The sequence below is a fragment of the Macaca fascicularis genome, chromosome 4, assembly GCF_037993035.2.
Source record: "Macaca fascicularis isolate 582-1 chromosome 4, T2T-MFA8v1.1".
Taxonomy (NCBI): Eukaryota; Metazoa; Chordata; class Mammalia; order Primates; family Cercopithecidae; genus Macaca; species Macaca fascicularis.
The window spans coordinates 165,376,287-165,520,465 of NC_088378.1; the positions used below are offsets into that span (position 1 = coordinate 165,376,287).

Below are 144,179 nucleotides of genomic sequence, written 5' to 3' on the forward strand. Positions count from 1 at the left end.
AAGCGGCCCTGCCAGGCAGTGAGGATGGCAAGAGCCACGATCAAGTACTCTTCTCGTCTAATTCAAAGAGATCATGGGCACTACTGTGGCTTTCAAGACTTAGTGACTCTTTAAGGCAGCAAAATTCCACTTTTTCCAGGATATTTCTACCCAAGAAGTCCCACACTCAGAATAAGCCTGGATCCTCAAGATCCCGCTCACAAGCATGCACCCCAGGCAGAGAGGTGCCCCACCCAGCACTACCCAGACCTTTTTCATGCCCGTGACAATGTGGGCATCCCATGGAGCCCAGGTCACTGGGCTCGCTGCCTGAGGAAGGCCTTAGAGCTTCCTTCCATCAGTAGACCCGCCTCAGCAGGCACTATCTCCAAATGTAGAGGTCTGGATAATGCTCAACCTCAAAAAGGAAAAGATTGGGGTTTTCATTTCTTTCTTCAAAGGAAGTTCCTTATCTCCCTACACTTGAGGGAGGGACCAAATAAAGGGACAGCCTCTTGAAGTCACCAAAAAGGCCCTGGCCCACCCCTCTAGGATAAAGCTTGCTGCACGTCCACAGAAACAAATGTATTCGCCCGATTCTTCCCAGGACAGAGAAAATCTGCCTTGCTGTCTCCTTCCAGAGAGAGAAACAATGAGCAATGGCAGCTCCTCTCCACATAAATAAGTAATCAATTATAAGTATACAGGTTAGAGAGAGCATGTGCCTTTTTTTCAAAATTGAATCGCCTTGGACACTGGTCCTCACTCATTCATCTGACAAATATCTGTGGCGTGTCCACTATGTGCCAGGCACTGGGGATGCAGCAGGGAGCAGAAAAACCAAGTCCCTGTGCTTGTGAAACTTACAATCTCATAAGCTATGTTAGGTTACAAAGCGCTACAGGAGAAAATAATGGAAGGGGAGAGGGTAGGAAAAGTACAATTTTAAATAGGAGGGTCTGGAAAGGCTGCTCTGAAAAGATGACTCTGGAATAGAGGAACAGAGGACCTGAAGAACGAGATTTTCAACAGGAGGAATAGCGAGAACATGAGATGGGGCCAAGCCTCATGCGGCTGGGGAGCAAGGAGTGGAACGCAGGATGGGTGAGGGAGGCCATGGTGGGAAGTGAGGTTAGAGCGAAGGGCGGGCACAAACCATGCGGGCCTTTTAGGTCTTGATGAGAAATTTGAACTTTCCTCTGTGCGAGATGCGGACCCACTGGAGGGTTCTGAGCTGAGAAGTGACATGGTCTTACCTTCATTATTACAGGACCATGCAGGCTCCTGGCTCCTACACAGAGAAATAGACAAGAAGGGAGACAAGCTGGAAGCAGAGAGACCCAGAAGAAAGTTTTCCGATGGTCTGGGATGATACTGGCTTTGATTAGGCTGATGGTAAGTGTGGTGGTAAGAAATGGGAAAACACTGAAATCAGTAGAATTTGCCAATGGATTAGAGGCGGATATGAGAAAAAGAGTGAAAGATGAGCCACTGGAAGAGTAAACTTGCAATTTACTGAGATGAGACAAACCAGAGAAAGGCTGGTTAGGATGGGAAGTGGAGAAGAAATCCAAAAATGGCTGTTAAATGTATTTGCTTCCAGATGCCAATTAGATTGGGTATACAAGTGGTGGTGCCCAGTCTGGAATTCAGGGGAAAAGCTGGTGGCGTTTGGATTAGTCAGTATAAAAAGGACTTAGGTGGGGCATGGTGGCTCATGCCTGTAATCCCAGCACTTTGGGAGGCCAAGGTGGGAGGATCACCTGAGGTCGGGAGTTCGAGATCAGCCTGGCCAACGTGGTGAAACCCCGTTGCTACTAAAATTACAAAAATTAGCTGGGCGTGATGGCGAGCGCCTGTAGTCCCAGCTACTCAGGAGGCTGAGGCAGGAGAATCGCTTAAACCCGGGAGGCAGAGGATGCAGTGAGCCAAGATCACTGCCCACTGCACCCCAGCCTGGGCAACAGAGTGACTCTGTCTCAAGAAAAAAAAAAAAAGCGGAGGTGGGGGGCTTAGGGAGACAATGCAGACAGAGAAGAGGTGGAAAGAGTGAACCGTGGGGATTACCATGCTTAAAACTCAGAGATAAGAGGAGGAACAAGCCATAGATGCTGAGAAGGAACGGCCTGTGAAGTGGAGGGAGAACTGGGAGAGAGCAACGCCACCTATGGTCAGGTCAAGGCGAAGACTGAGACTCCCCCATTGGATCTGGCAATGTGGAAACCATTTCTGGCCTTAGCCAGTTTGAGTGGAGTGTTGGGGCAAATCTGATTGGGAAGAGACTCAAGAGATCAGAAAACAGAAAGTGAGGACGACAAGTATAGAAACCTCTTTTGAAGAGGCTTGCCATCCAGGAGAGCAGAAAAGTGGAGTGGTAACTAGAGAAAGGTAGGGCTAAGGGAAGGTCTTTGTTGTTGCTTTAAGATATTCTATTAGCAGGTTTGAGTGCCTGTGAGAATGAGTCAATAGAGAGACGACGGTCGGTGACGCAAAATAGAGGGAAATATTATGAACAACATCTTTGAGCAGGTGAGAGGGAACGGTCTCCAGCACACAAGAAGAGGTGATATTCTTAGCTCAAATGTAGAATAATTCATCCATTGTACCAGGTGAGATGAATTGGAAAATTGTTAGGTTTTTGTAAATTCGCAGAATTTTATGCACGTGTTTCTTTTCAACTTTTTGCCATAAGGTGGCAGTAGCCAGCTGTGTATGAACCAAACAACCCTTAGTGAACACCTTTGGGAAAATGGCAGAGGCTAAAGTCGATTTTGAGTATATGTTTTTAAAGACATGGCAGGTATTCTGAAGAATGTGCTCCTCATCCTTCCGGTCTCATTTTTTTTTTTTTTTTCTTTTGCGATGGAGTCTCGCTCTGTTCCCCAGGCTGGAATGCAGTGGTGCAATCTCGGCTCACTGCAACCTCTGCCTCCTTAGTTCAAGTGATTCTCCTGCCTCAGCCTCCCAAGTCCTTGGGATTTCAGGCCCGGCCTTGTCTTAAATAGCATCTTTCCAGTCAGCCCTTCCCTGTCCAGCCTCTCTCCAGGTAGGTCCATAAGGCTTTCTGGAGGTGATAACCGTTCAGACTCCGAAAGCATCCGTGGTTGTCATGGAGGCAGAGGGAAGAGCTCGGGGAGGAATTCAGCCAGTTACTTAGGCAACTGTAAGTGGGGCTGGTCTGAGGGCAAAAAGAGGCAGGAAAAGCAATGAGGAGACAGTTGTAGTAGTGTAGGCAAGAGATGTTTGCCACTCGAACTAGGCAGGGTAGCAAGATACTGTGATTTATAATAAACATATATTTGGCCTTTGTCCCATTTTCCGAGCCATAGCTCCTAAACTCGGAATCTCCAGTGATAGGCGTCTTTTTGTATCTAATGAGCTGACAGGTGGCTGGGGGCACCTCGATGGCCTCAGGATGGAGGCTAGTTACCAGGGGAACTGGCAGCATGATGACACGGTTGGAACCTTCAGCCCTCCCTGTGCCCCATTTCTGAAGAGGGGAGGGGGGCTGAAAGTAGGGAGCCAGTGATATCATCAATCATGCTTACTTTTATTTATTTATTTATTTATTTATTTATTTTTTGAGACAGAGTCTCACTCTGTTGCCAAGGCTGGAGGGCAGCGGCAATCTTGGTTCACTGAAACCTCCACCTCCCGGATTCAAGTGATTCTCGTGCCTCAGCCTCCTGAGTAGCTGGGACTACTGACACCCACCACCACACCTGACTAATTTTTGTATTTTAGTAGAGACGGGGTTTCACCATGTTGGCCAGGCTGGTCTCAAACTCCTGACCTCAGGTGATCCACCCGCCTCAGCCTCCCAAAATGCTGGGATTACACGTGTGAGCCACCACACCCGGCCCATGCTCACTTTTTGAAGCTTCCATAAAAACTTAAAAAGACTGGGTTCAGAGTTTCCTTTCGGGTTGCTGAACACAGCTACATTCAGAAGGGGCGGTGCACTCCAACTCCATGGGGACAGAGGGTCCTGTGAGTGGGACCCTTCTGAACCTTGCCTTGTGTCTCTCCTCATCTGGCTGTTCATTTGTAGCCTTTAAAATATTCCTTGTAATAAATCTGTGATAGCAAGTAAAGTGTTTGTTCTCCCATGTTCTATGAGCTGCGTTAGCAAACGATCAAACTGAAAAGGGGATTGTGGGAATCCCCAATTTATAGCCAGTCTGTCAGAAGTACCAGGGGCCTAGACTTGCATCTGACTGTATCTGAAGTGGGGATTGGTCTTGTGGGACTGAGCCCTTAACTTGTGGGACCTGATGATAACTCCAGGTGGACAATGTCAGAAATGAGTTAAATTGTAGGATGCCCAACTGGTGCCCCTAGAGAAGTGACTTGTGGGGAAAATCCATGCACATCTGGTCACAAAAGTGTTCTGTGGTGAGAGTCTAGTAAGAGAGAACAGTCTGCTGGCTTTTTCTTACTAAAACAGTGGTAAGTATGGAAAGATGGGGTGGGTTCAGTACAGGTTGAATTTCCTGTATCCGAAATGCTTGAGACCAGAAGCCTTTCCAATTTTTGATATTTTTCAAATTTGGGGATATTTGCATAAGCAGATTGAGATATCTTGCGAATGAGACCCAAATCTAACATGAAATTCATTTATGTTTCATATGTTTCATATATACTTTATATGCATAGCCTGAAGGCAATTTCATACAATATTTCAAATAATACCATGAACGAAACAAAGTTTTGACTGAGACCTATCACATGAGGTTGGGTGTGGAATTTTCCTCTTGAGGCTCAAGAGCATGTCAGTGCTCGACACGTTTTGGATTTTGGAGTATTTCAGATTTCAGATTTTCAAATTAAGGGTACTCAACCTGTACAAGATACTTAGGAGGTAATCTACAGTGGTAATGGAAAGTGGGGAATCGAGAATGGCTCTCAGGTCCCTCTTTTTTTTTTTTTTTTTTTTTTATTTGAGACAGGGTCTTACTCTGTCACACAGGCTAGAGTGCAGTGGTGCAATCTCGGCTCACTGCAGCCTCAACCTCCTGGGCTCAAGTGATCCTCCTGCCTCAGCCTCCCCAGCTGCTGGGACTACAGGCATGTACCACCACACCTGGCTAATTTTTCATAGAGATGGTGTCTTGCTATGTTGCCCAAGTTGGTCTTGAACTCCTGGGCTCAAGTGATCCTCCAGCCTTGGCCTCTGAAAGTGCTGAGATTACAGCCATGAGCCACTTCACCTGGCCAGTTCTCAGGTCTTTAGCGTGATCGAAAAGGAAGATGGGGACGTGAACCAAATGCAGAAAGACAGAGTGAGGAGGCAGAGGTTTGACGGAAGGGTGGTAACTGTAGTTTTGCAGTGTAGAGTCAGAAATACGTGGAGAGCACTAGGAGAAGCTGTGCTATTTTATGCATAGACACGGCGCTTGGAGGAGAGGTCTGGGCTGAAGTCATGGAATTGGTTGTCAGCATAGTTAAAACATAAGAGTGGGTGACAGCTGCTGGGCAGAGCATGCAGAATGAGAGAGAACACCAACCTAAGAATCCTCAATATTTAAAGATGGGCAAAGGACAGGAAGTCCATCCAGAAAGAACAGTCGAAAAAGTGTGAAGAGAACCGAGAGGAAGTGTAGCTGTGGGAACCCAGGCAACAGTGGCTTTCAGAAAGGAGGCCATATTAGCTCTCTGGGGCTGCCATGGGAAGTAGCACAGACTGGGTGCCTTCAGCAGTGGAAATCTATCTTCTCACAGTGCTGAAGTCTGGAAGTCCAAGATCCAGCTGTGGGCAGGATTGGTTCCTTCCAAGGTCTGTCTCCTTGGCTTGTAGATGGCGTCTTCTCCCTGTGTCCTCACAGGGCCATCCCTCTTTGCATGCATGTGTCCCCATCTCCTCTTCTTATAAGGATACCAGTCAGATTGGATTAGGGCCTACCCTCATGACCCATTTTAACACAATTCCCTCTTTATTTTTATTTTTATTTATTTATTTATTTATTTTAAGATAGAGTTTCCCTCTCTCACCTAGGCTGGAGTTCGGTGGCGCAATCTCGGATCACTGCAACCTCCACCTTCTGGGTTCAACTGATTCTCGTGCCTCAGCCCCCTGAGTAGCTGGGATTACAGGCGTGCACCACCATACCCAGCTAATTTTTGTATTTCCAGTAGAGACGGGGTTTCACCACGTTGTCCAAGCTGATCTCGAACTCCTGACCTCACGAGATCCACCCACCTTGGCCTCCCAAAGTGTTGCGATTTCAGGCGTGAGCCACCACACTGGCCAACAATTACCTCCTTAAAGACCACGTCTTCAAATATAGTCACAACCTGAGGTACAGGGGGCTAAGATTCTAACATAAAATTTAAGCGGGTGGGGGGTACAAAACTCAGCACGTAAGGGAGGGTAGAGAGAGGGTAGCTAGAGTCCAACAGTGCAGGAGGCCCAGTAAGTTAGAGGCGAAAAGGATCCTTTTAGTTTGGCAATGCAGAAACTATTGGTGATCTCAGGCATGCTTCCTGAAGCCAGACAGTAGATGATTATACAGGAAGTCCTTGAATGGAAAAGAATACTCTTTGGAGAAATGTAAATAAATTCATTTGCATAGGGAGTTTAGAAGTGTAATTGTTAATACCTCTGATGACTTTTCTCACTTGTAAAGCAAGATATAAGGATATTTATTACCAAAGAGTTGAAATGTTACAAATATTATGAGATGATCTCTAGAGCAGAATGATTTCATTTACTGAGCAATTTTTTAAACTTTTAGGTCCAGGGATACATGTGCCAGTGTGTTATATAGGTGTACGTGTTACAGGGGGTTGTTATACAAATTATTTCATCACCCAGGTACTAAGCCTAGTATCCATATTGAGCACTTTTTATGTGCCATTTGATTCATTGAATCCTCACAACAAATCGGTGAAGTATTCTTTATTATTTTTATTACCGAGTTGAGGAGTTGAGGCTCTGGGGAAGTAACGAATTTCCCACAGTGACACTGCTGCCAGTGGCGGGGCTGGGAGTCAAACTCGCAACTGTCTGAAAGCTCCTAAGCCTCCGCCCTGAACCACTTCGCTGTATTGTCCGCATTTAGACAGTCATCAAATGAGAGACAGATTGTTTGCAAAAAGTTTGTTTGTAAGTAATTTGCTTGGATCTTGGAATACTTTTTCCCATGAAAATTTGATCTGTGGTAACTGGGTCTCCAGCAGCCCACAGACACAGTTTAAAGCAAAATGTACAAGAAATGCCATTTACATACTACCAAAAAGAGAAAAATCCAAGGCTTCTGCCAAGCTCGTGATTTTAAAAAAAGTAGGCTGGGCACGGTGGCACATGCTTGTCATCCCAGCACTTTGAGAGGCCGAGGTAGTTGGATCACTTGAGCCTACGAATTTGAGACAAGCCTGGGAAACGTGGTGAAACCCTATCTCTACATAAAATACAAAAATTAGCCCTGTGTGGTGGTGCATGCCTGTAGTCCCAGCTACTTGGGAGGCTGAGATGGGCAGATTGCTTCAGCTCAGGAGTTTGTGGCTGTGGTGAGCTATGATCATGGCACTGTACTCCAGCCAGGGTAACAGAGTGAAACCCCAACTCAACAAAAATAAAAATTAAAAAATGTTACATTCAAAGAGCCTAGAAGAGTACTCAGCGCATATAAGTCAATTACTATATGCCAGTCACTAGTTTAAGTATTTTATGCGTATTAACTAATTTTCAATAACATTTTCTGTTTATCTCAAAATTACATTTATGAGTCAAAGCATTCCCCAGTTGTGGCCAATGCATGACTTGATTCAAGCAGGAGTCAGAGGAAAGGAATGGGGATCCATAAGGTTATGGGGGATAAAGAAACAGGAGTTTCAGGACCAAATATTCACACACATGCCCCAAGGCTTTCCCTACTTACTTTCATATCGACATTTAATCAAGTTCTAGCATTTAAGAAAATTTTTTAAAACTTCTTGCACAAGAATATTCTTTCTTTGCTGTTTTTGTTTCACAACATTCCAACTCTTTGATAACAAATATCCTTATATCTTTCTCTCTTCTTTTTCCAAAGATAGATAGATAGATTAGATAGATAGATGATTGATTGATAGAGAGATGATAGATAGATAGATATGGAAAAAGATAGTAGGCAGATGGATAGATGGATAGATCATTTGGCCTGTTTCTCTGGAGAACCCTGCCCAGTACAGTGTGACAAAGATCGCCCGTGATCAGCAGTAACGCTGTGAGAGTGAAGGACAGAGGCGAAAGGAACACTTACCTACCACAGAGGACAGGGTGGGGAAGGGTCAGTGCCTGCTCATGCTATACTTGGAGCCAGGAACCATTTAGACATGCTAAACTAAGGGGTGCTGGAGAAGATGAGGAGGGTCCCTTCTGACTGGAGCATTGGGGTTTGGGTGGGTGGAGGGAGGGGACGTGCAATATTAAAGAAGCCGGGCACGGTGGCTCATGCCTGTAATTCCAGCACTTTGGGAAGCCGAGGCAGGCGGATCACAAGGTCAGGAGTTCAAGACCAGCCTGGCCAACATGGTGAAACCCCGTCTCTACTAAAAAAATACAAAAATTAGCTGGGCATGGTGGCATGCACCTGTAATCCCAGCTACTCGGGCAGCTGAGACAGAAGAATTGCTTGAACCCAGGAGGCAGAGGTTGTAGTGAGCTGAGATTGCGCCACTGCACTCCAGCCTGGCGACAGGGCAAGACTCTGTCTAGAAAGAAAGAAAGGAGAGAGAGAGAGAGAGAGAGAGAGAGAGAGAGAGAGAGAGAGAGAGAGAGAGAAAGATTAGTATTCACAATCTAGGGAGTCCCTTCCACAGGTCTCTCAAACCTTCAGGCACTACTCAGTCAACACCTTTACGACCGACCGCCATCTTTATTCCTCCCTTAATGAATTTTGTCAGCTGTTTTGAGGTGTAACTTACAGACAATAACATCCACCAATCTTAAGTAAACAATTTGATGAGTTCTGGCAGATGCATGCAGTCCTGCTGCCACCACTGCCATCATAATATGGAATATTCCAGCAGCCAAAAAAGTTCCCTCAGGCCCCTCTGCAGCCAATCCCCTCCCCCGAGTCCCTGGCAACCACTCTGCTTTCTATCACTGTAGCTTTCCTTTTTAAAGAATTTCATGTAAGTGGAATCATACAGTTGGCACTCTTGCATCTAGCTTCTTTCACTTAGCATTGTATTTTGGAGATTGTTCTGTATGGTTACTTGTGTCGATAATTCCTTCCTTCAGTTTGCTGCATAGCGCTCCCTTGTATGGATAAACCAGATTTGGGTTCCATTTACCAATTGGACTTTTGGGGGTTTTTTTTCCAGTTTTTGTCTATCATGAATAAAGTTGCTGTGAACATTCAAGTACTGGCCTCTGTGTGGACATATGTTTTCATTTCTTTTGGGTAAATAACCAGGAATGAGACTGCTGGATCACATGGTAAGTGTATATTTAACATTATAAGAACCTGCCAAACTGTTTTCCAAAGCAGCTATGTATGATTTTTAACTTACAACAGGAGAAAGTAGGGAAAGGAGCCAAAAATTTGCAGTTGTTTAAAATCTACAGGAAAAGTGCTTAAAGGGGGAAAAGCAGTTTGGGATTAGAAATGGCTTCCACGTCTATGTGCTGTTCTTTTCTATGGGCCACCAATTTTTATTTTAATTTAAGAGTTGATCGTACTTTAACTTCTTCAAATTAACATAATGTGGGACAGGTATGACTATTCTCTGACCTCCTATTCAAGCACACCAGAAAATCATGCATTTTAAAAACATTGTTTAGGTCAAATTAATTTTGGCTAGGTGCCCACCTTCCCCGGGCTGGAGGGAAACTCAATCTCAGCCATTTTTAGGGTTTCTTCTTATCTCCAGAGAAGTGGAATGGAGCCAGGGACCAAAACAAAAGAAAGGGGTCCTGCAGTCGACAGTCACTGGCACATCTGGGCTATCAGTCATCCAGTCCTTAGGTCACTCATCTGTGCTAAGGTGGTTCTGCCTATCTTAAGGGACTGATGACAATGGACTCCTGTTGTTCTCTATAGTTGCAAATGTCCAGCACCCCTGATATTCCTATGACATTCCTGGGGTACAGGAATGCTAGGCAAGGCTGGGGACCTGCAACCAGTTCCCCTCTGAGGCTTTGTGTGCCACCCTGAGCGCGGGATACAGTTCCCAAAGAGGTGTGTAAATAAAAACCAGGGAGGCCGGGCGCAGTGGCTCATGCCTGTAATCCCAGCACTTTGGGAAGCAGAGGCGGGTGGATCACCTGAGGTCAGGAGTTCCAGACCAACTTGGCCAACATGGCAAGACCCCATCTAATACAAAAATTAGCTAGGCATTGTGGCTCATGCCTGTAATCCCAGCTACTCGGGAGGCTGAGGCATGAGAATCGCTTGAACCAGGGAGGCAGAAGCTACACTGAGCCGAGATCGTGCCGCTGCACTGCACTCCAGCCAGTGTGACAGCTAGACTCTGTGTCAAACAAAACAAAACGGGAAAGGAGGCCTTGGAGATAACTCCCCTTTTCCAGCCAAGTAACCTGGAAATATAAAAGAACACTACACAAAATATCCTGCCAATATGTGTGTGACATGGCTAAAAATATTAATGTTTTTGAAAGTTGACAAAATGAACACATACAACTACTAGAAATATTGATACCAAATGGAAAATAATTAACTGTCAATTCATATTCTGCCTGCCAATATGACCATACCTTTCAGAAGACCCGTTAGTCCCCTGAGTGGCCTTCAAATTACTGCCCCAGAATAACAAAGCTCACAGCCTGGGCCTGGTTGAAGCTGACAGGAGAATGTGAAGACCAAATGAAGCCACTCCTAGAAAGGAGACTCATCTCTGGCAGAAACAGCGACCCGGGGTGGGCTTTGGGCTTTTCTCCTCTATAGACATGCACTTTCGAGCTTAGATTTTCAGATTTTTCATGCAACAGAGAGACTAGAAGGTAGACTTGGGTAGAGACGTTGAGAAAGCTTTGAAAGAAGAAACTGCAGTGGTACATATGATGTGGGTGCATGACGTATTACAGGTGGCTAATCGTCCGCACATCCAGGGCGATGACCATCAACTGTGCTTGCCACAATGACTCAATGGACAGTCACGAGTTACCTCCACCGAGCATTTGTGGATTGATGGCAATGGAACCTCACTGGTCAAGGTGGCCTTCAAGAGGCCTGTGGGCCATGAGCTGTCCTATCTGACTCCATTCAAATGCTCATGGCCCAGAGCTCCTCACCTCCATTTTGCCAGATCCAGTGACAGTATTGATCCCCATGGCATGGAATCAGTCGGCAATTCTAGTCACAGCTGATGGATTCTTCTTCGTGGCGCACCCTCTTCTCTTGGCTCTGGGACATCACCTGGCTTTTCTCATTTGTCCCTGGCCCCTCCTCTTTGCTGGCCCTAATTCCACACTTAACCTCTAAACGGTAGCATCCCGTGCAGCTCAGCCCTCTCCTCCACGGTCGTGTGTGGCAGCCTCCACGGATGCCTGTTTTAGGTATACCTCCTTCCTCAGCAGCCCCTCCCTCTTCTGCCGTCTGCAGTTTGGAAGTCTCTTGTGCAATTTGCTGGGATTTCATTGACTTATTTCTCCAAGGTAGTGTTTCCGTGGAGGGTGAAGTTAGGAGTCGCTGGAGACTAGATGCTGCTGAGCCATCTGTTGGATTTTCCTTTCTTGCCTGTAATTGTAAACCATCCCTTTCCTTCACCTTATTGCTGCTGATGGGTATTTGCTAACTCTTCCTCTTTGTTCACACTGTTAGGTTTTGCAGGGAGGAAGGTTATGAGATTGGACTTCCCTTTGTCAATTTTAATCAAAAGTCAGGGACCCAATGAATATGTTTTCTTTATATTAAAAAATCTTTATTAAAACAAGTACACGGCCAGGCGAGGTGGCTCACTCCCGTAATCCCAGCACTTCAGGAGGCCAGCGTGGGAGGGTGGCTTAAGGGCAGGAATTCAAGACCAGCCTGAGGAACACTGTAATACCCTCAGCACTACAAAAAATTAAAAAGTTAGCCTGGCATAGGGTTAGGGCAGCTGGTTAGGGTGCGCTTGTGGTCCCATCTACTCAGGAGGCTGGGATGGGAGGATCACTTCAGCCTGAAAGTTTGAGGCTGCAGTGAGCTAGGATGGCTCCACTGCACTCCAGCCTGGGTGACAGAGTGAGACTCTGTCTCACTGAAGGAAGGAAGGAAGAAAAAAAAGAAAAAGGAAGAGAGAGAGAGAGAGACAGAAAGAAAGAAAGAAAGAAAGAAAGAAAGAAAGAAAGAAAGAAAGAAAGAAAGAAAGAAAGAAAGAAAGAAAGAAAGAAAGAAAGAAAGAAAGAAAGAAAGAGAAAGAAGAAAAGAAAGAAGAAACGAAAGAAGAAAGAAGAAAGAAAGCAAGAAAGAAAAAGAAAAGAAAGAAAGGAAAGAAGAAAGAAAGAAGAAGGAAAGAAAGAAAGAGGAAGGAAGGAAGGAAGGAAGGAAGGAAGGAGAGACAAAGAAAGAGAGAGAAAAAGAAAGGAAGAAAAAAATAAAATAAAATTTTAGAAGGGATTTCTACAGTAACTCATAAAAACATAAATTTCCTTCCTGGATCTTATCATCACTTGTGATTATATATTTATTTGGGGAATAACATTTTAATTTTCTCCCATTTGTTGAAAATTCCATGAAGGCAAAGACCATATCTGCATTGTGGCCTCAGTCATTTGCAAAATGCCTGACACATGATAGATATATATAAAGTATTTCTTGGGGTGAATAATGAATGAGTTTATCAGTCAGCCAGTCAATCAAGTAGTTAATCTACTTCTAGGACCAGGTTATTCCCTCTCATTCATAGTATCATAGTCATGCCCCCACTACATTGGGCTCTGTGTGTGTGTGTGTGTGTGTGTGTGTGTGTGTGTGTGTGTGGTTAGCATTAACAGCCAATGCTATTTGAGTAAAATGTACTTGTGATATGCCAGACACTCTGCTACAAATCAAGGTGATTGGATTCAAAGTATGAATCCTTTATATGCCTTTGTCCCCAGATAGCTTGAAGGCCTGAAGAAACAGTAGCTGGTGAGTGCCATATCAAAAGTATAGGCCAAAATGTGGTCTATCCATAGGATGGAATATGATTCAGCCTTAAAAAGGCAAGAAATTCTGACCCACACTACTACATGGATTCACCTTAAGGACATTATGCTCAGTCAAATAAGTCAGGCACAAAAGGACAAATACTGTATGATTCCACCAATACGAAGTACCCAGAGTAGTCAAATTCAGACAAAGGGAAATAGATTGCAGGTTGCCAGGGGTGGGGGAGCAAGCAGGAGGAGTAAACAGGGAGTTAATATTGAATGGGTATTGGGTTTCAGTTTGGGAAGATGAAAAAGGTCCTGGTGGATGGATGGTAGTGATAGTTGCACAACAGTATGATGTATTTAATGCCACTGAACTGTATGCCTAAAATGGTTTATGTTATGTATATTTTACCAAATTTTTTAAACTTAAAAATAAAGTATAGGCCAAATGCTATGGGAGCTCAGAGGAAACTTCTGAGAGGATTCTGATGCCGGCTACTGAGATAACATACATTTTTAATCTAGTATAGTGTATTAACTGAGATCATATGGGAGGGAGGGGTCGTTTTCATGAATTTAATAACACAATTGGTAAAACTAACAAGAGAAGAAAAATGCATTTCTCAAAGTGTTTCTCCTGTATAAAGGCGTTTGGAAGCTCTTCTTCAGCAGGCTTGGGCACTGATATGATTTGGTTGTGTCCCCACCCAAATCTCATCTTGAATTCCCACTTGTTGTGGAAGGGACCCAGTAGGAGGTGACTGAATTATGGAGGCAAGTCTTTCCTGTGCTGTTCTCGTGATAGCGAATAAGTCTCATGAGATCTGATGGTTTTATACAGAGGAGTTTCCCTGCACAAGCTCTCTCTTTGCCTGCTGCTGTGCATGTAAGACATGACTTGCTCCTCCTTGCCTTTCACCATGTTGGTGAGACCTCCTCAGCCATGTGGAACTGTAAGTCCATTAAACCTGTTTCTTATGTGAATTGCCCAGTCTCGGGTATGTCTTTATCAGCAGTGTGAAAATGGACTTATACAGGCACCGTCTCTGAACAGCAGTCTCAAATTCTGACCTTGATTTTGAATCCCCCTGACTGCATGGACCACAGTTTCCATGTCAACCTGAGCACGACACCTACTATATATCCTGTGACTGTTCACTTCTAAAGAGATTTGCCAGGCAGAACAGAGCCACTCAAATTACATTTGCTGCTTCTGAATCACAGCATTTTCCCATTTTAAAAAAGCCAATTCCACATTATATTGTCAATTCCAATATGTGCTTAACCATGTGATGAGCTCAAGCATCCCAAGTGTTCCAGGAGGATGGAAAACATTCACCCTGCACATATGGATGTGGCTATGAGCCAAAAGGAAAACACTGAGCCAGGAGTGCTCAAAGGAAGGTGGAGGTTCCCTTCCATGAGAACCATGCTTTGGTAGCGGGGGCAGTTGTTGTTATTTAAAATGATGTCCTTGGAGCTGGATAAATAATAAATGATTCTTTTGTAGTTCATAAGCATGATGATTGGGTTTTCACATGCATTTGTGAGATGTGCCTCCCTCCAATCTTGTTACCACATTGGCATATGACCCATCTGATGTGAAAATATATATTATTATTACAAATGTTGCTCTTACCCATTGCCTCTTTTTGCCTGCCACATTCTGGTCTCCTCTTTCACCCTGGCACATGAACTGGTTATTCCCCCCAAATGAGCACAGTACAATGGACCATGGGACTGAAAGTGTCCTGAATAAAGGAGTTCCCTGAACAGTGTGTGCCATCAGCATAGCACAGCCCATCCTAGAATGAGTCTCGCAATGAGGGAGCAAAACACCGTGAGAACTGACTTGTTCCATCTGGTTACATCGTGTTCCAATGGTGGAGTTCCATTTTAGCTCCTTTTATGTTAAATGTTCATAAAATACAATAAAAACTTCTCCTCTGAGACAGTCTTTTTGAAAAACACAAAAGAAACCGTGGATTTACAACCTGATAATTCAATTTCTCTAGTCATGAAATCAATGTTATCACCTTTGCTGAACTGGAAGCTCATTTATTTTCTACCTTGATTTTAATATCTCTAGGATGAAATCCGAGCATTTACTGTGTCTCCAAGACCACCTTTTACATTGGAAAAATCTTTTATCAAACTAAAAATGTCTGAAGGTTTGTCTCCCCACAGGTGAAATTCAGCTGTCTTTCTGTTGCGTTTTGTTTGGGTCACATGCACGTTTTCGGGGCAGCAACAATGAAAGCACTGAGCTGAGGGAGATGGGAAGGCAGCATGCTCCAAAGGGTCCAAGCTCCTGAGGCTTTGCACTCACTTGCCTGCTCTTAAATGATGCCCAAAGACTAGCTGATCTCTCAGTATTCCAAAAATTGCCAACGATCATATTTTTTTAAAGAGATGAGGTCTCATTGTGTTGCCCTAAGCTGGTCTTGAATTCCTGGCCTCAAGCCATCCTCCTGCCTCAGTGTCCTGAGTAGCTGGGATTACAGGCACAAGCCACCATGCCTAGATTACATTCATGTTTGATTTAATGACTGCTTTATCAGCCACATTTGTTACACCTTTCTTGGTGGGACAGCAGACTCTCCTGGAGATTTCTTGAAAATGTGTTTTTAAAGTAGGTGATCCTGCTTCAAAGGACAGATAAATGGATAAACAAAGTGTGGTATATCCATATAATATAATATTATTCAGCCTTAAAAAAGAAGACAGACATGGATGAATCTTAAAGGCATTATGCTAAGAGAAATAACTCAGACAAAAAGGGACGAACATAAGTCCCTAGAATAGTCAAATTCATAGCAACAGCATGTAGAATGGGGATTGTCCGGGCTGGGGGCATGAGGGAATGGGGAGTTATTGTTCACCGGGTACAGAGTTTCAGTTTAAGATACTGAAAAAGTTTGGAAGATAGATGGTGGTGATGGTTGCACAATAATGTCAACGTATACTCAATGCCACTGAATTGTACACTTTTAAATTGTTAAAATGGTAAATGTTATGTATATTTTCCATGATTAAAAAAATGTATTTTTTTAAAAGAGCCTACTGGGACTGTGTTGCAATTGCATTGTATCTATGGTTCACCTACAGATAACTCATAACTTAACAATATCAAGGTCTAATTCGTGAACATGGTATATCTTTTATTTATTTAGGTCTTCCTTAATTTCTCTCAGCAAAATTTGTAGTTTTCAGTGTACAGGTATTACACATATTTTGTTAAATTTATCTCTAGGTGATTTATGCTTTTGTATGCTATTTCTTTTTCTTTTCTTTTCTTTTCTTTTTTTTGAAATGGAGTCTCACTCTGTCACCCATGCTGGAGTGCAGTGGCGTGATCTCGGCTCACTGTAAGCTCTACCTCCCAGGTTCACACCATTCTCCTGCCTCAGCCTCCCAAGTAGCTGGGACTACAGGTGCCCGCTACCATGCCTGGCTAATTTTTGTGTTTTTAGTAGAGACGGGGTTTCACCGTGTTAGCCAGGATGGTCTCAATCTCCTGAACTTGTTATCCGCCCACCTCGGCCTCCCAAAATGCTGGGATTACAGGTGTGAGCCACCGCACCCAGCCTTGTATGCTATTTCTAATATTCATTCATAGCATATAAAAACATGATAGATTTTAAAATAATGACCACATATCTTATGGCCTCAATAAATTCATTTGTTAGTTCTACTCATTTTTATTTCTTATAAATTCCTTAGGATTTTCTACGTAGATCTGCCATCTGTGAATAAAGACATTATTTCATCCTTTCCAATCTGCATGTATTTTATTTCTTTTTATTGCATTATTTCCCCGACTAGGACCTCCAGCACAACATTGAATGCAAGTGGTACAAGCAGACATACTTCCTTTGCTCCCATTATAGGAGGAAATTATTGTCTTTCATCATTAAGGACAATGTTAGCTCTACATTTTTTGTGGCTGCCCTTTATTGGGATGAGGAGGTTTCCTTCCATTTCTAGTTTGTTGTAGGTCTGTTTTTCGTTTTCTATTTTTTAAACAAAAATTTAAAATTTAAACAAAATTAAAAATTTTCGATTTCTGTTGAATTCATATTCAACACATGAATGTGTGCTGAATTTTATCATATGCTTTTTCTGCATCTATGGATGATCATATGATTTTTCTTCTTTAATTGGCTAATATGAGGAATTACATTGATTAAGTTTCAACGTTATACCAAACTTGCATTCCTGGAGTAAAACTCACGTGATTATAATGTATTTTTCTAAAAACTATATTGCTGTATTCATTTGTTCACAAAATATTTGCCAAATTTTTATTACGGTATCTATGTTCACGAAAGATATTGGTTTTGTAGTTATTTAAAATGTCTTTGTCTGGTTTTAGATTCAGGATAACGCTGGCTGGGAAACTTTCCCTCTACTTCCATTATCTAGAAAGGATTGAGAATTGATACCATTCTTCTTAAATGTCTAGTAGTATTGACCAGTGAAGCCATCTGGGCTGGAGTTTTCTTTGTGGGGAAGTTTATAACTATGAATTCAATGTATTTAATACATATAGAACTATTTCAAGTTATCTGTTTCATCTTGAGTAAGTTTAGGTAATTTGTGTCTTTCAAGGAATTTATTTTATCTAAGTTGTTGAATATATTAGTATAATGTCATTCATAATATTTTTAATCATTTTAAAGTCCATAGAATATATAACAATGTTCCCATGTTCATCCTTGATATCAGTAATTTCTGTCTCCTTTTTTTTTTTTTTTTTCTTTTTTCTGGCTATGGTCTGGCTAGATCCATTTACTTAGAGGCTTATCCATTTTATTGGTCTTTTCAAAGAACCAATTTTTGGTTTCACTTATTTTCTCTGTTTCTCAGTTTTCGATTTCACTTATTTCTGTTTCTTTTGTTATTGTTCCTGTCATTTTATTATTGTTTCTTTTGTTATTTGTTATTGTTTCTTTCTGTGATGGTTAATTTTATGTGTCAACTTGACTGGGCATTGGGGTGTCCAGATATTTGGTCAATCACTATTCTGGCTGAGTCTGTATTTTTGGATAAAATTAACATTTGAATCCACAGACTGAGTAAAGCAGATTGCCCTCTCTAATGTGGGTGGGCCCCTCCAATCAGTTGAAGGTCTGAATAGAACAAAAACGCTGACCACTCTCCCAAGTAAGAGAATGATTTCTCCCTGATGGCCTTCGAACTAGGGTGTCAGCTTTTTCTTGCCTTTGGACACCAACTGAAACATCGGCTCTTCCTGGGTCTTGAGGCTGCCAGCCTTTGGACTGCAGCTACCCCATGAGCTCTCCAGGGGCTCAGGCCGTCTGACTCAGACTGGAACTATGCTATTAGCCCTTCTGGGTCTCCAGCTTGGCAATTCGTCCTGCAGATCTTGGGAGTTGCCAGCTTCCATAATTGCATGACCCTATCCTATTGGTTCTGTTTCTCTGGAGACTTCTAATAAGACTTCCCTCTACTTGATTTGGTCTTAATTCAGTCTTCTTTTTCTAATGTCTTAGAGTGGAAATGTAAATTATTAATTTGAGAACTTTCTAACAAAAAGCATTTCATGCCATAAATTTCTCTCTAAGCACTGCTTTAGCTGTATCCCACCAATTTTTGATGTTTTCCATAAAAATATTTCCTGCTTGACCATATGATTTATTTTTGACCCATGCGTTTTTTAGATGCATACTGTTTAATTTCCAAACATTTGAAGACTTTCAGTTTACTTTTGTTATGGTCAGAGTATATACTTTGTATGATTTCAGTCTTCTCAATATATGTGTGGATAATTCTCCCACCTTTTGTGCTTCCAGTTCTCAAAAGTACCTGTGGAATGTGCCAGAAATGCAACATCCTAAGATAAGATGGGGATGGCCAGAACAGCCCAGGCTCTGTTCCATTGCCCTCCCTAGAAACAGGACGTCCTTCAACACTTTAGCCCAGCATGCTATGTGATGCCTGGGGTATAAAGTCCTGAGTTGGCTGCTTTCCAGGGTCCCTCAGCTGAAGTGCAAAGGGGGTATGCACAGACAAGTGCATTTAGAAAAAATGTATTCTGCTAGTTATTGGGTGAAGTATTCATAAATGCCAGTGAGGTCAACTTGGTTGATAGTGTTGTTCAAGGCCTCTATTTATTTACTGGTTTCCCTGTCTACTTATACTATGAATGACTGAGGGAAGAGTGTTGAAATCTTCACCTATAACTGTACATTTGCTTATTTTTCCCTTCAGTCTTACCAATATTTGTTTCATATATTTTGAATCTCTCTTCTTAGGTGCATAAAAATTTAGAATTTTGTCTTCTTGATGAATTATTTGTCATTTCAAAATGTTCCTCTTTATCCCTGATAATATTCATTGTTCTGAAGTCTACTTTGTCTGATAGTAATATAGCTTTCTTTCAATTAGTATTAGCATAGTATACCTTTTCCTATCCTTTTACTTTTAACCTAATTGTGTCCTTATACTTAAAGTGGGTTCCTTGTAGACATCATATAACTGGGTCTGCCTTTACATTGGAGTGTTTAGAATATCTGTATTTAACATTCAATGTTGTTAAGATGGGTGGGTTTAAATCTATCTTGCCATTTGTTTTCTATTTGTCTTATCTGTTCTTTTGTTCCCCTTTTCCTTCTTTCCTGTTTTCTTTTGGATTGTTTCTAATAATCTCATTTCCTCTCCATTGTAACTTATTAGCCATACCTCTCTGCTTTATTTCAATATACACTCAATTTACAATATACACTCAACTTATCATAATCTATCTACAAATAATGTTACACACCATTTCATGTACAGCATGAGAACCTTACAACATGATTCCACTTCCCCCTTCCAAAATCTGTGCTACATTGTCGACAGACAGCCTTGGCTGATTCAAGTGTGTGTAACTATGTCCATGCTTAGTATCCACACAATACAGCACCTTGCACACACGGCCCACCGTATATAGGGCAAAGTGAGAAAGAGTATGTCCCATGTCATTCATATGCATCATTATTTAGGAGAGATGCTGACTGCACTGTCATCAATCAGAACAGCCACCAATTAGCCTTATTCCTGGAACAGGGTGCTCCAAGGCCCCCAGCTGCTCCAGGCACTGGCTTTTCTTTTTTTTATTTTATTTTTTTGTTGTTGGATCATGGTGGTGTCTAGGAGATGGTCAAGAATTTCCAGGACAAAGCACGAAAGGGAAGGTGGGGCTTTGAACAAGTTATTTACCAGCAAGTTTAGAAGTATTTCAGTATTTTAATACTGGTTGATTCATGTGTGTACCAGCTATATATATATATGCCCTAGAGGTAGGTAACATGAAGCATCTCCTATACAGACTTCTTTTTGAAGTCTTCACTGATTTGCTAATACTATTGTGTGAGAGAATTCTCTTGAGGGCACAGTAAGATATCCAGGTTGGTCCATAAGCAAAACCAGACACAGGAGCCAGAGTAGAAAGAGCTCACACCTGTGTTACAAAGCACAGCAACAGTGGGCATTCAGTACCTGCCATATGTCAGACACCGCATGGGCCAGATCACATTAAGCCTGACAATCCTCTGAGGGTGTACAGTATGGAGAAGGCATGGAGAGACTACGAGTCGGCCCAGGGTTACACAGCCTGTATTGTACCTGACTCATCATACTGCCCTCTTTGATCAGATATTCTGTCAGTATGAGAAGAATTTATTACATTATTTTAATTGTGTTGGCATTACCAAACAAAGCCCAGGCTCCTGCTTCATCTCTGTATTCCTGATGCTCCCTTAATGACCTTCCTCATTCTAGACTAGGAGTCACGGCTTGCAGCTGGAGGTACACGGGTTACTAAAGCTCCACTCTCACGGGAAATTAGCCTCATAAAGAGTACTCAAGTCACTCAAACCCAGATCCCTTCATTGGTGCCACAAGATGTGAAACTCCTAAGGCAGGACTCCCTGGAGCCTGCAGCCTTTCTTCATTTACCATTCTCCCAATGGAGTATGTAGCAACATTGTAAACTGGAAATGCCCCCTGCTTTATAATACTCAAACAAAGGACTAAAAACTAGTTTAGGAATTTATATTCTATTTTAAGGCAGCCTGTTTTTTCTTAGGTGGACTTACTTGTTTTTAGAATGGGGAAGTGACTTGGCTTATTCAATAAAGATGAATCTAGCTCAGCGTTCCTTACATCTAGCAAATCTTATTTTTTCTTTCCTGAAGGGAGCTCTAGAAATTACTGGTCCCAGTCCAAATATACAAAAGCTATGAGCACTTTCTGTAACACCAAAACCTCCCAAATTTGTGACCACAGCAGGAAGCACAATCACTAATATAATAAGTGTGGTTTAAAAGAGCATTAGTTTATAATTAACACACCTGCAGGATCAATTACAGCAAATGAAAAAGCAAGCTACATAAGTGTCTTGTGAACAAACTCAAGCAATATAAGTGGGTTTTATTTTTTTATACTTAGAATGCAACAAAGCTTTGCACAAGAACCCTTAGACATTCATGAGCTCACTGAAAAGAAACAGAAAATGTCCTCAGAAGACCGGGAGGAAGACCTATGAACAGGTTTATAGAATTAATATCTGTACTATAGCATACACAGGTAATTAGAAAATATTTCTCAATGCATTTAAAATATTTTATCTCAAATTTACCACTTGACAATGAATTTTCACTGAAGGGTTTGATTTGAGATTATCCAGTTAGCTGTACTCAAAAGTGGCAAATACTTTAAGATCATTGATATAATTTAAAATTCTAAGTGCTGAGTTCAGTTTCTTATTGAATATAACCAGTGCCCTGGGCTCTGCATGGCAGTTGACTTGTCAGTATTGCAATTAAAGTGACCAGGCACAGTGGCTCACACTTGTAATCCCAGCACTTTAGGAGGCTGACTGAGGCCAGGAGCTTGAGACCGGCTGGGGAACATAGTGAGATCCTGTCTCTACAAAAAAATTTAAAAACATATACTTTTTAGACAGGTGTGGTAGCTTGCGCCTGATGCCTGGTGGCTCCCAGCATTTTGGGAAGCTGAGGACAGGAGGATCATCTGAGCCCAGGAGTTCAAGACCAGCCTAGGCAACATAGCAAGACTCCATCTCTAAAAAAACCAAAAAATTAGCCAGGTGTAGTGGTGCACACCTATAGTTCCAGCTACACGGTGGGCCAGGGCAAGAGGATCGCCTGAGCCTATGAGTTTGAGGCTGCAGTGAACTATGGACTGCACCAATGTACTCCAGCCAGTAGATTAGAAATGTTTGTGAGAAGGTACCTTAATGGATGGGCAAGATGGCCAGCAGCTATAGTAATTATTCATAGCAGCACTCTGGAAATAAAAACTAGATTTTATGTGACAGGGCAGTGAAAATGCTTTTGTCAAAATTTGAAATTACATATTAACAACTATGAGGTTGCAGGCACAGGGGTCACACTGATGAAGGTACAAACCCTGCCCTCAAGTGGCTCATATCTAGCGAAAGGTTCAAAACACAAACAGGGAAGTATGTAAGATTAATTCGTTCAAGGATCAAACAAATGCCTCTTTTCATTCAATGCCACATTTTATTAGTTTGCAGCAGTGATACCATAAAATGTGAGCTTTAAAGAACTTCGGTTACGTTTTCAATCTCTTTCTTTCTCCGTACTGTTCTATTTTCCCCCAATTTCTCCAATCCACTCCTAATTTTCACGTCTTTCTTCTACAAAAAACCTAAATATGCCAATTTTACTCTTCTGTTTCTTCCAGTTAGTAAAATGAAATCATAATTTAAAACAAAATTATAAATTTTCACACAATATGAAACAATTCCTGATGATTCAAGTAGTTTTGATCTATAAAAGCAGCAATTTCATGATTCATCAGTCACTCCCGAGTCCTTGCTTTTACAATTTTTAAAAGTGGATTTTATATATTTAGAAATTAAGTAGAATGGCAGCAATATGACTATATATTGGCAAGTAACCTGGTGATTTCCAATTTATAAATCTGAGAGCTGTTTCCCATACCTGAAGCCTAACAGCCAATCTGATCCAAATCCAGTCAATCTTTCTGTCACTGTCAGCTACTTATTGAAACAATAAGATTTCATTTCTACTTGGAAACAAAATCTTTAACCTGAGTTTCCAATATTCAAAATATTGCTATTTAGATGTCAGATGCTTAACATTTCACGCCAAAGTCTCACCTGAATGATCTGACATACAATAGAACATACTACTCAGTAACAAAAAAAAAAAAATAGGACAACTGACGCACAGGGATCAATCTCAAAACTCTGTAGTGTGGAAGAAGGCAGAGTACATACTGCAGTATTCCATTTACACGAATTCTACAAAGGACAAATCTAATCAATGGTAACCAAAAGCAGATCTGTGGCTGCCTAGGGCTAGGGGTAGAGGAATTGACTGGGAAAAGGGGTATGAGAATTTTGGGGGTAATGAAAATATTTGTATCTTGATTGTGATGGTGGTTGCACAGAGCTATGAATCTGTCAAAACCCAATAAAATACACACTTAAAAAGGGTGCAATTAAATGTATGTAAATAGTACCTCAATTGAGTTGATTTATAAAACACAACATGACAGTATATTTTAAATTAAATGAAACATGAATACCTTTTTTTTTTTTTTTTTAAATGTGTTATGGATAAAGCTAAAGTTCCCTTTGACCACCCTCCCAATCCTGATTTGCACCTCTAATCTCTCATCTATACCCCCTACTCGCTGTTAGAACTCTGGTATGGATTCTTATGAACCTTTAAAAATAGACTTACATACATTATATAGCCATAGAAAATGCATAGTATTGTTTTGTACATATATATAATTTGTATATAACTTTCCACAACTTGCTATTTTCACTGAGCATTATGTTTTTGAGACCAATCCAGGTTAATATGGATCTAGATTCTTTAACTCCAATACAATAATCTATCCTCCATGACTACATCATATTTTAATTAGTCAGGCCATTTCTCTTCAATATTTACATTGTTTGTCCCTACTACAATTCACCAGCGTAGTGGTAAACAGCAGTCGCTGCTGGGGTGAGGACAGGACTGCAGATAGTGTTCTAAGGGTTAGCCTTATTTATAAGATGTAGTTTTTTTGCAATGAGAATGTATTCACATTTAATTTACATATGATAAATATTGACTTTTTTAATTAAAGAATTTTGAGATACAAATATTAGCAAAAAGAACAAAACAAGATCAGTTATAGGAAGCAAATCATCTAATAAAATATAAGGAAAACAAAGTTGTAGGGCCTAATAGTGTACTCATGGTTTGAAGCATATTTATTGGAAAATAATAAGCACTAAACAGATCCTAAAAACATTCTCCTATGCAAAGCAATTCCAATTAATATATCAGCATATTGGTTACCATGGCATAAGCATAATTAATACATGTACAAGTACTTCATTTATATTTTTTGCTTTCTTCTTTTATGACTATGGTGTCTTTCTCCATCCCTGCAATAAAAGAGGTATTAAAAAAATGGTTATAAATGATGGACATTTTAATATCAGAGCTTTAAAATAATTCAACAGTAATATACTACTTTAATATTCTATTGAAATGAATTTTCTGAGTATCTATCATTTACATATACTCAAAGTTAATTTTAAAGCAGAACTTCAAAGTGTAATTAAAAAAAATCATTTTGATTATTCCTATTTCAGTTTTGTCTCTTCGTTTTTTTGTTTGTTTTTGTTTTCTTGAGATGGAGTTTCACTCTTGTTGCCCAGGCTGGAGCGCAATGGCACAGTCTCGGCTCACTGCAACCTCCGTCTCCCAGATTCAAGTGATTCTCCTGTCTCAGCCTCCCTAGTAGCTGGGATTTCAGGTGTGCACCAACACGCCCGGCTATTTTTTGTATTTTTAGTAGAGACAGGGTTTCGCCATGTTGATCAGGCTGGTCCTTAACTCCTGACCTTAGGTGATCTGCCCGCCTCAGCCTCCCAAAGTGCTGGGATTACAGGCATGAGCCACCGCGCCCGGCCTGTCTCTTAGTTTTAATAATGCATTTTTCATACATACTCTTAAAAAAAAAAAAAAAAACACTTTACTTCTAAATGAATGTTTTACTTGTTCTGGTTTATGTCAGATAAACCAAGTCCCTATAATTCAGTCCACCCCAGGGGTGGATATCAAAGATTAGCCTGTTGAGAAGTATTTCTTGCTTATATCCAGTTTATCTTCTTTAAATAAAAATTATTTAATGTTTGGATTTTGAGGACTTCTAATGTATTTAAGTCAACAGGGATTGATTAGAGATGTCAAAAATTACTTAAGTAGAAGCAGCACTATAGTTATTACAAAACAGCATATGAATCAAAAAGGATTACTAAGCAAATATTTCATTTGTACAAGAAAAGGACTAAGTAAAAAAAAAGGACTAAGTCATAGTTGGCTTTAAACCTAATTAACTGAATGATAGTAAGATGAACAAAATTACCAAACCAATACAATAAGCTTTAATTCCTGATTACCAGTGGCCCTGGAGAGACAGGATATTATTTGAGAGCCTAATATTTGAAAGCACTTTGTATATAAAACTAAATAAGATACAGACCTTGCCTTTATGGAGCTCACAGTCTAGCAGCGATAATAATAACTATTAAGCTCAAGAACAAATATGAGCTAGGTAAGGTGGCGACAAAATGGAAAAGATGATCTGCTCTGCTTGAACCAGTGAGAAAAAGGCTTCAGGAAATGGCTGAGATGGGTCTTAAAGAATAAGGAGGAGTAAGGAGGCTTTGAAAACCAGGTAGGCAGCAGAACACAAAGTGGAAAGGCACAGATGTGGCACGGTGTGGATGAGGAACTCTAATTAACTCAGGCTGGCTAGAGCACAAGTTATGCATTTCATGGGGTAGTAGCAAAATACAAGAAGTAGGTAGGAGCCAGGATCCCAGAAGTCTTGAGAGCCATTCAAAAGAATGTGAATTTTGCCACTGAAAAGTTCCCACTTTTTTTGAGACAGGGTCTCACTTTGTTGCCCAGGCTGGAGTGCAGGAGTGAGAATATGGCTCACTGCAGCCTCAACCTCCCAGGCTCAAGCACTCTTCCTGCCTCAGCCCCACAAGAGACTGGGACCGGCTAATCTTTGTATTCTTTGTAGAGACGAGGTTTTGCCAGGTTGCCCGGGATGGCCTTGAACTCCTGAGCTCAAGTGATCCACCTGCCTCAGCCTCCCAAAGTTTAGGGGTTACAGGCATGAGCCACCATGCCAGGCCACCACTGAAGAGTTCTATGAGGTGACTATTCACTCTAAGCAGTACACAAGGGATGCAATTATATGCAGTAAGTTTAGAGAAAACTAGAAAAATCAGGAAAATGACCATCATTTCATTAGGAACTGACCAGATGGTAAGGAGTGGAAGTAAGTATCTAAAATGACTCCTTGATTTCTGACTTAAGTTAATAGATGAGAGTCATCTCTTTAACCAAGATAGTAATGCTGGGGAAAAAGGAGCAGACTGAGAAAAAGGTAAGTTTAGTTCTAGACCTGATGAACTTGAGATCCAGGTACACTGTAAGCAGCTGGAATACAGAAATAGACCGCAAATGATTTACATTTATTAATTCGGTGTTAATTCATATCTCTCGAGCTATAAAAATTTTACTAACAAGGGCAAAATTGACTGTCAATTTTGACAATGTCAATATACCCTTATTTGAGGAATTAGCAGGAAAAAGAAAGAAAGAATAAGAGAAAGAGGAAGGAAGGAAGGAGCAAAAGAAAGGGATCTAGGAAAGCACGTGTTTAATACAGTTAACATCCTGCCTAGACAGTACTTTCATATGTCCTGTTTAGGAAGCAAGCAAGCAAGAGATAAAAAAGGGAAAAAAATATCCAATCACACATGTAGAGAACTATGTCACTAGAGTGGTGGCTATTTGAACTGAACTATAATGAATGTTAAGAATCATAATCAATTGTTTACTCTCCTTACTTTAGCTTATTCTTAAAATCTATTTTCTCAGCATGGTTTACAACAGAAGAACCTGTTCTACTTTTAAAAAGTAGAGAATTCAATGTTGGATGATGCAGGGTTAGACCCACCTCTCTTTCCTTCTTCTCGACTCACAGTTTTTATCCTTATCTTTATTTCTTTTTCTTTTATGTGGGCTTCTACTCCGGTCCCTTCTATGTCGTGAACACTCAGCGTCCAAATAGCTTCCACCAGACTGCCGTGAATCTACTGAAGCTGATCGCCTTTCTTCATTCCTAAAACATAGAAAAGAATGTTAATCAGTTTGTTTTACCACTGGTCTCCAGTATACATACACAGACACACCAGTCTAAAGTGTAATATTCTATATCAAACCAATGGTAGATATGGTCTCAATACGCACAATCCTATAACCCATATAAGACAACAAATAAACAGAGCTCGTAACCCTTTTATGCCTGAGGTTGCAATTTTTAAAATTTTTGCAATGAGACCTTGGTGGGCAGTAGGATATAAATAATTCCCACAGGTTTGGCGTTCCAATAATGGAACACTAGGCATAAATATTAGTATGTTTTGCTATTTAAATATTTCACTAATATGGTTGTCCCCTGAAAACTGTCAAAGGGTAATGTCAGAACAACTCTGGTATAATAACTCTGGGCACCGATAACAAAAAACAAAAAGCATTTTCATGAGGATATTATGTGCTATCAAGGGTTTTGGAGATGCTAAAATTTAACAATTATAAGTTAATTGTTATCTGTTATCAAAGAGAGTATTTTCACCAATAAAGATAACGACGTACTTTTCAGCATCATCCTCTGCCTTCTCTTGTTCTTCTTGCCAGTGATTGCTGAGTTCTTCCATGTGCACATTTATCACATCTCGAATCACCTTGGGAGAGGTAAGCACCGAACTTCAGGTAAGGAAACTGCTCAAAAAATTAAGACTATAGCGCTAGAAAAATCAGTGCTAACAATCAAATATTTACTAAGCGCTATGACATAATAGACTGTGGGACTTGTGTAGTTTAGAGAACACAGAAAAGGCAATGGTCAAACTGGAATATGAATAGCAGATAAAAGTTTTATAGCAATATTAAATTTGAAGTTGCTAAAACTGTACTACCTTTATGTGAGAAAATATCTCTGTTCTTACGAAATACACACCGGGGATAAAGGGTTATGATGTATGTAATTTAACCCTTAAAGAATTCAGGGGAAAACAATATGTACAGATCGAGACAGAGAAAGAGAGAGTGCCAATGATAAGCTACGTGGCAAAATGCTAACAATGGGTAACCTGGATAAAGGCAATATGGGAGTTCTTGGTACTATTTTTAGTTTTGCAATTTATCTCTCTGTTAGAGATTATTTACAAATGATTTTCTAAAAACCTTATAATTAAGTCATCTGGACTTAATCATATGACTTAAGACAAAATATGAAACATATAGCCACTTCACAGATACTTTCTGAATGACTCTACAAGGAAACTTTCCTATTTACCCATGCCACCAAGCACAGGGTTAGTCACTGCAGATGCAAAGACAAAACTAAAATAGGAGCTTACACTTCCCTCATGATTAAACAGAAAATGTTTCCAGAAAAAAGGTATAGGGGACAAGAGGCAATCTCAGAAACACTATCATTCAGGCCTGACTGCATTTCTCCTTACCTTAAAGAAACTTTCAATGGCTCTCAAAGTAAAATGGAACAATATCCAAACTCCTTAATGAAGCCTTCAAAGCCCTCCAGGATTTTACTACATCAGATACAACCTAGCCTCATCTCTCAATGAAGCCCTAAGCTCTAGCCACCCTGGGTTACTAATGAGTTTCTGAAAAACTCCTAAACTTTTATCTGCTTTTCAGAATGCTAGTTTTTCTACCCAGAAAATCCTTATCCACCACTTCTCCTCCTCCACTATATTCTCCCATGGAAAACCTAAGATACACCAAGGTCAAACCTAGCGGAGTGACATGAGTCACACACACCTATCTCCAGTTCCAGCTCTTGCACTTCCCTAGCAGGCCTACAAGCCTCCCTGTCAGCAGCTCTACATAAGTGCCTTGAAGTCTGCTATTTGCACAGAACCCACCCAGCTCAGGTCCACCACATACGAAAGAGTCAATAAGCAGACATTCCTTTACTCCTCCTTGCTTCTCCCTTTTGCTCAAATGCTACATTCTCTATGAAGCCCTTGCCAATCTTATATTTCAATTTTTGAAGCTGGGTGATGGGTACATAAGGGTTCCTTAGACGACGCTATCCACTTTAGTATGTTTGAATATTTCCACAATAAAATATAAACTATAAAATCATGAAGAATGCTAGCAGCAACAATTTAAGCTTGATTACAAGGGTTATGAGGCCAGAGAATAAACAACTGATGAGCCAAGTATCTTAGGGACTGTAAGAATCACCAAGGTAGTACGACAGGGACCCAGGCCTCTACTTGGGAAGGTAAGTCTAAAACACAGACTTTAATTGTAAAAAAGAACAGCATAAAATTTAGAGTTAAGCTGTGTGGTACAAAGTATAAGTACAATAAACTAGTGATAGATTAGTCAACTAGCACCTCATGGAAATGGTGGCCTTTAAACTCAACAACATTTAAAATGGCAAAAACAGAGCATTTCAGGTAAGAAAATATCAGGTAATAGGGCATGGAGGTAAGAGTAATTATATGCAATCAGATACAGTTTAAGAGACATGCTTGACTAAAGCAAAAGAAAATGCTTGGGAAAAGGAGGCCAAATTATGGAAGGTCTTTTACATCAGAGAGAAGTAAGAAAAAATATGGGAACAATTAGGGAATTGATGAGGAAATTATTTGTAGAGTCTGGGCAAGGTAATTCATACACCAAAAAAATTCATCAACGCTAATGAGCCATTAAATGGCATCTGAAAATAAGTCTAGATATACACTAAGAGACTAATGTATAAATAATGTATATCAACACATTTCTTAAGCCCAAATATTTACTAGAGTACATAAAAACATGCTTTCTGCCAAAAAAGATAATAGCTAATATCCATGAAGAAATTTGTGTTTGCATGCATTGTCAGTCAATTCTCATAACAACCCTGCAAAGATTATATTCTTATTACGAAAAGAAAACATTCAATCTAAAAATCTCAACAACTTGCTCAAGTCAAAGAGCCAATGAGAAATAGCAGAATCAAAACTCAAGGTGAGGTCTACCTAAAGCCCAAACTCATGCTCTTACCATGATACACTACTATTTTCTCACAAGGAGATACCTTTTAAGATTGTACAATTGTTTTATATAAGGTTCTTGTACTATGAAAGCCTTTGCTTGCTAAAGGGTGGGTCTAGAACTGATGGAACAGATACAAATCAGGTGTGGCCACCCTGAAGACACTTTCAGAAAATTTCCAAAAAATTGTGGAAATTCATAGAACAGATTTAGAAAATTACCAAAAGAAAATTTTTGTTATCAACAAAGATTATGTAAAACTTACCTCAGTATATGATTTCTTGGTTATGTGAACATTCTTAGCTCTATAGGACTGGCGTCTTCTTTTATAATCTCTTACTTCTGCTAGGATTTCAAGGTAGGATTTTGGACTTTTTCGACTATTATCTAATGAAAGGATAAAATAAAATTATTATATCCTTCAAACCTTTTAAATTCTATGAATTATCAAATAAACACATCACAATCCTATATTTTTAACTCGTTTCAAAGTAGCACATAAAAACATTCTAAAAATTGTATATTATTTATATACACGGGCTAAGTTTTATATCATTCCTTTTCTCCAGCCATTAGTTGAACATAAGAGTGCTTAGGTACATGGATTAAAGTAACAGCACAGTTGTAATATTCTTACAGAAAGAAGGTACATTTAATGTAAAAGTCAGAGTAAAACCTCAGGTACTGAGTAAATATCCCTCAGTATCCGTGGAGGATTTGTTCAGGAACCCCCAAGGATACCAAAATCCATGGATGCTCAAGTCTCTGATATAAAATGGTGCAGTATTTATATATAACCTACACACACCCGCCTGTACACTTGAAGTCATCTCTAAACTACTTTCAATACCTAATACAGGACAGGTACAGTGGCTCAAGCCTGTAATCCCAGCACTTTGGGAGGCCAAGACAGGAGGATCACTTGAAGCCAGGGGTTTGAGACTAGCCTGACCAACGTAGCAAAACCTCATCTCTACTAAAAATACAAAAATTAGCCAGGCATGGTGGCACACGTCTGTAATCTCAGCTACTCAGGAGGCTGAGGCACAAGAATCGCTTGAGCTTGGGAGGCGGAGATTGCAACAAACAGAGATAGCGCTATGGCACTCCAGCCTGGGCGACAGAGTAAGACTCTGTCTCAAACAAACAAACAAACAAAAAAACAAAAACAAAAAAAACACCAAAAACCTGATACGAAGTAAATGCTGTATGAATAGTTGTTAATATATTGTTTATGGAATTATGACAATAAAAAGTCTCTACATGTATAGTACAGGGGCAACCACTCATTTTTATTTTTTCCAAATATTTTCAATCCACAGTTGGTCAAATTGATGGATGTGGAACCCACAGTTACAGAGGGCCAACTTCACTTCAATATTAAATGATATAAAACCATTTTACTCTAACTCAAAGTGGCCCGACAATTAAATCATCTTAATAACACTCACAGAATAAAATGATAATGAAAAAAAGTAAAGCTATGATGTGCATCTCAAACCTTGATTGATTTTGGCAGCCAAGTCTACAAAGAGATCGCTGTCATTTTCAATAATCTGAGAATCAGAGCGCTTTTTCTTTGTCTCCTCAACTACGAAATCATAGAGGGCAAGACGATCAGCTTGAGTTAGATCACAAACAAACCGTTTGTGATTCAGAGGAACTTCAACAGGCAAAGAAGAATAAATCCCTAAAGTGAAAATAAAATCACAAGAATAAACAATACATGAAGCACTGTGAACTTAAAATCTACTAATTATCTTCAAACATGTGCTTTAATAATGCAATATTAACACAAACTCTTTTTCATAATCTCTAAATATACAAAATATCAATCTAAGCAATAAATGACAAACAACAATTCTATCCTGAATGTTATATCCACAAAAAAAATACAACGTATTATGGATGTTTGCTATTCTCTCCAACAATATAAAGACAGATCCCAAGAAGGCAGGCAGGAATAATCATAAAAGACAATTTGCTCTAAGAAAACCTTTTGGGTAACAATTTTTATAGCCATCTACAAAAGTAGGTATCTGTTGATAGGCTTTTCCCCATCAAAGTTGGGAAGAAAATGCTTTTAATAAGTAATATGCATTATAGTCCCTTTGAAAATAAACTATGGAAATATTAAAAACTGTGTAAAAAATATCTTTTGTATGAGACATCAAGCTAGATGGTCAATATTTAAAATATATCCCACTTGTGCAAGGACTTAGAGCTAGGGGTCAAAAAATAATTAAGTAGCAGAAATCCCACACCTCGTCAGGCCAGAAAAGAACAGATTAAATTGAAACTAAACTCATTTTAATTTCCTGAGGAGGAAGCATAGTGGCTTAACCAAATTACCTGAAAAAAGTTAATAGCAGTGCCCCCCAGTAATTACAGAATTTTCTAAAATCTGCTCATTAGTGAAAAAAAGTAAATACAATACCTTGATGTGATGTATTAAACATTGAAGAAAATTTTTGTTTTGAGATTCAAATTTTCTCAAATAAAAAAATGATTGGAACTGTAAAAAAAGCAATTTAAAACAATTCTTTCTAGACTTCATTATTCACTAATGCAAACAAAGAACATGAGCTACTAAAGGAATCCTTTTATTGTTTGCTAACTTATTCTAAAGTAGTAACTGGTTCATAGAACATAAAATCAGTAGCTCTTTCCAGATACTTATATTTGATAAAGTCTAACCTCATTAAGTTCCTAGGTAGAGGCAAAAAGAATTCAAATGAGAGCATACTATGAACTAAGCATTACAACAAAAAGAGGTACTACTTGTCTATATATTAAGAGGAGAGCTGCAGTCAATCTGAGGCCATGGTTTAACACGGCTTTACATAACAATACATGGCCATTTTTACTAGTCAAAGGGTTTTGAATTAATGGAAAAAAAAGGGTTCCCTTTCAAGTCAATCAATTTTATTCTAATTATAGTAAGCATTTTATAATACAAAATTATAAAAACAGCTTTGATAAGCCTAATTCCTTTGAATATAGGCTATAAAAATTTGGGAGAAAAACAAAGATTAGAAAGTAATGATGTATTACAAACAAGCTCCATATAAACCTTTGCCTGTTATTTTTAAACAAAGAAATATAATTTCCTTCTTAAATTATTTTAGCATTTTCTTCAATTTATTCATCTTAAGTTTATGATGAAGACTGACACTTAAATTCCTTGTAATTCAACCAAAATTCCAATTCAAGACTATAATATGTGACAGGTATTAAGATAAAGTTTAGAAATTTGAGTGATACTTTTAAAAGGATATCATTTGCAAAAAGGATACTGCATATCTTTAAATAAGGAGTACATTCAGGTTCCTAATTCCTCTTTATACTCACCCCAATTACTGAAAAAGAAAAAGTACAGGAAAGGTTAAGCAACAAACTGCATTCAATTCATTTGGAACATAGATATTTCTGACAACAAAAAGGATAAACATACTTAAATAAACTTACATTTACATAAAATGTAAATTTTCAAAATGCATGTTTCTAAATGATTTAAAGGTACATATGAATGCGCTGTAATTATAATAACTCTAAGACCCTTTGGCTGCCTGTTTTTGCAGGTTTTTTGTGGCAAAATATATAACATAAAATTTAACATTCTAACTATATTTTCAGCGTACTGTTCAGAGACATGAAGTGCATTCACATTGTTGTGCAACCTCTATCCATCTCTAGAATTTTTTCATCACCCCAAACTGAAACTCTAATCTATTGTTTTAATAATGCCAATTCTAATTCTTGTTAGTTACTTTTGTTATCAAAGGGGATCTTAAACATATAACATACAACATTAAATAGTAGTAGCAGGTGTTGTCACAAAGATACAAATTCAGAATTTTAGGGAGAATTCATTCAGAGTCAATTCCCTAACATTACAGATAAAGAAATTAAGGGTCATAGAAGTAACATGACTTGCCCAAAGTCTCACAAGTGATAGGAACAGACTGGATCTAAAGCCATTCTATCCTGTCTTTTAAAGTATCTTTGATAGCACACTGATCATGGCCATGACTCAAACACACTTCACGATACTGAAATATACAACTTGAATATTTAATATTGAAGGAAAAAGATAAACCACTAAACATAAACTGATTGTTTATGATTGAAATATCTTGGTTAAAAAATTAGCCGAAGTAACTATATCTGAAAATAAGTATGTACATCTAATAGCTGTTCGAGCTTTCATAAAGTTTAAGATTGAGAATTCTGTACACTGAGTTTAGGCCTGACATGACAGATGAAATGAAAACATGCATATAAAACCTTGTCAAAAAACTTACATTTCAGTGTGTAACAAACAAAATATGAATTAGATGGAGAAATGTAAAATTTTTCATGTGAGTCATTCTCCCTTTGAAGTAAATACATCAATAAGATATTTAAAGAAAGTCTTGTCCTGAGGGAAAAGATGTTAAAATGTCTAAGACATAAATGAGCCACAAAAATAATCTGTTCAGAAATTGCATAACTCTCTACAGAGGACATAAAACAAAATTTTTTTTTTTTTTGAGACAGAGTCTCACTCTGTCGCCCAGACTAGACTGCAGTGGCGCCATCTTGGCTCACTGCAACCTCCGCCTCCCAGGTTCAAGCGATTCTCCTGCCTCAGCCTCCTGAGTAGCTGGATTACAGGCATGCACCATAGCGTCTGGCTAATTTTTGTATTTTTAGTAGAGACAGGGTTTCACCATGTTGGCCAGGCTGGTCTCAAACTCCTGACCTCAGGTGATCTGCCTACCTCGGCCTCCCAAAGTGCTGGGATTACAGGCATGCGCCACCATGCACAGCCAAAAAAAAATTTTTAAACAAGGTTAAAGATCATATAAAAAGTTACTGTTGGCCAGGCACAGTAGCTCACGCCTGTAATCCCAACACTTTGGGAGGCCGAGGTGGGTGGATCACGAGGTCAGGAAATCGAGACCATCCTGGCTAACATGGTGAAACTCCATCTCTACTAAAAAAATACAAAAAAATTAGCCCGGTATGGTGGCAGGTGCCTGCAGTCCCTGCTACTCGGTAGCCTGAGGCAGGAGAATGGCGTGAACCCAGGAGGCCGAGCTAGCAGTGAGCCGAGATTGTGCCACTAAACTCCAGCCTGGATGGCAGAGCAAGACAGCCTCAAAAAAAAAGAAAAAAAAGTTACTGGTAACAATTATATCTTAATTTAAGATAGTGTAAGAATTCAAAATCAAAGTTCCTCTTACCTAGCAAAAGAACTATTCATTCGAAGTAATTATTTGCTTTTGAAAAGAACTAAGCTCCATGTCCAAATCTCCCTTATTACCGTTATAAAAATTAAAAAGCAGAACATTTTCTAAATTACTTATATATATAAAACTCATCCATTTCATTATCTTAATATTACTTTCTGTACATTAATTTCCACTTAGACCATAGAAGCTACCAATTTTTGGAGCCAGGGCTTGTTTAGCATCCATTATCTCTGTTCCTCTCAACAACTCTATAAATAGAGTTTTATATTACAGATAAAGAAACAAAAACTCAGAGTTGTCATCATTAATACATGGCCAAGCAGCTACTTTTATTTCTCTAAAACAGGTTTACGCAAAGCAGAATTAACAATTAACAGCACCAATAGTCACAATTAGTATGTAGAGATACGAAGTTTGTGATATTCTTCCACTTAATCATGAAAGACATGATAAATAAATTTGAGCAATATCTAGAATCCTAGTCCACAAATTTTACTAAATGTAGGGTATCTAACAGAAAATCAACTCAGTTCAGAGTTTGTGTCAAAATTCAGAACTTAGTTCTGGATCCACTTTGCTATTATCTAGCAAAGGCGAGTTACTTCACTTTTTTGTGTCTGTTTCTTCACCTATCATGGAGGGGAAAATATCATTCAGTTTATCACAAGTTTGTTGTGAAAGAGAAATGTAATTCATAAAAGAGCTTTAAAAAAATAACCTTTTAAAAAATAAAAATATGGAGGACTTTTAGAACCAACACACTAGAACTTTATCATGTCTCCATCAGATAGTTTTTCTTATCTGTAAAATGCAGACACTGTATTAGATGATCTCCAAGTTCTCTTTCAACTCTAAAATAAATTCAGTAAATCTAACCACTTAAGAGTCAAACAAAGTCCTTTAAGTATTATTAACCTCTTCAAAAACCAAAAACCTCCAACTTTTTTATGGGTACACAACCAGGGGATATGAGTAGAACCAATAGCAGAGGCCAAAAAAGGCTTGACCAGTCTAGTCACAGCTCAGTAATCTGTCCGAATAAATAAAATGAGAGTCAACTGTCTCCCTCAAAGAAAAAAATCTGGAATTTCGCTGACAGGGACAAAAGTGGGAACCTCAAAACAAAAAATACAAGAAATGTGCTTCTGGCTGTTATAGAGAACCCATGTAATATAGACAGCTAAGGATGGTCTTCCTTCTGTAGCCACAGTGCAACTCTGAGAAATCAAGTCCAGATACTGACTTAAAACAATATTTGGTAAAGATCCTCAACTTCAATGAGGGAGAAAACCAACCATGACTACAGCCTGGTAAATATAATTCAGCTAGAAAAAAGAATGAGGAAAAAAAGGTAAGTTGTGCAGAGAAAGCTACCTACAGAAGGTTCAAAGAAGACAATGCAGAAATAGAAATCCTTATAAGAGAAGCCACTCAGGTTTTGGCTAGATGTCATATCATATCTACATTCATGAGAAATTTAAACTTTTATTAACTCATTTGTCTATGTGTTTGTTTGTTGGTTTGTTTTTGAGATGGAGTTTCGCTCTGTTGCCCACGCTGGAGTGCAATGGTGCGATCTGGGCTCACTGAAACCTCCGCCTCCTGGGTTCCAGCAATTCTTCCTGCCTCGGTCTCTCAGGTAGCTGGGATTACAGGCACTTGCCACCATGCCCAGCTAATTTTTGTATTTTTTAGTGTTTCGCCATGTTGGCCAGGGTGGTCTTCAACTCCTGACCTCAGGTGATCCACCCGCCTCAGCCTCCCAAAGTGCTGGGATGACAGGCGTGAGCCACCGTGTCTGGCCTATGTCTCTGTTTTTGATGGATTAAGTTTTCTTTCAGTTTCCTAAAAGCTTATGCTTAAAACTTCTAACCTATTCTCTGCTGAAGTTCCCAGGGAGAACTCTTTAACCCAGCTCTAAAGGTGGGCATGAAAGGATCTATTAATATGAATCCTCTGAAATTATATGTAAAACTTTTGTGTTTGTACTTTTTTTCTGAGAAGGGGATCCCAAGCATTCATCACTTCAAACCAACTCACTTACTGTGTAGCAATCTGAGGGTACCTGTGGAGACTAATCTCTTTCAGCCTAAGCCTTTTCTTTACATTGCATTTCAATACTCTAAAGAGAGGAAATCTCAGGGTAAAAGAGTCTCACTCAGTGGCATTTATAGATGTTCCTTGACTTACATGGGGTTACATCCCGATAAACCCATCATAAACTTTATACGGTTAAGTTGAAAATGCAGCCCAGAGTCTGATAAAAGAATCACTAGTACTTAAAGTCTAAAACCTTGTGATTGTGCATTGTTTTCATACCATCATAAAATTGAAAAAATCCTAAATCAAATCATCATTAAGTTGGGACCATCTGTATTTACTAAATAACAGTTTTTTGTATTAGCCACAAGACAATCTCACCTATAAATCACCAGGTTATTCCAAAGGATGAACCCCTAGCTAAGACAGTGTCCTAGTGAGACTCTAGTGTATCTCAACAGGAAACATCTAACAAATGATGGTGAAATGAAGCAAATTAGCCTAATGCTAAATGTAAAACTTAACCTTTCCCATGTAACAGTTTTCACAGGTTTTTCTTGAAATTAGTAACATGTTTATGAGAAAAATAATAATTTGATTCATTAATTCACTTAAACTGTAATGCCACTTACTTTGATTATAACAATCACTGTCTTTCCCAACTGCAGTTCTAGCTTGTTTAATTATCTGGAATTGTGAGTCCTTATCTGTCAAAAAAAAAAAATCCATAAATACAATATGAATCATCAGTGACCATAATTAAATGATTAACTGGTTTCTGATCCAAGCCCTTTGGGCACGTGGACAAACCTTCCAGAATCTTAAGAAATATCCACATCCCTGTCTATGAAATCTGAACACAGAATCCTTTCAGATTTATCTACAGCCCAGTAAGTAATCAGACTTCAAGCAGTTCATGCCTATAATTAGGCATGCAGCAGTAGCAGCGACAAATTTTACTGACCAATAACAGCTAACATTCTCGAAGCCTGTGCTGTAATGGTCACAACTCTGTGACCCTTTAGCTGACTCCAGCTAAGTGCCTGACATTATTCTAAGAATATTATATATATATCACTTAATCCTCGCAAAGTGCTATTATAACCATCTCCATTTTATAAAGAAATTTAGGCAACAAACAGGTTAATTACCTCGCTGAAAGTCACATCTGTTCATGATAAAAACAGGAGTTGAATCAGGACATTCTCTTTCAAGAGCCCAAGACTTTAACCTCTATATATGCTGTGAATCCCTGGAACACATGTCCATCTTCAGTCTCATCCTTCAATCTATGTCACAGGCTCAAATTTTTGTTGTAACTGAGAAGGAAGGTGTCTGATCTACTACACAAAGCTTTGTAAGGTTTTCACTGCCTATTAATACAAGCCTGGTCAGGCCGGGCGCGGTGGCTCAAGCCTGTAATCCCAGCACTTTGGGAGGCCGAGACGGGCGGATCACGAGGTCAGGAGATCGAGACCATCCTGGCTAACATGGTGAAACGCCGTCTCTACAAAAACATACAAAAAAAAACTAGCTGGGCGAGGTGGCAGGCGCCTGTAGTCCCAGCTACGCGGGAGGCTGAGCCAGGAGAATGGCGTGAACCTGGGAGGCGGAGCTTGCAGTGAGCTGAGATCCGGCCACTGCACTCTAGCCTGGGTGACAAAGCAAGACTCCGTCTCAAAAAAAAAAAAAAAAAAAATACAAGCCTGGTCTCTAAACTTCAGATTATGTGAATTAGTTGCCTTGTACATTAATTAATTCTACATGCTTTTAAGATACTAAATGTCCTTCTTAATCGTAAGCATGCTTATAAAATCCATTCTTTCGATAATGCAAAAATGAAAAATCAGTATCTACACTAAGATATTTTAAAATTATAATAACTTAATACTTACTCAAAGTAATTGAAGGTATCTTCACATTCTCATAGAAAAACTCAGGATTATACATTTCATCCTGAAAAAAAAAATCTTAGTGTTCTTAAGTATCAGATAATTGACTATTTTAAGACTTGACATAAACAATAGATTAGTATCACTTAATTATTTCTCACAATAATTTGTGAAATTAGGCAAGTACCATCCTACCCTTCAAGTAAGGGCTATTATTTCATGTTGGTGAGCCTCACAATATAACTTCCAAAAATTGTGAATTAAGGCATGAAATGCATGACATATACATATATATTTTACTATAAAATAATAAATATATGGTACCTCTTCTTCTTTGGTATAGCCCATTTTCCTCAATCTACAAGATGCCATGTGCTTTGCTAAAGACGATTTAGGCATGTGGTGATTGGAATCGTAAGGACATAACACAACTTCATCCTATAAAAATCAAACAGAAACAAAGAAAATCGGTACATAATATTAAAATAAATAATTATTACCATTAAATGTTTACCATTTAATTATGTACCAGTACTGTCTAGTGCATCCTCTTTTACAGGCCTCTCTCAACCCCCATGTGGGTGTGTATTAAAGAAAAACAAAACTCCTTCAACCCCTAACTCTCTAAATGCCCCTGTCCTCTGTCCACTCCTTCAAAGCCTAACTCTTTGAAATGTGTATTTACACTCACTGTCTAAACAACCTCATCTATAACCATTCCTCACTCACTGCCACCATCACCCCACTGAAACCAGTCAATAGGTCACTAACAACCTTGCTACTAAAGCCAAAGAACATGTCACTGTCTTGTCATATCTGAACTCTTGGAAGGTCGCACTCCAATTGTTCATTTGTCATTCAGACACACCCCTCATGTTCTTTCTACCTCTCTGGCTTCTTCTATTTGGTCTCCTCTAAATATCTGTCTACCTTGCTCTATTTGTCCCCCTTTAGATGTTGGTTTTCATAAATTAATATAACCACTGACCTTTTGCTATTTAGTATCTGCTTACTGAAAGAAAGATCTCAAGGCTGCAACTCTCACTATACAGTGAGGACTCCCAAAATTTATATCTTTAAACCTTGTTTCTGTCCAGTACCATATACTAAAGACACTAAAAGTTCAACACAAACAAAAATAAATTCATTCTACTCATCGTCTCCTAACCCTCAAACCTACTCCTCTTGTACTTTCCATTTCAGTGAAAGGTCCCACTTGCTCAAGCAAGAAACCACGTCTTCTCCCTCATCACCCATATCCAATCAATCACCTAGCCCTGCCAATTTAACTCCTGAATATTTCTGAAAATCCCTCAACATCCTCCATCCCCACTGCCACTTCCCCAATTCAGGGATCATCAACTCTCTGCTGGAATACAACAGCCATCTCCTGACTACGCTCGCTTTCTCTCTCTGTTTCCAGTCTTGCTGCCCTCCCCTTCATTTTCCATCCTGTAGCTGGTCTGAATTCCAGCTCTGCCACTTACTGGCTGCATGAATTTGGGTGAGGTACTTAATCTCTCTTTGTCTCATTTTCCTTATCTATTATATAAAATGAAAATAATAGCAGGACCTCTCTCAAAAAGTGATTGTGAAGATTTAAAAAAGTATACCAAAGTTTATACACATAAAGGAATTCAAATAGGGCCTGGTACATAGCAAGCATTCAATAAATGTATGTTATTATTTTACTAAAAGGTAAATATGATTATGATATGCCCCAGCTTAAAATACTTCCATGCCTCCCCATTGCCTTCATTTAAAAAAAAAAAAATCTAGACTTTCTAATATGGCTAACAAGGACATTTAAGATCTGACCTCTACCCCCCAGCATCGTTCTGCGGTAACTCTACACCCTATGTTCTAGCTATCCTTAACTACTTGCTTCCTGATATGGTTACTCCCTGTCTCTGAACTTCTACACATGCTGTTGATGCTTCTTCTCACTCCCCAATCCCCTAGTTAATTCAGATCACTTTTATTTACCAGCTTAGAATTCACTTTGTCCAGGAAGCCTTTGTTGACCACCACTTTGTCCACCACAGCCTATAATAAACTGTACTATAGCAATTCCAACCCCACCCATCATAGATCCATGATAATATAACAGTTGAGTTCTCCGTATTCCCCCTCACCACCACCAGACAATAAGCTCTGTGAGGACCAGGAACTGTAACTGTTGTTCACTAAATTTTAGTACTAAAACACCGGTGGAAATCCTAATTGCCATTTACTAGCAGTGTATCCTTGGACAAATTATTACCTCTGTGTCCCTTTCCTTGTCTATGAAATGTGGTCAACAATACCTACCTCACAGGGTTATTCTGAGTATTAAATGAAGCAATGTATTTTAAGTGGCACAAACAAAGTGCTATTTAAATGTTAATACAAGGAATCCAATGTTACTCCAATGCTGAGTAAACAATGTATGGAAAGGTCTGGTAAGTCCCACTCAATGGAATTCCCAGCTTCAAATACCCCTCTAAATGAACAATAAAGATCCTTTAATTTCTTCTGTGCTTTTAATACAATAAATAATGAATGGTATATGCAGAAATCAAATATATTTTAAATGTCTCAGGAATCAGTAACTTAAACCCAGGAGAAATTATTACAGCGTGGTAAACCCAGAAGTAATATTAAAGATAATGAATTACCCCACATTGGAGCACTTCCCTTCCTCTCACTCCACCAAAAAACACCCCACAAAAAACAAAAATCACCATTGTTCACTCTAAATACACTTGCCTACATTTTAAAAAAAGCAATGCTAATGTCCACGGGAGTTGCCAGTTACCATTTCTTGGTGACATCCTTTAATAATCCTAGAATCGGGGCTGTCCCAGTAAGAAGTGTCCAATTTTAAGGCATAGAAAGGCGAACTGGCAAACTCCCAGCTCTCCTGACACCGAATCTGGTGCAACTGCGGAATCCATATGACAGATGACAATGCAAACCGCCAATCCCTCTGCAGCACTCTGAGACCCATTCACTTACTTTCTAAATAAATACCAAATCTGCCATTCCCTCCTCACTCAACACATCTTCCGGAATTTTGTTTGTTTGTGTTTTGAGACAGGGTCTTGCTCTATCGCCCAGGCTGGAATGCAGCGGAGCGATCTCGGCTCACCGCAACCTCGACCTCCTGGGCTCAAGCGATCCTCCCACTCCAGCCTCCCAAACAGCTGGGGCCACAGGCTCACACCATCACACTCGGCTAATTTTTGTATTTTTGGTAGGAAGAGGTTTCCCCATATTGCCCAGGCTAGTCTCGAACTCCTGGGCTCAAGGGATCCTCCCGCCTTGGCCTCTCAAAGTGCTGGGATTACAGGTGTAAGCCACCGCGCCCGGCCCCCCGTTTTCTTTAAGCTCGAAGTTCCGCGGGAGGAGCGCCGCACCGGAGGTCGGCGTGGAGCCTTCGGGAGGCCCTCGCGCGCCCGAGCCCAGGACTCAGGGAGGTCAGGGTTGCTCCAGGGCCCGCGGCTCCCCTCGGGTCCCGGGCGCCCATCGCGGCTCTGCACACGGACGACGATTCCTCGCCCTTCCTCCGCGGCTGCCAGTGCGGATCTCCCTTCTTCCAGAGAAGACCGCGGGCCGATAGTCCCCGAAAGGGCCCCGCGGCCGCGCCCCTCACCTCCGCCGCCTCCTCTTCCCCGGGATCCAGACTATCCAGGTCCCAGCCCAGGGACGCCGTCACCTCCTCCAGCGTCCGGCAGCAGCTTTCCACGAACTCGCTCAGCTCCTCCTGCAGCCGCCGCCGCTCCTCCACAGGTGGAGGCTCGCCTTCCATGGCTGCAGCCCACCCGCCAAGAGGAAGCGGCCGAACTGCAGACGGCGCGCGCGGGCCTCTGGGAGCTGTGGGCGGGGCCACAGCCACCACGTGACTGGAACAGCCTGTAGGGAAGCGCCCCGGGAAGGGCGGGACTGTTATTTTGAGAGGCGTTTTCCAATCTCCTCTCAGCTTTTGGGTGCAGTTGCGCTGGCCTTTCTTGAAAGACGTTCACGCTCCTCGACTTTCTCAGAAAAAACGGTTTATAGCTACAGAAAAGTTTTAAAAATAGTACAGTGAGCTTTCGTTTAGCTGTCCTTCAGCTCGTTGTTAGCATTTTGCCACGTTTGATTTCTCTCCATCTGTTCTCTCCACATTCACAGCCCCACCCAATGATTTTTACTAAATTCTTTGAAAGTAAGTTGCAGATTCTTCACCCCCAAATATGTTAACATGCTTCTTCCAAGAATACGAACATTTTCCTGTGTAACCGCAATACATGATCAAACCTAAGAAAATTAGTAATTCCATAAAATCATTTATTACACAGTTCATATTCAAATTTCCCCATTGTCCCCAAAATTATTTCCATAGCAGTTTTATTTTTTCAACCCATAAGCTATTATTAGTTATTGTCTCTTTTAATCCAGATCAGCCTCCTTCACCCTCTTTTTAAAATTAAATCATTAAATGTTGTGATGAGCCTAGGCCAGTTGTCTTGTAGAATATCCCTCATTCTGGATTTGTCAGATTTTGTTTCCCTCATGATTAGATTCAGATCGAGCACTTTAGCAAGAATACTACCTAAGAGGTGTTGCCAACTCACAGGGACACATAACTCAATTATATTAGTAATGCTAACTTTGATCACTTGGTAAAGATGGTGGCTACATCTCTTCATTCTAATAGTACATTTTCCCCCATTTTCCCCTTAGGAACTGGTAAGCAATCTGTAGATTATACCTTGAGGCCATATGAATACCCTGTTCCCCAACTGCTTTATACAGTCCTTCACTGACTCTGTTGTTACAATAGGAGTTATAAATGATTCTGTAATAGTATCATGCCTTCTGTGTTTGTTAACTGGCTTTCTTTCCACACCTCCATTTTAGTGTTTTCATCACTATGGGAATCAAGGTGTTTTTAAAGTTATTGATTTAAAGGGTTTTTTTAAATTCAATATAATATACTCCTTTAACATCGTAATTCTTGTTGATGCTCAAATTGTCCCAAATGTGGCCAGTGGAAGCCACATTAAGCCATCTGTGTCTTTGACATATCCCTATTAGTCCTTGAATGCTTTCTTGCTTCGATAACACAAGCTTAACTTTGTATATTTCCTACCCAAGACCTGGAATTAGCCCTTGTAGTTTCCCCAAATGGTTTTAACTCCCAAAATCTAACCAATTTTATATTACTTTTTAAAATTTTTTCAAGTCCGAGTGTCAAACCTCGGTTTCCTTTTGCACTTTGTTTACACCTGTGAAGGAACTGTGGAGGAATTTTTTGGTGAACAATTATTTCTAAAGGTAAACAGCACAGTTCTCACTTTAAAAAAATGGTCATAACACTATAAATAGGCAGCACCATAAAATACAGAAGTGTCTAGAAGCTGGTAAGAGAGGGGAGTATGAAGTTAATGTAGTCATACTCTGCCTATGGTATCCTTACCTTTTTTTTTTTTTTTTTTTTTTTTTTTTTTTTGAGATGGAGTCTGGCTCTGTCACCCAGGATGGAATGCAGTGGCACACTCTCAGCTCACTGCAACCTCCACTTCCCAGGTTCAAGCAATTCTTCTGCCATAGCCTCATGAGTAGCTGGGACGACAGACACATGCCACCACGCCTGGCTAATTTTTGTATTTTTAGTAGAGACGGGGTTTCATCATATTGGCCAGGCTGGTCTTGAACTCCTGACCTTGTGATCCGCCCGCCTCGGCCTGCCAAAGTGCTGGGATTACAGACCTGAGCCACTGCGCCCAGCCCGGTATCCTTACTTTTTATTTGCATTTCCATAGTTAACCAGTTGGTCTGGAAAAATGTGAGACTATTTCTGATGTGACATGACTCCTGATAAAAAGTTCTAGTGTAGGCCGGGCGCGGTGGCTCAAGCCTGTAATCCCAGCACTTTGGGAGGCTGAGACGGGCGGATCACGAGGTCAGGAGATCCAGACCATCCTGGCTAACACAGTGAAACCCTGTCTCTACTAAAAACACAAAAAACTAGCCGGGCGAGGTGGCGGGCGCCTGTAGTCCCAGCTACTCGGGAGGCTGAGGCAGGAGAATGGCGTAAACCCGGGAGGCAGAGCTTGCAGTGAGCTGAGATCCGGCCACTGCACTCCAGCCCCAGCGGCAGAGCGAGACTCTGTCTCAACAACAACAACAACAACAACAACAACAAAAAAAAGTTCTAGTGTATATTTCCCTGTTTGTATACGTGAACCAAATTAAAACTTAGCCCACATCAAACATGTCCTGTCTTCAGGATACAGCCCCATGTCATCTCAGCGCTTCATGACAACTTTGGCAGAAGCCTGGAGGGAGTAGGAAAGATTTGTCAGTTGACTCTACTCTCTAGTTACTGTTTCAGCCCGAGGAACTGCTCTACACTGACGCTGCTGACCTGTTTTGATTATCACTTTCCTGGAGTGGTGTCCAGACTCCTGGCCTCTGTTATGGATTGGATTGGGTCCCTCAAAAATGCATATGTTTAAGTACTAACCCACAGTGTGACTATATAAGGAGATAGGGCCCTAAGAGGTAATTAAGATTAAATGAGGTCATAGAGGACGGGGTACTCTAACCAGATAAGACTGATAGCCACCCATGAGCCAAGTCTCACTAGAAACCAACCCTGCCTGCACCTTGATCATGTACTTTTAGCTTCCAGAACTGTGAGAAAATAAACTTCCGTTTAAGCCACTCAGTCTGTGGCATCTTGTTATGGTAGGGTGAGGTGACTAATACAGTCTCCCAGCTCTAGCATAAAGGATTTCCTTCATTTTTCTCAATACAACATTTACCACATTTTTCTTCTTCCTTTTGGGTTATGAGGGCTATTTTTGCACCATGTATTTCTAGCACAGACTCCATGGCTTCTGGCACAATGCATGGCACACGAACTCAGTATTTAATGCATAAAATTAGTTTCAACTCCTGCAAATGGGGAAAGGGAGTAAGAGGAAGAAGAGGTGAGATAAGGAAGAGTGCTGTGGAGGAAAAATGGCCCATGCAATGAGAATGGAGCTAACTTTCACTCTAAGTACCAAAAGCCCCCAATAATTTATCTAATCTTAATGATCTTTTTTGTTCCATACAATTAGCATGTTTTCCTATCTGTACTATAAAATTTGTATTAATATATACTGCTGACATTTGAAAGTTGTCCCACTGATTGCTTTATCTGTTTCTGTCCCTACCCACATTGCAAATGCTTTGTCAAGGGGCTTGTAAATTCTACTCAGGCCAGGCGCGGCGCTCATGCCTGTAATCCCAGCACTCTGGGAGGCTGAGGTGGGCGAATTACGAGGTCAGGAGATCGAGATCATCCTGGCTAACAGGGTGAGACCCTGTCTCTACTAAAAATATAAAAAATTAGCCAGGCATGGTAGCGGGTGCCTGTAGTCCCAGCTACTCGGGAGACTGAGGCAGAATGGCGTGAACCCGGGAGGCAGAGCTTGAGTGAGCTGAGATAGCGCCACTGCACTGCAGCCTGGGTGACAGAGCAAGACTCTGTCTCAAAAAAAAGTAAATTCTACTCAATCTTCATAGTAACTAAGCCAATACTAGACATGGTAGTGTTCGGTGAAGTCATGTTAATCTAATGACAAATGTGTGAATTTCAGTAGTTTCTCTTTGATCCAAAGGAACAGGCTTATATTTTCTTGTCTTTCAACAGAAAGCCAAGAACTCTTCAGAAATCATTTTCATGGGTTCCAGGACAAGTCTTTCCTCTTATGGGACAAACTGAAACACTATCTATTTTGAGGATACTCAAAAAGCATCTTAGCAACTTCATGTTTTTTCAATGCTATGATGGTGACTTTTGCCAATGCTACTTGGTACTCAATGTCCAGAATAAACTAGAACACGGTATTGACCTCCAGGCTGGCCTCTTTACATAGGCCTTCTTTCCAAGGACTCCATTGGGTACATGACAGGCATCTGAGAAGTACTGAAAGGACTAACTTCAAAAGACCATCTTCTAATAAAAATTCAGAACCAAATAGTTTTTTTAATGGTATTTCTTCACAGGTATTTAATAAATGTTTTTAGACCTATGATAAAAATATGCTCCTAAATGTTTACATATGCTTATAAACATATTAAATTAAAACACAAAAACTTCAAAAGTCTAAAAGTTTATTGCCAGAATAGCAAACTTCATAAAGACACCTTTTTAAAAGTACATCGAAAATGACAAGCAAAATAAACAGAAAACTTTGACCAAAGAAAAGCAAAGATTGCTGCTGTCATGCACATATAGTCAAATTAACACCAAACCAAATAAGTACGTCAAAGACTATATCGGTTATACAATCCACACTCTAAAACTAAGGAGACTTATTCCAAAATGCTTGGTTTTGGGTTGGGGGTTTGAGAGGGGAGCTGGTACTGGGAGGGTAATTTTCTCCTAATACAGAATATGGAAATATTTAGATGAGAAGCAGAATGACTAAAATATCAGTGATCCATTTAATTTTTTTCTCCAAGCATAGAAAACTGTATTATAGGCTTCCAAAATTAAAGAATTGATCAAAAATCCAAACACAGAAGAGAAGAAACAAATCCTAAGTTCAATTTGTGTTACAACTGATTGGCACTTCAGACGCACTGCATCCAAGTGTACTACTTATTTAAGATGAGCTAAGAAGATAAAAGCCAGAACAGCCTTTACTATTTGATTTCAATCATGGCTATATTTTCTGTAAGCATAGAACGTCCTATCACTCTACTGCAATAACTGGGATTTTCTTTTTTATTATTTAATAAATTGACAATTCATATAAATGAAGCCAAGGTATAGCAACCACTCCCAACTGACTACTAGTGCCCAATAGAACTACTGCTAAATGAGTAGGAGTAAGAGTAGGAAGAATTCCCTGTGGCGTCAAAGCTTCCTCTCCGGGACCCACTGCGGGACCCGGAGCGAGATCCGGAGCGGGATCCAGAGCGGGAGCCGGAGCGGGAGCCCGGAGCCGAAGACATGTTGTAAGGGCTGGGTAAGCCCTTGGACGACACGGAGGCGGCTTCCAGAAGGCGCAGCCCAGTGATATCTTCTACCATGGAGCGATTTATGGCATCCTTATAGGATATTTTTAATTTGGTTTTGGGGCATGTCAGGATTTTGGCATAGCTGCTGGTGTCTTGCAGCCTCTGTGCGGTGCGGCCATCAATGAAACCCTTCCGGATGGCTTCTTCTGTGCTTATCCTCCCATGCACTTCCGGGTCAACAAGACCTCCCGTGAGGTACTGGAACTCCAGGAAGCGCTGGCCAGCCTCGTACGGGAGCCATTTTTCTTTCACTGCCTCTGCCGCCGACATCTTCTTCTTTCCCTTTACACCCTCGAAGCCTATGAAGGCTTTCTGAGCAGGCTTCAGCCTGGTGGCCATGTCTTGGTCAATCACACCCTGGGAGACTGCATCCTGAAGTGACAGCTTCTGGCCCGTGGTTGGGTGGATGATGCCGCCTGTGCAGGCCTGAGCCTCCAGAAGCCTCTGACCGGTGATGCTGTCGACGATGCCCCGCTCTATACCTTCTGTAATGGAGATTTTCTCCAGGTTTTCTGTGTCAAAGATGGCTGCAATGGGGCTCGATTCTTCCAGGGTGTCGGAAAAAGAGCTGCTCCTTATGGTTAAATTCCTGACGCTGGATATGGTGGAAATCTTACTTACTGAATCATGGCGGGTGCTGCTAAAAACATCATCGCTGACACCACTGCCCATGCTGCTGCTGGTGCCAACACCATTTTTCAAGGAGATCATGTCAGCAAATTGAGTGAGGCTGAGGCTGCCGGATCGGTACTGATCAAAGAACTTCCTGTCAACAAGGCCCTTGTCAATAGCATCTTGAATATCATACTGACTGCCTGTCTTTCTGTCTACCAGGACCACCCTGGTGGAGCCATCTGATCCCGTGATGGTTATTTCTTCCCATTCACATTCCTGCTCACACAGTTCTTTGAAGGTTTCATAATCAATTAGGCCCTTCTTGTAGGCCTCCTGAACAGACATTTCTTTATTGGTTTCTGGGTCAACTATGACCACTCTACGCTTCCTGAGGGTATTCTTTTGTGATGTCTGCACCTGTTTCTTCTTTTCTTTCAGAGGCAGAAGACAGAGCCCTGTATCCTCATCCTTAATGCATCTTTCTTTTAGTTGCAGATAGGTAAGATTTTCTTCAGTGTTGGGGTCAAAAAATCCTTTGGTATCATCACTTGGATCTGAGAGAATCTCACTGAGTTCCTCATTGAAATAGCCCCTCTTATATGCTATGTCAACTGGTAAACGATGGCTCTCCTTTGGGTCAATGATACCCCCGGTTGCAATCTGTGCTTCTAATAAGCGAATACCATGGCCCTTTTCGATGAGTTCCTTATTCATGGCTTGGAACAAAGAGATGATGTTTCCTGTTTCAGGATCATTATACCCAGTGACAGCTCGTTCCGCAGACAGGAGCTTCTCTTTGAACTCAATGCCCACCAGACCTCTCTTGTAGGCTTCCTCCACTGGTAACCTCAAGTTGCTAACAGGATCCACTATAAAGCCAGTAGCTGCTTGGGCTTCCAGTAACTCCAGAGCAGTACCGGGTCGGACTAAGCCAATTTTCATGGCCTCATAAATGCCAAGCTTCTGTTTTGTGGTCTCATTGTATATGCCTGCTATGCAGCTTGAACCCTGGAGGAAGTCCTTAATTCTCTCACCAACCTCGTCATAAGAAATCTGACCAGACTCCAGTTCATTGACAGTGGACGGTCTCAATATACCAGAATCTACTAGCTCAGTGACGGTCACAGGTTGTCTGATTCCTTGGAAGGACATGCTTCTCTTCTGTACTGAAAGCAAGAGCAGACCAGTATGTGGTTCGATTCTACACCGTTCCTTCAGCTGCACATAACTGACCTTCTTTTTGGTGATTGGATCCACAAAGTTTTTCTGACTATCTCGGGGATCATTCAGAGATCGATACAAATCTCTATCAATCAGCCCCCGGGCCAAGGCGACATCTTTTGGCAAAAAGACACTGTTCACAGGGTCTACTACACCCCCTGAAGCAATCTGGGCTTCCAGCAGGCGCATTCCAGTTTCTCTATCAATCAAATTTTTCTTGATGGCTTCCGAAACAGATACTGTCTTGCCTGAAAATGGATCGTCAAAACCAGTGATAGCTTTCTCTGCTGTATATATCTGCTGGCGGTCATCGAAGTCAATGAGGTCCCGAGCTATGGCACTGTCGACAGTCAGCTTCTCATTCCGATGGGGATCAATTATACCACCTGTAGCTGCCTGGGCCTCCAGAAGCATGACTGTGGATTCTGGGCTGATTAATTTCTTTCTCTTGGCCTCTACCAAAGAGTACTTTTCCTTAGGAGAAGCAGATGCTCCAGCGATAGATCCTGCACCCCGAAGGAATGGCTGGATTTCAGAAGCAACTTCTTCCACTGACTTCTTCCCCTTCAGTAGTTTGTCCAAGGTTGTTTTGTCGATGAGCTGACACTCATAGAGCTGCATTGCTGTCACCTTCTTCCTCAGCCCATCAAACACCAGCTTGGAGGTGTCAACGGTCCACTCACACTCAGTCTGGGTCTCCCGATGGGACCCATATGGGCGCTGTCTGAGTTTATCGATCTCCCTCTGATATCGGGAGCGTTCTGTTTCTAACTGTGACTGTGTCTCCCTGGTAGAATCCTCCAGCTTACGCCTGCACCTCTCTTCAATTCTCTTGATCTCTGCTTGGAGTCTTTCGATCTCACTCCTAAGACTGTTCTTCTCTCTCTCACTCTTTTCTCTTTCTGATTCTATCTTCCTAATAGCCTCCTCCTTGCGGGAATATTGAGTCTTCCACTGATTCAGGTCATTCTGAATTTGCTGTTTCTCACACTCCAGACGCTGTTTCACCCTGGTTTCTGCCTCTAGAGTTGCTTTTGCACGATTCAGCTCATCCTCCAGCCTCTGCAGCCTTGCCTTGTCTTGCTCCAGCACTTTGATTTTCACCAGAAGGCTCTCTCTTTCCTGCACCACCTGAGTGCACTGATTCTTTGATTCCTGAATCCTATTAGATGCCTAGAATTGAAAAAGAAAGAAATGGGAAAAAAATAATGTTTTGAATCATATCATATTACTATCACAACTTCTATTCTTGTATCTATCTTAAAAAAAAAAAAAAAGCCTTGCTTATTTTTTCTTTCTACATTTTCCCTGGGTACACTGTAAGCTTGCTATTTTACAAATTTGTGGGAAAAATTCTGCAGATATATGTTGCCACTTTGATAAATGGCCTCATAGTTACTATTTTTTTCTATAGAAGGAACTATAAGTTGTAGACCTGTCTTACTCTTAACAATAATTATGCTTGAAAAATGTGGGGAGTTTTGTTCCAGGTTATCATACTGCTATACCTACATCTCACCTGTTACAGCTAGACGAACATACTTAATGAAGCAATACAAATATATGAAGGTATCTATTATAGATAAATATATAAATATATATTATATAATTTTATAATTTTATATATAATACATACATGTATACACACACGCATACACACACCAACCCAGCCATACACAATATTTGTCTGTAGAAGTTAAATGTATTAGAAGTTAAAGAAGTTATTTTTAAATTAAGGGTTAGGAGAAGAAAAGCCAAACAAAAGGAAACACACTAAGGCCATGATCAAAAGCGAACACCAAATAATCCATGCAAAAAAATCATCTAAGCAGGCAAAAGAAAAAGTGTTTTAAAAATTGCATAGGGAAACACTTTAGTATGACTTCTATTTAAGAAAATTTTCATTACAAATGTGTGCCATAGCTCACTAAATAAGAGCTAACTTCTAAGAAGCAGAATGGAACATTTGGAGGAAGTTATACATGTATTAGTGTTCTTAAAAGCAGGGCCAAACACAGGCTACCCAGAGATCAGCATTTGATGCAATGAAAGAACAGCAGGGCACACAGCATTGAAATTATTTTAAAGCAGTTATCTGGATTATGACAGGAAGTAGTAGAGAAATAAAAAGAAAAATTAGATTTTCTATAAGCATCTATTTAAGCAGCAAGAGCACAGTTCAGATTAGATAATAATGTAATGAATAATTGGAGAAACAGTGAAGCTGTGATCAAATATTTGTGAATACCTCTAAAGCCTGCTTTTGGAATTTCTCAATTTCCTGTCTCAAATTTTCCCTCTCTCTCTGTAAATCATTAATCAGCCCCTGCAGTTCCAGGGTCCGGTTGTTGCTGATCTGCAGCTGGTTCCTTAGTTCCGAGATGGTTGCATTTTTATCACTGTCCGCTTCGCTTCGTCCCCTCCTCAGGTCATCGTACTCCAGCCTCAGGTTCCGCAGTTCTTCTTCCAACATCAAATGCTCCTTGGTCAGGTTCTCTGTGAGAGACTGCAGCCTCTCAATTTCTATTTTGCTTTCATTTAAGCTTCTGCTTTTATCTTCTATCGCCTTCTGGAAATGCTCATTCCTCAAGTGAGCTTGTTTGACACTGTCCTGTTCCTGGAGTAACTGCCGCCTCAGGGCCTCGACCTCACAGGAGAGCCTTCTCAGCTCTTCCTGGGTCCTCTGCTTTTCCCTCAGGTGGCCATCCAGCACGTCCCTCTGCTGCCGGAGGTCATCCTCGCTCCTCTTCTTAACAATGGACGCCTGCTCCAGCTGCTGGGTCAGGTTGGTGATTTTGATGGCTTGCTCCTTCAGCGACCTCCTCATGCCTTCCAGCTCTTCCTCCAGCTTCTTCCTCTTGCAGGAGTCTTCTGACGCCGTCCTCTTCAGCCGATTCAGCTCCTCTTCCACCTTCTGCTTCTGCAACTGCAGGTCTTTCACAGAGCTCTGGAACCGCGTGATGTCCTGGTCCTTCACAGTCCTCTCCTGGGAAACCCTTTCATAGTCGATTCTCAGGCGTGTCAGTTCTTGCTCCTGAACCTTCAGTTTGTTTATTGACTCTGTTGCACTACTGTTTGCTTTCTGCAGGTCATACTGGACCCTTTGTAATCTCGCGTTTTCATCTTCCAGGCATTTCCGCTCATTTGTTTCTTTGTCGATCAGTTGTTTTAACCTTTCTATCTCCTTGTTTTTATCCTGGATGGTTTTGGCAGCATCATCAAGAGATTGCTTATATCTTACGCTCTCCTCTGTTCGCATCTGAGTGACTTGTCTCAGCTCAACCTCCAGCTGCTGTTTCCTCTGAGACACCTCAGAGCCAGTGGCCTTTTGCTGTTGGACATCTTCTTCCACCCTCCTGAGATTCTCTGTGGTCTGGGTTAGAGTGTTCTTCAGCCTCTTTATTTCTTCAGATAAGCTCCTGTTTTCGCGGGTGAGATTGTCTATCTGAGCCCGGTAGCCACTGGTGTCCTCTTCCTTCTGCATGGTGAGCTGGTGGATGGTGGTCTTGGTGATGTTGATCTCGGTCTCGAACTGATTTTTTAAGCTAATGATCTCCTCATCGTAATTGTTTCTTACCTTACTCAGTTCATTTTCATATTCCCAGCGGCGCTTGGCCTCCTCCTGAAACTCAGCTTTGAGTCTCTCGATCTCCTTATTTTTGTCCTGAATGGTCTTGGCAGCCTCCTCCAGGGACTGCTTGTGCCGGGCATTGTCCTCAGAGCGCTGCTGCATGACCTGCTTCAGCTCTATCTCCAGATGCTGCTTCTTCTGCATTATCTCAGAGCCACAGGCCTTTTGCTGAAGGGCATTTTCTTCAGCTCGCCTTCGCTGCTCAGTGGCCTGCAAGATGCTGTCATTGAGCCTGACAATTTCATCCTTCAGATCTCGATTTTCCCTTGAAAGTCTATCAAGCTGGTTTCTAAGATTTTTGGAATCATCCTCTTTTTGCATGGATATCTCCTTGATGGTGGTCTTCGTAATGTTAATCTCTGTTTCATACTTGTTCCTTAAATTACTCATCTCCTCATTATAGTGGTTTCTTACCTTTGCCAGCTCATTTTCATATTCTCTCTTCCGGGCGCCTTCGTCCTGCAGAAGAACCCTCAGCCTTTCGATCTCGTACTCCTTCTCCTTGATGGCTTTCTCAGACTCTAACTTCTGCCAACCAAGGTTCTCCTTTTCACATTGCCTTGCTTTCTGCAGTTGGTCATAGTCATTCTTCTGTTGGTCAAATCTGTCTTCCACAGATTTTCTTCTTCTCTTTTCATCTTCAATCTCATAAGTCAGTCGGGTGATCTTCTCATTGAGTTCTTTTATTTGGCCGTAGCACTTGTCTAGATTTTGCTTAGCCGACTTCCCGTCCAGCTCGGCCTGTCTCTTCAGCTCCTCCAGGCTCGCAAGCTTCGTTTTGAACTGGGAACACTCTGCCTGGTATTTCTGCAGGTTCTGGTCCAGGAATTTGTTCTTATTACAGTTTTCCGAGTTGGCATCTCGGGCCAGTCTGAGCTCTTCTTCCAAAACTTCGATCTTGGTATTTTTCAGCTGTGGAAGTGAAATCAGAAATTATGTCAAAAGAAAAACACCTCACATTCCAAGAAAGAAGCAGTACTTTTCCCCTCCCAGACCAATGTGCATTCTCATTTCTCTTTACACACGTGGACACACATGTAAAGAGTGACTAGGCAAAAATTCAAGAAATCTGGATTCTCATCATAATTCTTCCACCAGCTGCTCATATGATCTTAGCAAATGATATATTACCTTTGAGTCTGAGCTACCTCATCTGTAAAATGAGGTAATTTCTTTCAAGATCAAAAGCTTATGATTTCATAAATTATGTTCCCTTTATTTCCAGTTTACACTAAAGTAAGTTTACATATAAACTCAATTTAAGTATCATAAATGAGGAATAAAGAGTTCACTCAATATAAAAAATTCAAATATACCTAGTCCAAGATGTTATCCTTAATACAAAGAAATAAAGCAAATTCCTTGACCAAACATTAAATAAAATGACTTGTTTAGCAAAGTTGTTGCAATATTATGAATATTACTTAAGTTCATTTAAAGCAGTGTATTGGAGCATGGAAATAACCCCAGACTTACAAACAAGCAGTATTATATTAAACCTTTAGAGGAAATACAGTTTTACCAGGATGTGTCCAAATCCACGTTATAATGTGGAAGTAATAATAAGGTTCTATTCTATTTTCTTTGTTGATGCTCCAAGGAAAGATAGTAGTAAATTACCTTCAGATCTTCCAGACTCTTCAGCATCTCACTTAAGAACCTGTAATAGTCTCCAGATCTTGTAAGTAGTTCAATGTACCGAGCATGAACATCTGCAGCCTTGGAGAAAAGGAAGGAAAGAAAGAAAAAGATATTGCATTAAAAAAAAAAAAAGTCCTATGTAATTTGACCAATTTTGTTTTCTAAAATAGTGAGATTATGAAGAGTGAATTCTCTTTTTTAGTGTGTTCATTCCAAAATCAGCAAAAGAAAGTACAGCAAAACAAAGGGCCAAAAATGCATCCCATTCTCATCTCTCCAGGCTGTTTCCCCTAGACCATCTGACAGGCGATAGTCTCTGACATGTTTGAGAAGAGGCTGTCTTTTAGAAATTTCTATATTTTCCACTTTTTAGAAGTCTCTCTCATCAAACCCACAAATTTAAGCCCAGTTTCTACAAAGACTCTAAATAACTGATCATTTCTGAAAATGTGTCATACATCAATGACTCACACCGGAGGGCGCATAACCTGCTATTAAACCTCTTAAAGTGGATACCCTATAACGGGATGAAATCAGCGATGGTAAGGAAGACAGGCAGGAGACCGGGAAAAGGGAAGAAGAAGGAGGGGCAGGTTTTAAGAGATACGCGATGACATATATACCTCTTGCAGAATCACCCCAGAAGGGGACTGTATCATGGTCCTCTTGATAGGTATGTTCAGCAGAGTTTCCAGTCCGGAGGTATATGAGGCCAGCTGCAGCTCATAATCCTGCAGCATAATGAAGTTTAAGAAAAGTGTTCTTCATGGACTTAAAAAGCATCACTAACAGCTACAGTTCCACAGTTTCAAATCATTGGACTGCATGTCTAATTGCCAACCCCAAAGACAATGCACCACTAGTGGCCAAGCAGCTAATACTACATTACAAAACCAGCCGGGAGTGGTGGCTCACACCTGTAATCCCAGCACTTTGGGAGACCGAGGCAGGCAGATCCCCTGAGATCGGGAGTTCAAGACCAGCCTGACCAACACGGAGAAACCCTGTCTCTACTAAAAATACAAAATTAGCTGGGCATGGTGGTGCGTGCCTGTAATCCCAATTACTCAGGAAGCTGAGGCAGGAGAATCACTTGAACCCAGGAGGCAGAAGTTGCAGTCAGTTGAGATCACACCACTGCACTCCAGCCTGGGCAATAAGAGCGAAACTCCATCAAAACAAACAAACAAACAAAAAACCCTTACTAAACCAAGCAGTAGATCTTTGTATGCTAAATGAAGAATGCAGCACCTACCACCAGTCGAAGAATAGAAACCAGCCATTCAAATGGATACTACCAATGTAGAATGAATTGAAGCTAACAGATTTTTAATTTTTATGGTTTGTTCAGAAAAGAATATATACAGACCATAATTACTATCCTCAAGAAGTGTATACTCTTCACAACAAATCAGCAAGTTATGCAGTTAATAATAATCTTGGTGAAACACCAACATTCTTTATGAAACCAACATACCTTAATTGAATTTGCACAAAGTTCAGCAATTTTTTGTACTTCCTCTGATTTGTCTCGTTTGCCAGATATTTCATTGTGCAAGTTCTATACAAAAAGTAAAATATTTACCAGTGTTAATGCATACAAGTATTTTTAAATAAATGTGATTTCACTCTTTTACCACTGTTATGTGTACCTTTTTTTTCAGCTTATTACTACATATACTTGTCTCATATTCTTATAGTTAGAGCTTAGGAGATGAGCATTTTTTCCATTCCAAAAAGAGAAGCAAGCTCTTTAACTTACTATCTGTAAGAGTTTATTTTCTGTTCAGCCTGTTTTCTGGGCCTATCCCCTCAATTTATAAAGATAATTTATGATAACATGAAGAGAACAATATTATATTATTTCTATGTTCATAATTGCATTTCCTTATAGACATCTCAGTTGCTTTTCCTCTGGGCATTCTTTAAGCCTTCACAAAACGGATTAATAATATTAAATATTCATCATTTCAAACCTAGGCTCTGATGCAAAAGCCAGAGGAGAAGACGAATTACACCCAATTAATCTCAAAACAGCTATGGAACAAAAAGTTGGCTTATACCTTCTGCTCATTCAAAAACCGCATGACTGTGTTGGAATCTCCAAATTTCATGGATTCTAAGGAATCCTGACGGCGTTTAGCATCATAGAGCCACTTGCAGAAGGCCTGATAGTTATCACGATAATTCCTCAATTGCTTGATTTGTTTCTCCAAGTCCCATAATCTGGGGGGAAACAGATACAATAAAATGATTATCTTATTAGTTCCTAAAATATGTAACAGAGAGTCACCCAGAAATTCACTTGGTATAGACCCAAGAAAACTGGTCATATTCCCACACAAAAACTTATACATGAATGTTCATAGCAGCACTTTTTATCCCAGCCACAAACTGGAAAAAACTCAGGTATCAACTGATGAAAGGATCCACAAAATGTGGTACTGCCAAACAATGGAGTATTATTCAATCGTAAAAACACATGAAAAAAATAGAAAATGACGTACTGAAACATGCTACAACACAGATGAACTTTGAAAGCATGATACTAAGTGAAAGAAGCCAGTCACAATGGACTACATATTGTATGATTCCAGTTATATACAATTTCCAGAATAGGCAAATTCATACTCCAGAGATTTTTTTAAACTCTTATTTGCAGAAAGGCCTTTTTTTTTGGTCTAAGATTTCATTTTCATAAACTTTTGAAGAATGCTAACTCAAAGCAGCTACTCCTTCCAAGAGTCATAACAAGAGTTTATAGGGCACAAAAGAGCTGGCTAAAGGGCTTCTGCTGTTTCTCTAAGACCCTGGATGGCACCTGGCCTGTACAGGGTTGGCTATTGCGATGCATTCTCCTTCCATTTCTAACAAAGCTGCATACAGGCAGTCCATGAAAACAGCATCTGTTATGCCTAACTTACACAAAAAACAAAACCTGTTTTCTACAATGGCTCCCCTCAAGTGACATTATCTTGTGAACAACCAAAAGAGGAGAAGATGGGGAAGGACGGGAAGGAGGCTGGCACACCTGAAGTCGATCTGTTTATCTATCCTTTGCCAGCGGTCTGTCAGCTGTGTGACTTTTTCACTGAACTTGCCCAGGTCCAGGTCATAAAGCGGATACTGCTGTGAAGTCTGAGAGTGGATCTGCTGGGCTTTCTGTAGTTCTGTCTTCATGGTGGCCAACAACGACTTCTTCAAGTTCAAGTCATTTTTTATTTTCTGCAAGATGAAAAAAAAAAGATTGCAAATTAATCCCTTCTCCCATTGTATGCTACACCACCAGTCACCAAATCGGGGGGAAAAGTTTACAAAACACTTTAGAATATTCATAATTTAAAGTGTTAACAGTCAATCCAGGAAAATATATTTACTGAATTGCATTTCCCAGTATTTGTTCCAATAATCTAGTTCCTTGTGCTATCCTGTTACAATTATAATGTATATGAAGTTTCTAAGAAGTCCCACAGAAAAGAAACCAGTTTAACTCAGCATTCCCCAAAATAATCCCATCACGACTTACTTTCTCATATAGTTCCTGCTAACACAGTCTGGAAAACAGAGTTATACAGATGACAACTGATGTCAACCTGTGTGGCCACAGGAACCCAATAATCCTCAAAACTCATGAAAACCTAGTGAAGCTTTATAATTGGGAGCTCAGTTCTGAATTAGTTCCTGTAAATTGGGCCACGGTTATAAGCTTTCAAGTTACCTTCAGTCCACAGCGGTAAGCTTCCACTTTATCCAGGTCCAGACAGACAGTTTCCTCCTCAGTGAGCCTGGCTTCATAAACCTTTAACATGTCTTCTGTTTGGAGAATAGCCTGGAGCAGTGCCCTTACTGTGCATAAGCTGGAAAGGACAAAAGAAGCAGATAAAGTTGCCAGTGACAGAATTAGTCTGTGAAGATTTGGCTCTCACAGCTAGTAATGAAAGACAACAATGTCAAAGCAGATAAAAATTTATTTTGTCTTTTTTTTGTATCTATTGTGATTCAGACCAACGTTTTGTATTCACTGAAGAATTCTCAAGTTCTCCTTAGAGCATAACTTAGTTCTAAGATAACATTATAGTTCAGAATAGTGGAATTAACATGTGAGGCTAGCGGAATTAACATGCTCTCCAAACCACCGAAGGATGTAAGTAAATCTCTAGTAACAGAGAAACTGTAAGGCAAGCATCTAAAGCAAATGAAGTCTGACAAAAAGAAAGCTTGAGAAAAGGAAAATACGAGATTAGTAATAGCTGAGTTTACCTATTTAAGTAGCCATCTGTAACACCATTGATATTTTCCAGTTTCTGAAATAGTCCAAATACTTCATTCTGTAAATAGCAGTACTTTTCAGAACCTCTGAAGTTGGCAAGCATATCTTTAAGCTGGTTGAGAACCTCAGCAATTGCTTGTGAATCATTCTGCACACTCTGTCAAAAATGAAGGAAAGCTCTTTTGATTTAGCTGTCTGATTCTTTTTATTACTGTATATATTTAAGGTGTACAATATGCTGTTTTAATACACACAGACACAGTGAAATGATTACATCAGGTAAGTAAGTTAACATATCAGTCACTTTCCATGGTTATCTTTTTTTGTATGTGTGGTAAGAGCACCTAATATCTACTCTCTTAGAAAAATTTCAATATACAACACACTACAAGATTACTACCTGTAGTCTTCCTGCTGAATTTAGATCTCTAGATTTATTTATTCCACACAAATGCAAGTTTGTATCTTTTACATCTGCCCATTTCCTCCTCCCTCCCCACCCCTGGTAACCACCATCCTACTCTCTGTTTCTATGCATTCAACTTTTTTCTTAGAATTTACACATAAGTTAAATCATGCAGTATTGGTGTATTTCACTTAGCATAATGTCCTCCACGTTCATCCATGCTTTTGAAAATGGCAGGATCTCTATTTTGTTTGTTTTTTTTTTGTTTTTTTTTTGAGACAGGGTCTTGCTCTGTCTCCCAGGCTGGAATGCAATGGTGCGATCTTGGCTCACTGCAACCTCTGCCTCCTGGGTTCAAGCAATTCTCCTGCCTCAGCCTCCTGAGTAGCTGTGATTACAGGTGGACGCCACCACACCCGGCTAATTTTTGTACGTTTTAGTAGAGATGGGGTTTCACCATGTTAGTCATGCTGGTCTTGAACTTCTGACCTCGTGATCCACCCACCTGGGCCTCCCAAAGTGCTGGGATTACAGGTGTGAGCCACCACACCTGGCCCCAGGATCTCTTTCTTTTTTAAAGGTAAATAGTACTCCACTGTGTGTGTAGAGTCATGTGTCCAATAATGATGTTTTGGTCAATGATGAACTGCATACACAATGGTGGTCCCATAAGATACACACACACACATATATACATACACACATACATATAAACACATACACACACACACACACACACATTTTTTTTAAACAGAAGGGTCTTGCTCTGTTGCCCAGACTGGAGTATAGTGGTACAATCACAGCTCCCTACAGCCTCTAACTCCTGAGCTCAAGCAAGTAGCTGGGATTATAGGCATGTGCCACTGCATCCAGCCCCCATAAGATTACAATACTATATTTTTATTGTATCTTTTTGACATTTAGATATATTTAGATACACAAATACTTACCATTGTGTCACAATTGCCTACAGTATTTAGTACAGTAACATGCCCTACAGGTTTGTAGCATAGGTGTATAGTGGGCTATACCTTCTAGGTTTGTGTAAGTATGCTCTATGATGCCTGCATGACCAAATCGCCTAACCATGCATTGCTTAGAATGTACCCCTGTCACTAAGCAACACAACTGCATACCGCAGTGTCGGCATACTGATCCCACAGAGGTTAGTACTCTGCATTGGAGCTGTGTGATTCTGATGACCGTTTTTGCCCTTAAAAAGTCCACTAAAAGTAAAGGATTCAAGAAAGAGAGAGGAGTTGACCTTCTATTTCTTTCTTGAGTATGGCCTCATTAGCACTGTAAATGTGGTCCTCTTACTTAGAATATCTGTATTTTGGCCTTCCAGTGCCGTGTGCCCAGGCTTGGTTGAGGAGAAAACTCACTGAGTTAGGAGCTGACACACGTGGGCCGTAGTCACACTCTGTCTATGGCTTTGAGATTGTATCTCACCAACCAAATCTCTTCATGTCAGTGTCATGTCTACAAATAAAGATCATTCCCCCTGTCTAACCCATATTATAGGTTGTTCATGTCAGTGTCATGTCTACAGATAAAGATCATTCCCCCTGTCTAACCCATATCATAGGTTGTTCTCTGCAAGAAGCCAATTTAATGCTTGTGAAAACTTTTGAGATGGACTGTAGCCTGATTCAACAACCCAAAAACTGTGAAAACTTTTGAGATGGGCCGTGAAATGCTTGTGAAAACTTTTGAGATGAACTGTAGCCTGATCAGCAACACACAAACGAACAGTTTAACCCCCCGCCTGATAACCGTCTACAAATTTGGAAACATAAGACATAAGGAAATCCTGCCAGAAGCCTGTTTTCTTGAAAATTAATATTTTTGCCTAAAAACATTTAAACTAGGATTTTTTTTTATTCATTTGCAGGTAAATAAAAATATACAGGGAAATCAGGCAAATACTAGCAGACACCTACCTTAAGCTCATTAATTTTCACTGTGATGTGGTGTGAAGACCCCTGGTCTGCTAGAGGGAGGTTTTTGAGAGTCATCCTGCCCTCGCAGTGCTCTATCTGCCTGCGAATCTTCTGCAGCTCCATCAGCATCCATGTTTCTTGCTTGTCATTTTCTCTGTTGGTTTCAATTACTTTATTATGATTGACATCTTGGCAGGTTCCATGATGAGTGATTTCAGTTTTGGTCACTGTAAACAGAAGTTAGGGCCACAAAAATCAGAGAATACCTAACTATCAAGGTGCTAGGCCTCAAAAAACATCCACACTACCTAAAAGTATACCTTCTTCCTTTGAATTTCAGAATCAATTCTGAACATTTAGTGCATGAAGAACACTGGCTATATAGCATTCAGAGAAATGGTTCTGAAACTAGTTTTATGCAAACTCCTTTCTTTTTAAAATGGTATGGATGGTTGATACAAAGAGAAAGATGTCCCAAGCTGACCTGTCTGGTGCTGGGGGTGGCCAGGGAGCTGAATGACCAGGGTCTGGTAATGCTTCTGGGCATCGGTGAACTGAGACTGTATTTTCCGTTTGTCATCATCTCCAAACATCTCCGAGCCTTGGCTATTTCTGATGAACTCTTGGTAATGTAACTCAAGGTCAGCTATCGTCTTCGTGTAATCTTCCTGCCGCATTGTTTTCAGCTGAAAGGAAACAGGCAGAAGTGATCTGGGATTTATGACTGCCCCACAGTGCAATCAAGAAGAGTTGGCCAAAAAATGCCACCTGCTAGATAGGACTCAAAGCAACACTCATCACAGGCTCATGAAGATATAAAAGGTCTTTTAGGGCTTAGACATTGCTCCCAAGAACCACAGGAATGGGCTGCTAATTTTTTTTTTCTTTTTGCGAAATATTATGTAGAAGCCCTAAATGTAAAGCAGAGCCCAGCAAAGCTGCTCCAACTAAAATGAGAAAAAGGGCTCAGGGGACCCCAAAAGGTATTTTCTGTGCCCCTCTCCTCACTTCCATCCTTGTCACTCCTAAAGGATCTCCCTCCCCTGCTAGGACTCTTCAGACCACAATCTGAAAACAACTGATTTAGAGTAACTAACACTTAGGGTGCTCTTCCAAGAATTCCATCTCACCTTTTACTTCTGTGATACCCAGTTAATCCTTTATGACCTAACTTTCCATTACATCGAAGGAGCATAGGGTCCAGAATCTTACAGGAGTGCATGGCTTTTCCACAGGCACTTCGGGCTTGCTTGTCAGGTCACCTGAATTAGTATTACCTCTTTCTCTCATAATCAGCCATATGCTAATCCCTCCCGTTCTCTATTGGACAGACTAGAACCTCTAAGGAGGGCTGAGCTGACTTGCTTGATGAGACACAAAAGCACTACTACACAGCAAGAAGGTCGAACTGTTAGACACAGGCACTGCGGAGGGCAGCGCGGCCCTACCTCCAGGCAGCTTAAGTGGCCCTGAGGACATACCTTGGCGATCGTCATGGCCCTGATCTTCTCTATGTCAATCATGCAGTAGTGCCAGGACACCAGGCTCTTCATGTTGATGTAGAGTTGGTTCCACAGAGCCAAGATGGCTTCGTAGTACTGCTCAATCCTAACAGGCACAAAGGGAAAACATGCTAGAGCCAGGCTTTCACACTTCATCCCAAATGGGAAACTTGGACATGCTCACACCACTGCACAAAAACCTGTGACAGTCACTCATAAAGTAACAGGTGGAGGTATAACTTTGAAAACAGTTCATGGATTTGGATTCATCTACTCCCCAAAAGTACATTCTGAATTATCTACATTATTGGCTGACATATATACTACAACTTTTTGTTGTTGTCTTGTTTTTCGGCAACTTTGTGATTGACAGAGGTCTAAGGCAGGATGGTAGGTGCATTAGATGCCAATGACCCAAAGCTTGGTCATGAGCGCACAGCAGCTTACTACACTACTCTCCCTATTCTGTGTGTGGTTGAAGATTTCCATACTAAATGGTTTAAAGGAATCTGCCATGGACAATCTGTTAAATGAATGTTCTTCCTACAGTGAGTGAATGTTGATATTAAAGGCATATTATATTTGTGACTACATGTAAAACAATTGATTTTCTAAGAAGAAAAGGAGAACCTTAAAATGATGTCTTTGAAGTACATGACAAGTATTATTCACTCTGAACCCCTGCAGTCAGACATTCCTTTTTTGTTTTGTTTTTTGGAGACGGAGTTTTGCTCTTGTTGCCCGGGCTGGAGTGCAATGGCACGATCTTAGCTCACCACAACCTCCAACTCCCGGGTTCAAGTGATTCTCCTGCCTCAACCTCCCGAGTAGCTGGGATTACAGGCATGTGCCACCACACCCAGCTAATATTGTATTTTTAGTAGAGACAGGGTTTCTCCATGTTGGTCAGACTGGTCGCAAACTCCTGACCTCAGGTGATCCACCTGCCATGGTCTCCCAAAGTGCTGGGATTACAAGCATGAGCCACCACGCCCAGCCAGACATTCCCTTTTATCCTTCAATAACTATTGTCTCTTCAACAATTTGCAAGACAAAGTGAAGGTGACCTTCACAAGGTTCCTTTTTTTTTTAAAAGATGGTTATTATAACAAGGCACCGTGTGTCCAAGCTTCAGATGTAAGCACCTGCCCTCTTCCTCCACCCTCACGTTCATGCACGCATGCGTGGCTTTGGGAACCTGGATGACTTACTTGCCAGAGAGGTCCACGGCCAGTGGGTTCGGAGGAGGGATGATCAGCCCCACGGAGGGAACGAGCATGTCAACGCCTCCCGGGCCCGTCACGTACCACTTGCTGCGCTCATTGTTGTCCTTCAGGATACACTCATCCCCCTTATGTACGATTTTCTGTAAGGCAAGCAGCCCCGGGGTTTGTCTTTATTCATAAGTGTGTGTTTTTATTGTTTTTCTCAAAGATAGAAACAGAGATGAACACATGTAAATTATTAAAGCTTTTACCTTACTTGTTCCCCTCAAATGAAACTGATCATCATACAACTCAACAATACTGACGCTTTAAATGATATATGTGAGCCTAAAAGGTATACATGAAGTAAGCTACATTTTATTTACTTGGTCTCACTATGTCACCCATAGTGAGTGACATTTACTTTATATGCAACATAAAAGTATCATTTCTCATTTCTTTTATCAGAAATTTAAAGATGAGAGTGATCACAGACAAGTTTTACATACTAGAAGAAAAGTATTAAGCCTTATGAATTTTTAAAAGTTCTAAAATTAACTATTGTCCTTATTATTGACAACTACCATATGATTCACAACAGAGCTGCTGCTTTTGTTCCATAGCTGCTGCTTTCATAGATCAAAGACATTGACTATGGTGATTTTTGAACTCTAGATTAAGTGTTGCTTTCTTGATGGACAAAAATTTGCATGTAAAGACAGGGAAAACTTTTGTATCATTCTAAATGAGTACATACCTGGTCTTGTTTGTAGTCACAGAGAGCCCTGAGAATAATGGGTTTATTGCTTCTGTAGTCTGGGTTACGAGGCTTCAGCTGTACAATCTTCTTAGACTTGTTTACCAAGTTCTGCACCTGACGCTTGTATTCAAGGATTTTCTCTCGTTCTTTCTGCAATTGTGAAAAAGATCATACTTTAACATAGGAACCCTGTGAGTTTAAGAGGAGATTTTCAAACTGCATTAATGTAGCTACACGACACACTATCACTGCAGTTGCATTTACTGTAAAAAGTCACAAATTCGTCAGCAGGAAACAGGAGAACCTTTCACGACAACACTCTCCAGAAGCTACACAGGCAGGAATTAAGTGGGCAGGGAAGAACATCCTTGTGTGAAACGGCTATGTTGATAAAATTTGAAGTATGCTTTCCCAAAGGAATTGTCATGTGAAGTAATGTTCTCTCTGTTCTTATTTTCAACAAATTGCCCAGACTGAAGCAAAAGTAACTGTCAAGAGTAGTTGGGCATGTAAAGAAGTTCATTTTGAGAAAAGCCACCGGAAGCTGAAGAAGGCGCTGGCTTGGCTCTGGGCGTGAGTTGTACAATAATACTAATCAGAGCCAGCTGCATCCAAGGCATGTGTTTTATCTCCCTGACCAGGCGCAGCTGCAGAGGTTCTGGGTCTGAGACGATACCTCCAGCTCCTTGATCTGTTCCAGCAGGTGCTGCAGGGGCATGTTCTTGTCGCAGGGGTACTTCTTCCTGATGGAGTCCTGAAGCCCCTTCAGGTACGCTTCCGTCGACTGGGCCTCTTCAAAAAACTGTGAAGGATCAGAGTGATCAGTGAATGAACAGCAACTCAAAGAGCAATTTCATCTAGTAGTTCTGTTTCAAGGACTGTTATCCCTAAGCCTCTCTTTGACAGGTGGCTAAAGGAAAAAATTCGTGCAGAAAGTATTTAGGTATGTGACAGCGGGAAACTATCTGTGGGACTGATGGCAGGGTTACCAATCTATGCTCCTCTGCACTCAAAACCAATGAAGAGGATTTATGCACATTTTCAAGATTATTTTCAGTGCTTTATAAAACACACTCAAAAGATTAGGTATTAAGACCTAAATAGTAATGAAATTATTCCTAAATATAAAAACCTGAAAGTAGGCAGCATTTTCTTTCAGATGAACATCAATGCACTTGGTGATCTGAAGAATCCAGCTCCACTGCGTCTGCAGAGTGTCCATATAGGCCTGAAACAAGAAAATGTCAGCTGTCTTAGCCTAGCTCAGTTGTACAGATGCGTACGCACCAAGAGATAGGTGAGCTTGCATGAAAGCTAGTAAGCCGTTTTTATCCCATTCTAAGTCGAGCAGATATTTTTCTAAAAGTTGGAAAGAGAATTTCTCACCATATAACTCTTGGTAAGGTCAAAACTGGATTTTACAATCAGCTTTCACAAATAGACACCATGAGGAGTCTTAGTCAAAATATGTATCACCCGAATAGCAGAGATACTGACCAATCAGAACCATCACTGGGGCTAGCACCAGAGTGGCGTCCCTTTGCCACACCAAGCCCTGTTCCTGGAGGGTTGCTGAATCATGGGGAGGTTCAAGACATCCAAGCAAAGGGCTTAGGGGGCTCAAGACAGTGATTCTTACCAACTGATATGAAAGTTTCTCGTTTATTTATTTATTTATTTATTTATTTATTTTTGAGACGGAGTCTCGCTCTGTCACCCAGGCTGGAGTGCAGTGGCGCGATCTCGGCTCACTTCACTGCAAGCTCCACCTCCCGGGTTCACACCATTCTCCTGCCTCAGCCTCCAGAGTAGCTGGGACTACAGGCACCCGCCACCACGCCCAGCTAGTTTTTTGTATTTTTAGTAGAGACGGGGTTTCATCGTGTTAGCGAGGATGGTCTTGATCTCCTGACCTCGTGATCCGCCCGCCTCGGCCTCCCAAAGTGCTGGGATTACAGGCGTGAGCCACCATGCCCAGCCAGGAAGTTTCTGGTTTTTTTAACAAGCAGTAAGGCCATACCAGTGCTACCAGCTAATATCAGCCTTGAGCATGGCCCACAGATGGCAGTCTAGGGCAGTGGTCAGCAAACTATAGCTCAAGGGCCACATCTGGCCCACTTCCTGTGTTTTTAAATAAAGTTTTATTGGAATACAACCACATTCATTTACACAGTGTCTATGTCTCCTTCTGCAATTTAATAGCAGAGTTAAGTAATTGTAACAGAGATCAAATGGCCTGAAAGGCTAAAATACTGATTGTCTGGTCCTTTCCTGAAAGAGTTTGCCAACTCCTGGCGTAGGGAATTGATCCCAGAATAAAAAATAAAGTTGGCATGGCTTTAAGTCTTATAAGAATTACTCATTTGGATAGTCTTACCTTATGAAAAGTTTCCTTTTTGTTTCCTAACAAAAATATAAACCTCATGAAGCCTACCTCAATTTTGTCTGAAGCTGGATGCTGATTGAGGACAAGTTGGTCACTTTCTTGTTTCAGCTTATTGAGCTCTTTTTCTTTAACTTCCAGTTGACTCATGCGTATCTGTGAATGAAGAAATAAGAAATCCTTTGGAGCAAGTCATCATTAAACTTCCATCACTCCCATAGCCCTTTTTAAAAGTGAAATACAAAACTGCATTTTGGAAAGGAACAATGCCAAAGAATCATGCTGTTTTCCCCAAGAATCACAGCATTTTTAAGGCTGAAAAGGATGTTTGCTCCAGGTGAGGATGTGGCTGAGGCTTACTCAAAATGACACAGGAGGAAAGAAGAGCTACAACCATCCTGAGGTTTTCTAATCCCAGGCTTCCACCCACCCTCCTGCAGTGCCACACACACCCTGGGTTATCTGAATGTACCAGTTCTTACCCTCTCTAAACAAACTATGTTCTTCCGGCATATTAAACAATGTATTGCCCCTCTTTTTCTTTTTAACATTATTTTAAGTTCAGGGATACATGTGCAGGCTTGTTACACAGGTAAACTTGTATCATAGGGATTTGTTGTACAGCTTATTTCATCACCCACGGATTAAGCCTAGTACCCATTAGTGATCTCTCCTGATCCTCTCCCTCCTTCCACCTCCACCCTCTGCCCTCTGAAAGGCCCCAGTGTGTGTTGTTCCCCTCGATGTATCCATGTGTTCTCATCATTTAGTTCCCACTCTTAAGTGAGAACATGTGGAACTTGGTTTTCTGTTCCTGCATAAGTTTGCTAAGGATAATGGCCTCCACATGGAGAAGTTTTCAGGAAGGAAGCGTTTTTCATGACCATTTCAAAGAAAGTTGAATTACAAGGGGCTGATTAAACTATTCATAGGCCATTCATTCCCCGAGCTCCCAGCTCTTCAAGGCGACAGGCTCAAGGCAAGCGTCTACAGCCACGTGGGGCGAACTTACGGAGAAGGCCTCCTGTTTCTGAGCGATGTTGGTGTTCTTGTCGCTCCAGTCGTACAGCAGCTCCTCCTCCTCGCAGTCATTGATCCACATGATCTCCCGGGACGTGGCCTGGATGATGTTCTGCAGCTGTCGCAGGTGATCCATCCTCTCAAAGGACGCTTTCTACACAGGAAGTTCAAAGGCAGCATTAAAATAACAATATGTGGATGACTGGTGTTCTCTACAGGTTTATAGATTAACCCTGTAGTCCCTTTTACAAAAAAAAAAAAAAATCACACGGATAGGAAAAAATGTTAACCTTGTGCATTCACTGACCACCTGGTATGGGAAAAGACCTATCCAAACTTGCAGTGAATAAGAAGGCAGCAACTCTTTTTTTTTTTTTTTTGAGACAGAGTGTCACTCTGTCGCCCAGGCTGGAGTGCAGTGGCGCGATCTCGGCTCACTGCAACCTCCGCCTCCCAGGTTTAAGCGATTCTCCTGCCTCAGCTTCCTGAGTAGCTGGGATTACAGACATGCACCACCACGTCCCGCTAATTTTTGTATTTTTAGTAGAGACGGGGTCTCACCAGTTGGCCAGGCTGGTCTCGAGCTCCCAACCTCAGATGATCCTCCTGCCTCGGCCTCCCAAAGTGCTGGAATTATGGGCGTCAGCCACCAAGTCTGGCCTTAAATTTTTTTATTCTTCTACATAAGGTCTTTTTTTGGTATTTTTTACTGATATAGTTGTACATATTTTGGGGTACACATGATACCTGGACACATGCATACAATGTATAATGATCAAATCAGGATAACTGTGATATCCATCACCTCGAACATTTATCTTTTCTGTGTGTTGGGAACATTACAAATATTTTCTTCCAGCTATTTTGAAATATACAATAAATTATCATTAACTATAATATCCCTATTGTACTATCAACTATTAGAACTTATTCCTTCTATCTAACTGTATTTTTGTACCCACCAATAATTAGTTTTGGACTATAAGGGGGAAAATGGACTCAGAGAAATCAAGCTTTTCCTACCTTCTCCCCAAAAATTCAAAGTGCTATAACTCACACCCCAGCCCAATAGGAAAATCACTGTGTCACCACCAGTGATGTTATTTAAAATTATCATTGCCAACAAGGAAACATTACAAAGTAAAGATTCAGTGACACAAATAGGCAGAAGAATGGAAATCTCTCCTCTTATGAATCAAGTAACTGCTATGACAGAGTCTGTCATAAAATTGTGGTGATGATCTGGTAGACCTCTATCTTGAGAAAAATAACTTTTATTTTTGCTTAGACTTCATAAAAAAGACTGCAATTCACAAGTGGCAACGTTTTCTTGCTTCAACTGCAAGTATTTAACAAGTGCCATTTATGTGACACAACTTGAAAACAGAACAGCAGTAGGGACTGTCTCCTGAAAACAACTTTTAGGCCAGGTGCGGTGGCTCACGCCTGTAATCCCAGCACTTTGGGAGGCCGAGGCGGGCGGATCACTTGAGGTCAGGAGTTTGAGACCACCTAGGCTAACACGGTGAACCTGGTGAAACCTTGTCTCTACTTAAAAGAAAAAAAGAAAAAACAACTTTTAAAATTCACTTCTAAAGGAAACTCAGCAGCAGCAACAACATTAGTATCGATGAACAGGCGCCTCCCCGCCAGGATGTGCTTGGTAGTTCTCGAACTGAATTGAATTGGAAACAACAGAAAGTCTGTGCACTTGAGAAATAAATCAGCTTACCAGCAGGTTTTCATACTCCTCCTCCAACTGGTAGATGGCAGATTTCTCACGCTAGAACACAACAAAAAGCAGGCAGATATAAATCCCCTTGTGGACTGTATAGAAAAGATTGGTCCTTCTCAACCTCCTTTTCATCAGATACTGGCCTCAGATCCCTCCGTACAAAGAAAGAAGTACTTGCTCTATGAAATATTTCACCCATGGGGACTTTTTCCTAGGCGGTTGGAAAGCAAACCCTTGCTGGCCTGGCAGCACCGTCTCCACAAAGGAAAGCCCAGATCAGGGTCACTTACAGGCTCACTTGTTAGAAAATTGTCTCAAAGTTTAAAGACACGATTTAGGATTCCCTAGGTCTTACAGAAATGAAGGAGAAAGTTGGTCAGGTGCTCAGGTGGACAAAAGTAAGCCCCCCAAAAAGCGAGAAGAAGTGAGGATGAGAAGCTTTGGTCTAAGATTGAAAAAAAAAAAAAAAGTTTAGTGATTTACAAGTGTAGAGACCTGGGGGAAACGAAGCACTTAAGATCAGTTATGATTTTATGCTGTAATTCTCAACCCAGTTTCAAGTCTGACTTTTTCAGCACGGGAGCCGGTGTCAGGATGAGATAGGGCTTTGCTCAGTAGAAATAATGTTTTAATTACCACCTAGGAAAGGATTCACCAATGACACAAACTACTGCATATGACTGTTGCATTTCCCGTTCAAAAAGATGTTCTGCTTACTGCAGAAACAACCTGCCACCTCCAGAGATACTTATTCACACACTGCAAATGAGTGTTTGCACACCCTCAGCCTCTCGTTTAACTCCTCTTCGAGTGTTAACATAATCTCTAACCGGGCTACTAATTCCACTTCCCCATTTAAGAAATGGGATTTCTAAACCTTTCCAGTCTTTTGGGAAAGAAATAATAGCAGTGTTTCAGAAGAAACTCCCTGGGATTGAGTAATTACATGATCCTTCAGTAGATAATTTGAATTAAGACTCTAAAATGAAACACTGAAAAGTACCAGGTCGGCTTTAATTTTGTCCAGCTGCCAGCGATAGTCGCCGATGGCATTGTGGATGCTCCGGTGGCTGTTGATGTGCTGCTCCACTGAGGCCAGGTCCACGCCCCAGGCCACCAAGTCCATCTCCGCCTGGGAAGGAAAGACAAACAGAGGCACCCTTTGTTTTCGCACCTTTGCACCTGATTCATTTACGTACAGCATCACGGCTTTACTTCGGGTAGAACCAAAGATGTAAATATGGAGTATTTTTTTTTTTTTGATACGGAGTCTCGCTGTGTTGCCCAGGCTGGGGTGCAGTGGCGCGATCTAGGCTCACTGCAAGCTCCACCTCCCGGGTTCACGCCATTCTCCTGCCTCAGCCTCCTGAGTAGCTGGGACTACAGGCGCCCGTCACCACGCCCGGCTAATTTTTTTGTATTTTTAGTAGACACAGGGTTTCACTGTGTTAGCCAGGATGGTCTCGATCTCCTGATCCGCCCGCCTCGGCCTCCCAGAGTGCTGGGATCACAGGCGTGAGCCACCACGCCTGGCCTATAAATATGGAATATTTTTGAAGCCAGAATATTTTTTAAAGATTCAAGGTTCCCAAATGGCTAATGCAGGGTTGCCAAATACTTCCCTTAACTTGTTTGACCCCAGCTCAAGATGGGCAGAGGAGGAAATTTGGAAATGGGAACCTTAAAACCAAGATCATGTCTTCTGAAGAAAAACAAATCTACCTGTGCACAGGCAAGCAAGCATGTGCACAGAACATATGTGTGCATATGTATGTACGCTATGTTATAAAATACTCATTTAATCATTCTTAAATGTGCATCAAAAATCACTGAGTAAATGCAATCATACACTGTTCCCCAAACTAAATAGTTGACCTAAAAGTATCTTTCATTGTTTATTTCTTTATATTGTCTTGATGGATGTAATTATTGGCTTTTTAAAATCCAGCATACACCATTCCCTTTCAGGATGTAAAACTCCCTGTGGCCCATTTTAAAGGGAAGTTACTATATCTACTCAAAGATTCACTTTCCATAAGTGTTGGCAATATTAGGATTGTGGGCTTAAGTTACCTTTTTAAAAAAATTAAATCTGACTAAATTTATTATTTGAGCCTCAAATTTAAAAATATTTCACAATAAGAATCACACACATTGTTCCACCAGTTTCACACTAGGGCAGATCCATTATCTCACCCTTCTTTTGCATGAGTACATATAAATTTCCAAATCACCTGTGTCATCTCTTGGACATGCCAAGGGCAAACATTCCAATCGGGGATTGCAGTAAGAACATAAAACACATTGTTCTAAGCCACATCCATGTTCTAATACACTTGGCAAGGCTTCAGAAAAGGGAGCCATTTCAGAGTCAGACAACAGAAGGTTACCCAGGACTTTGACCCTTCTCTCCCACAGCTGTCTCGGCTTTAAACCAGAGACAGCCAGGTGCATGCAGTGGGACATTAGCAAAGAGACCAGGCTCCGGCTCACGCCTCTCATTACCAGCCAGGTGTATAGTATCTGACCTGTCCATCGGCAAACACAAATCGGGGAAACAAAACAAAGGCTCAGGAGTGCCTGCCTCCTGATTGGCTGCTGGGGCAACAGTTCCCTTATCAGCTGGGCTCTGCAGCTCAGTCTCCTGGGAACAAGGTAAAGAATGCAGGGGAACAAGGGATAAGGGAAAAGGAGGCAGAGCAAATCCCAGAGCAAACCTGCAGTAAGCAATCAAACAACTTTTAGTTTGTTTGCAACCATGAGGGCTGCCTGCCTAATCTGGAAAGCATCGCTTATCAATTGCTTCTGTTAGAAAATGACATAAAACTGGCCAGGCACGGTGGCTCACACCTGTAATCCCAATACTTTAGGAGGCCAAGGTGGGCCGATCACAAGGTCAGGAGTTCGAGATCAGCCTGACCAACATGGCGAAACCCCGTCTCTACTAAAAATACAAAAAATTAGCCAGGCATGGTGGCAGGCGCCTGTAGTCCCAGCTACTCGGGAGGCTGAGGCAGGAGAATCGCTTCAACCCGGGAGGCGGAGGTTGCAGTGAGCCAAGATCATGCCACTGCACTCCAGCCTAGGCAACAGAGTGAGACTCTGTCTCAAAAAAAAAAAAGAAAATGACATAAAACTGAATTCATGTGGTAATACTTTTCCAAAATTTAAAACCATTGAGTATTTACTATATTCTTAAAAAGCTACACTTAACATAAATACAAAAAAAAAATGACAAATTACAGGCTGTCATCTTCTTATAACTGTCATACTAAGACAACTTTAGGGGATACAATGTTTCATTAACTAATTTGATTGGAAGGCTGTTTTGCCCATCATTGCAGATCCTTAAGACGTAGTTAAGCCCCATCACCTCCGCCATGTCTTCCTTTGACTGCTCCACTCCACAGGAGCAGGCCACCCTCCCCTCTACTCCCAACTAAGCAAGAATGTATTATAACTGATCTAGACAGAAATTTGGCATTTGGTATGCATCTTGTTTTCTTCAATAATATTCATTTTCAGGACTAGGGACCATCATCTTTGAACCCTCGGGTGCCAAGACATATAAAATCCTCAAGAAACGTGCTCAAAGATTAGAAGGAAATTTGAAAAATATACAAATAGGTTTGTATTTAGGTTTCTGATATTTTAACTGACTTTTGTTCTCTGTAAGCCCTACCTTCTGTAATAGCTTATATTCTTTATAATAAATGGGAGAAAAAGTTAACTGAATGAATGAATGAATGAATGTTTAGTCACTGAAGTCCTCACTACTTAGGAAAGAATACACAAAAATTTTAAAGTTGAGACGTTTTAGAACCACTGCTGAATTAGTCTAACAACTAAACAAACCAGCTTTCTTACGACCACATCTACATTGCGTAACAGTCTCTCCACAACTTATCACTCTAACACATCCACATTCTCAAGGGAAGGGTTAGGAGTAGGTTTTCATTATAAAATTCCCATCTACATGATTGTGGCATATTTCTACCACCACCTGTTCATTATGGGACATAATGATTACATGAAACAACACAACAATCATTAGTCTTGACAAATACTTTGCAGAAACTCCAGTTCTAGGGAAAGGATCAGCAGATCCTTCCAACATTATTTTACTTCACTCCCACACCGGTGACGTGATGGTTGCACAATGAGACAACTGAGACTTCAAAAGTATAAGGTAAGCAACCAATGAGCCCAAACCAGAACGGCTAGTTTCACTGTTTCCAGCTCCTGCAATCTGTGAACATTTTAAATGAACCACCACAATGGGCTGGTTTTCAAGTACCTATGAGTAAAACAGATGAGGTCAGTTGCCACTCACATAGAACAATGAAGTTATTTAGCACATAAACTTCCACAACAGATTTTTCCGGGGGTCAATATAAGAACTGGATATTCAAAGTCTACTAACTAAATTACACATGTTAAATATGACCTGTGTGATAAAGGATGACTATAAAGCAATGAGGTTGAGTCCCCAAGCCACACTGAAATCTCATTCATTCCAAAATAGAAGACCACTTTTCAAATTGTGTAGGAGGAAAATCCTGCAAACAGCAAGCTGCTGCTGCCACCTGAGGTCTAGAAGACTCTTCGTCACACCAACACATGGGCTGACCCCATCGTGCTGGAGGGCCTGGCCTGCACAGGTTTGGGCTGTTCAGGAAGCTACTTACCCTTTGCTGCCTCATCCACCCCAAACATTCACTGGTGACGTGCTTGGTGAACTCATCCCAGCCAGAGCCGCTCTGACAAGTGTAGCCTCCACCACCCTTGGAGCTGGCCCTGCGGACTCGAGGGACACTGATGGCTTTATAAAGGGCTCGCATTTGCTCTTGGAGCTGAAGAAGTCTGAAAAGAAAAAAAAAAAACCTTTAAACCACTGCAGGAAAACAGCCTATGAAAACCCATTCTGGGCCAATTTCCCCTTTTCTGAGTCTTTCGTGTCAATAGAGAAGCTATAAACGTTTTATGGTATTTGAAGATTTTTTTTTTCTTTACCCCAGGACTTAGGTCTTAATCGCATACAAGTTAAATCTTAGGAAGAGGTTCAGAGCGTGAAATAGCATAGAAAGCATCACTGCCTTTGCCTAATCTGAGAGTAACTTTCTTTTTTTTTTGAGACGGAGTCTGGCTCTGTCACCCAGGCTGGAGTGCAGTGGCGCGATCTCGGCTCACTGCAAGCTCCGCCTCCCGGGTTCATGCCATTCTCCTGCCTCAGCCTCCCAAGTAGCAGGGACTACAGGTGCCTGCCACCACGCCTGGCTACTTTTTTGTATTTTTAGTAGAGATGGGGTTTCACCGTTGTTAGCCAGGATAGTCTTGATCTCCTGACCTCCTGATCCATCTGCCTCAGCCTCCCAAAGTGCTGGGATTACAGGCCTGAGCCACTGCGCCCAGCTGCAACTTTCATTTTCTCATGAGTTTTGTCCTGGGAGTTTTCCTAGTACCCTGAGCCCCAGGCAGTAGTAGAACAAATTTAGACTACATTTTTCTGCCTTATAGTCTCTGCTTCCAACTCTAAGGGTCTCATTTTTGTATTTATTCAACTAAGCTTGACTTGATATTTTAGACCCTTAAGTGACTCACACCTGTAATCCCAGCACTTTGGGAAGCCCAAGACGGAGGATTGCTTGAGCCTAGGAGTTCCAGATCAGCCTGAGCAACATGGCAAAATCCTGTCTCCACAAAAAAAATTTTTTAATTTGCCAGGTGTGGCACATGCCTATAGCCCAGCTACCTGAGAGGCTGAAGTGGGAGGATTGCTTGAGCCCAGGAGGTCGAGGCTGCGGTGAGCCACATTTGTGCCACTGCAGTCCCACTTGGGTGACAAAGAGACCCTGTCTCAAAAAAAAAAAAAAAGGCCTTTCTGTCCTCTGAAGGGAGGTACAGTTAACATCTATAATGAACCGATCACTTTATTGTATTAGAGATACATAATAAAGCTGCAAAATACCAACTAAGCAAGCCTTTCCTTGAGAACATTTGTGCTGCCTTCAAAGGACGACCTAGGTCATGGAATTGAGTGTAACTGGATATGTGGTGTTCTTTTTCATGGGGACTGCCCGATCCATGCTCTGTGGACAATACCTTTTCTGGTAAGCATCACAGGGCTGGCCCATCTGCCGCATCTCTCTGATCAAGCCGTCGAGGATTTCCATCTGGTCATTGGCCTGGGCAAAACACTCATCCAAGTCTCGACTCCGAGTCAGCTGCATTCCATCTCCATACTTCAATTCCTGAAAGAAAGCATTCACATCAAGGAAAAGCTTCCTGTGCATTAATGGAAGCAAGAGCTTCCACTGTAAGCCTGACAAAAACTGTAAGTTTCCTCACTGAAAATGATCTTATTGAGTTAAGAAGGTAAACAGAGGGAGATTCATGAACCAAAGTTTGTGGACTATCTTTTAAATTTGCTTGGCTTTTAAAGGCACATTTACCGAATGCTAACCTTCCCCTTGCTTCAACATGTTACATGCTGATCTTTCATATTTACACACAACTCTCATCTAATGGGAATTTCACTGTGATAGGGACACCGTACGGTTATGCCAGATGGGGCCTCTTACGCACAAACTGGGTTTTTCCTATACCTTATGGGAACATAACATTTTAGTTCTTTTTTTTTTTTTTTTTTTTTTTTGAGACAAAGCCTTGCTGTTGCCTAGGCTGGAATGCAGTGGCGCGATCTCGGCTCACTGCAACCTCTGCCTCCAGGGTTCAAGCGATTCTTCTGCCTCAGGCTCCTGAGTAGCTGGGACTACAGGCATGTGCCACCACGCCAGGCTAATTTTTGTATTTTTAGTAGAGACGGGTTTTCACCATGTTGGCCAGGCTGGTCTCGAACTCCTGACCTCAAGTGATCCACCTGCCTCGGCCTCCCAAAGTGCTGGGATTATAAGCATAAGCCACCATGCCCGACCAATGTTTTAGTTCTTAAAAAGAAGGCTTCTGCCTGGTTAACTGTATTGGGCCAATCAATGTCCTGGTTTTGATGATGACTATAATCATATAAGATGTCACCACTGGGAGAAGCTGGGTACTGAGTAGAGACCCCTCTGTACTATTTTTGCAACTTCTTATGAGTCTATAACTATTTCAAAATTTAGAAAGGGTTTTGTATTTAGAAAAATAAAAACAAAAACAGAAAGCTTCCTCCTCTGCTTCAGTGCCACCTGAAGCAAAATTCTCTGGAATTTTTTATCTGCTGCCTTTACTTGGCTTTAGCCAAATGAACCTCATTTCTCTAAACAGAAATGTTAGCAAATGTGACACTATTTCCCTAACCTGTTTTTATTGCACGTTGATGCATATAAGTAAAAATAAACTGAGAACATGAGGCCATGCAAATTTTCAGAGCTACATGTAAAACGTATCCATAGTCACTACACATGACTGGTGTGTGTGTGTTCATTATTAAGTCACTGGTTCTACTATTTTGTTTTGTGTAAAGGAATTGGGCCACTGTGAGGAACATTTCAAGGAGTATGTTTCAAATCAGACACTCGAAACAACTAGAACTAGAGCCAAGCTAGTTTGCTGAGCCCCAAATATCTCTAAACATGGACTAAAGTGACATTATTTTTTTAATTGGATAAAGAAACTCAGAACTAGAACCCACACAGTATCTAAATTAAGAAATTAGAACATTAAAATACAAAAAGTTCATTTGGTTAAAATCTGTTTCAAATGTAGGTTATTTAAAAGGGGTACTTTGTAATGAGGCAGATTCCAGATGTAACCTTGATACCGATGTCAGCATTAGGGAAACTTCTCTGAAAAGATTCAGTAACTCAGGAAAGGGATAGAAAAGATGGCTACGGCCCCACCATTCTCTATTCTGTTTTTAGCACACTCGGAGCAAAGGTGAATGCTAGTGTTTTAAAATGAAGACTTTACACAGCAAATACCACGAACTCCATGATTTCTAATCTGGATTAGATGAGATCCTAGGATGTCTCAGTTATCTCAAGAAACATCTCAAGGTTCTCGCAAATGTTACCATTTCTCCTCAATTTTCAACTGCCTATTTTTCCACATTTTTCTGTTTCCTGGATAGAACTGTTATCTCAATATAGTCATTTTCCCTGAAAAAAAAAATCATACTAAATTGATGGTGCACATGAAGATCCATCCCAGCCCAGGCACAGAAACATGCCAGGCTGCATTTCTCAGAATGGCAAATATCAAAATGTCACGTAAATCATAAATTGCTTTATTTCCAAAAAGGTGGCAATCTGTAAGGTAAACATTTGTTGGGGGACGACGGAGAAGTGTTTGAAAGCTGGTTCCCATTGTTAAACCAACATTACAAATAGGTTAAGAAGACACACATCTCTCTGTAGTCTGGTCTGAAAAACAGCATCTCTAAAAACTCCGTGACAGAGGTCAGTGAATAGGGTGGCCCTGGGCAGCAGAAGCTAACCGGAGCACAGTTGGGTGTGGCCAAGGCTTTGGGAGAAGCGATGGGAACAGAGAAAGCTTACAGGCTGCACGATGAGCTCTGCTCGCATCAAGCAGTCGGAGCAGTTCTGCAGCAGCTCCTGGATGGTGTTCTGGTTCTGGTGCCTGGACATCGTGCCGGTTTGACTAAGGAGGCAAACACAAATAAACCAGACATAAAATAACTTACTTCAATTCTGAAATAATTTCAAACTTGCAAAAGTTGCAAAAACGGGACAAAACCACTCCTGTGAGACCCTTTACCTGGAATCCCAATTGTTAACATTTTCTTATGTTTCCTTCATCCCCCTTCTCCACTCTCCATAGATGTGTGTGTATTTATCTATGTGTATATATTATTTTTTTCTGAACCATTTGAGAATAACCATGCCCTTCTACCGCCAAATATTTCAGCATGTATGTATCTCTGTATACATATTATTTTTTTCTGAATCATTTGAGAATAAACATGCCTTTTTAACCTCCAAATATCTCAGCATATCATTCCTAAGGATAAAAACATTCACTTATATATAACCACAAAACAATGATCAAAATCAGAAAATTTACGATTGACACGAACAATTTTCCAATTAATAGAACTTGTTCAGATTTCACCAATTAGCCCAATAATGTCCTTCATAGCAAGTTTTCCCCTCCCAGGTCCAGGATCCAATCCAGACATTATCTCTTTGAGTTATAAAAACACACTTCCGGCAATGACAATGACACAGAGCTATTTCAGCTTCACTCCTGCTTCATTCCACAGCGGTCCCTAATGACAGTCCCCAACACCACAAGTCCCTCTGCAGGAAGACCTCACGGTGTCAGACACAGAGCATGAAGATTTCACTGGCAAGTCTGGCTGAAGGAAAGGCAGGAGAGGAGAAAAAAGCTTACACTACAAAAGTATTGACCAGACACAGTGGTTCACGCCTGTAATCCCAGTGCTTTGGGAGGCCAAGGCAGGAGGACTGATTAAGTCCAGAAGTTGGAGACCAGCCTGAGCAACATAGCAAGACCATGTCTTACAAAAAAAAAAAAAAAAAAAGATTATTTTTAAATTAGCCAAACATGGTGATGCGTGCCTGTAGCTCTAGCTACTCAGGAAGCTGAGGTGGGAGGATCACTTGAGCCCACAAGTTGGAGGCTGCGATGAGTTATCATCACACCACTGTACTCTTGCCTAGGTGACAGAGTGAGACCCTGTCTGTAAAAAAAAAAAAATATATATATATATATATATACACACACACACACACACACATATATATATATTCTGTAATTCCTGTAAAAGACAATAATGGTTTTTTAAAAATCATGGTGTGAAGAAAGTGATGGAAAATTTAAATACATTATCTTTATTGCAAAACAAACCCATTCTCCTTTCAAGATGTTCCTAGAATACCTATTTTTCTCTACAATGAAGCTCATTCAATGTACATTCCAAATGAGGCACTTTTCTGGAAGACTCCTAGAAGAAACCTTAAAACAACAGTGGTGTTGACGAAAAATGTTGCAGACGGTCTGTATCTTAAAGAAAGAGATGACAGAGTTTCATTTGCTCTTCAAGCAAGGCATAACCGAAATCTGGCTTTTAAATCTACCAAGATGTACTATGCCACAGCACAGCCCACTGTAGTTTGGTTTCAGAGAAGTTTAAAGCAGACCAAGTGATTATTTAACATCTGTGAAAAGTCCTCACGGATGTGCTACAAGAAATTGGCTCTTCCTACCCAGTCCTTCAGTCAGGGCCAGCCTGAGCCTGCTTTTATCTGATGCCTGTCTAACCAACTGGATATTGTGTGTGTGTGTGTGTGTGTGTGTGTGTGTGTGTGTGTGTGTGTGTGTTTTAAAGAAAGAATTTCACCGTTTAAAAAAAAAAGTTTGACAAACAATGGCTGCATTATGCATAGATGGGATAAGCCCACAGTAATGTGGGAGTTCTTCGCAGCACCTGCCTGCACTGTCTCACCATAGGAAAGCACTTTCTTTTTTGGCCACCCATTTGGGGTTCCTCCCTGCAGGCAAGACTCCCCAACAAGCCAGGACTAGATGAATGTGGGTGAGGAGCCCAGACCTCCCTGGGAACTACTCCCCAGAGAAGACACAGGCTCCTCCAGGCAGGTAAAGGCGAGGTGGTGCCAGAGTCATCCACCTCTCAAAACCAGGACTGCCCCCACCCATCACCAACGCAACCAGTCTCTGTCTTCCACTCCAGATTATACAGGAAATGAGGTCCATTTCTCATACTGCTGAGATATAAGCAAGATCACATGTGTTGTCCTAACTTGTACAGAATTCCAACTGACTTAGATCACCTTCCAAAACATATCTGTTATAAAACAGAGGAAAGAAATTCGAGAGACAAAGGAAACCATTAAGAAACCCGGCAACCTCACTTAGAACCCTAGGATGAATTAAAAAATTAGGAAGGTCCTGTGTAATTATTTTTATTTTCTTTATTGAAGGGACATAGGAATACCTTTATTCTGAAACATTAAGAAATTCTGTTCAGCAATTTGGCTCCAAGGGTGATTCCCACAAAGAATGCCAGTTCCAAGCAGATAAATGAAAGAGCTGTCTCTTAGCACAATGGAAAGTCAGAGTTTCCTAAATGATTTAATGTGTGCTGCTGTAAAAAGGATCACAAACTGAGCTATAGGATGAGGGTGGGGCACGCCTGTAATCCCAGCACTTTGGGAGGCCAAGGTAAACGGATCGCTTGAGCTCAGCAGTTCAAGACTAGCCTGGGCAACACAGCATAAACCCCAGCTGTTAAGAAAACAAAATGATGGAGGCAGGGGAAACTGGGTGAGGGTACACACAAACTTTGTACTATTCTGTAACTTTTCTACAAATCTAAAACTATTGTAGAATTAAAATGTATTAAAAAACAGAGACAGGGAGGACAAACACAATTGTTCATTCACAATTTTGAATGAACGCACCAAATTGTGTGAATGTTTTTATTCACACAATTGTGAATGAATGCACCGAAGTGTACATACACCTTTTTAAAAGTGAATTTATGAGACCAAATTCATTTGACCACAAAATACAAAACTCACCAGCTTCTTTTTACCCAAGAACTTAGACTAGTTAGTTATACAACAGTTAGAAATGAATTACATCCAGGATAAAGGAGGTAAGGCAACCAAACATTGGCTTAAAACATTGGTGGGTTTTCTCTATGTTTTAATTCCCTCCCCCTAGTTTTAGAAGACATTCCTATTTCTCTAGAGATCAGTTGGCATCCTATAAAGAGAAGACACCTTACCTGCCTCCCCTTGCCTACCCATATTTGAACTTAAAAAAAAACAAACAAAAAAAACAGGTAACTTCATATGCTGCTAATAATACCAAATAAATTCTTTGTGCTTTTCTAAAGGATTTCCATATGTTCTTCTTTTCCCCTCCCCCTCGAGATGGAGTCTTGCTCTCTCACCCAGGCTGGAGTGCAGTGGTGCGATCTCGGCTCACTTCAACCTCCACTTCCCAGGTTCAAGTGATTATCCTGCCTCAGCCTCCCGAGTAGCTGGGACTACAAGCATGCACCACCACACCCAGCTATTTTTTTTGTATTTTTAGTAGAGATAGGGTTTCACCATGTTGGTCAGGCTGGTCTCAAACTCCTGACCTCAAATGATCTGCCCGCCTCGGCCTCCCAAAGTGTTAGGATTACAGGCGTGAGACACTGCACCCTGTCTCATATGTTCCTGATATCCACTAAAACATTTAAATGTTTTGCATGGCATGTTAGTAAATAAATTAACAACTGCATAGGAATGGGGAATGCACAAAAATCTAATCCTTTAAAGGGTTGAAAAAATAAAAAGCTAAAGTGTTGGAACAATGAAATAAAGAATCTTTGATATCACTATTTGTCCATTGGGAAGTGTGATCTGCTTAACCAAATTTCATCATATACACAACTTTTCAAGACTGCATCTGATCCTTAAAACAAGGTCTATTTCTGTCTTTCATCTGTAAGAATCCAACTTCAGTCTTAGGTGTGGCCAAGAATTCCCTTAGGAAACAGACTGAGGCGAGAAAGGGAACTAGGTATACACCTCGTGAATGACTCAGCCCATCAAAACAAGACAGAGGGAGACTCAGGCCAACTAAGGTATAGGGAATCCACCTTGACAGGTCAGTTTGCTTGTTTTAGCCCAGTGAAGAATCCACACAGAACTCGCTGTACTTAATCAGGGAAGAAGTCTGGGGAAAGGATTCCGACCCATCGAGTCAGGCTGATGTCAGACAGACACCAGCTGTATGTGTAGCAATGGATTCTTCAGCACAAGAGCCAGGAGAGCTTGCTTCAGGAAACATGCCTATTTTTTTTTTTTTTTTTTTTTTTTTTGAGGAGTCTCACTCTGTCGCCCAGGTTGGAGTGCAGTGGGACAATCTCGGTTCATTGCAACCTCCACCTCCTGGGTTCAAGTGATTCTTCTGCCTCAGTGTCCCACATATCTAGGATTACAGGCACACTGCCACCGCGCAAAGCTAATTTTTGTAGTTTTAGTAGAGACAAGGTTTCACCAAATTTTGGCCAGACTGGTCTCAAACTCCTGACCTCAAGTGATCTGCCCACCTTGGCCTCCCAAAGTGCTGGGATTACAGATGTGAGCCACCGCACCTGGCCAGGAAAAGCATGTTTTTAAAAGCTGTAATTCAAACCCTTCTAAGTCAGATTATATATATATATATATGTATTTTTTTATTGACCACATAATTTTAGATTTTTTTTTAATCTCAGAAATTTCTATCTCCATCTGTTGGGCTAAATGGTATGTAAGATTTCTTTACCTCATTCATTCTGTAACTCAATTTTAGGAAACCACCAAAGTCATTCTTCCTTACTGAAAATAATACAAATGTCTATGTTAAGTTCATGGTAAATAAATATATTCATGGTAATTGAATTAAATTTAATTCATATAGTTCAGTTTGGAAAAATGCAAAATTCTATTATGTATAAATAAATAATTTTAAAATGATGTACTTACTAACAAGTGTATAAAAAATTTTTTTAACCCCTAGCCTCAAAGAAATTTTCTTTTTTTTTTTTTTTGAGACGGAGTCTCGCTCTGTCGCCCAGGCTGGAGTGCAGTGGCCAGATCTCAGCTCACTGCAAGCTCCGCCTCCCGGGTTCACGCCATTCTCCTGCCTCAGCCTCCCGAGTAGTTGGGACTACAGGCGCCCGCCACTGCGCCCGGCTAGTTTTCTGTATTTTTTAGTAGAGACGGGGTTTCACCGTGTTAGCCAGGATGGTCTCGATCTCCTGACCTCGTGATCCGCCCGTCTCGGCCTCCCAAAGTGCTGGGATTACAGGCTTGAGCCACCGCGCCCGGCCCAAAGAAATTTTTAATACTGCTACATATGGGTGTTAGGGGTTAAGAGATTTTCAAATCATGTTACGAATTAAAGTAACAAGCCATGAAGTTCAATTTTTAAATCCCATTTTGGTGGCACAGAAGATGGCAGATGTCATGTGCTTTCCTTTAAAAAAAGAAAAAAAGAAAGAAAAAGAAAATAACTCATTTGGGTCAAATTTATCAAAAGAATATTGACTTCTAAACCAAAGTAATAGGTGCCCTTTAAAAAAATAACTCATCCTTAAAAGTTTTTAACTCTTCTGAGAGATAAATGAGTCATACTACAAAGAACCTACCTGCACATATTTTTTTTTAAAGTTCATGCTAAAACTTGTTTAAACAAGAAAGGGTTCCAAATATTTGCATAGAGAGCCCTTCACCGGTGGTTAAAAGAAAACAAGTTCTGCATTCTAATCCAAACGCCACATGAATGTGTGAACAGTATTACCAAGATTTCAAGGTTTTATTTTACTACCTTCGAAAAAAATTTTCTTTAAAAATAGGACTCCAAAACTAGCTGTCCTAAGGCATTAGCTTTACATGTGTTCCCAAAAATATTATTTTTAAAAATACAAGACAAGGTTGGGCGCCGTGGCTCATGCCTGTAATCCCAGCACTTTGGGAGGCCGAGGCCGCCTGATTGCTTGAACCCAGGAGTTTAAGATCAGCCTGGGCAACATGGCAAAACCCCATCTCTACAAAAAAAAAATATAAAACTTAGCTGGACGTGATGACGCACGCCTGTAAGTCCCAGCTACTTGGGAGGCTGAGATGGGAGGTTGAGATGAGATGGTTTTACCTGGGAGACAAAGGTTGCAGTGAGCCAAGACTGCACCACTACACTCCAGCCTGGGCAACAAGAGCGAAACTCCGTCTCAAGAAAAAAAAATTCATTAAACACCCTATATATACATCAGCTGAAATGCCGTGTTAGCCATCCTTCAAAAGTTCAAAACTTCAAAAGTTACAGCCTTCTGCATGGAGCTTTCCATATCACACCTATGCATCCTCTCCTCTCTTGCATTAGTTTATACACACCTGGCTACGTACTCCTGGAGAGCAAAGTCCCACGTCTTAGTCATCTTGGACTCCTACAAACACTTAACCTAACAACATAAGGTTCTGCACACAAAAGGTACTTAATGCATGTTTGTTTGGCTTAGTAAAGTGGAAAAAAAACAAGGCAAACAAAAGACCGATCTGAAGATATTTTGGCTCATCGCATTACCCTGATTTCAAAGCTCAACCAGAGAGCACAGCTGTCCCCTCCCCACTCCCACTCCAGCAGTGAACAAACATGGTGGATGTTTTTCTCTATAGATTTTAGAAAGGCAGCCTCCTTTGATCCTGCATTTTGTCTTCGCCCAGGAGCTACAGAAACAGTTCTCTAATAAAAGTTCTGCTTCTTTTCCAAGTGGTTTTCTTGATTTTCACACTGAGTGCTTGGCAGATTGTGTTTGCGGGGTAGTGGAAAACTGATCACATATCATTAACTTCAGAAGGGCTTTGAAGTAGGGCACAGTTGGAGTCCACGCCCAGCTCAGCCACTTCCAGTTATACAGCCTGTGACCTTGAGCAACTTAAAGTGACATCCACTGGCGGTGCCTGGAGCTTCTGCCTCTAGGACAGGTAGAACACCCCCATCCTGGGGCTGAGGTGAGGCTCAGAGGGGCACTGCAGAGGTGGAGATAGCTTTTACTTGCGGAGGCTGCTGCTGTTGTTATGGTTCTGAAATTTCTTTTTTTTTTTTTCATGGAGTCTCACTCTGTCACCCAGGCTGGAGTGCAGTGGCACGATCTCAGCTCACTGCAACCTCCGCCTCCCGGGTTCAAGCGATTCTCCTGCCTCAGCCTCCTGAGCAGTTGGGACTACAGGAGCACACCACCATGCCCGGCTAATTTTTGTATTTTTAGTAGAGACGGGGTTTCACCATATTGGCCAGGCTGGTCTGGAACTCCTGACCTTGTGATCCACCTGCCTCGGCCTCCCAAAGGGCTGGATTACAGGCATGAGCCACCACACCCAGCTGAAATTTCATTTTTGTGTTTTGTCTTTGCCCCAGTCCACAACTTTAAGGATGTCCCACAGCAAAATGGGGGTGGGGTGAAAAGAAAAAAAAGAGAAAGAGGAGAAGGAAGTAATGGATTGGGTATTAAGTGTGAGGTATTTTCAGGAGTTCCTAAGGTTCCTTACAAGACTCAAATATAACTGGGACAATTCATAGAGAGTGATACACTTTAACAGCACGAAAGAAACTTATTGAGGGTAAGAAAATTCAAAGGCCAGGTGCACTGGCTCTTGCCTGTAATTCCAGTACTTTAGGAGGCCAAGGTGGGAGGATTGCTTGAGCCCAGGAGTTTAAGACCAGCCTGGGCAAGATAGTGAGATCTTGTCTCTACAAAAAAAAAATTTTTTTAATTAGTTGGGTATGGTGGCGCATGCCTGTGGTCCTAGCTACTCGAGAGGCTGAGGTGGGAGAGTCACTTGAACCTGAGTGGTCAAGACTGCAGTGAGCTATGATCATGCCACTGCACTCCAGCCTGAGCCACAGAGCAAGACCCCATCTCAAAACAAACAAACAAAATGTAATTCCAAGCAGAACCTTAGATCTGGTTGCTGCAGCTTCTCACTAAACTGTCTTCATTTTCATGAAATGTAGATTTCACATTCATGAGCCCTTCCAGCCCAAGGTGTCGGTGGCGAGGCATACATTATTGGACTGCACTAGTATTTTACAAGATGTCACCTCAAATGAGCAGCTCATGTCTGAGTCTTGGGATCTGTGGGGCCATGGCTTCAAATTCAGAACCACACCTGAACGTTTTCAAGTGGCAGGGCCACTGGGACCAGCCCAGCAGGAGGAAGATGGAGAAAACCAAGGGGTGTGGCACTGCTCCCAGCTGCAGCAACAAGGCCTCCAGACTGAAACCACTCCTTCTAGAACCTCCTGGTCTGGAAAGACTGGTTAGCTGAGAGTGAAGACACACTCCCCAAGTCTCACACCCAAGCCCTCCTTTGCTCCACCCTGAGAAGTCAGCATGAGGCATCAGGGGCATCAGCAGTTTTCCCCTTTCCAAGACATTTCCATTACCTGAACAATGAAATTATGCCCATATTTAGAGAAAAAAATGACTGTTGAAAGCTGTATTGTTCCATTAAATAGATCTGACTAACAATTAGTTGGCTTAATGCAGAATCAACTTGAGTTTCTCTTTTCCTAAGCCGATAGAAACTCTACAGGAGTATTAATGAAAGAATACAATGATTATGAAATATTTCACAGGAATGCAGGCTGAGGAATTCAACAGATTCAAAATAAGCAATAACTCAGATCGAAAAGGGTTTACAAGTAGAAAAGGTGAATTCTCACACTGCAGGTTTAATCTTCTCTTGGGTCCTTGCGGTATACTGGATTCAAATCTAGCTTAACCACTTAACCAGCTGTGTGACCTTAGGCAAGTCATTTAAATATTTTAACCTCAGTTTCCCATCTGTAAACTGGGAAGTTTGTTATGAGGCTTGAGATAACAAACGTACTATACCAGGCACATCACCGTGTGTTTGCCGGGTAATGGTAACTATTATTAACCACAGACCTGATATTTTTATAAAATATACAAGTTAAATTTCATAATCATGTAAATGTTACCTGCCATATACTCAGCTAAACTAGATCTTGCTTTGCAATCGTTTCCCAGAAAAGTGTTTAGACTATCTACGCTCTGAGTCACTCGAGCTCTGCGCCTGTTTTCTCAGACTCTCCCTTGCCTGTCGCATCCAATTCTTAGCTGAAGCTGTCACTCCACCTTGGCAATACCTACTTTCCCATCCACCGCCCTCACCCTGGTTCAGACTTTCATTCCCTCCCTCCTTCACTGGTGCAATGGCTTCCTTAAGCCAATGCCTAAGCAGTCCAGAAGCTCAGTTATGATCGTCTAACTTCCCTGCTCCTCCCATGGAAGAGACTTTCAATGGCTTCAGTGAAAACCTGCACCAGCTTCCCTCTGCCTATCCAAATCCCTCTCCAGGGCATTCAAGGTCTGGAATGCCTTGGTCAAAGAGGATGCTTCCTCCTTTCACCTGACTGCCTCCCTGCTCAGAGCGAATGCTCAAAAAGGAGATCACTCCACAGGCTTTGCAGACTTTTCTCAAGCTCTTCTCTCCCCCGGAAGGCTCTCTGCCCACCCATCTTGACGCAGCTGAAATCCTCCAAAGTCCAGTTCGACATCACTTCCCTTATAAAGTCTTCCCAGTGCCCCCACGACAGATGTTCTCTCACCTCCTTGTGACGTCTCTGAAGTCATGTACACCGCTCCTGGGCATTCCGCTTTTGTGTGCTAGTCTTCGTGTACTTATCCTTGGAAGGGCCTACGCTCCTTTCAAGACTATAGATTTCCACCTCGATCTCCCCTGACACAACACAGAATGCAGCCGATGCTCAGTAAACACTTGCTGAAGGAAGGACTTAATGGAATGTGAGATACTTTCATGGTGTAATTACAGGCCTGTCCATTCTAAAAGTCAGGCTGTGAAGGCACAGGGAAAACCAAGGTGAGGATCCTTGGGTCCTCAGGCCAACCCAGCCATAAGTGGATTCTGGGATCTTGGGCACGTCCTCAGCTTCCTGTCTCTAAAGTGTGCATGTGGGGTTTCTGCCTAGGCTAAGTGATCCTTAGGGGCCCCCTGCTCTAAAATTCAGGCAAATGGACCTGTTTGTCTCATGGTAAGAAATAAGCTTCTCTTAAAACCTAATTTAAGACTAACTTTAAAATGTTTATGAAATAATGATCACATGTATCTCAGTTTTGAAATCATGAGATCTGAAGAAAAATAAGCATTAATATTATAACCACATATTTCTGAAGCTTAATGACTATTTTCTGCTTTTAATCCTCCCACAAATCCACCCTTTGATGGGTGAAAGATCTAACTGTGAGGCTTTGTTACTTTGATAACAAATTTCACTACAGATTTGTAATTTGTTTTAATGACAGGAATAAGACTAGAGTAATTCTGCTGTAATTGAAAACAGTATTAATATAACATCCTATCCAAGAAGAATCCAAAATTTACATTTCAAGACATGTACATGTCTATTATTTCATTATCAAGGTTGTAACATTTACCAAATGTTAACAAAATTAAGTAGCTGCAGATTCAATTCAATCTAAAATAAAGACACAAAGAACAGGCGGGTGGTAGGGGAAAAAAAGGGGATTATGATACAGTGAGATCTAATACTGTCCTAAAAATGGGTAAGTGCTGTTCGTGGAAAGGACAGAGAGAGGGAGAGAGCTGTTTTAAAGTCATTTTCAAAGGAAAACTAAGAGTTGGGCCCTCTACACATTCAAATTACTTTATTTAGGGAAGGGCTAAATACAAAACACTCAGCTCGAAAATCACCAATCTATTAATAATTCAGCCATAAATAGCAGTTTTTGAAATAAATGAGTTTAAAGTCAACCAATAGTTTTTATACTAGTTTTGGAGCTTAAAAAAAAAAGGAAGAAAGAAAAGAAGAAAACCACAAAAACCTTTATTTAGAAAATCTTCGGGTCAGAAAAATACTTATGAAATTCTTAATCATCATTCACTTAGCAGAGGGCAGTGGCTCCCTTGGGCATAGAGGGCACCCTGCTTCTACAAAGTGCATGGCACGGCCAAACATATCCCTCCACACAAAACCAGAATGCCACCAGAAAAACTGCGACATGCCCTGTCTTCAGCCAGTCGCTATTATTTGAAAACGCAGCAGTCAGCATTTGTGGGCGATTTTGTAGTCAGTAGCACCATTGCAGGCTGGGACAGGCTCGGGAGGAAACTCCATTGCCAGGATCCCCAGAAAGAATGACCGCCTCCCAACTCAAGCCCTGAGCCTGACGCCCTGCTGCCAGGCAGAGCAACATTAATGAGGAGAGAAAACATCCTTCCTCAAAGTCAGGTAATTTTTCACTTGGGTCTCTTTCCCCTTCCCAGAGATGGGAGACTTGGTACGTTTTATAAGTAGGCTTTAAGTTGGAAAAACAGAACACAAGAAATGATACTACGCGATGAAAAAACATGGAGCCTGCCCAAAATTAAATGTTTCAGTGAGGAATCCTAACAAAACATGTATCTTGATGCAGTTCATTAACCAATTAATTTATTAAAGTTTTACTTCTCTACAAAAGGTATAAGAAACCAAGGGAGTGAAATATTCGATTAATAATACTGATTATTGTCTATTTAAAAGATAAGAAATCCAGGCTAGCAAAAGCATAGTTACAAATAATAATCAAAATAAATACTTGGTTCATAAAAATGCCAAAAAGAGCTGCTAAAGAATCCTTCACATTCCATTCTGACTTGGATTTAAACTATGTGTAACCCGCACATTTAAAGGTAGAAGTGCGTCTCAAATCCTGGAGGACTGCGAGAGAAAATTTAAATTTCAGATTTAAATGGCTGGCAAAATTTAAAAACAAATGTAATGAAAACCCAACTTTTCATTCCTCCTATTGCTTGGCACATTTTCCCTGGAAATCCCCAGACACATTTTGTTCAGGAAACAAAGAACTCCCAAGATTGAGACAATTCTTTGCTAACTCAAAAAAAAAAAAAAAAAAAAAAAACAGGTGAAATAGATTTTCAGGATGCTCCAGAAATAAATGAATCCAAGCAGCAAACAGGTTGCAACTCGAGTAGTCCCTGCCTTCAAAACTGCTTGCAAAACAAAACTGCCCTGGAGCGCATTCAGGTTGCTCCTCCCAGGCCTAGGGCCACAACGCCTGGTAAATAACGTCCGACGCTCAGCCTCTTTCCCAAAAGCCCAATGTGGGAAGAACTAGCAGGGGGCGGGGAGCTGCAAAACGCGCACCGCTCACGTGGGCATCTAGAGTCCAGCTCCCGAGACCTGGGACAGGGTCTCTCCCCACCCACCCAAACGACGCCCTCGGTCTGTTTCCGCGAGGATCCGGAGAAGCTGACCCTCTCAGCGGGGGGTCTTCCCGGGGCACCTGGGCCAGGGCGGGCCCCCAGCGTCGTCCTCCCCCCCACACTCCCCTGCCCACACATTCTGGATGAAAGCAGACGCGCGGCTGGCGCTCTGCGATCCAAGGCACACTGGGGTCTTTCATCCGGTGTTTTTAAAAAGGAGGAAACAAAAGGCTCAGAGGCAGGGCCACAGGTGCGCTCGCCCGCGGGGCTGCGGCGCGGACGACCGAGGGGAACAGGCAAGTCCCCGCCGAACTTCGAGCGCCGGGCCCGGCAGCCACCCCGGCGGGCAAGTTTCGTTTGCGGGACAGGGGAAGCCGAAGCGGGGCCTCCTCGGGACAGGATCCCGCGCCGCCCGGACGTGCAGCCTTCATACAAACGTCCTCGGGTGGCCGAGGAGTCCAAGAACCGCCGCAGTTGTGGTCTCGGGGTTACCGGGGATTGGGGGTGAGCGGGTAAAGAACGCGGAGCCCCGAGCACCACTCGGCCACCAGATAGTGCCGGGGCCCCGCTCCTTTCCTCTTTTACATTGATTACGGTTGGAGAGGTTGGGTTTTGTGGTCGCAGGCCCACCTCCCCTGACCTCCCATTCGCGGGCTGGGACAAAGGCGACTGCAGCCGAGTTCGGCAGGCAGAGGACTGCCCCGCGCTGGCCCGACGCCCCCTCTGACCACCCGCCCGGGCTCGCGGGAGGGGAGAAAGGTAGGACCGAGTCCCCGCTCGCAGGACAGGGCCAACCTGTCCCTGCACGCGTCAGGACACCCGGGTCCTGCTCCCAGCGCGGCCGGGAAGCTCTTTCGGGACCCGGGGCAAAAAACCTTTCCACCTTCGGGACTCGAGTCCCCCCGTCGCCCAGAGGAGGAAGCTCCCTCCTCGTCCCGCGCGCCCCGCAGCCCGCGCTCTCCGGGCAGGTACCCACCAGTAGCCGTCCGAGTTCTGGTCGGTGATCACGCCGCGCCGCGAGTAGTAGATCCTGCTGGTGCCCCCGCCGCCGCTGGTCATCTCGTAGCGCAGGTCCGGGCCAGATTCGGCGCGGGTCATGCGGCCCAGAGTGTTGATCCGCGGGTGGGAGCCTCCGTTGCAGCTCATGTCGGCGGGCAATTGGGAGAGCGGCTCAGCGCCGAGGCATAAGCGAGGCGGGCCGGCGCGGAGAAGGCAGAGGGGGCAACGGACAGGCGGACGGCCGGGGAACCGGGCGGGAGTGCGGGGGGCTCGCGAGGTCGCTGCTCGCTACCTGGGCCCTCCCGAGGCCGCTGCGAGCGCGGAGACGGCGACGGGCCGGGGGCAGGAGCGGGAGGAAGAGCTGTGGCTCGAAGGGCTGCAAGGGCGCAGAGGAGCTGTGTCGGGGCTGGGTGTTGGTGTTGGTCGGCGGCGGCGCGAGTCTCCTCCCCGCTGGCACCGGGCGCCGAGGCCACACCTGGCCGGTTTCTTCCCAGGGCGGGGTGCGGCCGCCGCGCCTTCCCCGCCCCCCCGCGGGTGTCACCGACGCGCTCCGACCGCCCCTCCCCACCTGCGCCCGCCGCCCGCCGCCCGCGGCTCCGCCCTGCGCCACCGAGGCCTGAGTAACGCCGGGCGGGGCGGGGTCCCCGCGACCCGAGCGCCCTGGGCGCGGCCACCGCGAGGAGGACTTGCGCTTGCGGGGGCCGCTCGGGCGGGGAATGCTTGGCTCGGCTTTTGAGGATTTCCTTGGTCCCCGGGCGCAGATAGCTGGAATGGAGGGGCCTCTCGATTGGAGAGTTACTGGTCAAATATTTACTTTTGTTCATCACTGGAAACGCTACCTACCACGCATTGACTAGAACCACAGTGAGGAGGGAACGTTTTAGATGATAGAGTTTTGTTTGGGGGCTTGTTCTGTTTTGTTTTATTCCAGGAATTCAGGAAATTGCCTCAGAAGTCCGATTTCTGATGCGTAAAACCTTTTTTTACAGAAAACCACGACTTCCTGGAAAAGTCTTCCCCGTAAATATTAATCTCTTTGGCATAAAGAGGAAAACACTACAGCTATCTTTTCATGGGATAACATAAAAATATAGGTTCCAATTTATTTCATCTTTTCCCTTTTGATGCTCTTTTTAAACGAGGAGTAAAGATTTCAACTCCAGGTCCAGTTTCCAGATTTTGTACCAGAACCTTGCGGATGCTTGTCTCTCGCGCCCTTCTCCGCAGACCCAACCCTCTCCGGAACTCAGAGCTGTTCACCCAAGTCAGCGGCGGAGGCCTCCTGGGACTTGAGCCTGAGGGTGGCAAAGAACCCTAGACAGAGATCAGCTTGGTACCCATGAGTGACGCGGAGCTTGAACATTCCAGCGACTTGCTCCAGAGCCACTCCCAGTTAAGAGACTGAGTGTTATCTACACCGTAGGCTCCACGAACCGAACCGGGTTTGGATACAGACACAGCCACACCATCCATGAAAAGCTGTTTCTATAATATGGAAAACTGTTAAATGACGCTTTAGTAAAAGCCATTTAAAGATCTTTCTAATAAATTTTTCATCTTTCCAAACAATGCCGCTAATTACCTTCTGATAAAATGCGTTTCCAAAATGTTTATGAACTGGAAACAAAAATAAAAAACTACATTTTCATGTTGTAAAGAGAGTGGGGGGGACTTTCTAAAATGTGTCATATTATACCATTTCTCATGACACCTTGACCCTTTAAGGCATAATTTTTGACAAAATGTCTTGTTCTTTTTCTTTTTACAGCTGAACGTCTTAAATTCAAGGAGTAAACACATATAATGAGATGAAAGTTTATCACTGTTAGCACAACCAATAATTTGCATCGTAGTCTCAATTTCCTCGAATCTTTAATAAAAGCAAAGTGGGCAAGTGTTTAAATGATTATGCAGATTGAGTACCCCTTATCCAAAATGCTTGGGACCAGAAATATTTTGGATTCTGGATTTTCTCGGATTTTTGGTATATTTGCATAGACGTAATGAAAGATCTTTGGGGATGGAACTCAAGCCTAAAAAGGAAAGTTATTAATGTTTTCTATATACCTTATACACATAGCCTGAAAGGAATTTTATACAATATTTTAGATCATTTTGTACATGAAACAAAGTTTTGTCTGCATTTTGACTACAAGGCATCACATGAGGTCAGGTGTGGAATTCACCACTTGTGGTCATCATGTCAGTGCTCAGAAAGTTTGGATTTGGGAGCATTTTGGATTTCAGATTTTCAGATTAGGGATGCTCAACCTGTACAAACACTGATGTATAGACAAGACAGTGGTTTTTCTCAAACAGAATCAATGGCTGGAAGTCAGCCTCTGCACAAACAGCCCATGATATCCATTGGTGGAGGAGAGAAGTACATGCATGGAGGGAAGTGCATAAGGTACAAAATTTCATTTAGGATGCTTTCCCTCTGTGCATCTCATTTGTTCAGCAAATAATTATAACCTAGGATATGGAAATACTCTACAACATACAAAGATAAATAGGGTCCAGTCACTGCCCTTAAACATGTTATAGTAAAACTTTGATTTAAGAAATTCAGGGGGCCGGGCGCGGTGGCTCAAGCCTGTAATCCCAGCACTTTGGGAGGCCGAGGCGGGTGGATCACGAGGTCAGGAGATCGAGACCATCCTGGCTAACATGGTGAAACCCTGTCTCTACTAAAAATACAAAAAACTAGCCGGGCGCGGTGGCGGGCGCCTGTAGTCCCAGCTACTCGGAGGCTGAGGCGGGAGAATGGCGTGAACCCGGGAGGCGGAGCTTGCAGTGAGCCGAGATCGCGCCACTGCACTCCAGCCTGGGTGACAGAGTGAGACTCCGTCTCAAAAAAAAAAAAAAAAAAAAAAAAAAAAGAAATTCAGGGGCCCATGCGGTGGCTCACACCTGTAATCCCAGCACTTTGGGAGGCCAAGGCGGGCAGATCACCTGAGGTCAGGAGTTCGAGACCAGCCTGGCCAACATGATGAAACCCCATCTCTACTAAAAATACAAAAATTAGCTGGATGTGGCGGCAGGCGCCTGTAATCCTAGCTACTTGGGAGGCTGAGACACGAGTATCGCTTGAATCCGGGAGGTAGAGATTGTATTGAGCAGAGATCGTGTCATTGTACTCCAGCCCGGGTGACAGATCAAGACTCCATCTCAAAAAAAAAAAAAAAAAAAAAGTAGTTTAATATGTCATAAAGTATCAATTACATACTCAAGGCAAAAAATAATAAAAAAGGAAGGATAATTTCATAACTTCTACACTTTGTAAAATTATTTTATTTGTTTCATGACTGCTTGAAAACCTGAAAATTTAATACTTGTTTTTGTTTCTTCCAACAAAAATACATTTGCTTTATTCAATGCGTACACTTTTTTTTGGCACTACTTGGTACAGATCTTGATTATTAATGCCATACAACTTTATATCATTTGTTTATGGGAGACAAGCAATGTGCATAGTTTTGCTAAAAGTGTAAATTATCTTTGAAACAATAAAATATATGTAAGTAAAAAAAAAAAAATCCGGGATTATTCTTCTCTAATGTGTAATAAAAAGGCCACACAATTCCACGGTAGAATTATCCTTTAAAAAAAAATCTATAAACCACCCCCCCGTGGTAACAAAAGCTCTTCTTAGCCAAGGGGCCCCTTTGGGTCATAGGAACCAGGATCCACACAGACCCAAACACCACCCAGACTCATAAAACTGTTCAATTTGCAGGCAAAACAGAGGAGGAGGTGAAGAGCCCACAACACCAATCACACCTCTGGCTGCGTTGCTTCCTCGCCTATCTTACTGCTTCCTGGGCTTCTCCAGGCATCCCGAAGAACACGAATGGCTTCCAGCTACCAAACTTGCCTGCTCTCATTTATCTTTCTCTAAGGGTGATAAAGAAAGATAAGAGGATAAAATAAATAGATTGACATGCCCGACAGATGGAAACCCCCCACCTCAACACACACACATGCACATGCACGCACACACATCAGTTATATAGGCTGGCTCATCACACAATGAAGAGCTAGGGTAGCTTGCCCATAGTTATCATCTTAGTGCTACAATTTACTTGGACAAGAGCTCAATTTCTTCATGCGTTATAATGGAAATAACACTTGTTCTGCCAACCTTCCAAATCCACAGTGAGGTCAAATGAGATAAAATACTTGCACATTCTTGAACACTGTGAAACATATAAAGCTCCATAAGGTACTATCTGTTAAGCCAAAAGTTCTTTGCTGGATGTGAAATTTTAACTGTTAATGTTCCTGTCTTTATCCCATGTGTAAATCAGTAAACCTCCCTCTTGGAGACATTTAACATGCATTCATTGAAAAAGCAGCTATTGAACATCTACGACGTTACACAACAGATTCAATGCTAGACACGTGAAGATGAATAAGGCATGACTCTTTTTCTGCAGGATATCAAAGTCTGCAGTAGTAAAACAAATAACTACAACACAACATTAAGTATGCTGTAATGAAGGTACATTTATAGACTCTTGGAAGCACAGCAAAGAGGTTTAAAAGTAGCTTGTTTTCCTACAACTTGTTTAAAAAATCAGAATTCAAAGTCTGGCAGAGTCTTCCCTGGCTGACCTAAGGTCAGCTATTTTTTGCCTGCCACTCATAGATAGCTCCCCTTGTGCTGATAGAAACAGATCCCTGACAGGCAACTTTCTCTCCGGCTGACCTTAGAAATGACCTTGCAGTTAGGAAAGAGGAATCAGTCATATTCAGAGCAGATTTTTAAAAGAAAACAGGCACTTTGATTTCAGTGAGATTAAGAAGAATCGTTTACTTGCTCAAAATCCCATGGGAACTCTCTATACCTTTGTGTTAGTAAATGATATCTCTTTGGCACAAGAAGATTTATAGCCCATGAGTTACAATAACTGTTCTGCCTTACAGAGGAGTAGTTTTGGGGTTTTTATTTTGTTTTGTTTTGTTTGAGACAGTCTCACTCTGTCACCCAGGCTGGAGTGCAGTGACATGATCTTGGCTCGCTACAACCTCTGCTTCTGAGCTCAAGTGATCCTCCTGCCTCAGCCTCCCCAGTAGCTGAGACTATAGGTGCACACCACCACACTGGACTAATTTTTGTATTTTTTGTAGATACAGGGTTTCACCATGTTGCCCAAGCTGGTCTGGAACTCCTGGGCCGAGCAATCCACCAACCTTGGCCTCCCAAAGTGCTGGGATTACAGGCATGAGCCACAGTGTCCAGCCAAGGAGTAGTATTTTAATAAAAACTAGATAATTAATAAATCAAAATTACAGGTAGAAGCTAGGATTGGAACCATAATGTGAAGGAAAAGAAAATGCCTATTAAAATGGCAGACAAAATCTTAATAATAAAATGTATATGTATATTTTACTCCTTCTTTTCTCTTCCATTTGTCTGGATAAATTAGAATCCTCCAGAAATAATGAATCTAGGATCTGAATTATCACAAAAATAAGATTAATCTCTCCTAATTAAAATTGTTGAAATGATTTAAAGCTGTCATTGAAGAAAGCTGTTTGACAAAGCCCATTTCAAAAATAGGAAAATGTTTGTAAAATACGTACACCAACCCCAAACTATCTTTGGTTTACTTGGTTTAAGTGTCCTTCAGGAACGGGGGAGTTTCTCTGTTTGCAGTGATTTTTTGTTTTTGCTGGGGGAAGGTACTTAACTTTGTGGAAATTTAAATAGAGCAGGAGCTGAGGGAAATCATCTTTAGTTTCAACTGACTCTTATCTAGGGTCCAAAAAAGTTTGGGGATTTTTTGGTTTGTTTTGTTTTTGTTAGTTTTGTTTTGTTTTGTTTTGTTTTTTGTCAGAAGCTTGGTAAGATCACAGATCACAGGGAAGAAACCCTATTCAAACTCCTCACCTTATCCTACACCGGCCAAGAAAAGTCAGGCCATGAGAAAGAACCTGCATTACTTGCCAAGGCCCAAGTCTGTAAAGGGAAATCCCAGATTGGAGCTGAGAGCTCACTCAGCAAATCAATTAACAGGCTTGTTTAGAAGGATGTACCCAGAGTTAGGATTTTTTTTCCTCCTGCTTATAAAAGTGTATGTATTTGCTGTAAAATACTCAGAAAAGGCAGAAGGGAATGGAGAGAAGCAACGAAAATTACCAACCAGACAAGGTGATCGTGCTAGATATTTTTGGAAGATTCCTTCCAGTTTTTTCCCCTAATGAACTTTTTACCAAACCAACAAATGTCAGGTTATATACAAGTATACAAGTTTCTATTCAGCTTTTTTTTTTTTTTTTTTTTAGACAGAGTATCGCATTGTCACCATGGCTGGAGTGCAGTGGTGTGATCTCGGCTCACTGCAACCTCCGCCTCCCAGGTTCCAGCGATTCTTCTGCCTCAGCCTCCCTAGTGGCTGGGACTATAGGCTCCCGCCACCACTCCCGGCTAATTTTTGTATTTTTAGTAGAGACGGGGTTTCACTATGTTGGCCAGGCTGCTCTCAAACTCCTGACCTCAGGTGGTCCACCTTCCTCAGCTTCCCAAAGTGCTGGTATTACAGGTGTGAGCCACCACGCCCAGCCTCACCTTCTTAATTGAACATAATATCATGAGCATTTTCCAACCTTGTGTAAATGTCTTGTTAGCGTTGCTCTTAAAGGTGCATAATATTTTCTGGTGGCGTTTGATTTTTTAAAAAGGCTCTGAAAGTGACAAGGTACAGATCCTGGAGCTTTTTTTTTTTTTTTCCTTTTTTGAGACAGGGTTTTGCCATGTTGTCCTGACTGGTCTCAAACTCCTGAGCTCAGGCGATGCCACCTACGTGCTGGAACTACAGGCATGAGCCACCACACCCAGCCGGTCCTGGAGCTTTCCATGCGAGTGACCCACCCTTGTCCTAGAACTTTTCACATCAATGGCAAATAGCATTCACTATAGATGGGAAACAGGAAGGGGTGAGGCAGTGGCGATCACTCAGTGGCGGGAGTTACAACCACCACCAAATGGTGTTGAAGAAAACAATCCAGTCCTGTGGGATGCAGACAATTCCTTGTAGAATCTTCTCAGCAATCCTTTCTTAGCCCTCAATGAAGGGCGGGCTGCAAATGTCAGAAACAGGAGAGTTTCCCCCTGAAACTTTGAGAAATTCACAGCCATTCATACTTAGGAAGCTCTAAGAAAACTGGGATACTTCTACTTTCTTTAACCAGCTCCTCGCAATTTAATAAATTGACCTCCAAATGAGAAAGCTTCCCTTCAGCAAGAGCTGGATTCAGGAAAAAGTCACGCAAATCAGAACAGCCCCAGAGATTGTTTATTCTCCAATAATAAGTTAATATACGTGACAGCAGATTTAACCTGATTCAATTGGTGCATTTTTTACTAATTTGCAGAATTTTAATCTGAAACATTTAAACCACTCTGGCTTGAGACAGAAGCATTTCCAATATAGGAAAAAAGTTATAGCACAGTTCCACAGCAGTTTCAACAAACCCGTGAAGCAGTTCTGTCTTGCAAAGGTGGGTGTGGAGCTGCACACTTCACTCTCGTTAAACCTGTCCGACGGCTCCTTGAGTTTTAACTGCTTAGCAGTTTGGCTTCAGGTGGAAATGAACAAAGCAACTCCGAGTCCTTTTCCACCAAGGCACACAGAAGAAACGTCACCGTCATCTCTAAACAAGTTTTTATTTTGCTTTACTGAATAAGGAAAAAATAATCTCATGATCTAAAATTGGAATTTCTGTGTTCTTAAAACAAAAATCAATATTTCATATGTCTCTGAGACAATAGAAAATAACAAAAGAGGCTTTTGAAAACCTCTAACTACAGAGGGACTTGTCCTTAGAAGAGGAACTTACATTAATATAAAATATATCTTGATCCCAGAATTATTAAAAATGTTACAAAAATGAATGTGTTTATATAAACATAGATGTGGAAAGAAGGCGAAATATATTGTAAAGTTATTTAAAAAGCAATTTTTAAACCATATATGTAGTATGGTCAGACGTTTTTTACACTGAAAATTATATGTTAGAAGAGACAGATAAAGTGATATTGAGGCATAGGGGTTATCACTGGAAGATGGATATACAGGATTATTTGTTAGGGTATACCTTTCTAATCACAGATTTTAAAAATAAAGACATGTGATTTTGTTGGGAAAAGGTAATTTCTTTTTCCTTACCAAATTGAGGTATTGGGATCTCACTAATATCTCGGTCTTTAAAATCTGATATCACTATGAGAAAAATAATAGTAATTCAATTCATTTGAATAGCACTTTACAGGGTGTTTTGGGCTTTTCTTCACAGATATTTTATTGTAGTAAAATATAAATAACATACAATTTATCTTTTTAATCATTTGTAAGTGTACAGTTCAGTGATCTTAAGTACATTCACATTGTTGTGCAATCATCACCACTATCCACTTCTAGAACTTTTTTGTCATCTCAAATAGAAGCTGTCCCCATTAAACACTAACTCCCAGCTAGACGCAATGGCACACACCTGTAATCTCAGCACTTTGGGAGGCTGAGGCGGGTGGATCACTTGAGCTCAGGAGTTCGAGACCAGCCTGGATGACACGGCAAAACCCTGTCTCTACAGAAATACAGGTGTGCACCCGTAGTCCCAGCTACTTGGGAGGCTGAGGTGGGAGGACCACTTGAGCCCCGGAAGCGGCGGTTGCAGTGAGCCGTGACTACACTCCAGCCTGGGTAACAGAGTGAGACCGTGTCTCAAAAACAAAAAAACAGAAACAAAAATCACGAACTCCCCATTCTCCAACCGCCCCTGGTAACCACCATTCTACTTTCTGTTTCTATAATACATTTGACAACTCCAGGGACCTCATATGAATGTGGAATCACATAGTATTTGTGCTTTTGTGTCTGGCTTGTTTCACTTAGCATAACGTCCTCAAGGTTGATCCTTGTTATATCACGCGTCAGAATTTTTCTCCTCTTTTAAGGCTAACATTTCACTGTATGAATACACCACATTTTGTTTACCAGTCATCAGTTGATGGACATTTGGATTGCTTCCACTTTTTAGCTTTTATAAATAACACTGCCATGTTGTTTTTAAGTAGTAAAATTACTATAAACTTTTCCTTTTTTTTTTTTCTTTTTTTTGAGACAGAATCTCGCTCTTGTTGCCCAGGCTGGAGTGCAATGGCACAACCTCAGCTCACTGCAACCTCCACCTCCCAGGTTCAAGCGACTCTCCTGCCTCAGCCTCCCGAGTATCTGGGATTACAGGCACATGCCAACATGCCAAGCTAATTTTTTTTTTTTTTTGGTATTTTTAGTAGAGACGGGGTTTTACTGTGTGGGCCAGGCTGGTCTTGAACTCCTAACCTCAGGTGATCCACCCACCTTGGCCTCCCAAAGTGCTGGGATTACAGGCGTGAATGACTGTGCCCGGCCTTAATGTTCCTTTTCATTACAATTTCCCTATTACCCAGTGTTAAGAACTGTCTTTTTTTCCCCTTTTGCTTAGTAGTCTGTTACCATTATTAATTTATCCCTACACTCTCCCCTAGCTGAGTAAAGATTTTCTCAATATATTCATATCAGTTATTCTGTTCATTTCATTGCTTGAAGCAATCTTTCCTGGCACCTTCTGGCTGGCTCCAATCTGAACCAGTTGCTCTCCAGACCTGACCTGCTTCTCAGCTGCTGAGGTGGGGTCTCCTTCACCATCATCCCCTCTGCCTGCTGCGTGTTGGTTGGATCCTCTCTTTTCTGGGTCCAGTGTCTCTTGCTTTCTTGGTTTACTCCTTCACTGGGGTGGCACGCAACTTCCACTGACATGGGAGGTAAAGTTTTTGAGAACCTGTGTGTTTGAAAGTGTCTTTATTCCACTACAAACTTCACTGATCATCTGGCCAGATGTCAAATTTAAGTTTGGAAATAATGGCCCTTCAGACTATTGGAAGCATTTCTCCATTATCTGCTGTTTGCAGAGGTGCTGTTGAGAAGCCCAAAGCCACTCTGGTCCTTTGTACCTTTTATAAAACCTTCAGTCGTGAGGATGATCCATCACTTTTAGAACGTAAATTTGGAGGCGTTCAACCTAGATACCCATCTTGTTCAGTGCCCAATGCAGGAGAAATAGAGTATATTATTATTCTCAGAGAGTTGCTGTGGCCAAGACAAAGGCTCAAAAGATGATACTGCTTGTCCCCGTCATTTTCTCCACTGCCCCTTCCTCTTCTCATGTTGAAGGTATTTTTTTTCTCACTGGAGGAGGATAAATAAACTTTCTATTATGCTGGAAGAGCAGGATTAAGCTTATCTTCTGAGCTCTCAAATCCTCTGAGACAGCCTTCATTCTTCACATATTGGAAGTCACCCATCAGGTTGTCTTCCAATCAAACATAACATACCTCTTTCTACCTTCACAACCCTAGAATCCCTTCCGCTGTTTGGGTGTTTTTTGGAGTTCCCCATCTTTTAACTAAATGAACCTCACTGCCCCAAGCCAGGCACATCATCTTAATAATAAATCACAACTCTCATTGAAGGTTGACTGTGTGCCAGATGCTGTAAATGCTAATTGCACCACGTTTCATCTTGGTTAATCCTCAAACCCCACTAGTGCCATGACCCAGCTGGGGTTCAGGGAAGGCTATTGACTTGCCATGAGCTAGTTAGTGCAAAGCTGGGATTCAAATTCAGTTCTTCTCACTCCAAAGAACCAAGCTCTGAACTGTTTTGCTAGGTTGCCTTGGTCAGAAAATATACAATGGGTGGGTAGTACTGGTTCTTATCTAATCCCAGTCCGCAGGAGGCAAATGCACCAAAAGATTGACAGTGATGATCTCTGGGTATTGGAATAATATTTTCTTTTTTATCCTTTTCTTTATTTTCCAAATTTTCATCTCTGCCATAACTTTCTTGATAGAAAAAATAAAATAAAGACATTTGAGTTACAATAACTTTATCATTAGAAAAATAAAAACAATAGACTCCATGGCTGTAATGTTTAACTCAGACTCAATGTCTCCATTGTTGTTTTGTCTGGAATAAGCTGAAAATTCCTCCAGGCAGGAGTGCTGTCCTTCATGACACTGATTATCCTGCCAGGCCCTGGATGACAAACTCTAATAATATATCTACTCCATTCCTCTGCCTACTCAGCCTGCAATTCTATCTGAAAAGTCATCAGATCTGTCTGTGTCCCACAAGACCTGCGATGGTTTCCCACAACCCCTACTCCACTCAGATGTGCAGAACTGGATTAATCATACGTCACGGCTCATGACACACTCCTCATTGTCCCTGCATTCCCCGTCACCCTATTTGTAAAACAAGATAAAGAACATCCACCAGCTCACCACCCAAAATGAGTGTAATTTACATCCATCTGCTCAGCTGAGTGAACTCTCCGGGATATTGAGTTTTCGGCTTACTATTCACTTCCTGTTAAGTATATGTGTGTTTTCTAGTTTTATCATAAATATACCTATTCTGGAAAACTTTGTGGTTTCATTTTAGTTGTTTTTAACATTGTGAACGGAGTTTAATGTGTGTAATTCTTGGACTTAACTTGCTTTTTTGTTTGTTTGTTTGTTTGTTTTTGAAATAGGGTCTTGCTCTGTCACCCAGGCTGGAGTGCAGTGGTGCGATCTCAGCTCACTGCAACCTCTACCTCCTGGGTTCAAGTGATTCTCATGCCTCAACCTCCTGAGTAGCTGGGATTACAGGTGCCCTCCACCACATTCAGCTAATTTCTGTATTTTTAGTAGAGTCAGGTTTAATTACGTTGGCCAGGCTGGTCTCAAACTCCTGACCTCAAGTGATCTGCCTGCCTCGGCCTCCCAAAGTGGATTACAGGCATGAGCCACTGTGCCCGGCTTTAACTTTCTCACTATTATATTTTTCAGATTCATCCACTTTGTTGCATATGGCTATAAGACCATCTGCTGTTTAATGATTTAATAACTTTCCATTGTATGAATGTATTACATTGGATTTATCTTTTCTGCTGTTGATGGACAGTTGGTTGATTTATACATTTTTGCTATTACAAAAAGGTCTGCTCTGAACATCTTTATATATGTCTCCTGGTTTTCTTGTTGGTATACCCAAGGATGGAAGGTTAGACCATAGAATATATGAATTTTCACGTAGAGTATGTCAATTTTCACACACAAAAAGGTCAAAGTGTCATCTGAGATGATGGCACCACTTTATGTCTGCACCAGATGTGTATAAGAAATCTAGAAAGCTGCCTGCTTTTCAGATCCACATACAGATTCCCCAATATAAACTGTTACATCCTTAACCAAGGTTTCAGACCAGATTTATGCTAAAGTTCTAGTTTCAGGCTAGAGCATCTTACCCTTTGTAAAGTTCTTTGGCGAAACACTACATGTGATTTTTCTCAGTCTTCTTGGATTGATCTAATTCTCCAAAGAGTTTTTAAGAACCCCAGAGAATACCTAGCCCTGACAGCATCTTCCTGTGTCACAGAAAAGCAGTAGAGTTGGGTGTTCTTACCTCTTCCCTGGTGCTCCACAAACTCACAGACAGAGGATGTCATGTGGTTAACAGAAGACAACATCAAGTAGTCACCGGCAATAGTAGTTATTGGAAGAAGAAAGTGGCTATTTTTCAATTCAATTAAATGTGGTAATGAATGAGTGAATTCCCCCCAAGGGTAGGAGAAAGGAGCGTCCTTATTTTTCTTCATTCTTTATTTCTTTTTTTGGAATCATTTTTTCCCCCAGAGATAGTCCCTTTATCTAAGAAAAAATAACTTCTTCCAGAGAGACAGACTGCTTTCCCAAAAACATAAAAGAAGCAGGCCACCTGCGCTAGCTCCACTGTGTCTTCCTAGCCAAGTGAAATTGAAGGCGGCAGGGGAGGTCTCCGTGGGATGTGGAGGGGAAGGGAAGTATCCATGGGACGTGGAGGAGAGAGGGGAGATCTCCATGGAGTGTGGAGGGGGAAGGGAGGTGACCATAGCTCTGCTTCCTCCACAGGGAGGGGGAGTGGCCCAGTCTGGCTCCATCCAGCAGGCTTCACCTGTGCCCTCGGCCCCACCACAGGCAGAGCCGTTGGGCTCTGCCCGTGTTGCTAGACTTCCAGTTCACTTTTGTTCAGGCAAGTGAGTCTCTGTCATTGGCAGTTTAGCCCCGAGTTCAATTCCACATTTATAGATTATTCCCTCTCCATTGCCCATTCTAATACTCACCACTGTTGATCTTCCCATCTCTCTTAAAAAAAAAAAAAAAAAAAAAAAAACCCTACCACTCAAATCACCTTTCCTTGACTCAGGCTCCGCACTCCTTGTCAATCCATCCCTCCATTGTCTCTTCTCTAACTCAGTACTCACCCATAGTGATTTTCAAAAATGTGGTCCTTCCTTCCTTCCTTCCTTCTCTCTTTCTTTCTCCTTCCTTCCTTCCTTCCTCCCTCCCTCCCTTCCCTCCCTCCTTCCCTCCCTCCCTCCCTCCTTCCTTTCTTTCTTCTTTCTTTCTCTTTCTTTCTTTCTTTCTTTCTTTCTTTCTTTCTTTCTTTCTTTCTTTCTTTCTTTCTTTCCTTCTTTCTTTCTTTCTTTCTTTCTTTCTTTCTTTCTTTCTTTCTTTCTTTCTTTCTTTCTTTCTTTTTTTCTTGCTTGCTTGCTTTCGTTCTTTCTTTCTTTCTTTCTGAAACAGAGTTTTGCTCTTGTTGCCCAGGCTGGAGTGCAATGACATGATCTTGGCTCACGGCAACCTCCGACTCCCAGGTTCAAGCGATTCTCCTGACTCAGCCTCCCAACTACATCCCTCCTGGGATTACAGGCATGTGCCACCATGCCCAGCTAATTTTTGTATTTTTAGTAGAGACAAGTTTTCACCATGTTGGCCGGGCTGGTCTCGAACTCCTGAGCTCAGGTGATCTGCCTGCCTTGGCCTCCCAAAGTGCTGGGATTACAGGCCTAAGCCACCACGCCCAGCGAAAAATGTGCCCTTTCAAGAGTCAGCCTGCGTGTTGGTAGATGGCTTAAGTGACCACCTTACCAATTCCGAAAGAATTGAGATGTGGGACCTCTGTCCTCTCCTCAATCAGTCCTTTGTCTCTATTTCCATAGTTGTCAGTCTGGTTAGGGACTTAAACACCTCTTGCTTAGCATGGATTGCCCCTTTCCTTTCCACACCAGCACCAGGCTAACCCTCTGGAAAGTTCCCTCCTCATGCCATTCTCCCCCTCACAAATCTTCATGGGCTCCCACTGTTCACAGGTAAGATACATACTCCCCAGCCTGGCAGGCCACTCCCTCCACAGCCGAATCCCAGTACCCAATCCCAGGTGCCTTCCTGCCTCTGTGCTTTGGTTCCTGCCCTCTCCCACTGCAGTGCCCTCCTCTCTTCTCCATGCATGGTTAGATTCACCTTTTGCTCTCCATGACACCCTTTCATGTCACCAAAGCCCATAGTTCATTTAAAAAAAATTTCATCCCACCATCTATCCATTTATCCTTCCCTTCATTACATTCAAAACATTTAGCAAATGTTTTCCTTTAATTGAGTACTTATGAGTCAAGCATTGTGCTAGATTCTATGGAAGCAAAAATAAGTTAGTCATACTTCCCATCCTGGAGGGATTTACAGTCTAATAGAATAAATACCAGCTGCCATTTAGTTTGCACATATTATACACTAGCTATAGTACGAAGCATTTAATATATTTTGTCACAAATTATCTTCACAATAACACAATATGAGAGGTATTATTATTATAATCTTGATTTTATTGATGATAAAACAGAGGCTTAGTGGGGTCAGGTTGTCTATCCATGGTTACTTGGGTGGCAATCAGCAGAGTCAGGAATGAGAGTCTATAAAAACCTGCTCTGATGTGCGCCCTGGGAACACACTTCCTCTCACCATACCACTCACCTTCCTCTCCCTCTCTCTCTACCTTTCCCTCTCTGCTGTCTCTGAGTTCACAGCATTTGGCAATTGTTCGTGTACTGTATGTTTTCTCCTTGCATTTCTTAACTCGTTATGTAACTTTTGTGTGCACTTATTTCATGTTTCTTCAGTTAGATTTGTAAATGCTGGGCCGGGCGTGGTGGCTCACACCTATAATCCCAGCACTTTGGGAGGCCAAGGCGGGCGGATCACAAGGTCAAGAGATCAAGACCATCCTGGCCAACATGGTGAAACCCCATCTCTACTAAAAATACAAAAAACTTAGCTGGGCATGGTGGTGTGCACCTGTAGTCCCAGCTACTTGGGAGGCTGAGGGAGGAGAATCGTTGGAACCCAGGAAGCAGAGGGTGCAGTGAGCCGAGATCACACCACTGCACTCCAGCCTGGTGATAAGAGTAAGACTCCATCTCAAACAAGAAAAAGAAAAAAGATTTGTAAATGCCATGAGACAAAGGGAGTTAGGAAAATATGAAATCAAGAATATTGTGCCTTGTGCAGAGTAGGATTCATATCTATGTTCCAGTTTTAACAAGTTTGGGATGTCAACACCTCAATATTTTATAGAGCTAGGAGGAAGTCATCCATGAGTTAAACATAAATCACCAGCACTCTCAAACAGTGACCTCCAAACTTCTAAATTACGAGGACCATCTTGTTACCCAAAACTGCTAATTTTCTTCTAAGCAAAGAAAATCTTCTGACAATAACCAATGAAGGAAACACTATGTATTAGTATTATTTTTAAAACTGTCATGAATTTAGCGATGCCTTTGAGCAAATTTGTATTTTATTAATTGGAATTACACATCCCCATGTTTTTGAATAGTACATGTAGGTGTAAAATATTGTGTATGCAGTCTATAGATAATGCTTGCAATGCAATCCCACGATTTTAAATGCCTCATCAGGCATCCATGTCCTACAGACTAGGAATCACTGATCTATGAGTTTGCGATCCCTGAGCTGAGAGTGGACAAGGTGAGCTCACTTGTAAAGGATCATGCTTCCCTTCTGAGTCCAGAATTCTTTTGTAGGAAGTAATCTTAGTTTAGGGCAGAGCTCTGACATTTATCTGTCTTCTCTATTTAATAAGAATACAAAAGGGGGAGGGTTTCCCCTCACTGATTATGCAATATAATTACTACAGCTGTGAATGGGCTTAACAGTCATGGGTTCAGTGTGACAAATTTAAACACAACTCAGAGAGCTCATTTTTAATGTCTCTTTCCTCTTCCCAGTTCAGATCTCAGAGAAATTTGCACTGACAGGGGTGAGTTCAGTCAAACCTGGCTATGTGCGAACTGTCAACCGGAAACAGAATGCTGGCCATGAAAAGGAGGACTTTCTCCTCGCTGTGCCCTTTGTTAAAACTTTTGTGGTAACTCATCTTTGGTTTTTTTTTTAAACAGGGTCTCACTTTGTCACCCACACACCACCCTGGAGTGGTCTCGGCTCACTGCAACCTCTGCTTCCTGGGTCCAAGTGATTCTTGTGCCTCACCCACCCAAGTGGCTGAGATTACAGGCATGTGCCACCACACCCAGCTAATTTTTGTATTTTTAGTAGAGACGGGGTTTCACCGTGTTGGCCAGGCCGGTCTCAAACTCCTGGCCTCAGGTGATTCTCCCACCTCAGCCTCCCAAAGTGCTGGGATTACAGACGTGAGCCACCACACCTGGCCTCATATTTGTTTTTTATTGAAAGTCAAGGTTATATAGTCTGGGTAGAGAATGTTGCTGAGTGAACCTGGAAGAAATCATCTGAAGCAAGCACTATATGATTTATTGCATAACACAAAATGGATATGTAGTATTTTGTTCATACATCTACCTAATGCTTCCTTAAGGATGCCTCAGATCCTTCTACCATAAGCCTTTAAAATGAAAGGCAATATACAAAGGTAGAATATGATGCTCACCATCATAGTAGAACTAACAGGAAAGGTGGCAGCTTAAAAAGGAGTGAGTATTATTCCAAGAAAGAAACAGGCCCATACACAAACAACTGCAAATACGTTGTGGTGACTTAACTAAGAAATTAGACTTAATTTAAAAAGTAATAATGATCTGTATTCATTTCAATCTAAACAATCCAGAGTTTTACCAGTTTATTTCAGAGAAACATGTACAATACTATTGCCCTCATCCCAAAATATATACAGAGCTCTTATCATGTGCATGGCATAATGAAAAGCAACAATATTCTATTTTAAGGAATTAGGTGCCTCTTGTAGTCTAAAGGTCAGATCTATAAATACTGTTCTCTATTTGGGCTTCCCAATTTCCCTCTGGTCTGAAGAACAGAACTCTCCCTCGAGAAGTTCAGCCTCTCAATGTCAGGCACATTATAGGACTCAGGAAAGACGTGTTGAATGAATGAATGAATGAATGCGTGAGTGAAAGAATGAATGAATGAGCTCATAAACAGGGTGCCTGTCACTTCAGCAAACAAATGTCTCAACACAGAACCACAAGCAGTGGTGTCTGCCTGTAGGCCCAGCTACTCGGGAGGCTGAAGTGGGAGGATTGCCTGAGCCCAGTAGTTTGAGGCTATAGTGCACTATGATTGCACTTGTGAATAGCCACTGCACTCCAGCCTGAGATATATTTGAAAAAGAAAAAAATGTATAAACACAGACATTCCATCCTCATTCAGGAAAAACTCAGAATGGAACTTCAGGCAGATAATGAAAAGCCACACATTCTACCAGTTGCTTTAACTACACGGTTTCCCCTTCCAAACCTGGATTTCTTATGGTCTTTACATCAAAAGTAGAAGTGAAAGGGGACTCTCCATGGTTGTGTGCGCCTTTTGAATGATAAATAGTCAATCGTTTTAAGGCAGTGTGTACAGGGGTGACTGATTCTGGAGAATGGGATTTGTTGAGGAAGGTTTGTACGAGGAGCCCAAGGCAAGGATAGCATGGGGTAGAGAAGGACGTCTACTGAGGGTAGAAATAGGAAAGGAGAAATCAATGCAGGAAAAACAGGAGCTCTGTGTGTGTGTATGTGCACATTTCACACGTGCATAAAAGTAAAATATGCAAATATATATGGCTTGAATCGGATCCACAAATAAGCACTAAAATGCACCAGCTACCAAAGAGATGTTCACAGCGCCTCTCAGTCAAGCGATTAAACAAATAGACTGACAGCATCTGTGGGAAAGATGCTTTAGCCTTTGAGCTCTACAGCTTTATATCAAGCTGGTCCAACCACTCTAAGGCACTAAGGGAAAAGATGAAAAAAATAGCATTCCTTATCCTTATAATTGATGAGATAAAAATACTAACAGGAAGGTTTTCTGTCCACAGGAACAAAGTTAAACTGGTTAACTTGAAAAGGAAACATTCAAAAATAGATAATATTAATATATGGTGTTAGAATTAGAGTAGTGGTGGCCAGGCACAATGGCTGACACCTGTAATCCCAGCATTTTGGGAGGCCGAGGCAGGCGGATTACTTGAGGCCAGGAGTTTGAGACCAGCCTGCCCAACATGGTGAAACCCCATCTCTACTAAAAATACAAAAAGTAGCCAGGTGTGGTGGTATGCACCCGTAATTCCAGCTACTCAAGAGACTGAGGCACAAGAATCACTCGAACCTGGGAGGCGGAGGTTGCAGTGAGCCAAGATCGAACCACTGCACTCCAGTCTGGTGACAGAGTGAGACTCTGCCTCAAAAAAAAAAAAAAAAAAAAGAAGAAGAATTAGGATAATGGTTACATTGGGTGGGGAGTGACCGAAAGGGTCCAAAGAGGGGACTTCTGGGATGCCAGTAATGTTTTGTTTCTTGACCCGGGGACGTGGTGTGTTGATGAGTGAGAAAATTCATCCCACTCTGTACTTAATGATCTGTATATATTTCTATATGAATATCGCACTTTAGTTCACTCAAAATGCCTACATAGACATTTGTTTTGTTTTGTTTTGTTTTGAGATAGGGTCTCACTCTGTCACCCAAAGGAGTGCAGTGGCACAATCACAGCTCACTGCAGCCTCAACCTCTCTGGGCTCAGGTGATCCCTCCTACCTCAGCCTCCCAAGGGGCTGGGACTACAGGGGCCTGCCAGCACATCTGGCTAATTTTTGTATTGTTTGTAGAGATAGGCTTTTGCCATATTGCCCAGGCTGGTCTCAGACTCCTGGACTCAAGTGATCCTCCCACCTCAGCCTCCCAAAGTGCTTGGATTACAGGCGTGAGCCACCACGCCCAGTGCTATCTAGAAATTTCAAGATTATTTCATTGGCAATTGAATCTCTATAAAAACATAAGCAATTGCAAAACTTATATATATATATATATTTTCTTTAACAAGGGTGGTGATGGATAGAATTCTAGCAATGAAGAGAAAGACAGCCTATTCATAAGTCAAGTGTTTGGAGCTACCAAGGGAGATGAGACGTTAGTCCTACGTAATTATTAAAGGAAATACTGGGCTCCACTTAGCACAGAGCCCAAACTGATGGGCCAGATAAAAGTCTAGGCTCTCTGCAGGTCATACAGTCATCTAGCCTGTACTTTCCTAATTGTTTTCTTCTCCGGTATTACTAAAGGCCTATTAACCTGCTGGTAAACAATGAACACAGATTAGTGGTCATTAATCAAGGTCACGGGTCACCTAATAGGGATGGCTCAGTGAGTAGTTTCTGTTGGTCTTATGTAGTACCTAATGGACCATCAGGGATGACCAGGTCCAATATGGCTGTGTCACAACCCTATTCTCTCAGGAGGAAATGAGAGATATATGCTGTTAGAATTCCTTTCACTTTCCACCTCACCCTTTATGGATAAAGGAGGCCAGTACAACGTGGGCCTGCCGGGGTCCTGTATTCTTACCCCGTCAGATTTTGACTCCTGCCTCTCATGTGAGGTATTCCACCAAGGATCCTCTCCCTCATTGACATGAGCAGGCAGGAACATGAGGGCTACTGATTCCCAAGCTCCTCACCATCAACGTCGCCTTTTTCCCCTGTTTTCTCCAACTTTGAGAATTGGGAGCTCAGGCATGATGGCTCATTTCTGTAATCTCAGCACTTTGGGAGGTCAAGGTGGGAGGATTCCTTGAGCTCAGGAGTTTGAGGCCAGCCTGGGCAACGCAGAGAGACTCCATCTCTGTAAAATTAATAAAAATAAAAAATAAAAAGAATTGGGAGAAGTGACTGGTAATTTATCTTTATGAAAAGAAAATCCCCCAAAGTATTCTTAATCATTTTTCATATTCAGAGGTAAAAAATCTGTCAGCATCATGATGACGGGTGGAATTTTTAGGTCGAGGGTATGAGCATTCCACAGAAATGTACTTACTCCCACTTCAACAGGGACAGTTACAGCTCTATCCCTATGAAGTATCAGGATTCTGTGCAAGATTGCACAAGTAAAAAGGAGTTTTGATGCTTTTAAGAAGTTTTAAGGGTCCCAGCAGCTTAGGGGTGGTAAGAATTGCAGCTAGTGCAGCTCTGCAGAGGCCCTCGCAGTGCCATCCTGGAACACGGCCTCTGCCAGGAAGCCGGGGAAAAGGAGCAGTTCAGTTCAAGAGACAGTCATGGAGAGATCAGCAGGATGGTATCCAAACCTGCTCCTGCAGATGCTGAAACTGATTTTAAAATATGCAAACAGTGAAAGTGAGAAACTGTAAACAAAAGGGAAAGGAGGAGCAAAACTATGAAATCAGACTCACCTGCAGAAAATGAAGATGCTAAACCAGAAGAGGCCAGACTCTGGTGAAGCAGGAGAGAAAGCAGCCAAATCTGGTGAGTATCCTCAACCGAGTACCCTCGATTATCTCAGCATTGCCTTCTTGCAGACACCAGAAGAGCCATTTTACCAACTATTTTGTAAATGCAAGTTTTTAGTAGTTCCAGAAACACACTTGTAAGAAGCAGGAAACCTACCCCATCCCTTAAAAAAAAATTGTTTTTGATAAGTGTAAATACTTTTTTAAAGAAATAAGCTCATGGCCTGGTGTTAGATTTCTTTTTCTTTTATTTAATGCCCCTTCCCCACCCTGGTTGTATATTTTTCTATATACATCATACATTTTTCAATTTAGCTATTCATAGAATAAGTGGAAATCAAATTAAGGGAGATATTGACTATAGTCTGTGGATGGGGGAGGGGAGGTGGTGGAAGCTGAGCTGGCAGTTTCCAACATCCCATAACCAGAAGCACAATCAGGCCGGGTGTGGTGGTGCATGTCTCTAATCCCAGACCTTTGGGAGGCCGAGGCTGGTGGATCACTTGAGCCCAGGGGTTTGGGACCAGCCTGGGCAGCAAAGAGAAACCCTGTCTCTACTAAAAATAGAAAAATTAACCGGGCGTGGTGGTGCACGCCTATAGTCCCAGCTACTTGAGAGAATCACCCAAGCCCAGGATGCAGAGGTTGCAGTGAGCTGAGATGCACCAGGTCGCTGCATTCCAGCCTGGGCCACAGAGGGAAACCCTGTCTCAAAAAAAAAAAAAAAAAAAAGTAGCACAATCAAATGGCAATTTAAAGTCGTGATCATGCAATTAACTTGTAAGCATTTTATACTGCTTAGCTTTGTTCCCTTGTCTTTTACTAAAATTATTTATAAAACTATTCCCTGATCTGGATTCCCTGACGGCCTTGGGTGTCCTCCATGACACCTTTGTTCCTGGTAATCCAATTTTTCCTAATAATTTTATCAATGTGGTGTGAAAGATTGGACAGGTTTGAGCATGTAGTATCTATATTAAATCGTGAATTAGTCAAATTTTAGACCAAACAAATTTTCAATGTTTTAAGATAATGGCATTTGAAAACCTCTTTCTAAAAAAAAAAAATTTGTCTCCAAATTGTAAGCTAAAAAGTCAATAGAATAACTGTTTGGAAAAGAATTACAGTTGCATAGCTTTTTAAATTTTCAGTACTCGCTGTTAAGAACTATATACAGGGTTTCTGCAGAGGCTGTGACAGAAACCAAGGCAGCGGGAGTCCCGTTTGGGATTGCCAGCCTGCGTGTGTGAGTCTGAGTACGTGAGCAGCTGTGGCGCCCCAGGTCCTCGTCAGCATATCATCCCGGCAGGAGATAAACTACATTCAGTTAAGTCTGCAAGACTGGAAGGAATTGGGGTGATAAGAAATTGATTCACCGTTGGCGGGACATGGTGGCTCTCACCTGTAATCCCAGCACTTTGGAAGGCTGAGGCGGGCAGACCACCTGAGGTCAGGAGTTTGAGACCAGCCTGACCAACATGGAGAAACCCCGTCTCTACTAAAAACGCAAAATTAGCCAGGCGTGGTGGCGCATGCCTGTAATCCCAGCTACTTGGGAGGCTGAGGCAGGAGAATCACTTGAACCCCTGGAGGTGGAGGTTTGCAGTGAGCCGAGATCATGCCATTGCACTCCAGCCTGGGCAACAAGAGCAAAACTCCGTCTCAAAAAAAAAATAATAATAATTTTAAAAAATTGATTCACTTTCAAGGTTTATTAAAGTCAAAATATATTTAAAAATCAGTGGCAGTTCTGTGGTAGAGATTCAAGGAGATGAAATGACACAAATCATTTGGGAATTGATTCAAGAGAAACTCATTTTTCCCTATGTGGAACTGGATCTACATAGCTATGATTTAGGCATAGAGAATCGTGATACCACCAACCACCAGGTCACCACGGATGCTGCAGAAGCTATAAAAAAGTATAACATTGGTGTCAAGTGTGCCACCGTCATCCCTGATGAGAAAAGGGTTGAGGAGTTCAAGTTGAAACAAATGTGGAAATCGCTAAATGGCACCATCCAAAATATTATTCTGGGTGGCACAGTCTTCAGAAAAGCCATTATCTGCAAAAATATCCGCCAGCTTATGAGTGGATGGGTAAAACCCACCATCGTAGGTCGTCATGCTTATGGGGATCAATACAGAGCAACTTATTTTATTGTTCCTGGGCCTGGAAAAGTAGAGCTAACCTACACACTAAGTGACAGCACCCAAAAGGTGACATACCTGGTACATAACTTGGAAGAGGATGATAGTGTTGCCATGGGGATGTATAACCAAGATAAGTCAATTAAAGATTTTGCACACAGTTCCTTCCAAATGGCTCTAAGGGTTGGCCTTTGTATCTGAGCACTAAAACACTATTTTGAAGAAATATGATGAACGTTTTAAAGACATCTTTTAGGAGATATATGACAAGCAGTACAAGTCCCAATTTGAAGCCCAAAAGATCTTGTATGAGCATAGGCTCATCGATGACATGGTGGTGCAAGCTATGAAATCAGAAGGAGGCTTCATCTGGGCCTCTAAAAAGTATACTGGTGACATGCAGTCAGACTTTGTGGTTCAAGGGTATGTCTCTCTTGGCATGATGACCAGTGTGCTGGTGTGTCCACAAGGTAAGACAGTAGAAGCAGTGGCTGCCCACTGGACTGTAACCTGTCACTACCGCATGTCCCAGAAAGGCCAGGAGACGTCCATCAATCCTATTGCTTCTATTTTTGCCTGTACCAGAGGGTTGGCCCTCAGAGCAAAGATTGATAACGATAAAGAGCTTGGCTTCTTTGCAAATGCTTTGGAAGAAGTCTGTATTGAGACAACTGAGGCTGGTTTCATGACCGAGGACTTGGCTGCTAGCATTAAAGGTTTACCCAGTGTGCAATGTTCTGACTACTTGAATATGTTTGAGTTCATGGACAAACTTGGAGAAAACTTGAAGATCAAACTGGCTCAGGCCAAACTTGAAATTCATACCTGGGCTGAGGAGGGTAAGTATCTTTTGGCAACTAGGTCTACAGGTTTACATTTTTCTGTGTCACACTCAAGGCTAAAGGCAAAATCTATTTTGTAATTTGTTTAGAAGCCAGAGTTTATCTTTTCTATAAGTTTATAGTCTTTTTCTTATATATAGTTATTGCCACCTTTGTGAATGTGGCAAGGGACTTTACATTTTATTTTCTGGTAGCAGCCTAGGAATTTGCTTAGTACTCATTTGTATTCACTGTCACTGTTTCTCATGTTCTATTATAAATGACCAAAATCAAGAGTGCTCAAAAGGGTCAATGATAGCCACAGTATTGTTCCCTAGAATATGCATAAAGTAGAAATTTACACCCTTCTTCTCCTGTCCATGACCTTGGGCACGGGGAGGTTTTGTTGTTAAAGATGTCCCATTACGTGACATAGAGCTGTACATTAAACTTGCACATGACTGGAACAAACTATGAATACAATTAAAATGTGTTGAAGATACTGCAGTCATTTTCGTAAAGAGCTTGCTGAATGTTTCCAATAGACTAAGTATTTTTCAGGCCACAGGAGAGTTTGGAATCTGGGATAAATACTACCTGGAGGTGTGGAAAAAAAATAAAACAACTATATACATTATATGTATATAGTTGTATATGTATATGAATCATTAGGTCTATGTACTGATCACTAAGACAAACAAACAAACAAACAAAAAAACAGTAAAATATCAATTAAGGTAGAAAAAAAGTCTAAAAACAGGTATGGTAGAAAGAGCACTGGATTTTTAGGCAGGTAGACAGGACTCCTAACCCAGAGAAGTTCTGTGATTTGTGCGACATTGCAGAGCAAATGTTACATGGCAAAGCCAAGACTTGACCCACACCTTCAGGTTCTCAGCCCTGCTGTTACCATTACCCAACACGGCCACTCAGAGGTAACTCTTCATCCTACAGCTATGCGTGGCTTGCAAAGCCAAAGAGCCAGAAACAGGTTCAACTCCAGATTTTCTCATTCGCTCGATTGCCTGTGGCAATGATTCTCAATGCTTGCCATGTACCGGATTATATGAAGGAGTTGTGGAAAACATACAGTTGCCCAGATCCCTCTTCCAAAGATTCTGACTCATTTGTTCTGGGGTGCGGCCCAGGTAGTTTAATTTATTTAAAAAATGTCCCTGGATGATTCTCATATGCAGCCAATTTGATGAGAATCATTGTTTTCTGGCACTGGTTCTCAACCCGTGCTGCACATTAAAATCACTTGGGGAGCTTTGAAAACTACAGGCCTAAGACCCATCCTCAGAAACAGTCAATCACCTGGTCTGGGTGTATCCTGGGCCCCGGCCTTTGCAAAAGCTTTCCAGGTGATGCTAATGTGTGGCAGGTATGAGAACCATTGCTCACAGGCTCCCCAAACCATGCATCCTTAGTCTACAATCATCTCTCAGGGAAGGGCCTGACCATCAGCATTCTGAAAAGTCTAGCACCGTCAGTGTTCAGTAAGTGCTTGTTGAAAGAATTGCCTCATGAGAATCAATGTCTATTGACAGGTGAGAAGAAAAGGGCAAATTTAAGAAATAATGAGCATTTAATATGAAAATGTCCTGAGGGGGGATTATGTAGTTAGTTAAGCAAATATTATGACAATATGCAGATTATCTTACGAACACAAAGGTGGCCTTCTTAAGTAGTTGAGGCTGCTATCCTAAACCTGGGATAGTCTTATGTAGGGTAAACACACCTGGTAGCAATTATTTAAGCATACTCTGAGAATGACCCTGGATGGCAGATGCATCTAAATGTGTGTTCCAATCTAGGGAACCCAAGTAGCTAACCCGGAAGTTCGTTCCTTTTCTATGATAAACATCTGAACCCCTGGCACGTTCCATGGAACACAGGCTGTACATCGAGGACCTGAGTTTTGGGTTAAACGAAGGTTGCCAGGTGGAGGTCGTCACAGGGAGGGTGTTAAGTGGAAATGCTATAAAAACTTCATGCTGTTTGCAGGCAGCTGCAGTTTTCCTGCCCAACCCACTGCCACTGGGCTACGTGGTTGTGTTGTCCAGCCTGCCACTGCCGGACTCTCTCCCCTGTATGTAACCCCCTAATAAAACCCCGTGTCTCATTTGCCAGCTCTTGGTCTCTTCTTTGGCCTCTTGAACCTGGTACCTTCCCTATTGAGATTAATAGGAGTTTGGCACAACACCTTATCCCCAAGAATATTGTGAGAGAGAGAATCAGCAAATTCTACCTACCTTAACTAATCCCTACCTCGGACAGAGCCATTCTTTACTGAATCCAACAGCAGTCTCAGCACATGGCATCTGGAACACCAGATAATTCTCTTACCAAACGCTGTTTCCAGTATATAATGAAGGCCATGACCCACCAGTGGGAATTGACACTGTGGAAGAGCTATTTGCCTTCACGGATATGAGCAGACTAGGAAAAGAAAAATGATTCCCCCTTTCAACTTATTTAACAAGAATGTTAACTGACAAAGTAGAATAGCAAAGCACCTCTGCTGCATAATCCCACATTTGTAATAAACGTGACCTTGAAGAAATTTACCAAAATATGAACAGAGCTCATGTTTATCTTTGGATAGAGAGATTATGGTGATTTTTATGTTTTCCTCTACACTTTTCTGTTTTCCGAATGTTTTGCCTAGTACAGATATTACCTTTAATAAGAAAAAAAACCACTACCCTTTAAAAATTGTGGATGTGTGTGTATGTGTGTGTGTACAGAAGGTGGGTTAAAAAAAATTTAAGGTGCTCAAGTCTGGGGAATGACTCTCAGAGGCATTTCTAAATCTGCTGGCACTTAGACAAGGAGGAGCAGGTTTGTCCGACAGCTTGAAAGCTCAGCAGATCCATTAGCGCTTTCGTCAGCAGGTGGAGATTTTGCAAGCCTGGTGTGGAGCTTGCCAGCCTCAGCAAAGTTGGTATCAGCCAGGTGACCAATAAAGATGAAGTTCCAGCAACCTCTGTCCACTTGGTGCCCAGCCTGATGCAAATGAATGGATTTGAACACTCTTGATGTCAGACTGCTGTTGATTGATAATGTTAAATACATGGAGAAGACACCAGGAGAAACTATTCAGAAAGATTCATGGTATAAACCACCAGGTTCCAATACTTGACTAAAGCTGCTCTCAATGTTTATAAATCTATTTGGTTTGGAAGTCAGATGCAAATGGCATATGGACGAATCTTTTAGAGAAAATTTAGCTGAACTTATGTGCTTGGCTTACGTGAGAAGCCCAGTGAGTATCATAGACCAGTAGGAGCTCCCAGATAAAACCTCAAATCCAGTAGCAATGTCCTCTTACCTTCAGAAACAAGGCTGTCTTTCCTCAGAAACTTCCAACTCTTCATAACCATCTATAAGACTACTTCTTTCAAACTGCAGTGGCTCATGCCTGTGATCCCAGCATTTTGGGAGGCCGAGGTGGGAGGATTGCTTGCATCCAGGAGTTCAAGACTAGCCTGGGCGGCATTAGCCAAACCCTGTCTCTACAAAAAATACAAAAATTAGCCAGGTGTGCTGGTGAATGCCTGCAGTCCCAGCTACTCAGGAGGCTGAGATGGGAGGATTGCTTGAGCCTGGGAGGTCAAGGATGCAGTGAGCTATGATTGCAGCACTACACTTAGCCTGGGCAACAGGGTGAGACCCTGTCTCAAAAAAACAAACCCAAACCCTGATGCTCAATCTCTTTTTGCTATGAACTTCTTCCACCTCTTTCCTGAATTTTCCACTTTTCCTCTGTTGCGTGATACAGATATTCTTCCTTCATTACTTTCCTGAAGCAAAAGTTTCCCTTAATATCCTCAACCTCAATACCCATCAATACCCCTCCAGTGTCCTCGAACACCCATCCCATCTCACCACCATCAGAAAGCCTTACAATCAGGAAGTTTTATTTTCTGCTTAACTTAAATGTCATCTATTATAAATTGAATTGTAAATAACTTGAGGGAAGTCATCTATTTATCAATCTTTGTATCCCTCCAAAAGCACGTAGGCTCCTATAAATTTGTAGAACAAATGAGTTTCCTCTGAAAGAACAGTAGTAGCACTTTATAATGATATCATACATTTGTTTATATAGAGCCATTTTCAAAGCATATGAGCCTTGCAGCTGCAAATGGAATCCATAGAACTGCAAAATTAATATCTTCTTGGAGTTACTTAGGAAACAGATATCTTGGCCTCCTGCTCCCTTCTGCTCCCCACTTCCCTTATACACACCGACGGAACTGGAATCTGAGTTTTAATAAAATCCCAGGCCATTCCTTTGGCATTCAAGGTTGAGAACCATTGGTGTAGACTAGAGCCTTGGCTCTCAACCTTGGCTGCGCATTGGAATAATATAAAAAACTCTAAAAATACAGATGCCTGAGCTCCAGCCCTCTTCTGCCCATCCTGATTTAAGCAATCCCCCCTGAGCAATAGGATTCTTCTTTTTTGGGGACAGGGTCTCGCTCTGTTGCCCAGGCTGGCGTGCAGTGGCGTTGCAGCCTCGGTCTCCCCAGGCTCAGGCCATCCTCCTACCTCATCCTCCCAAGTAGCTGGGACTACAGATACACACCACCACGCCCAGCTAATTTTTATATTTTTTGTCGCCCAGGCTGGTCTTGAACTCCTGGGCTCAAGCGATCCGCCCACCTCAGTCTCCCAAACTACTGAGATTACAGGTGTGAGCCACTACACCCTGGCCAACAATAGGATTCTTAGAGCCCCAGTGAGCTGCCAGGGAAGAGAACCACTGTGAGTGTCTTCATGGGAACTCCCCACATCTCCTACAATATTTTGTGAGTCCAGTGTGTCGCCTCTATAGTGATTTCCTTTTTTTTTCCCCACGCAACTTTTCCTTAAGATTGTATTACTTCTCATCTTCCATAAAAATATCACTCAGTTTTATTTCTCAGTAGACATTCATTGAGCACCTAGGATTTGCACAAACACAAAATCCATTCTTAAGCTTCCTTTCACAGTAAATTATCTAAATTACCTTTCTTGGGCTCTTTCTCCACTAACGCTGTTTTCTAATTTTATAAGCATTCTTTGGTACCGGTATAATTTTGGCTTGTCAGTTCCAGAAAATTAAATTTATTTTGTCTAGTTTTAAAACAACCTACAGATTATTTTAAGCCACAGAGATACAAAAGTTGATTATATTTAAAAGCAAACAGACCTAGTTCTTTAACTTTGATCAATATATTATGTTTCAGTTTCTCATCCAAACTGTAACAGCTAAGACTTCCAGAGGGCTTGCAATGCCCTGACAGGTGCTAAGTGTTTTACCTCTATTATCTCACTTGATCGACCCGACATTGCTATGAGGTACATTCTATTGTTATCTCTAGTTTTTGGATGAAAAAACAGCAGCACAAAGAAGTTCAGTAACTGGCCTAAGCCCACACAACTTGTCTTCCTGAAGATGGGATCCAAACCCAGGCAGTCATAGAACATGCTGGTCACTATTGGGCCACTTGTTCTATGGGGGACGGTGCTCCAGGAACACAGAGATGCGGATTAGGATTCCAGGACCTGGGGGAGCTGCTGCTTCTTTCTTAGTTCTCAACAGATCATTGAGTACAGTTTTCTAAACCTTTTCCCCACTTTAATCTGTGGTCCGTAAAACCATTCCCACAGGTATAACCCACTGTGAAGTTTACAATGATTTCATGTTTGGACACATTCCTACTGAATGTTAAGCTACATAGGAAACAAGTTCTGACTAATACAGATGAAGGTCTGAATGAAGAAGTCTTATTTTTTTAAAGGAATTTTCCCCTCCTCGCCAGATCCAGTTTTAAATGTTGATATCTCTGTTGCAAAAAGATGATAAATAATGTATCCTTTGCTCGGTAGTGGATGTATGGGTGTGAATATAAAGGTAAGAAAGTTAAGAAATGTCCAATAGTATACAAAGGGCATTCTTGGGCTGGGCGTGGTGGCTCACACCTGTAATCCCAGCACTTTGAGAGGCTAAGGTGGGAGGATTCCTTGGGCCCAGGAGTTCAAGGCCAGCCCTGGGCAAAATAGCAAGACCCTATCTCTTAAAAAAAAAAAAAGAAATGAAAGAAATAAACTAAAAAAGGCAAAGGGCATTTTTAAAATTATTGCTTTTTTTTTTTTTGAGACGGAGCCTCGCTCTGTTGCCCAGGCTGGAATGCAGTGGTGCAATCTCAGCTCACTGCAACCTCTGCCTCCCGAGTGATCCTCCTGCCTCAGCCTCCCAAGTAGCTGAGATTACAGGCATGTGCCACCACACTCGATTGATTTTTGTATTTTTAGTAGAGACGGCTTTTCACCATGTTGGCCAGGCTGGTCTTGAACTCCTGACCTCAGGTGATCCATGCACCTCGGCCTCCCAAAGTGCTGGGATTACAGGTGTGAACCACCACACCTGGCAGGGCAGTCTTTTTCTTTAGATTCTTTTTCTTTAGGCCTCGTCTGTAACCATCCATAGTAATAGCTCTTTTCTTTCATCCTTCTCTCACTGAGGAGGAAATAATTTCCTTTCATCCCTTCTGTATGTTCTAGAGCAGAACTTCTCTACCTGAGCGCTACTGACATTTTGGATGGGATAATTCTTTGTTATGGAGGGCTGTCCTGTAAATTGTAGGATTTTCTGCAGGATCCCTGACCTCTACCCAGTAGACACAGCAGCACCTCATTTCAGTGTGACAACCAAAAATGTCTTGCCTCATGTCCCCTGTGGAGTAGAGAGGGAGGGGCAAATCACCCCAGGTTGAGAACCACTGTTTTGGAAATATTCAGTGGCATTGCAACCCCACACGTTCACATTTTGCCATATTGCATCCTTAACTATTGTCTCAAAGATTTCAAGGTGACGTATTAGGTGTTCCTAGTATTGTTTCTCTGTTTTTCTCCCTGTCCTTGCCTTTTGAGCCCTCATTGGATGAACTCTCCAGGAAATATCCTGAAGGTGACACGCTGGCTGCTGCAGCTGGGAGCACGGAGACGGCTTTGGAGGATCCATGTATCCCAGGGTGGGACCCTGGGGGATGCAGGCATGCTCTACCATCACCACTGCCTCATCTGCAGAGCTGGCTTGCTCCTGCGGGCCTTCCTCTTAAGTTTATGTGGACACCATAGCACCACAGACATTATTCTGGTAGTTTCTTATAGAAAACAAATGTCTCCTCTTTGATGGTGTTGATAAACATAAGACACCTGTGCTCTAAGTGCAGTTTGCCTAAGGACAAAGGCAGGACTCTGATACACAGAATAAGCAACGAAGAGGGGTTAAGAGTGCTGACTAGAGAGGGTAGCTTGCTTTTGCTCCACTTACATGTAGGTCTCAATGATGCATGTATTGATGGATGTGAATATGTGGCAGAAAATTGTTTGCATTTTTTGGATCCAGTTTAAAACGATAAATTAGATAAGACTGCCCGTGGACAGCTTCTAATTGACTTTCAACCATGATGTCCGATGATTCAATAACAGCAATGGCTAACACCTTTTTGTTTTTAAGAGATGAGATCTTGCTATATTGTCCAGGCTGGTGTTGAACTCCTGGGCTCAAGCGATCCTCCCTCCTCAGCCTCCCAAAGTACTGGGATTATAGGTGTAAGCCACCACGCCCAGCCACTAACACTTATTGAACACATACTATGTGCCAAAACGGTACCAAGGGCTTTACTTGACTGTCTCGCTTTAACCTGACGGCAGGTTTAAGAAGTACATGTCATTATCATCTCCATTTTACAGATAACCAAACACACTCATATTGATCAAGTTACTTGTCTGAGCTTATATTTCTGTTTTTTTCTTTTTCTTTTTCTTTCTTTCTTTCCTTTTTTTTTTTTTTTTTTTGAGACAGAATCTTGCTTTATTGCCCAGGCTGGAGTACAATAGCACGATCTTGGCTCACTGCAACCTCTGCCTCCCAGGTTCAAACAATTCTTGTGTCTCAGCCTCCCGAGTAGCTGGGATCACAGGCATGTACCACCATGCCCAACTAATTTTTGTATTTTTAATAAAGAGGGGGTTTCACCACGTTGGCCAGGCTGGTCTTGAATTCCCGGCCTCAAGCAATCCACCTGCCTTGGCCTTCCAAAGTGCTGGGATTATAGATGTGAGCCACTACATCTGTAACCACATCTATAACCACACGAGCCCGGCTCGAGCTCGTATTTCTTATAAAGACACAAAATAGAGATTCAAGGCCCAGCACGGTGGCTCACGCCTGTAATTCCAGCATTTTCGGAGGCTGAGGCAGGAGAATTGCCTGAGGCCAGGAGTTTGAGACCAGCCTGGGCAACATAACGAAACTCTGTCTCTATAAAAAAAATTTTAAAAATTAGCTGGGTGCGGTGGCATGTGCCTATACTCCTAGCGACTTGGGAGGCTGAGGTGGGAGGATCCCTTGAGCCCAGGAGGTTGAGGCCACAGTGAGCCCTGATCATGCCAGTGCACAACAGCCTGGGTGACACAGTGAGACCTTGTCTCAAAAAAATAAATAAATAAATAAATAAGATAGTTTTTTTTTCCCAGGGAGTTTGTCTCCAATGTTTTTGGTTATTGTCATCCTTATGTGTATGTGTAGAATCTTTTCCAGATTGTGGTAAAATACAGATGTAAGAAATCTGAACTGTTTTTAAGTGTACAGTTCACTGACATTAAGCACATTCACACGCTGTGCACCGTCACCACCACCCATTTCCAGAACATTTTCATCTTTCCAAACTGAAGCTCTGTACCCATTAAACAATAACTCCCATCCCCTCTCACTCTATGAATCTGACTCCTCTAGGTATCTCAAATAAATGGAACTATCCAGTATTTGTTTTTCGGTGTCTGGCTTACTTTTACTAAGCGTGATGTCCTCGAGGTTCATCCTTGTTGTCCCATGTGCCAGCATTTCTTGCCTATATAAGGCTGAATAATATTCCATTGTATGGATAGGCCACATTGTGTTTATCCATTCATCCATCATCAGTGGTTACTCGCTTGCTTCCACCTTTTGGTTACCACGAATAATATTGCCATGAACACTGGTGTACAAATATACCTTCAAGACCCTGTTTTCTTTTCTTTTCTTTTCTTTTCTTTTCTTTTCTTTTCTTTTCCTTTCGACAGAGTCTTGCTCTGTCACCCAGGCTTGAGTACAGTGGCGTGATCTCAGCTCACTGCAAACTCCCCCTCCTGGGTTCAAGTGATTCTCCTACCTCAGCCTCCTGAGTAGCTAGGATTACAAGCGCCCGCCACCACGCCTGGCTAATTTTTGTATTTTTAGTAAAGATTGGGTTTCACCATTTAGCCAGGCTGGTCTTGAACTCCTGACCTCAGGTGATCCACCTGCCTCAGCCTCAGCCTCCCAAAGTGCTGGGATTATAGGCGCGTGGCACCACATCTGGCTAATTTATTTTTGAGACAGAGTTTCACTCTTGTTGCCCAGGCTGGAGTGCAATGGCATGATCTGGGCTCACCGCAACCTCCACCTCCCGGGTTCAAGCGATTCTTCTGCCTCAGCCTCCCTAGTAGCTGGGATTACGGGCATGCGCCACCACATCCAGCTAATTTTGTATTTTTAGTAAAGATGGGGTTTCACCATGTTGGCCAGGCTAGTCTCAAACTCCTGACCTCAAGTGATTCACTCACCTCGGCCTCCCAAAGTGCTGGGATTACAGGCATGAGCCACTTCACCTGGCCGCCCGGCTCATTTTTGCATTTTTAGTATAGACGGGGTTTCATCATGTTAGCCAGGCTGGTCTTGAACCCCTGACCTCAAGTGATCTGCCTGCCTCAGCCTCCCAAAGTGCTAGAGTTACAAGCGTGAGCCATTGTGCCCAGCCAAGACTCTGTTTTCAATTCTCCTGGAGGTATACCCAGTGGTGAGATTGCTGGATCATATGGTAATTGTCTGTAGTTTTTTTGAGGGACTGCCATACTGCTTTCCACACTGGCGGCACCATTTTACATTCCACCAACAATGCACAAGGGCTCCAATTTCTCTACACCCTCACCCACCATTGTTATTTTCTGTTTGTTTCTGTTTTCTTTTTTTTTTTTTTTAGTACAATTTCCATTTAATTTTTTTCCAGATAATAGTTCGTCTTCAGTCTTTAAGGACTCAGCTCTTTACACGGGCTTTGCTGGTGGTTGCGGGGCAGCACCCACAGGTCAAAACGGGGTGGGGGTTTTTGGTCCTTGCGGGCTTCATGAGATTGATTTCTGACTACTTTGCTGTGAAATGCACAACTCATGCAGTATTGTAGCTTCACATACAGCTTGGGAACCACATAGATGCTCGCTTCAGAAACGTCCCTGACTGCTGCGGTCTCCACTACGTTTCAAAAGGTGAATTTCCTAATGGGTTTGTTGCTGGGCGCACATCGGGCACAGGGCACAGTTACAGCGAATAGGCTGTACGTGGCTGCGGCCCTTTTTGGCGCGACTATTGGTCCTTCTTTTCTTTGTCACCCTGAAGACATGGACCGGAGAGAGGAGCTGTTTCTGTTTTCAATAGTAGCCGTCCTTATGGTTGTGAAGTGTGTCCCTAAGACTTTGAAATTAGTTATATGCCAAGTCTTTCCCTTCTAGACCTTTTCTTCCTAATTCAATAGCAACACACACACTCAGTGGAAAGATCTTGATCATAACACGGCAGCCCATGAGAATTCATGCTCATTACACTCCTCACTGCCCTCACTGGTCAGTTCTTTGGCAAGTTGGTTAGGTGGCTGGTTGGGAGGGCCGGAATGGATAATATAAAACCACCTTCTCTGTCTAGTCCCAAGTCCTGGCGATGTGAAAGCACATTTCTTCCTCTTTTCTCCCACTTCTATACTTTTTGGGGTCTCTCTAAGCATTTAGGAAACACGTTGAAAAGAAACACGTTGCGTTACAGAAAAGATCAGCCTATTCTGATTCCATTAATTTTAATGGGAATGAGCTTTCAGGAAACCTGTTCTGACTTGATCAAGGGCGCTTGGTCTAGGCAGATTCTCCACCTGGCATTCAGAACTTGACAAAAGGTGTGGCTGCTGAAGCAGAGAGGAATGACTCACACCTGCTCACGACTCAGCAGGGGCCCTACCCAAGGCGGATCCCTTTCTCCTCCTCCTCCCTGTTTTCCTCTGTCTGCTTCAAGCTCTCAGACCTTCCCTGCTTCCAGGCACCCTGGGAAACAGTGGCTGAAATAACACAGGGATGAATCATCCCATCTGACCAAAAGAAGGGAAGGCAGGAGCAGCTCTTGATTGACTGAGTTTCAAGGCCTGAGTTCCCCAACTCACAGCCACGACAGCATCAGAGCAGCTTCTGCTTCCACGGCGTCTGGCTCCGGATCTGGACCAGAGCCAGCTTTCATCAGGATGCCGGTGCACTGACGCAGCAAGCGAGTGCTGTTAATTAGGTCTGGGGTGTATCCTGGCAATTTAAAGAATCACCCAGTGTTGCAATCATAGAATTGTGGCATTTTAGGGCTGAAACGGATTTTACATATACAATGTCATAGAACTTCAGAATTTAAATAACTGGCTCACCAGAGCCAATGGCTTAATTTTCAGGATACTTTCAAGCCGGTTTACTTCAAATTGGTAGTTTGAAATGGGCCTTTAGTGGGATTATTTACACCACAGAAACTGACAAACACTACAAATCAGGCTTCTGTCTCCTCCCACTCCACTAAGAGCTGATTGCTAAAAAAAATGTACTAGCCCATCATTGACCTTGTGCAAATCCTTCACTTATAGATGAGAAAACCTCGGGCTAGAGACAGGAAACGACTTACCCAGGATCATGCTATTAATTAGCAGCAGAATTTAGAATCCAAATCTTTTGTGTTCTATTTTTTTTTTTTTTTTTTTTTTTTTGAGGCACAGTCTCACTCTGTTGCCCAGGCTGGAGTGCAGTGGCACAATCTCAGCTCACTGCAACCTCTACCTCTTGGGTTCAAGTGATTCTCCTGCCTCAGCCTCCTGAGTAGCTGAGATTACAGGCACTCGCCACCACACCCGGCTAATTTTTGTATTTTTTGTAAAGACAGGGTTTCACCATGTTGGCCAGTCTTGAACTCCTGACCTCAAGTGATCCACCTGCCTCGGCCTCCTAAAGTCCTAGACGTGAGCCACCGTGCCTGGCCTTTTGCATTTTATTTCAATGAGTGGATACCGAAAGCATAGTCCTGTCACCCCAGCCTAGAATCCTGCCAAAAAAATAGAAGCAGGAGGATGTTACTGCACTATCAATAGGGAGTGAGGGATAAATAATTCCTCTGAAAATAGGTTCTCAGGGGAAAGAGACTGACTACTATTAAACCCTTCTGGAATTCCCTGTCATAGTTTAAGCTGAATATGGGGCAATGTTCTTATTATACTTACATAGAATGCAACAGGGAGATGCAGACACAATCGTGTATTTGTAATATCCTCAACAATGAGAGGCTTCGTTGCCCTTGAGGGGGAAAGTGGCATGCCCTGTAGGCTGGGGTCAACAGCATGACCACAAGTAAGAAGAAACAAACTAGACTGGCAATATGTCATTTAGGATGGTTTCTTGGACTTGCTTTATTGTCTTTGTGATAAATGTGACTCCAACACAAAAGCAAATTAACTTTGAGGTTTGCATTTTTTCCCCACAGTGTGATTTTTCTGTACTTGCACAGCTGAGCTCAAAGTTCTGGTTAGGACTTTTACAGGAGGATAAAAGTCAAGAAAGCATGGACACTTACAAACCAGAGCAGCAGGCATGGCGGCTCACGCCTGGAATCCCAGCACTTTGGGAGGCCAAGGCAGGAGAATCACTTAATGTCAGGAGTTTGAGGGCCAACCTGGGCACCATAGTAAGACCCCATCTCTACAAAAATCTTGAAAGCTAGCCAGGTGTGGTGGCTCAAGCCTGTAGTCTCAGCTACTCGGGAGGCTGAGGTTGGAGGATCACTGGAGCCCTGATTGAGCCATAGCACTCCAGCCTGGGCAACAGAGCAAGACTGTCACCAAAAGAAAAAAAAATAATAATAAAGTATAAGACAGGCAAGGCAAGGAAAGGATGGATGGAAGAGATGGAAACTGTAGTTAGAGGGTGCATTCCACCTTCTTAGGGTGACTCTGGGGAGCCAGGATGAACCAGTTACGGGACAACAACAGACAGGATCAATACCACATGTTACTTAAATTCTGAAGTTCTATGACATTGTATATGTGAAATCCGTTTCAGCCCTAAAATGCCACAATTCTATGACTGCAACACTGGGTGATTCTTTAAATTGCCAGGATACGCCCCAAACCTAAGTTAGAGGGTGCAGCCTCAAGAGCTGACTCTCAGAGAGGTAAAGGGACAACCCCACCCCACAGAGGGCAGTGAGCCTGCGGGGAATGATGGGGCCTCTGCTTCTGTGTGGTTGAACCACCCGGACCAGTGAGACCTGAACAGGAACTGGAGCGGCTAGGTTGCACGGGATGCAGGAGAAGGGAGGAATTGGCCAGATCCCTCCAGCAGGGCTGTCCACACCACAGCCTCCACACTCACGCTGTAGCCGTCTGCAGTTTGTCTGGTCCGACCTGTCCCACGATGAGTGAGCTCTGCCAAAAGCCACCAGCATCCTTCTTGTCCTTTCCTAGAGGCTCATCTCAGTCCCAGCCTCCTCCGCCACAGCAGTGTTTGCTACACCTGGTTCCGAGGGAGAGCACTGCCTCCTTTCCCAGCCGCCCCAGCTGCACCCCATGACCCTGTACTTTACACACTGCGGTGCTGGTAGCTCTTAGCCTATCACTGTGCTCTTGGCCCTGCTTATAGTCACTGTCTCTGGGGAAGGGTGACAGGATTCCTGGTGTCCCTGACCAGGACAAGGGGTCACTCATGCTGGGCAAAGGAAGAGGGAGGTCAGGCCTGGACAGGCTGCCATCTTGCCCAGATGCAAATGCCAGTTGTCAGAGCAGGGGCCCCCCTGTGGGGGGAGCAGAAAAAGGCCAGCGGGTGGCAACCACCCACTGAAGCAGGGGGCCCAGCCAAGAACTCCAAGGGGCCTTACCAACTTCGGGCTGGGGTGTGAGGAACTCCGCTCCTTTTTGGAGGGAGACCCACGAGCCCCGTAGGGCACCAGGGCTGTGCTGGCATGAGAACCGTATACCCTGCAGATCTGATGTTTACTTACTCCATTCTCTTCCGCTCTCTGTTGGCAATACTTAGAAAAGTCTTTGAAAGTCCCAGCATCTAACAGTAAGAGGGGAAAAAGAAGGAAAGGGTTGTATCTACTCTTGGCCAAAATACTAAAGCAGCAGTAGCTTGCTAGTTATGGGTTTTGGTGGTGGTTGTTGTTGCTTTTTTTTTTTTTTGAGACGGAGTTTCACTCTTTTTGCCCAGGCTGGAGTGTGAAATGGTATGATCTTGGTTCACTGCAACCTTCGCCTCCCAGGTTCAAGTGATTTTCCTGCCTCAGCCTCCTGAGTAGTTGGGATTACAGGCATGTGCCACCATGCCCAGCTAATTTTGTATTTTTAGTAGAAACAGGGTTTCTCCATGTTGGTCAGGCTGGTCTCGAACTCCTAACTTCAGGTGATCTGCCTGCCTCGGCCTCCCGAAGTGCTGGGATTACAAGTGTGAGCCACTGCGCCTGGCTGTTTTGTCTTTTTGAGTTGGAGTTTCACTGTGTCACCCAGGCTGGAGTGCAGTGGCGCGATCTCAGCTCACTGCAACCTCCGCCTCCCAGGTTCAAGCAATTCTCCTGCCTCAGCCTCCTGAGTAGCTGGAATTACAGGAACGTGCCACCACACCCAGCTAATTTTTGTATTTTTAGTAGAGACGGGGTTTCACCATGTTGGCCAGCGTGGTCTTGAACTCCTGACCTCAGGTGATCCACCCACCTCAGCCTCCCAAAGTGCTGGGATTACAGGCTTGAGCCACCGCGCCCTGCCGGGTCCTGGGTTTTGAGGTGATTTTTGATTTATGCCACCTCCTCTTTGTAATCCCTCTCCAGACTTCTGAATCTCGGCACTGCCCTCATTCTCCTCCTACATCGCCTCAGTCACCTTTGATGCCTCCTTCTTCTCCTGCCCCGTAAACGGGCTGTTTGGCGAGGCTGCGTCCTCTGCTGCCTTCCTGTCTCTTCACTCTTTTCTCCACAGTATCATCTGCTGTTCAAGACTTCAGTTGTAACCTTGGGAGGACAATCCCAAATCTAGCACTGACTTTCTCCAGACACATTGTCAACCTTCTGGGCTGCACTGCCTGGATAGGCAATGGTCGTCTTACCACAGTATTCCCCAAAAGGAATTTATTTCTTTCACCCCAAGCTCAACAATTTCAGGATGGCCTTGGACTATCTCCCTACCCACTTAGCCCTATTTCTAGTTATCAAAGCCTGTTGACTCTATGTCCCTGGTCCCTTTACACCCTCCTCTTTCCAATACCGGCATCACCACCCAATCCAAGGGTGCCTTACCACTTCCCTGCATCATTGCAAAACCCTGCAAACTGGTCTCCCCACTTGCAATATCTCCCCATTCTAAATCAACCTAGATCCACCCTGACAGCCTTCCATCAGGAAGCCCAGCCCAGGATTTCTATGCCGCCACCTGAAACACCTTTCCAGCCACAGATGGAGTGCCTTGACCAAAATATACAGTCACTACTCCCTACACACAATCTCATGTTTCCCTACTGTTTCTTCTCTACAGAACACTCTCCATTGCAACCTCACCTGCGGAAAGACCTTTGAACCTAATCCAAGGCCCTTTGTTTCGTTTTTTTTCTTTTCTTTTTTTTTTTGAGATGGAATCTGGCTCTGTTGCCTAGGCTGGAGTACAGTGGTGCAATCTCGGCTCACTGCAACCTCTGCCTCCTGAGTTCAAGCGATTCTCCTGCCTCAGATCCCTGCCTCAGACCCCTGCCACAGCCCTCCTCCTGCATCCCCGCCCCCCCCGAATAGCTGGCATGACAGGTGCACACCACCACGCCCGGCTAAATTTTGTATTTCAGTAGAGACAGGGTTTCACCATGTTGGCCAGGCTGGTCTCGAACTCCTGACCTCAGGTGATCCACATGCCTCGGCCTCCCAAAGTGCTGGGATTACAGGTGTAAGCCACTGCGCCCGGCTGCAAGGCCCATTTTAAAACGCACGGCACCCTCGGGGCCTTTCCTGGTACCCGCTCATGGCACCATGCTCCTGGTCTGGGGCATGCGTCCTCTTCTGCCGTGTCCCACAGCAATGCCTGGGCTTGTTTTCTTTCACCTGCGCCTTCTTCCTTTCCCCCCGCCCACCTCCGGGAATGCCATGATCTCTCAGTTGTCCACACCAGAAACTTAGAAATTGTTCTAGATTCCTTCCTCTCCCCCCCCTCCCATACTTCAGTGCTCCCAAGTCTGCCCCTGAAACCTCCCTCCTTTTACCCCCTTCTGTTCAGCCTTCCTTTCCCTCCCTTGGCTCAGGCCACACTCATCTAGGGAGCTGGGGCAGGACTTTCTATGTGTCCCTGAGGTAGGCAGCCCCCCACCTCCTCCCTGCTCGCTCACGACCTGAGTGTCCTCAGCCTTTCCTCAGTTGCCTCACCTGCAAAAGGGGATTTTAAAAAACCACACACACTTGGGGAGCTGAGAAGGGAGGATCACTTGACGCCAGAAGTTCGAGATCAACCTTGGCAACACAGAGAGTCCTAGTCTTTAGAAAAAATAAAATAAATTAGCCAGGCATGGTGGTATACGCCACCTACTTGGGAGTCCTACCTACTTGGGAGGCTGAGGTAGGAGGGAGGATTCCTTGAGTCGGAGTTCAAGGCAGCAGTGAACTATGATCGTGTTACTGATCTCCAGCCTGGGTGACAGAGCAAGACCTTGTCTTTACAAAATAAAAATAAACAACACCCTCAAAATTCATACACACACAGATTGAGTATCCCTTATCTGAAATGCCTGGGACTTGATATATTTTGAACTTTGGATTTTTTCAGATTTTGGAATATTTGTATATATACAGGCATACCTCATTTTATTGCAATTTGCTTCATTATGCTTTGCAGATATTGCATGTCTTACAAATTGAAGGTTTGTGGCCAACTCTGTGTCAAGCAAGTCTCTCAGCGCCATTTTTCCAACAGCATATGCTCACTTCATTCCTGTGTCACATGTTAGTAGTTTTTGCAATATTTCAAAGTTTTTCATTATTATTATATCTGCTATGGTGAGCTGAGACCAGTGATCTTTGATGTCACTATTGTGATTGTTTTGAGGTAACACAAGCCACGCCCATATAAGACAGTGAACTTCATTGATAAATGTTGCATGGGTTCTGTGCTCCACCACTTGGCCTTTCCCACATCTTTCTCCCTCTCCTCAGGCCTCCCTATTCCCTGAGATACAACAATATTGAAATTAGGCCAGTTAATAACCTACAATGGCCTCTAAGTGTTCAAGGGAAAGGAAGTGTTGCAAGTCTGTCACCTTAAAGCAGAGGCTGGGAATGGTACAGCTTGGTGAGGAAGGCATGTCAAAAGCTAAGGTGGGCTCTTGCACCAGAGAGTTAGCCAAGTTGTGAATGCAAAGGAAAAGTTCTTGAAGAAAATTAAAAGTGCTACTCCAGTGAGCACATGAATGATAAGAAAGCAGAACAGCCTTTTGCTGATACGGAGAAGGTCTGAGTGGTGTGGATAGAAGATCAAACCAGCCACAACATTCCCTTAAGCCAAAACTAATCCAGAGAAGGCTCTAACTTGCTTCAATTCTGTGAAGGCTGAGAAAGATGAGGAAGCTGCCGAAGATAAGTTTGAAGTTAGGAGAGGTTGGTTCATGAGGCTTAAGGAGCACAGTCATTTCCATAACATAGAAATGCAAGGTGAAGCAGCAAGTGCTGATGGAGAAGCTGCAGCAAGTTATCCAGATGATCCAGCTATAAAAGCATTGATGAAGGTGGTTGCACTAAATAACGGATTTTCAATTTAGACAAAACAGGCTTCTGGGGAAGAAGACGCCATCTAGGACTTTCATCCTAGAAGAGAGGAAGTCAATGCCTGGTTTCAAAGCGTCAAAGAACAGCCTGCCTCTCTTGTTAGGGACTAACGCACCTGGTGACTTTAAGTTGAAGCCAATGCTGACTTACCATTTCAATAATCCTAGGGCTGTTAAGAATGATGCTAAATCTACTTTGCCTGTACTCTATAAATGGAACAACAAAGCCTAGGTGACAGCACATCCATTTACAGCATAGCATGGTTTACTAAATATATTAAGCCCACTCTTAAGACCCATTGTTCAGAACAAAAGATTCTTTTCAAAATATGACTGCTCAGTGACAATGCACCTAGTCACCCAATAACCCTGACGGAGATGTACAAGGAGATGAAGGTAGTTTTTATGCCTGCTAACACAACATTCATTCTGCAGCTCATGGATCAAGGAGTAATTTCAACTTTCAAGTCTTAATATTTAAGAAATACATTTCATAAAGCTATAGTTTCCATAGACAATGATTCCTTGGTTAGATGAGGGCATAGCAAATTAAAAACCTTCTGAAAAGGATTTACTGTTCTAGATGCCATTAAGAACATTTGTAATTCATGGGAGGAGGTCAAAATATAACATTAACAGCAGTTTGGAAGAAATTGATTCCAATCGTCATGGATGACTTTGAGGGGTTCAAGACTTCAGTGGAGGAAGTCACTGCAGATGTAGTGGAAATAGCAAGAGAGCTAGAATTAGAAGTGGAACCTGAAGGTGTGATTGAATTGCTGCAATTTCATGGGAAAACTTGAACAGATGAGGAGCTGCTTTTTAAAGATGAGCAAAGAAAGTGGTTTCTTGAGATGGAATCTGCTTCTGGTGAAGATACCATGAACGCTGTAGAGATGAGAACACAGGATTTAGACCATTACATAAACTTAGTTGATAAAGCAGTGGCAGGGTTTAAGAGGCTTGACTCCAATTTTGAAAGGAGTTCTATTGTGGGTAAAATGCTATCGAACAGCATCACCTGCTACAGAAATCTTTTGTTTTTCCAGAGCAAGGCTCCAACTCTCTTCAATTCTGTGAAGGCTGAGAAAGATGAGGAAGCTGCAAAAGATAAGTTTGAAGTCAGGAGAGGTTAAAAAGAAGAGTCCATTGGTGTGGCAAATTTCATTGTTGTCTCATTTTAAGAAATTGCCACAGTCACCGCAACCTCCAGCAGCCACCAACATTCACAAAAGACCCTGCACCAGCCAAAAGATTATGACTCCCTGAAGGCTCAGATGATTTTTAGCATTTTTAGCAATAAACAATTTTAAAATTAAGGTATATACCTTTTTTAGACATAATGCTATTGCACACTTAATAGATGACAATATAGTATAGACATAACTTCTTTCCTTTTTTTTTTTTTTTTTTTTTTTTTTTGAGACGGAGTCTCGCTGTGTCGCCCAGGCTGGAGTGCAGTGGCCGGATCTCAGCTCACTGCAAGCTCTGCCTCCCGGGTTTTTATGCCATTCTCCTGCCTCAGCCTCCCGAGTAGCCGGGACTACAGGCGCCCGCCACCTCTCCCGGCTAGTTTTTTGTATTTTTTAGTAGAGACGGGGTTTCACCGTGTTAGCCAGGATGGTCTCGAACTCCTGACCTCGTGATCCGCCCGTCTCGGCCTCCCAAAGTGCTGGGATTACAGGCTTGAGCCACCGCGTCCGGCCTAGACATAACTTCTATATGAACTGGGAAACCAAAACATTTGTACCTCACTTTAATTGCTACATTTACTTTATTGTGGGGTGGTCTGGAACTAAACCCACAATGTCTTCGAGGTATGCCTGCATATAATAAGATAATGTTGGGAATCAGACCCAAGCCAAAACAGGAAATTCATTTATGTTTCATACACACCTTATATACATAGCCTGAAGGCAACTTTGTACAATATTTTTAATTTTGTGCATGAAACAAAGTTTTGAGTATGACCTGTTTCATAAGTTTGTTGTGGAATTTTCTACCTGTGATGTCTTGGGTGCTCAATACGTTTTGAATTTTGGAGCATTTAAGGTTTCAGATTTTTGGATCAGTGATTATTTTATATATATATTATTATGTGATTATTATATATATATATATACACACACACATAATAATCAGTGATTATTATATATACACACACACACACACACACACATATATATATATATATCCTGATCCAGAGAGGGAGAGAGAGAGAGAGAAATTACCATGTATAATAAGTACTAATAAAATTATCAATTTATGACTCTTTTTGCTTGAGTTAATAAAGTAACTTCCTAACTAGCCCCTGGCTGCCACAACACACAAATAAAATCCCGTGCCCACTACACTACCAATGAACTCTATAAAAGACATAAAATTCTATACATAACTTTTCTTTTAATGCTAATCAAATAAAATAGAATGTGTTTAGAATAAAAGTGCAGTGGGGATGGTTTTTTAGCTTAGCCTGTAAGGCTGTTCACGCAGCAGCCCAGCTGCCCCGGTTGCTCCGCCCACTACTCTGACGTGCCCCCTTTACCAAGACAGAAGTATGAACAGTTCTCCCGTGCAGCACGCCCTTCCACATGTCCTTCCACGCACTCGAGTCTCACACAGGCAGTTCTCACTGCCTCCCCTCCTCCCCGGCCCACCTCCACCTTACTCCCTACTTCCCACATTTACTAACTCCCTGTCATTCCAAGACACAACTCAACTATCACCTCCTCTGAGAGGTCCCCCGACCCTCCTAGGCTGAGGAGAGAGCCCTCTTCACTGTTCCAATCATTCCCAGCACTCAGTGCATGCTGTTCTTATGAGTGATGTGCCAGGCTGTCCTCCCTGCTGGACTCCGGGCTCTTGCCTTGCTGGGTTTTGTGTCCACTGTGCTTAGCTCTGGACTTAGAACGTATAGACAGATAATAATTTTGTATTAAGGAATTGAAGGAAAGAGTGAACCCCAGCCCATTCTATCTTTCTATCTGTCTATCCACCTAGAGAAATACATATAAAGCTAATTTAAGACCAGGGTTTGCTGGGCATAGTGGCTCTCACACCTGTAATCCCAGCATTTTGGGAGGCCAAGGAAGGAGGATCACTTGAGCCCAGGAGTTTGAGACCAGCCTGGACAACAAAGTGAGACCCCGTCTCTACTACAATTTTTTTTAATTAAGCATTTTTTTAAATAAAAATATTTAAAAAGACCAGGGTTAAATCTGACTCGTATTTCCTCTAATATCTGCCAGTGGGTCTTACATGAAATAGCTTCTCAATAAATATTTTGTGGTTTAAAGAACAGCAAGGAGGACAGTATGAAAAAGTGTGGTAGGCAGAGGAGACAACAGGCTGAGCTTCGGGGCCCAGATCAGGCCTGGAGCCTGGAGGACTATGTGCTTCATTGTAAGTTTAACAGGCAACTCTTGGAGGGACTGAAATCTAAAATGAACAAAATCAGATTTAAGTTATTTTAAAAGCCAGACTCGTATTGTATGATTTCAGTTATAGGAAATATTGATCAACCTCTGAACCCTCCCTAGGGAACTCCAGTCCTCAGTGTTCTTATTTATAAGATGAGGGTAGACCAGCTGACTCTAGGGTCACGTGTAATTCTCTGGGTTTTTTTGTTCCATGTTAATAAAAAAAAATGGTTAAATGGGCTAAGGAATAGAACCTGGCATAGCAATCCCAGGAAAGGTACTCATGGTCTCTCCATCTCAGTGGCACTGTGATACAGTGGAAATAACCCTGGAGGTGTGACCTCTTCCCCTGGATTCAGTATTTACCATTGAAATGACCTTGAGAAAGTAATGAAATTATTTGGCCCTTTGTCTTTGCATCTCTAAAATACGGGAGTTCTAGAAGGGGGCGTCTATGATCCTTTTCATAGAAAGTTGGCATTCTAATCCAGCTTCACATTCTGAAGGCAACATAGAGCTTTGAATCAAAAAGATTCACTCATGCTATATAGGTTCTAGGAGTTTTAATAAAATTGATGTCATGGGAATTTTGCTATTAAAAAGACATAGGGGGCCAGGCACGGTGGCTCATGCCTATAATCCCAGCACCTTGGGAGGCTGAGGCAGGTGGATCACTTGAGGTCAGGAGTTCGAGACCAGCCTGGCTAACATGGTAAAACACTGTCTCTACTAAAAATACAAAAACTAGCCGGGCATGGTGGTGTGTGCCTGTAATCCCAGCTACTCAGGAGGCTGAGGCAGGAGAATCGTTTGAACCTGGGAGGTGGAGGCTGCAGTGAGCCAGGATCATGCCATTGCACTCCAGCCTAGGTGACAGAGTCCAGCCTAGGTGACAGAGGAAGACTCTGTCTCAAAAAAAAAAAAAAAAAAAAAGACCGAGGGAAGAACACGGAATACTGTGCACATACTAAAAAGAATGCAGATTTATAAGTACCGACATGGAAGATGCTTATGAATATTGCTACACTGAAAAATTTAGTTGCAGAATATGTACAGTATCATCTCATTTTTTTCTGTAAGGAAATGGCGTGTGCACTGCACATAGATGCTGCTATTGAGGCGGCCTGGCAAAGTGATCTGTCTCCGTCAGCCAGAGCTGCCATAGCAAAGTACCAGAGCGTGAGGGGCTTAAACAACAGAGGTTATTTCCTTATAGTTCTGGAGGCTGGAAGTCCAAGAGCAAGGTGTCAGAAGGGTTAGTTTCTCTTGAGGCCTCTGTCCTTGGCTTGTAGACATTGTTTCCTCCCTCTGTCTTCACGTAGTCTTCTCTGTGTGTCTGTGTCTGTGTCCTCATCTCCTCCTCTTAGAAGGACACCAGTCATATTGGATTAGGGCCCACCCATGTGACCTCATTTTTAACTTAATAACCTCTTTAAAGACTCTCTCTGCAAATATAGTCACATTCTGAGATACTAGGGGTTACGACTTCAACATACGAATTAAAGGGAGACACCGTTCAGCCCACAACAGTTCCTATGCCTGAGACGCAGTAGATAGCCAGGAAATAGTTGAAAAGCTGAATGAATGAAGTAAATGGGATTACTTTGTTTGCAGGTACAGTGGGAGGTTGGTGGGACACTAAAAGCAGATAAGATCATGGAGAGCCTTGAGCTCCAGAGAGAGAAGTCCAGATCCTAGCTGTAGGATGCTCTTGAGCAAAGGAATAACATGGCATTGACATTGTTGCAGGCACATTTAACTGGTGTTCATTTGTCCCAGGGTTTGGAGACAGTTGAGCCTGAGGGCAGGGAGATCAGATGAGAGACTAGTCAGTCATTCCAGGTTATGAAGTGACAAGGGCCTTGACCAGGGTGGTGGCCTGGATAAAAGCTGGATACAGATGGGTGTGCCTGGCAGTTGTTCCAAACTCCTGCACCTGCTGATGTGTCCATGAGAGCCACATTTCACGTTCACCTTGAGAACAATGAGTCCTATAGAAACTGGAAAGGCAGTGGCTGCCAGAGCTGCATAGGATGAGCTCCTAAGTCCCAGAACACCACAATTCCAGACAACTCCTCTTGACTCAAGGACTTCTCAATTTAGCTCCACCCTGGCTCTGCAAGTGGGTCCTTTCTCTTCTCCCATATGAGTAGGTTACACTCAAACTGAGATTCTTACTGGTTCACAGAGGCATTAAATCTCCACTACGTCTTGGATTTTGTTGTCATCTCCTCTCATCACACTTCTTGCACCTATTAGAATGTCCTCTGTTCCTTACCTCTGGAAATCCATCCCTGTTTGTATACTGCCTTCTCCATGCAGCCCTCTGATGACTGCGGCTCACATGGCACTCTCCCTTAGTTGAACCTCAATCACATGCATTGTCTATGCCAGAAAATGCATCATGATATTGAATAATGCATCACGCACATGCTTTAGATATTTGGAACACTCATATGTCTAGAAAAATCCCCCAGGAGATGGTAAACTCCTTGAGGTTATGAATTTAGGGTTTCTTGTGTACTGATGGTTACACTGCCCAACCAAGTACATATTAGAGGCTCAACAAATTCATGCTAAGATGATAGCTAACACCCCATAACTCCATGTAGGATTCTTCCCTTGGCTCAGGGAATGGGGTAGGTTGGCAAAAAGGTCAGAGATAGAATGCAATCATATTTATTCCTCTCCATAGAAATAGTCCTTAAGTCCCAACCCAACTACCTCTCCCCTTATTCTCTTAATGCAGCTCAAAAAACCATTAGCCCCATATCAGAAAGTGTTCTTAGGCCTCCAAAAGGAGCTTGTTGATAAAGGAGTTGAGCAGGTCAGGCTTTTGGAAGTCTGCAGCCAAGGAGATGATTACTCTGTCCTGGGAGGCAGATAGGACCAACACCAGTGATAAGAATCACACAGACAGCCTGAGGAGCTGGCGCCAGAGTGGCCTTTGGGGAAGTAGGCAGTTGTTTGAATGCTCTTTATGGGAAGAGGACAAAGAACAACTGGAGGTATTTTTTGCAGAAATGTAAATGGTGGTCCTCAAATTCATATGGAATTGCAAGAGTACCCAAAGGGCCAGAAGAATCTTGAGACAGAAGAACAAAGTTGGGAGACTCACACATCCCAATTCCAAAACTTGCTACAAAGATATAATAATCAAAACAGTGTGGCACTGGCCTAAGGATAAACTTATGGACCAATGGAATAGAATTGAGAGCATAGAAATAAACCTGTGTGTCTCTGGTCAAATGATTTTCAGTGAGGGTGCCAAGTCCATTCAATGGGGAAAGAAAAGTCTTTTCAACAAATGGTGCCAGGAAAATTGGACTTTCATATGCAAAAGAATGAAGTTGAATCCCTATCTTACACCATAAGCAAAAATTAATTCAAATGGATCAATGACCTAAAAATAAGAGCTAAATCCATAAAACTCTTAGAAGAAAACACTAATCAATCATTACCTTGGATTTATTAGCAATGAATTCTTAGATATGACACCAAACCATAAGCAACAAAAGAAAACATAAATTGCACTTAAAAAATTAAAAACTTTCGTGCACCAAAGGACATTGTCAAAGTGAAAAGACAACCAATGGAATAGAAAATATTTGCAGACCATATATGTGATAAAGGTTTAATATCCAGAATGTATAAAGAACTCCTAACAACAATAAGACAAACAACCCAATTTAAGAAATTGGCAAAAGAATGGAGTAGACATTTCCCCAGAGAAGATAGACAAATGGCACCAAGCACATAAAAAGATGTTCAACATCAGTAGCCATTAAGCAAATGCAAACCAAAATCACAATGAGATACCACTTCACATCTATTAGGATGTTTATCATATATATATATAAACACACAGAGAATTACAAGTGTTGGTGATGATATGGAGAAATTGGAATGTGGTACATTGCTAGTGGGAACGTAAAATGATGCAACCACTGTGGAAAACAGTTTGACATTTTTCCAAACATCTAACACTGAATTACCATATGACCCAGCAATTCCCCTCCTAAAGAATTGAAAACAGGGACTGAAACAGATATGTCTATGTCAATGTTCATTATGGCATTAATCACAATAGCCAAAAGCTGGAAACAACCGATGTCTATCAGCACATGAATGAATTAACAAAATGTGGTATATCCATACAACGAAATATTATTCAGCCATACAAAGGAATGAAGTTCTGATCCATGCTACAATGTGGATGAAACTTAAAAACATTATACCAACTAAAATAAGCTCAACACAAAAAGACAAATATTGTGTGGTTCCATTTATATGAAATACCTATAATAGGAAAGTTTATAGACACAGAAAGTGTAATATAGATTATCAGGGGCTGGGGAAAGGGGAGAATGGGGAGTTATTGCTTAATGCTTACAGAGTTTCTGTTTTGGGTAGTGAAAAACTTTTAGAAATAGTGTTGATAGTTGTACAACATTGTGAATGTACTTAGTAGCACTTAATTGTATGCTTTGGTTAAAATGGAAATTTTTATTGTATATATGTATTTTACTACAATAAAAAAATTCCAAAAGATAAAATAAAAGGAGAGTTGACAGATATGAGGAAGAGATGACTGCAAGGTGCAACATGGTTATGGTACTCTTTGGAATGGGATACTTATTCAGAAAGTGAATGGTAATGACAAGCCTTTTATTCAGAGGATGTTTTGTGTTAGACATCAAAATATATGTTAGACAAAAATCAAAGGTGGGAGAGATTCGCTCCAGTGAATACAGGAGTCGCAAGATTCACCCGTGGAATGAGGAAGCTAACCCCGAGGCTCTCTGGGCCACCTCAAGATGCCGAGCTAATGCTCTCCAATGTCACTTTCTATGCCAAAGTTTTAAAATCCTGGTGGCACTTACTTTGCCATGTTGAAGTCTTATATCAAATATGGGAATATAAAGAATGATCTCAGCTGACAAATGTCTGAAGCTTGCTTGGCTAGAAAATTGTCAATCTTCCAGCCTCTCTTCTGCAGAAAAAAAAGGCGGGTAGGGGGAAGACATTATGCCTTGCATAGATAGCCCTTTTAATTTGCTTTTCTGGATAAAATATGTCTGTTTCCTAGTTTGTGGCATTATGAATTATGTTATCTTAAGAGAAGGCTCCAGACAGTCATGTTATCTGCACACAGAGATTCAACCTAAAACTCTCCTCCTGGAATGTTCAGGCATTTATAGCTGTACCAGAATCCTGCAGCCTTTGCACCCCCAGGGCACTGGCTCCAGAGTGCTACAGGATTTAGGACCCAGAATGGCATGAGCATTGAGATCCTATGCCTCTTAGTGCTTGGCACATAGTAGATATTCAAACTATGCTTGTTCAACTATAGAAAATCTCACTTCTCTATGAGATGGATAAAGGAGCATAAGCAGGTAAATTAAGGAGGAAAAAAATCACATCCATGGAATACTAATGAAGCTTAAGTTGAAGCTTTAGACAGGTGCATGTTTAAAAGAGAGAGCATATGGTCCTTATTTATTTCCAGCCTCTTCAAGTACCTCTGCAACTTTGTTGTTCTTTTTCTTATATTTATTTAGAGAGGGTCTCACTCTGTCGTCCTGGCTGGAGTGCAGTGGCACGATCATGGCTCACTGCAACCTCAGCCTTCCGAGCTTAAGCGATCCTGCCCCTGTGAGCTTCCTGAATAGCTGGGACTACAGGCACGCACCATCACGCCCAGCTGATCCTTTTTATTTTATTTTATTTTATTTTATTTTATTTTATTTATTTATTTTTTGAGATGGAGTCTTGCTCTGTCGCCCAGGCTAGAGTGCAGTGGCGCGATCTCGGCTCACTGCAAGTTCCGCCTCCTGAGCTCACGCCATTCTTCTGCCTCAGCCTCCCAAGTAGCTAGGACTACAGGCGCCCACCACCATGCCTGGCTAATTTTTTTGTATTTTCAGTAGAGATGGGGCTTCACCATATTCGGCAGGATGGTCTCGAACTCCTGACCTTGTGATCTGCCCGCCTCAGCCTCCCAAAGTGCTGAGATTACAGGTGTGAGCCACCGCGCCCGGCCCCCTTTCTATTTTTAGTAGAGATGAGGTCTCACTATGTTGGCCCGGCTGGTCTCAAACTCCTGGGCTCAAGTGATCCTCCCACCTTTGCCTCCCAAAGTGTTGGGATTAGAGGCAAGAGCCACGGTGCCCAGCCTGCAATTTCATTTGGGTGATGTTAAACCTTCAGTTTGATCAGGAATTGATTTTCAGGGATATCCACTATTAAACTGAAGGGTGAGCTGCCTCCAAATCAAATGTGTCCTCAAATCCTTTAGCGTCCTACATGAAATGGGCCTCCTGAGAAGCACAAACCAAAAGGCATAACTAATACATCATACTGGTTAAAATGTGAAAGAAGACCTTAAAATAGATATGTACTGGATGGATTTGATATAACAGCTAGTTTGCTTGGTTTTACTCTGGTTGCTTTATTCTGTTTAAATTGTGTTAATCAAACATACCACAGAGCTGGCCCTAAATACTAATTTTTTAGAGACAGCCCTTGCAGAGAAGTGGGTTCAATTAGCATCACATCTGTAATTACACAGTATATTATATACTTCACATGTATAATTACTTATTTTATGGCTTCATGCCATCTTATAGATAAACAAAGACTTGAGAAAATTTACAAGCTTTTCTGGGAGTGTCCCCATAAGGGTGTAATTTTCATTCTAAC

At 42.1% G+C, this 144,179-nt stretch overlaps 3 protein-coding genes, 1 non-coding gene and 1 pseudogene across 8 annotated transcripts; 3 read left to right on the forward strand and 2 right to left on the reverse strand.

The window, feature by feature from the left end:
- The first annotated feature begins 14,540 nt into the window (after positions 1-14,540).
- On the forward strand, positions 14,541-14,644 carry LOC123573249 (small nucleolar RNA U13). Its single transcript, XR_006697976.1, has one exon. It is a non-coding gene; the product is annotated as a small nucleolar RNA U13 (small nucleolar RNA).
- A 7,929-nt stretch (positions 14,645-22,573) lies between these two features.
- Positions 22,574-43,238, reverse strand: SNRNP48 (small nuclear ribonucleoprotein U11/U12 subunit 48). 3 transcript variants are annotated; one of them, XM_005554090.4, is made up of 9 exons: positions 43,023-43,238; positions 39,713-39,826; positions 39,392-39,452; positions 38,129-38,203; positions 31,721-31,909; positions 30,485-30,606; positions 27,802-27,890; positions 27,104-27,268; positions 22,574-24,506 (listed from the first exon to the last, which is right to left on the reverse strand). In XM_005554090.4, exons 1-9 carry the CDS (start codon positions 43,176-43,178, stop codon positions 24,458-24,460), a joined length of 1,020 nt encoding a protein of 339 aa, XP_005554147.3. In that variant the 5' UTR covers positions 43,179-43,238; the 3' UTR covers positions 22,574-24,457. The 3 variants fall into 3 exon arrangements, with proteins under 3 accessions (XP_005554147.3, XP_073894994.1, XP_073894995.1); XM_074038893.1 differs by lacking the exons at positions 38,129-38,203; positions 39,392-39,452; positions 39,713-39,826; positions 43,023-43,238 and adding an exon at positions 32,657-33,578; XM_074038894.1 differs by lacking the exons at positions 22,574-24,506; positions 27,104-27,268; positions 27,802-27,890; positions 30,485-30,606; positions 31,721-31,909 and adding an exon at positions 32,657-33,578.
- A 4,263-nt stretch (positions 43,239-47,501) lies between these two features.
- Positions 47,502-92,903, reverse strand: DSP (desmoplakin). 2 transcript variants are annotated; one of them, XM_005554092.5, is made up of 24 exons: positions 92,489-92,903; positions 79,261-79,363; positions 76,865-77,013; positions 75,451-75,625; positions 71,766-71,894; positions 70,760-70,810; positions 69,020-69,181; positions 68,059-68,163; positions 66,757-66,852; positions 66,301-66,426; positions 65,622-65,774; positions 64,871-65,025; positions 63,639-63,765; positions 62,642-62,843; positions 62,158-62,384; positions 59,799-59,965; positions 59,257-59,395; positions 58,570-58,763; positions 57,602-57,764; positions 57,016-57,099; positions 56,162-56,269; positions 55,518-55,616; positions 54,312-54,809; positions 47,502-51,439 (listed from the first exon to the last, which is right to left on the reverse strand). In XM_005554092.5, the coding sequence occupies exons 1-24, from the start codon at positions 92,656-92,658 to the stop codon at positions 48,203-48,205; spliced, it is 6,819 nt and encodes a 2,272-aa protein (XP_005554149.2). In that variant the 5' UTR covers positions 92,659-92,903; the 3' UTR covers positions 47,502-48,202. The 2 variants fall into 2 exon arrangements, with proteins under 2 accessions (XP_005554149.2, XP_005554148.2); XM_005554091.5 differs by having other exon boundaries at positions 52,515-54,809.
- Positions 91,397-94,080, forward strand: LOC135970708 (uncharacterized). Of its 2 annotated transcripts, none has more exons than XM_074038895.1 (2): positions 91,397-93,531; positions 93,654-94,080. In XM_074038895.1, the coding sequence occupies exon 1, from the start codon at positions 91,409-91,411 to the stop codon at positions 92,018-92,020; it is 612 nt and encodes a 203-aa protein (XP_073894996.1). In that variant the 5' UTR covers positions 91,397-91,408; the 3' UTR covers positions 92,021-93,531; positions 93,654-94,080. The 2 variants fall into 2 exon arrangements, with proteins under 2 accessions (XP_073894996.1, XP_065400532.1); XM_065544460.2 differs by having other exon boundaries at positions 91,397-92,271; positions 93,501-94,080.
- A 20,823-nt stretch (positions 94,081-114,903) lies between these two features.
- Positions 114,904-118,596, forward strand: LOC102129952 (isocitrate dehydrogenase [NADP] cytoplasmic pseudogene; annotated as a pseudogene).
- Positions 118,597-144,179: the final 25,583 nt, after the last annotated feature.

Bases quoted from the DNA above. Each gene is read 5' to 3' on its own strand.
- SNRNP48 (XM_005554090.4), bottom strand. From the start codon at position 43,178: ATGGAAGGCGAGCCTCCACCTGTGGAGGAGCGGCGGCGGCTGCAGGAG. The intron at 27,269-27,801 runs GTACGTCGTTAT...TCTATGTTTTAG, and splicing joins GCAGAGGATGATGCTGAAAA to GAATGAAGAAAGGCGATCAG. The intron at 24,507-27,103 runs GTGGGTCTAACC...CTTTTATTGCAG, and splicing joins TCGAGAAGAAGGAAAGAGAG to GGATGGAGAAAGACACCATA.
- LOC135970708 (XM_074038895.1), top strand. From the start codon at position 91,409: ATGTGGGAAGAACTAGCAGGGGGCGGGGAGCTGCAAAACGCGCACCGC.
- DSP (XM_005554091.5), bottom strand. From the start codon at position 92,658: ATGAGCTGCAACGGAGGCTCCCACCCGCGGATCAACACTCTGGGCCGC. The intron at 70,811-71,765 runs GTACTTTTCAGT...GTTGTGTTCTAG, and splicing joins ACAAAATTAAAGCCGACCTG to CGTGAGAAATCTGCCATCTA. The intron at 59,966-62,157 runs GTAGGTGTCTGC...CATTTTTGACAG, and splicing joins TGAAAATTAATGAGCTTAAG to AGTGTGCAGAATGATTCACA.